The sequence below is a fragment of the Ruditapes philippinarum genome, unplaced genomic scaffold (assembly GCF_026571515.1).
Source record: "Ruditapes philippinarum isolate M1 unplaced genomic scaffold, ASM2657151v2 ctg12235_1_1_1_1, whole genome shotgun sequence".
Lineage (NCBI taxonomy): Eukaryota > Metazoa > Mollusca > Bivalvia > Venerida > Veneridae > Ruditapes > Ruditapes philippinarum.
This window is the reverse complement of record NW_026857948.1, coordinates 1-120,228: the sequence shown is the minus strand read 5'-3', so window position 1 is coordinate 120,228 and position 120,228 is coordinate 1. Positions and strand designations below refer to the sequence as shown.

General features: G+C 31.6%; 3 protein-coding genes across 3 annotated transcripts; all 3 read right to left on the bottom strand.

Moving 5' to 3' along the window:
* Positions 1-16,262: 16,262 nt before the first annotated feature.
* LOC132751578 (receptor-type tyrosine-protein phosphatase C-like) lies at positions 16,263-22,054 on the bottom strand. Its single transcript, XM_060741759.1, has 7 exons — positions 21,931-22,054; positions 21,636-21,712; positions 20,756-20,890; positions 20,043-20,171; positions 19,256-19,413; positions 18,312-18,447; positions 16,263-17,978 (listed from the first exon to the last, which is right to left on the bottom strand). The coding sequence occupies exons 3-7, from the start codon at positions 20,816-20,818 to the stop codon at positions 17,901-17,903; spliced, it is 564 nt and encodes a 187-aa protein (XP_060597742.1). The 5' UTR covers positions 20,819-20,890; positions 21,636-21,712; positions 21,931-22,054; the 3' UTR covers positions 16,263-17,900.
* Positions 22,055-30,063: 8,009 nt separating this feature from the next.
* LOC132751577 (cell death abnormality protein 1-like) lies at positions 30,064-74,780 on the bottom strand. The gene is made up of 8 exons (XM_060741758.1): positions 74,722-74,780; positions 72,885-74,552; positions 72,398-72,509; positions 72,046-72,140; positions 71,243-71,523; positions 69,662-69,755; positions 69,191-69,255; positions 30,064-30,129 (listed from the first exon to the last, which is right to left on the bottom strand). Exons 1-8 carry the CDS (start codon positions 74,774-74,776, stop codon positions 30,079-30,081), a joined length of 2,421 nt encoding a protein of 806 aa, XP_060597741.1. The 5' UTR covers positions 74,777-74,780; the 3' UTR covers positions 30,064-30,078.
* On the bottom strand, positions 33,344-41,309 carry LOC132751579 (multiple epidermal growth factor-like domains protein 10). The gene is made up of 6 exons (XM_060741760.1): positions 41,158-41,309; positions 37,396-37,450; positions 35,532-37,202; positions 34,515-34,638; positions 34,169-34,263; positions 33,344-33,669 (listed from the first exon to the last, which is right to left on the bottom strand). Exons 1-6 carry the CDS (start codon positions 41,176-41,178, stop codon positions 33,344-33,346), a joined length of 2,292 nt encoding a protein of 763 aa, XP_060597743.1. The 5' UTR covers positions 41,179-41,309.
* Positions 74,781-120,228: the final 45,448 nt, after the last annotated feature.

Below are 120,228 nucleotides of genomic sequence, written 5' to 3'. Positions count from 1 at the left end.
TGTAAAACTGGTTAGCGCAAGTGGGTCGCGCAACAATCTACTTTTGCACACCACCCTAGCTGCGCAAACAGAAGGGTATATAAGCTGGGAACTTTTCTAGCTGGGTTAGTTTTTGAGGAGTTTTTGAGGTAGTGAGTTGGGGTTTTGAGTTGGAGTTGGTTAGTTAGTAATTGCAGAAATGTATTTGTTGAAGTTGTTAAGGATTTTACTTTGGTTTTGACTGTTGATAGAGAATAAAATGATGCATTATTTTGATTTACTGCAATAAATATAATCCTGCTTTCACTTGGACTGGACTTGTTCATTATACCAGCATAGAGAAATGGTTTACTTTTAAGCGAAAAAAGTGAATAAACAAAGCTTTTCACAATAGAGAAGTGATTTCGTAACAATATTACATTAAAACTACTATTTATTTTCGACAAACTATCAATGGAATTTTAATTTAAAACTAATCAAATTATCAATAACGCATATCAAAAGCTCCTCAAAGAACACACGCTTTTATTTAAATCTTACGTTTTTATATGACAAAGGTGCCTTTAAGTTATTAAGCTTGAATGTTTTGAAATTAATGATTGTATAGTTTGATCAAATATTAATATATCGTATAAAGATAAATAATACCGTACGAGAGTTCCGTATGACGGAACGTATCGATTTTCTTGTAAGAAAAATCGTGTAATCTAAATTAAAATCAATAAAGAACAACACCACGTTTTACAGATAAAGACTTATCGGTACCATGAATTCTGATGTTAAAAGTACTTGTAAACTGCACAGAGACAAAATAGATTTGAAATAAGCTAAATTATTTGAGACTTTGAGAAGGGAACCAAATTTGTCACGGTTCATACCCTACAAATGTAGTGTACCTTTAAACAATTGTTATATGGTTATGCGCCCTAAAAAAACATGTTATTTTCGGCAGAAAAAAGTGGAATTAAAAACAAACTGAGCATGTTATCACGAATGTATCTACATTCCAAAGCCAAACTCCACTTCATTTTTCAAAAAAGAGGGAATATGTATTACTTATTTCTCAAAATCCCAACACCGAAAAAGACGCTTTTGTCCCGGTATAGAAAATGTATTCAACATATTTCTTTTTAAAATGTGTCCACTATTACACAACGCCGACACCGGTACGCTAGCCAATATACACTTCGGAAATGTTGACACTATTAATAATTGATGAGCAGTCCATTTCCAAACTTATTTAAGTTCTTTGTGTAAACTTAAAATATATAAAATGTAGTTAAAACTAAGAAATCACATCTATAAATAAGTATTCAAAATGAAGCCGTGATTTCTTTCAACAATCGGATATACAAATTTTCAATCGTGATACGGTTCAAACTGAAAAGAAAAGTCATTTTTAGATTGTAATTACATGTATTTCTTTTTCAATTAATGATTATAAATATACTTAATTTATTTTAAAAACAATAAACTTAAATTGCTTCTATAATACATTTATGCAAATTGTTTAAAATGTTATAAGAATTGAAAGGTGGTACGTTCCCAAGATTCATCGGTACGCTTTTCAGGCTTACCAGTAAACTCCGAATTTACACAAGACAGACCAACTTTTTAAGTTTTTTTGTGACATTTTATTTGAGGAATTATCTTCTGACTTTCTATCTAAATATACTTGAAGGTTAAAATCTTATTTTTAGTTCTATACCAAAAACTTAAGAAAAATTGTCGAAAATGAACTGAGGAGGCGCCATGATTTCTTACCGATTTTCTTAGTACGGTTTACAAAGAAACAGCTTGTATATATGTGGAATTATCTTTTGCTTATTATTGTTAAAAGCAGTTAATTATGTTGGAAAACCCTTAAATCTTAAGATAATCATAACAAGGAACAAAGAATATAATGGCGCTGCGTGTTGTTTATGTAACATTGTAAAATAAACGCCCTGATTCTCAGAATCGCACTTCGTCATGCATGTATTTTATAAAAGAAAATTATTTCTTAGACGGCATAAAAGTGAAAGATATGGACTTAATCTTTAAAGTATACCAACATTATGAATGTCTTTTGCAAAAAAATGAAGCGGACATCTGTTTCTCGAAATAAATGTTCGGGTATTTTTTCCTAAGGCTACCACGTTCATTTTAAAGCAATTTTCATGCCTACGTGTGTTTTGTTTCTATAAACATTTCAGTAAAGGTGTTTGGAATAAACTATCCAGAAATATGGTTGTGCGCTTATAAGAAATTTACATGTGATGTTGTTATCGACAAATATCGCGCATACATTGTCGAGGCGCCGTGTTAAACATTTATTCGCTTAATTATTGATGAAAAATATGAATTGAAAGTATCGTTTAATAGTTAATCAGTCTGTTTACTAATAATTGACTTTCTGTGTAAAATTCCTTAGAAATGTTTTTTTTTCTCGTAGTCGCTAAAAGCACTAGGAATCCGTATGTTGCTCTTCAAATACATACAAACCTCAAGTGTCTGCTCATAACATTTCCCCATTTTTATCATAATCGTGACAAATCTGTTCTATACCCATGTCCTATATTGATTTGAAAGATCAACAAAATCTATTTTTAACAAAAATTGTTTCAGAGTGGAGACAATTTAATTATTTTTACAGAGTATCTTATTTTAAAATTAATAGTGATGAATCTTATAATTTTAAGGACGCTCTGACAACAACAAATAAGTTGTGCATCTGCTCCCATAAAATAATAGTTTAATCCTTTTATGCATAAATTAATATCTTAAATATAACATAAAACTTGATATTTTATTAACATTGTTGCATTATAAACGCAGTACCGTATATACAACAGTGTAGTTATCAACAGTGTATTTGTCACGTGACATTAGCGGCATTGTCAAGTGACATTAGCGGCAATATCTTTATTTTGGTGGTACATGTGTTTACTTTCTATCAAAATCGTTATGTTAGGAATATTTTCACAAATAAAACATGGCATTGATGTAGAAATAAATGAACATTAATGGTATCGTAACAAATTTATTCAAACATGAAATTCTAATAGCTTGCGCTCAGAATCAAGTTACTTTGATTTGAAATTCTTTCTTTAATCCAAACATGGAAAACCTTTCCTTGTTTCCCTCAATTTTATGTCTTCTTCTTTAACTAATTTAGAAAATGATGAAAAATATTTAGTCAAATGAACTATTTGTATCGCTAAAACCTGTAACGACATCTGGTTAGCAGCGGATATTTCATATACTGTATTTTGGCAAAAGAGAGTAAGTACGAGTAGGCGCAACACGACAGGTAAACGGAACAAAATATATTATACTTAATCAAAGAAATAAATTAGTTCGTACGATTTTTAACACTATTTACAAATTTGAATTACCAAAAAGATCTTCAAGGGTTAACCCTTGTTATTTTGAGATTTTGCAGCAGGTGAGAAATAATTTACGAACGACAGACACAATGCCATTAGAAAAACTCACTTGAGAACATTACTAAAAAGTGGGAAAGTAACGATAATAACATCCTGGGCACCGTCGGCTCCACGTCATTATAGTATGTATTAAATAAATATAGGAATAGTAAAAGAAGTGAAATGTTATGCAACCTTACGGTTGAAAAGATTTTGAAATTTATGTTGCTATTAAATGTTTAACGTACCAAATTCAAACTGCGCTTCATTGTTCCAAATAAAGGAATTAAATCATTTTTCCTGAAAACAACTCCACTAGAAATAGATTAATTGTTCAATGCAAACATAAGACTTGTTTGACTGATCGAAAAATATTTTTAAAAGCAGGAAGTTTCAAAATCCGTTCAAGTGTGAGGGTTATATGTGCAAAAGGGAAACAATATCACCATATCTCATTGTTTTATCTTAAAGGTTGAACGATTATATCTAGTATTATGTTTCATACACTGAATGTACTTGGCATGTTTTATACTTGACAAACCAGTGCTTAATTACAAATAGCTTGTTTAATGTGTATAAAAACCTATATTTTAGTTTTGAAAAAAAAAATCTTATATTTGTATATTTCATTAAGAGCGACTGGCGCATACGTGAAATAATAGCTGAAGAATTAAAACCCTATTTACAATAGCAACATGACATTTTGTTCCAAAAATGTTTATTCTGTTTACATTTGGCATTCATACATTTCAAGTAACAGAGACAATGTATGCTACAACAAGTATGATGATCAAAACAATATAATTTTAATGTTGAAAAGATATACAAAAATATTAAGAAGATATGGCTTTTTACCCCCTTTTAAACTAATGGTATACTGTAAAGGTATGAAAGTTTTTTTTGTCACAGTCGTACCTTAAAAATCTTCAATAACTTCAATGATTTAAACATTTATTCAAATATTGTTTTTTTTTATAAATATATATGCTTTTAATATCTCTATGAAAGTTACAATACATAGTCTTGGCTTGTTTTGATTCATTGCCTACTTAGAATAATTTTATGAAAAAGATGTTTTCCAAGCAACGTTTCTGTTTTAATTATTTTGGTAAGTGTGTATTGATAAGCGTTCATGAAAAGAAATGAGTCGGTTACAAATAAATACTGAATGAATCAATCATTAAATAAATCTATTGACCTGACTTTGCATTCGGTAAGTAAGCTGAAAGTCCGATGAAGATATATTCATCACTGAAATCAAGTTTTTCACACACCTTGTCATTAAAATGTAATTTAAATACATGTGTGAGATAACAAAAATATGTGGGAGATAAAAAAATCAACATATTTACTATATAGAAGCATGTATGTGATATAAGAAATAAACATGTTTATGATAAAAAAATATGTACCCGATATAAATACACTTATGCGATATAAAAATTTATCGCTCAATAACATCACTGTTTGGAGTTCGGATAGGAGGAATTATATCAGGAGGGCGTAGCCCGAGTAATATAATGATGCGCATCCGAACGACAAACAGTGATGTTATCAAGCGATAAAATCACTGATTTGGATATTTTATTTCCATTCTAACACGACATCAACAAATAAATGTTGCCTTACTTGATAGTTAAGCAAAATTGCGCCTGATTTGTTTCCGTACTTATTTTCAGCGCGTCGGATTTTTAGTGGTTACGTCACGTGTATAATGATTACGTCACATGTCTAAATATAGAACGTCAAACTGTGCATCTGTTGCATAATAACACACACTTTCTGTTCTTCTATGTTCAATAGGGAAAAATGCGGGTCGTGTTAGAATGTATAACTACATGTTTACTGTATAACTACATGTTTGCTGTATACCTACATGTTTGCGATAACAATACACGTTTGTGATGTGATTAAATTACATGTTTGCAATATAGATACAAGTACGGGATATAGATATAGATCTATGCAAACGATAACAATAGATGTATGCAATACTTTAAGGTTATTATACATTGTTGTGGACAAAGCTGAATTAAACGTTGGATGACCTTTATTGTATGATTTTTGAAGGGGGTGGGGTACGTCGCACCAACACTGTATAGGTCATTTGGCAAATTTCCAGCTTTACTGGCGGAGAAAGACATCATGTGCCCATAAATGCATTATTTCAGCCAAAAGCGAGTACCTGAATAGAACCATCGACGGGCCTTAACCTAGCTGGATAGCTTTATCACATAAAAGAGTCCAATGACGCTTGCACCGCTCGAACCTACAACGAGTGGTTTGAGGTGATCGACCTTTACCACTCGATCACGGACGAGGTGCTAGACTATATTCAAGTCCAATAGAATCAGTATTGTACTAAACATTGCAGAATAAACTCTTTTTATGCCACAAATGATTTTTTGGGATCCTTCAGCCGATGAAATGTCGTATTCGCCAAAGATTTTAAACCCCAGTAATAACTTATTTTTATCTAAAAGGGAGATTTTTAAAAGAGTCGTCATCAATCTTTGATCTGTTGGGATTGCTCTGTCCAATTACTGTTAGATTAAAAATGTTGATAAAGTTGCTATGGAAACAAAACTTCGACTGGGATTAGGTTTTACCCGAAGAAATAATACGGAATGGATAAAAGTAAGAGACGATTTAGTCAAGGCCACCGAAATAAAATTCAGCCGACAATATTTCCCAAAATCCACACAGAAAGATGAAAGCCTGCATAATTTCGTCGATTCAAGCATTAAAGCGGCGCATGGAGCATGCGCATATCTCATTTCCGGTAAAGAAAGCATACTCATCATGGCGAAGAGTAAAGTAGCCCCAATTATGCAGCTTACTGTTCCAAAGCTAGGACTTTGTGCAGCAATTCTTGCAGCAAGACTTTGTCAACATTTAAAGTCAGCTATTGACTGTAAAAGTGTATATCTATGGAGCGATAGTCAAATCGTGTTTAGTTGGATTTCTTCAGCCAAGAAACAACCGATATTTGTTTCAAATCGTGTAAAGGAAATACAAGAGATGTCCCATGGTTTTCAATGGCAGTATTGCCCAACTCATGAGAACCCTGCAGACCTTTTATCGAGAGGACGTACCTACGAAAAAATTCAAAATAATCCATTGTGGATGTATGGCCCAACATGGCTGATGGATGAGAGAGCATTTCAAAGGAACGATTACCAGTTTGTTGAATATGACAATCCTAAATGTGAAACAAATGTCTTGATAGCCTCAAGATACTCATTACAAACACCAAATATTATAGAGACTCTAGATTTCCAGAGATATAATTCATATATGAAACTATTACGTGTTACGGCCTACGTCAACCGATTTGTTAACAATTGCTGACGTTCAAAGAAAATACGTGGACCTTTAGAGACACACGAGATGGATGTAGCAGACAGACAACTAGTAATACACGTGCAACGGCAAAATTTCCCAGAAGTAATAAAGTATCTGTTAAAAAACAAATCTAGCAGATCAAGAAGACGAACTATAGTAACACAGCTAGATCTTTTCATGGATGACGACAAGCTAATTCGTTGCGGCGGTAGATTACATAATGCACCGTTACACGAAAGCACGATATTCCAGTACCTTCTTCCGTCTAAACATCATTGACATACCTTATCATAAAGGACGCACATATTGTTCAGCTTCATTCCGGTACAGCAAGTACTGTCACATTTCTTCGTCAAAAGTACTGTATACTGTATTCGTCAACGTGTCCGGAAAATTGTTCGCTCGTGCGTCTCGTGCCGCAAGGTAACAGGTAAAGCATATAGTATTTCCGACGCCCCACCTTTAACGAGCAACAGATTGAAACAAGCACCGCCATTCACTGTGACAGGGATAAATTTCATTGGAGCATTGTCAGTAAAAAAACTTCATGGAGATCTACAAAAGGCATATATTTGTCTTTTCACGTGCGCAAATACACGAGCTATCCATTTACAGATTGTGCCAGATATGACTTTGGAATCATTCATTTTGGCTCTACGGTGTTTCTTCAGTAGAAAATCAATTCCAAAAATTATAATGTCGGATAACGCCCTTACATATATAGCCACTGTCAAAATCTTGAAGGACGAGATTCTTGGAACGGCCATTATCCCGCAACATGCCCATTGGTATGGTGGTTGGTGGGAAAGACTTATAGGTATTACCAATACATGTATCAGAAAAGTGCTGTGGAAATTATTGATAAGCATGGAAGTTCTTCGTACACTTGTAAACGAAAACAAATGCATTATCAATGACCGCCCTCTTACATATACATATACAGATACCAAAGATGAAGAGCCATTAACACCATCGCATCTACTATACGGACGAAGGATTGCCTCACCTATTTATCAAGACGACAGAGATCTCACAACAAAGGAATTAACCCAAGAATCGGCCGGTAAATAGTTCAGATTTAAGACTGCAATGCTTGATCATTTTTTGTCAAGATGGAAACACGAATACCTCACATCGTTGCGAGAGTTTCACAGAAAATCTGGTAACCATGGTGACAATATCAATGTTGGTGACTTGGTTCATATACATGACGAGTATTTACCAAGGAATCGCTGGTCAATAGGAATTATAAAAGATGTAGTAACTGGCGGTGATGGACATATTCGAGCAGTCCGTGTTAGATCCAAACGAGGAATTACGACCTATTGCCAAGCTGTACCCACTAGAACTGAAGTAACATTGTACACGTGATTCACGTGCATTTGCTGACACCAATTGTTCACGTATGCCTTTTAAACATAAAGTGACATTTGCAATGCGTTATATATAATCAGCGAAACTTTACCGGTTAATTACAGTAAGAGAATCATAACAGTGATTTTAAACTTATGGCAATAGTGATTGATTTGAGAGACCTTTTCATTTAAAATACTGTAAATGTCGTTTACTCTCAGAGACAGTTTATGAATTTAAGTGATTAATCAAACGTTCAATTTAAATATATTCACTAGATATATATGATTTCAAGTTTTTTAAGTTACAATATTTCATTTCAATTATATGTTTTTGTATTGACGTCATTATATGAGTTGACTTCCGGTAAAACGTTATTGAAGAACCAGTGCACTCTTTTGATTATTTAGTGTTTACACAACAACATGTATTATGTTATATGCTTCTAGGAAAACACCGATAAATTTTGAACAATTTCATTTTCTACATAACCTTTAAGTATAAATGACTATAGGCCCATCCAATCGGAACTTCATTTTTTTTCCGGCTCATTTAATTGTGTAACATGAAAAAGGCTTGTTTCTTTGACAGGTATCAAACATATTTTAGCAAAGTATTATCTCAATAATGAATGGATAACGAACGAACGAAGGAAGGAAGGAAGGAAGGAAGGAAGGAAGGAAGGAAGGAACGAACGAACGAACGAACGAACTCATAAAACAATAATTAATCGACTTCTAGTATATATTTCAGATGTACCGCTAGAGTGTAATAAGTTTAAACAAAGGTATGATCATGACATATTTCCCCAAAAGAGATAAAATTTTCACACTTTATCAGACAGAGATGCATCAATGACTGATTGATTCGTTGATCTCGTATTGTTATATATATATTTCACAAGGAAAAGTTATGGAAATTAATATTACATTAAAACTACTATTTATTTTCGACTAACTATCAATGAAACTTTAATTTAAAACAAATCAAATTATCATTCTAACACTATCGGAATGTTTTCTATATAAACAAAGGAGGCCCGAAGCGTGCATTATTCTACATTCTAACACTATAGACAAAGAAGGAAAAAAAACCGGTGTTAAACTGCCAATAAACACTGGTTAGGGACTACTTGTATTTGCGGCTGTTATGTTTTCACCATCGATTATATATAGTTTACAAGGCCTTTTAAAGCAACAATAACAAGCATTTTTTTATTTATATTTTCAGTTCTTATAATGTTTTCTTTTCATACAATACCGAAATAATATCTCACATACACTAACGCCACGCCACATATTTGATTCATATCAGTTAATAAAATATTTTGACAGAACGGCGCCAATCCGTAAGCAGCGTAATGACGTCATCCTAAGTAAACAACTAATTCATAAACAAGCTGACGTTATTTCATACATACAAGAAAGATAAATGGGGCACTGATGTAAACATAATACGACGTAAATTTTTATTGTTGAAAACTTGATAAAATAATGTTTTTTTCTTATTATTTCTTTTGTTTAATAATTTCTATATCTTCGCAACAGTAGGGTGCGAAATTCGAACAGCGTTATACGAAAATCGACACCGGAAGTTATTTCCGATTGAAAAAATAACATTAGCGATCTTGCTTATTTTATCGTGTTAGAATCGAAATAACATCGGCATGAGAGGTGTATGTCGGCTATTTAACACCGGTTTTGTCGTTTTTTGTGCGAAAAAAAAACCACTCAGGCCTACGGCTTTCATGGTCAATTCCTACGCATCAAAACTCCAAACCGGTGTTAAATAGCCGATATACACCTCTCAGGCCGATGTTATTTCTTAAACAATGCACTCGCCGTTCTTATTTTCTCCCTGTGTATTTTAACATTGAGGGCGCTTTTTTGTTTGAAAAATATGATAAATAAAAACAATTTTTGTCGAATTTGTTGTAATAACTATCTAGAATGAAAGAAAATTGTCTTACTAAGAAAAAGAATCCGAATACCAATATATTTAATTCAGTCGTTAACGCTGCACAGACGTTTCAAGTTTTGTTTACGTGGCGTCACAATGTAGCGTTAAACAGCACGTGCAAAACAATCAAATCGTATTACGGTGGCACAAAGGTGACATGTGTGTGTTTTTAATTTATCTCGTGCGCACGAAATACTATGTCGTGGCCACGAGATACAAAGTCGTGGTCACGAGATAGCTTAGTCGTGGAAACGAGATACCATGTCGTTGCCACGAGTTACTAAGTCACGGGAACTTCATGTTAAAGCCTTGTCTGATTCATAATTTAGAATGGATAAGCCATGGTTTAGATAACCAAGAAAGATCATTGCAACTGATTAGAAGATGACATCTTATAATTCGAGGTCATTGGGTCAAAAATTAGGGTCACAGTGACGCTAAATGTAAGATTATTGACCAGTCAATAAGTTGTATAAATGGCACTTTTACAGGCTGGTGAAGTAGGGGCATCCTTGTACTATAGCACATGTCTAGGGAAATTCATATAAATAGTGCAATCTGATTGGTTATTTATCTCGTGGCCACGACTGAGTAACTCGTGGCCACGCCATAGTATCTCATGGCCACGACTTAGCTATCTCAAGGCCATGACTTAGTAACTCGTGACAACGAAATAGTATCTCGTGGCCTCGACTTCGCTATCAATTGGCCAAGACTTAGTAACTCGTGGCCACGACAAAGTATCTCGTGGCCAAGACTTAGCTATCTCGTGGCCACGACTTAGTAACTCGTGGCCACGCCATAGTATCTCATGGCCACGACTTAGTTATCTCGAGGCCACGACTTAGTAACTCGTGACCACGAAATAGTATCTCGTGGCCTCGACTTCGCTATCAATTGGCCACGACTTAGTAACTCGTGGCCACGACAAAGTATCTCTTGGCCACGACTTAGATATCTCGTGGCCACGACTTAGTAACTCGTGGTCACGACTTATCTATCTCGTGGCCACGACTTAGTAGCTGGTGGCCGCGACATAGTATCTCGAGCGCACGAGATAAATAAAAACACACACATGTCACCTTTGTGCCACCGTAGAAAATATATCTGAAAAGTATGGTAAAAAATATGAACGAAAGGGTACATTCAACTTTGGTTTTAATTTTACTATTGTTAAAAGTTTTTTCTTGTCAAGTCATACGCTAGAATTAAGGTTACTTATGTAATAGTAAATGCTACTTTTAGTCAGAATTTGATCTGTATTAGTATTAAGTCGTATCAAAATCTCTACCAGATGTTGATATGAAAATTTGAAAGTGGTAAGGTAGCAGCTTAACTGTCAATGTTACTCATTCCTATGCAAATTGGAAATCTCTCAGTAAAATTCATTTGTCGCTATATAGTCTTATCAATAGTTTTTACTTCTTTGAAAAATATTTAACCTCAGTGTGTAAGTAACCTGGTGAGTTTTTTTTAATTGTTTTTTTTTAGTTTCTTTTTCTAGCAAATATCTACAACGTTTCAAAACTTATATGCCTATTATCTTTTAAAGCCCGCTGATGTCAATTGAATAAAGGCATAGAATGGCAATCATGCAAGTTAATTGTATTTGGTGAATAACAAAACACCTAAAAGGTGTGGTAAACGGAAACTACGCGTCGCTGACGGTAAATACTGAAAATGAGCGGATGAATACGTTTATTTACGATGATGTAGTGGGCGGAAAAATGGGCGGAGCTTATTTTATCTCCTTGAAAAACGTGTTAAGCTGGATCATGCAGATCCGAATGATGATTGTTTGACAATGAAAAGCTAAGAAAATAACTTCTGTTTTGTAGGCGTATACACGAACAATGAGTATTCTGCATGCTATGATGAACACTGGGTATTGCTACTATCAGAAAAAAACAGTTAATATTTTGTCGTTTAACAAAATGTATTTTGTTTAAATACATGTTTACAATATTAAATCGGCAATCTCAATCCCAGAATACAACATTGGAGTTTACATACAAAGAAATACAAATGTATTTTGTCTGTAAACAAACTGTTCAAGTCAGATCAACAAGGCTAGATTTTTGTCAACGAATAGCCTCCATATTCCAAAACATACAAACCTCAAGTGTTTGCCCATAACATTTCCATATTTTGCATAATCGTTACAAATTTGTTCTTTACCAATAGCTCCCATATCCTATTTACTTGAAAGATGAACACAATCTTTGAGTTTTTGTTTTTTTAACAAGAAATGGTTTTAGTGTGGAGTCCATTTGATTATCTTTACAGAGAAGCTTATTCTAAAATAAATAGTGATGACTCTTATAATTTTAAGGACGCTCTGACAACAACAAATAAGTTGTGCATCTGCTCCCATAAAATAATAGTTTAATCCTTTTATAATCAATAATGGTTGCAAAAATTAATGTCTTAAATATACAATAAAACTTGATAGTTTACTAATTGTTTTATCAGTAACGCAGTACCGTATATACACCAGTGTAGTTATCAACAGTGGCGACATGGCCGAGTGGTTAACGCGTCGGACTAGTAATTTAATGATCGCTAGCCGCATAGGTTCAAACCCCGACAGGAGCAAGTCGTTGTTTCCTTGAGCACGAAACTTTACACTCATTGCTCGGTACTGGTTGGTTCCAGGAACGGATTCGAAAGTGTGTCTATAAGCTTAAAGCTTCCTACACAATCGAACTAAAATAAATTCTGTATAAACCAACAGTGTGTTTGATACGTGACATAAGCGGCAATATCTTTATTTTGGTGCTACATGTGTTTACTTTCTGTTAGGAATATTTTCACAAATAAAACATGGAATTGATGTAGAAATAAATAAACATTAATGATATCGTAACAAATTAATTCAAAAATGAATTCTAATACGACTTGAGGTAGTTCAAAATCCTGACAGAAAAGGTACTAATTAGGTGAGATTTGGCCCAGATACAAAATAACATACATATCACGTCGCGCAGTACAATTAGTTGGACATAAACTTTAGCTGACTTGCGTCAGCCATCTTTTGATAATGCCATCACATCGGTTTGGTGAAACAGCCTTTCATTTCTTCAACCATTATCGACATTATGATAATATCAGAATTTCCTTGATTAACATCAAGTTACTTTGATTTGAAATTATTTCTTTAATCTTTCCCATGTTTTCCCTCCATTTTATGTCTTCTTCTAAAATTAACTTAGCAATTAATATAAAATATTTAGTCGAATGAACTATTTGTTGTATCGCCAAAACCTGTAACGACATCTGGTTAGAAGTGGATATTTCATATACTGAAGAGAGTAAATACGAGTAGGTGCAACACGGTAGGTAAACGGAACAAAATATATTATACTTACTCAAAATGAAAGAAATAAATTTGCGCGTACGACTTTTAACTCTATTTACAAAAAATACAAAGAATATCGCCAAGGGTTAACCTGAGATTTCGCAGTAGGTGAGAAATAAACGACGAACGACAGACACAATGCCATTAGAAAAGCTCACTTGAGAACATTGTGGTAAAAGTAACGAGGACAACATCATGTCATTATAGTATAAATTAAATACATATAAGAATAACAAAAGAAGTGAAATTGTATGCAACCTTACGGTTGAAAAAAGGATAAATAAGATCAACAAGGAAAGGCGGCGTTCAATGAACGCAACCCCCACACGATCCTAGAAAAGACTTTTAAAGTATGAAATTTATGTTGCTATTATATGTTTAACATACCAAATTTAAACTCCTCTTCATTGTTCCGAATAAAGGAATAAAGCCATTTATCCTGAAAACATCTCCACAAGAAATAAATTAAATGTTCAATGCAAACATAAGACTTGTTTCAATCTAACTGATCGAAAAATATATTTTTCAAAGAAGGAAGTTTGAAGATCTGTTCAAGTGTGGGGGTTATATGTGCAAAAAGAGGTACAAGAAACCCTACCATAATATCTTATTGTTTAATCTTAATTGTTTGGGCGATAATATTTCGTATTATGTTTCATACTCTGAATAAAATTGGCAGCTGTTTTACTCGACAAACAAATGCTTAATTAAAAAAAAACTTTTTTAAAGTGTATAAAATCCTATTTAAGTTTTGAAAAGGAATTCTTATATTTGTATATCTCATTAAAAGGGACTGGCGCATGCATGAAATAACTGTTGAACGATTAAAACCCTATTTATAATAGCAAACATACTATTTTTTTCCGGAAAAGTGTATTCTGTTTACATGTGATATTCATGCATTTCAAATAACAGAGACAATATATGCTACAATAAGTATGATGATCGAAACAATATAAATTTACTGTTACAAAATATACAAAAATATTAAGAAGATATGGCTTTATACCCCTTTTAAACTTAAGGTATACATAGTGGTATTAAAGATTATTAATGTCACATGTGTACCTTAAAATCAATCTTCAATAACTTCAATGATTTAAACATTTATTCAGATCAGATATTGTTTTTTATAAATATATATGCTTTTAATATCTCTATGAACGTTACAATACATAGTCTTGGCTTGTTTTGATTCATTGCCTACTTTTTGAATTCAGTAAGTAAGTCCGATAAAGACATATTCATCACTAAAACCAAGTTTGTCAGACATAATGTCATTAAATTGCAAATATTTATATACGTGTATGAGATATAAAAATATGTATGAGATATAAAACATATGTACTATAAAGAAACATGTATGTGTTATAAGAAAAAAAAACATGTTTATGATAAAAATAAATGAATCCGATATTAAATACATGTGTAAGCGATATAAAAAAACCCTACATATATTAAAACATTAACATTAAACATTAAAACATAAATACAATAACGAAACAACATGTAAGCTACATTAGAAACACATACATGCGATATAGATACATGTTTTTCTGTATAACTACATGTTTGCGATAACAATACACGTTTGTGTTGCGATTTAATTACATGTTTGCAATATAGATACGTGGGAAACAAATATATGTAAACGATAACAATAGATGTATAAAATGCTATAAGGTTAATATACATTGTTGAGAACAAAGCTGAATTAAACATTGGACAAGTTGTCGAACCTTTATTGGATGTTTTTTTGAAGGGGTAGGGGTACGTCGCACCAACACAGTATAGGTCATATGACAAATTTCCAGCTTTACTGACAGAGGAGGACGTCATATGCCCATATATTCATTTTTTATTCAAAAGCGGGTAACTGAATAGAACCATCCACGTAGCGTTAGCTAGCTGAATAGCTTTATCACACAAACGAATCCAATGACGCTTGCACCGCTCGAACCTACAGCGAGTGGTTTGAAGTGATCGAACAACGGAACAGGTACTAGACTGTATTCAAATCCAAAAGAATCAATATGGTACTAAACAATGCAGATGTTTTGGCATTAAGACATTTATCAGTAAATTAATCAGAAAAAATTAAATATAATAAATATTTGATATGCATTTTTTTGCATTCTGAAGATAAACACAATGCTAAATTGATTATATTATGTATTAGTTATATATTTTTATTTACTCTGAAAATGAAAACGAGGCAATATGGAGAGCAATACACATTTCATATGATTTCTTGAACTCCGGAAATGAAACGAGGCTAAATAGGCAGGATTTTGTCCAATAATGATATCTCTTCGAACATAATGTAGCGCAAACGCTGAAAATTCATTGGTTGCATTTTATAAGATGTGAAATAACATTCGATATCAATACGTTTATGCTGTATAATAACATGCATGTTTTCCATCTCCATCCCAAGGCGTACACGTCGCAGATATGGCACACGGCAGGAAAAGGTCAAGTCACCTCAAGTACCAGAGACGCTTGGTTTACATGTCGTGAACAACTCGGGATGGTGGCGCTAACAAGAGACGTTTTTTGGTTCTGCCGTCAAGAAACTTGAAGCCTTTGAAGTATTGCCGTAACTCCAACCCGACCAACGAACGGAAGATCAGCATGTTCACACGTCCCGATGTGACTTCTTGAGTGAAATGGCATGGATGCTGATAAATCTTGGTCCGGCGCCACGTAAAACAACAGCAAATAACATGCATTACTCCGACATCCCCTGGCGACGTGCCGCCATTTTGGGATGACCACTAACACGAAGGGAAGACCCCAAAAAAATGTTGCCTCCCCGGAAAGGTGGGTTTTTTTCTTTTTCCATCCCCTTTTTCACGATGCATCCCTGCTATGGGATGACTGTACACACAGTTTACAAGTACAAGTTGTCTACAATTTCGCAACGCAAAGAACATCTGTACATGCCAAAACAGAGATACAGTGCAAATGACCATATAAAGGCTTTTATGATAAATCACATGAATGTGACTTGCTCTCTCCGGGAATCGAACTTTGGCAGCCCGATTCACCTGTTCTACTTATTGAACTAACCATACGGCTAAAGACTACATAGATAAATAAACTGTATCCAATATATACATTTTCTGCACATGCTCTTTTTTCATTATAATCATTACTCTAATGTATTGCGAATTTTTAGACATGTAAACCTATATATAAACATACATATATATCAATATATAAATGTTATAATATTAGAGGAAAGTACTCAAGATGTCATGAATGATGTAAGAAACAATGTAACAAAAGATTTAAAAAATGAATAAAAGAAATATCTCTGTATCAGATGAAACATTTGTTATAATATCTCAATGTTTATAGTACATATATAATTTTCTTCTCAATTTTTAAATTGTAGTTATCTCCCCTTAATCGATAAACTATGATAATTTGATAGACCTTTCATAAAGAAAATATAGGATTACATAATCATGTCCTCTTTCCTTGAACAACTTACTCTCAGCTGATTGTTTTTGTTAATCCAAAAATGTAAATAAAGCTAAAACATATAGTGAAAAATACTACAACAGCAAAGTTACATATGTTAAAAATGATATTTTCATTGATACTGATTACTTATGATGTACCAATCTCTTGTATAGGTGTTAAGCCGTTAAAACAGTAATTTACTTTAAACCATTTAATATATGTTGACAAGAGCTTTCGTTGGTTTCAAGATCAAGAAAATCATAGTCGGAATCAATCTGTAGATATATAGTATACTTTACATCAATATATAGATATATCAGTATACTTCACATGAATATATAGATCTATCCGTATACTCCACGTCACGTTAATATATAGCTTTATCCGTATACACTACATCAATAAATAGCAATATCCGTATACTACAGATCAAAATATAAATATATCTGTAAACTCCTTGTCAATATGTAGATATATCCGTATACTCCACATTAATATATTGATATATCCGTATACTCCACATCAATATATAGAGATATCCGTATACTCCACATCAATATACAGCTATATCCGTATACTCCACATCAATATATAGATATATCCGTATACTCCACATCAATATATAGCTATATCCTTATACTCCACATCAATATATAGATATATCCGTATACTCCACATTGATATATGGATATATCCGTATACTTCACATAAATATATAGAGATACTGTGTACTCAACCGACGATGCCCGATGGAAACACAATAAAAGTTCTCATAGAGGATAACCGAGATGTAAACATTAAAAAAAATTAAGTAAAGATGTAAGCATTAAATGAAATAGTAATAAACAAAAGTAATATATAAAAACATGTAAGAATGAAGTAAACATGATTTAAAAAGTAAAATTGCTACAAATTGAGAGATCATGTAAACTAACAATTTTTGGTTTCCTTTTGCTAGTAGATTGCAAAACACGATGTTTACAAATATGTGTCAATTAACACATTGTAAACATTAAGTTGCAGTAATCTTAAGATGCAAAATTGGAGTACGTGTTGTAAATCTCCAGATACGCTGAAACACACTCGTAACAAAACTTCAATTGTTCCTGAAAATATACCATCATTCATTGTATATAAAGATATATTATAGTCTATTGAAGCCGAGAATTTGCAACTACCACCTTGTTTATAACGTATCATTAGTGAACGAAACAAAATGGAGGATATGGAACAAAATGGTGGATGAAAAAATGATTTGGAACAAAACGGTAGATTGATAACGAAACGATAGATGGATAATTGATTGGCAAAAAGAAACAAATGTCTTGGATTGAACATTGAAGAATGGAAAATATAGATGAATAACTTATCTAAAAATGCATTTTAATTTAACAATGATGCACTATGTCATGTTGTTAAAGACTTTTTCGTGTACTCACCATTGATGTAATTGATTGTGGTCGGTGTGTACGGATCTTCCTGACTACATTAACTACACTGACTTGTCGTTCAGCTTCAAGTTTCTCTAGAAGTTTGTAAACGACACAAAACAGACCACTTCTCTCAAAACCATTCCTTAAACAAATATTTTTTTTCCTTTATATCTTCTTTAAATAAAAAAGTCTAAGATGAGATATACGAAAAGACGAGATATACGGAGTATAGAGCCTCCTTAGATCTATATATATAGATCTACCTAAGACAGCTTCTATTTAGAGAATCATTTAGAACTACATTATTCCATATATCATATCAGTAATCTATCAATCGGAAATATATTTCGCTGTAAAATTATTGTTATCTTCGTCCATCAGCAGCATTATACTAGGTTTTGTCCAATTCAATCTCAGGTTTCTTACTATTAATTCAAGCAAATGATAAAATTACGAAACAAAAGAAACAATAAAGAACAGGAATCGATTGTAAAACACAGAGTTTGCAGAAAAAGTTTAATCTAAGTAAAGTTATTTTTCCATTAATTGCCAACCATGCCTTGAGGTTACAAAATTTTTATATGACATTTGTCTCGGATCTCAAAAGTTTCATTGATTTGTGTATATCCTTTGCTTGTTTCTGACAAATCAAATACCTGTGATACGAGTTTGAGATCAGGCAATTTTTACCTGGTCAGTGTTACTAAATTCTATGTCAGAAAATTAAGGTCATCTATGACAATGTTAGTCTCCAGTACATTATTTTCAAATAGTGTCACGAGACAAAAGGCACCAATGCTATCACTTAGATTCCATTACATTTTCTTTTTATACAACTAGAAAATATTCAAAAATATAGACATTATCTGTTGCTATATTGCTGACAAATTTTGAAGACGAAAGTGGATACTAAATCGGATATTATTACAAAGAATTTAACCATTTCTTACAAGCAATGTGCAATGATATTTGGATCATCTTCCGGGTCATTAGCAACATATTTTTCCACTTCTTTAACAAATTGTACAAAATCCATGGCGCTGTCGGGTACTTTCTTCGCTGTTTGCCAGTTTTTGTACTGGAAATGAAACACCGATTTCTTCTGGTCCTGTAGAGAGAAGACTAATTTGTAATAACAGTATGACTACAAAGATAAAATGAACAGATTTAATGTTAAACTATAAATTACTTATATTTTTGGCATGCCATATCACCCGGTATAAACGGTTTTCAGCGGTTATGCTTTTTTTGTTTACACGGTCATAGTGATAATAGTATATGTGGGTGTATATAGATATTATAAATCTCACGATTATCCAATAAAAGTAACGTTACAAACGTGCCGTATCATATCATAAACGGTATAAAGGGCATATTATGTCTCAAGAATCCACATTTGTTTTTAATTATTTAGAAATGTCAAACGTGTTTAATAATGTTTTAATAATGGATTATGTGTATTTTTGATGGTTTACAACTGAAATTAGAAGAGCTGAACGTGCAGGTATAATTCGTAAAGGGATGAAAATGTTATCAACGTAGTATTTTGACTTCCATACAAAAAAATGCTTCGCTTGAATTATACCAATTGCTAACAGAACTATCGATGTGAAAGTAGGGAGTTATGATCTTATTGTGTTCAACAGCAACTGTCTTAAATTGTAATTACTAAAAACTCAATTTTTACAATCGTTAAAAATAATCATAAACAGAAATGTTAATTTTCTTTTGTATTACCTTCGTATAATCTTTGACTGTCAGTTTCTTTAAGATATATTGTGACTTTGTTTCATATTTCGAGCTTGTTACAGAAAAATTTCCGAATGTAAAAGTCTCGTTATCAGCAGGAAGGTATTGTCCGACATCCTGAAAAAAATATAATGATTAACTTTACATATATGATGCATATAATATCTCATGGTAAAAATGTAAAGATTTGTCTGTTCAAATGGGTTACTCTGTTGTGAGTATACTTTACGTTCACGTTAATCTCCCGTTACTCTAATGAAGCAAAATCATCAATGAACACATGGGGCTTCTATACCTCACCTTAATTAATAAAACTTAAAACAATATTTTAGATTTTTTTTGTCATGAAAGCCCTAAACAATATGCTTTTATAAAACATTTTTTAATAATATTACGAACTACATTATTTTGCTTAAATTTTACTTTTAAATGGTAAGAAGAAACGTCAACATTTGAAGGCAATTTATCGCATTTCTAAAATAGTGATCTATGTCATGTACATGTATTTATTACACATTTACAGGAGATTTCCAATTATTATTTCCATTAGACGTAGACATTAAGTAAAGAATGTAATAAAATATTTATTGCTGTAATATTTTCTATTGTGATCACTCGAAGTTGAAGCTAGTTAAACATGTACATGAATGTACAAATTAGAATAAATTGACATGAAACTGATATACATCTGTAATACTGACTTTGCTAGGAGTATTCTGATCCTCAAGAGCGACAACACAACACGTGTGCTGCTGGAATATCATGCTGAGAAAGTCCTCGACAGTTTTAGGAAGTGGTGTTTGTGCAGCAATGAACAAATTCTTGATCCTGAAGCTCTGTAATCAACAGTAATTTATTGTACAACGATGAATGGTTTCCAAAAGTGTTTCTCATTTAGAAATAATCAAATTCCAAGATTTGAAGACAACGTATTCAATAATCGGATATCTTAAAAATCGATTTTAACGGATATCTGCCTGTACTCTACTTGTAATCGGTAAACAATCAGGGTTATGCTTCAACCTACAGTGTTCCGTTAGGGCAATCGACTATGAATGAAGTAATTTGAAACGTGAAAAGCCGAAAAGACAAGAAATTGAATCGCAAAAGAAGTTAAAACACGAAACGACAACGACGAAAACACGAAGAACGGTGAAGAAGGAGCGAAGACACAATGACGAAGGAGTGATAATTATAGACTTGAATTTGCCATTTCTTCGCATCGTCGTATTTTTGCGTTTCAGTTTCTTTATTCATAGGCGATAGTCCTAAGGGAATACCAATCAACTCCTGTATCATTTTATACAACATTTCATATGAAACATGTATATAGATATAGAACAGACCATACATTTGATTCATTATTACCCTTTATAACAGATAAACAGATTTGGCACTGGATTGATTAGATTTTATTATGAATAAATGTTAAACCGATTGTTTCATTTTACAGCCGGAAGAAAAAGAATAAGTAATCAATCAAACAACGTCAATGGTATTCATTTCATTGTCAGTTACTTCCCTTTAATTGTTATTTTATATTTTCTATCCGACATACGTCTTATTATTTTTTCAACTTACGTTTATAAAGACAGCGTTGATATAGTCATGCTTGCCTTCCGTTCTGCTAAGAAACAAACGCACTCTGCTGCTATCACCTTTATTTAAATAGAAACAAGTTACAAGTTAAGAAACAAAATATTTTATCTGGGCAAAATATAATTTTGTGTTTAACTGCATTATTTGCAAGATTCTTCCAAATTCTGTTTCATCTTTGTAATTCTCATAACATTACTACAGTTATCTGATAATAGCTCATATCAGCTATACAATTGAAGATATACTTGTTTATTGTATATGCTCAAATAAAACTTACATGGTACATTAGAATTTCGTCTATTTTTATCTTTATATCTTTTTCTGTTTTCTTCTCTAGAGTTTATTTCATCCTCCGTCTCAATGTCAACTTCTAGTGCCAATGTCTGTAAATAGTTACTTATAAATTAAAGTGTAAGAATTTAGATAAGTCAAACACACAAGCACCGTATCAAGAATAGATAAGTGCATAAACTTAAGGAAAGGGAAAATATCCGCAAGTGTATAAATACTGCTTATATAAAATTGCATATTGGCTTTTTGGTTTCATTCTTATTAAATATCTGCATTTTTTCCAATGCTTTTGAGTTTATTTCTCTGATTGTTGGCAATTATCTTTGCAGCTTTTTGCAACTCAATGCCATGTAAATCATATATTTTTCAGTTTTTAAAGGAAAAATGCATAAATTCGGGGTTGTTTGAAAGAGGTTGGTAAACATAGAACAAGAAAATTATTAATATCTGTTCCGTCAGTTTAATTCCTCCTATATGTAATTCAATCTAACCATGTAAAGATTGGCAGATATTTTTTATGAAATGAATACAAATGTGGTATAGATAATGTAATGTTTAAAGTAATCAAAAATTGAACAACATTTAAGATGTTGTAAGATTTTTTATATACCAGGAATTAAATAAATAACCGTTAACTAACCCTTGTTATTTTTCTGAATGTATTGCTCTGCCTTCAATACCATGATTCTCTGTATTTCTTTAGCTGTCCAAATGTCCTCACATCCGAATGAGAGTGAATGGAACGAGAGCCCTTGTGTAGAAACTTGCGTATAGCTGCTCCTACAAATACATAATTTTAAAGACATTTATTGATTTGTTAGAAACACTTCAAACAGAAAAAGACTACAACTTAGTTACGTTTATATTAGTAAATTTGGAATGCAGTTATGTGAATATGACGCAAATTTTGTGACACCGACACTATTCAACACATGACTGAAATAAGCAACACGTATACTAAATGGACCAATCTTAATTATAATTTTAAATGATCAAACACGCATCACATATATTTAAAGGAAAGAGGTTTACTTTCAAAATCATTCGTGACTACCGTATTGAAGGCGACATCTACGTTTCGTTTTCCGAAACATTTGCCTATCAACCTATATCTCTCAAAGCAAATGTGATTCAGACGCTTTTAATGAAGTAATAGGTCGTGATATGACGTAACAGGTCCTGCTCCCAATTTGAATTTAAAAAAAAATTTGGGGTTTTTGTCATTTTTAAAATGTTATAACTGAATTTTCTTTGGTTTTAGGGTTTCACTTTTCGTTTTAAAATTTGGGTAACAAAAATTCGGCAAAAAGTAATTGGGGTTTTTTCCCAAAATTGTATCAATTTAAAGAGATTTCTGTTGAAAATATGCCAAGTTAAATCGTATGCACATACATGCGAAGTGCGTTAACTGAATAATCAAATAGTCTCGTGATTCGTTGCAGATAGCCTTGTGTTTCGATATTCTTTCTATTACTAATACCCCGGTACAAATAAATGTTACCATTAAAGCTTCACATTGCTTTATCGTTAATAATAGTTAGGTCAATCTATATATCGCTATATCTATTTAAGGGACTCCACAGAGGCTTTTTGATAAAAAAAATGCATCAATTGATGTACGTCTTTACCAATAACTTGTGGTCATTTGCTCACTCCGTTTTTCTAGAGTGATTATTCTAATTGTGGAAAATGATCCAAGATTGAAAAATGTTATAGTCGATCTATATAAGTAAGACAAAAATATATTTTAAGGCTTTTGGAGCTCGATGACGTTCCTTTAAGTTAACTTACAGCGGTTTGAACCATGTTGACTCTTTGTTGTCTCATTCTGTTTACACAATCGAATATATCTACATAACCTTTCTCCTTTCCTTCCTGTGTCAGAATGTCAAGACCGATATATGTTCCGGTTCTCCCTACTCCAGCACTTGAAATATAAGAAACAAATAGATTTTACAATCCGATTAACATCAACACATACATAACGCTATGCATAAGGATGTAACACCCATAGGTAGTCACCTTCTCGTGGTCTTTCAAACAACCGACCATTGGCGATCTTTCATTATTTTGAAAGCAATGGAAACCAATATCGACATTCGAAAACAATCTTGTCAATTAAAATATGACTCTATGTTTTCAAGTTAAATTATTAAAAAATACTTCAAACATTTTCTTTTCTAACAATTATCAACAATTGTTTAACTTCCACGGATAACGATATTTTGATACTTCTTCTTATGTCTATCTGTAAAAACTGGTTTGGTCGCATGTCCAAAATAGCTTTCTCCGGAAATTCGGATTATAATTAATGCGAAACATATACTCTGGTCATTAGATCTACATGGTTTGAACTTTAGTCAGTTTGATAGATAATAGTTGTTAAAACACATGTCACGGTTCAGACATGCTCACTTGTCTATGAGAGAATATGTTTAAGTGTCAGTAGAGCCTCGTTACAGTATTCCGAGAGTCCAAGGTTCAAATCTCTGTCAAGCCTCACTTTTTTTTCAACCTGTGAAATTTTTGGTGCACAACGGAGGAACATGACTGCATATAACGCAAAGTTTAATCAGCGTTGCTTTGTAACCCTGAGAAATGTGAGGACGAAATTCAATGTATCAGGGAAGTATGGCACAGTTCAGAACTATTCACTATTTCGGGGAGAATATGTGAAAGCGGCCGGATAGCTCAATCGGTACATCCGCGGTACCGTATTTCGGAAATACCGGGTCCGAGTGTTTCAGAGCTGTTACGGCATATCAATATGTAGATTTCCTATTTACGATGAGCGATGTTTCTCTCTTATCTATGCAAAATGGGATGATTCCCCTAAATCTTTTGTATTCGTTTTTAAACAATGACCTCGTGATATCCTACCAAGATTAATTATGTGGATTCAAAGTCAAACAGGCACTGTAAAGGTAAACCAGCAACTTTCAAAAGGAACACCTGGTGAGAAGGGGTTCATGTATGCAGTGTGTTACTAACAGGAAAGCGTATGTATAGTCAAAGTTATATGTCTCTAAAAATTGTTTATTAAAACATAGGGTCAATAGAAACAAAGTTATGCGAATATTTCTAGGAAGAAGCGAAGACAGTTATACACCGTGCTCCGAACATTTTCATTTAAGTAAAAAGCAAACATGAGTTTGAAATTATATGCCTAAAATTCTTAAATATTTATTTCTGTAGCAAAATGAATAAAATTATAGCAAAAATGGCCAAAAATGGTTTATGACAGAGTGAACCCCGGTCATGGTAGGTAAACAATATATAATATATGAAATACTTGTATCTGAAAAAAATTTATGTAATATGTACAATATACCTGCCATGAACCATATCTGGTCACCTGAAATGCACATGTACGAGGATTGATCAAAATGATATTGGACCTATGTACTTCCGGTATTCAGAGAATCCAACTAATGGTCTTACTTTTCAATATAATCGCCCTCTACATCAATGCACTTTGCCCATCTGTGCTCCAAGTTGTTTAACCCTTCAAAATAGAAATCTATTTTGGTCCTCAAAGAACACATTACGATGACACCTTCATTGCTTCCAAACGTTTACCATGAAGCTTGTTTTTCAGTTTTTGAAACAGGTAGAGGTCAGAAAGGGCCAAGTCGGGAGAATATGGGGGGAAGGGAAGAATTTCAAAGCCGCAGTCAGTTACAGCAGTCATCGCAACTTGGAATATGTGAGCTGGCGCATTGGCTTGCAGGAGCAAAACGCATTGAGTCAGTTTGCCGTCCTTTTACGCACACTATCTTGACACAAGTACCGTTTATGGTAAGACCTTGCTCTAGGTAGTCAATCATGATTATCACCCGACTATTCCAAAATTTGAAGCCATCATCTTCCCTGCTGATGACACCACCCTCTTGATTGTCTTCGGGGGGGGGGTGAGCCAGTGTGCTTCCATTGCATGCCGTTTTTTTTTGGTATTTCTGAATTCCATGTTGGAACCCACTGTTGTCAATACCTGGAGTTTACGATCGCGGTAGATAATATTCAGGTTCATCCTCGTAGAAAAGATATCTTGAAATGTCAAATGTGGTCCGTTTCGGATCGTAAGTCAACTGTCTGGGGACCCATCTAGCGGAAACCCTTTACATGCCATAGCCATAAGTCAGAATTGCCTGAACTGAACCTAGCAATGCTTCGCAGGTCTTGCCTTCTGTGGCAAGAACGTACACACCATCGGCAATTTCATCGTTGATGGCCTTTTTTGGCCACCCAGGCCGCTCATCATATGCAATGCTCTTACTGCCCATCTTAAATTCAGCAGCCCATTTTTTCACAGTGCTATAGGACGGGTACCCATGTGTATCCATAAAGTCTTCATGGATTTCCTCAGGGGCATCCCTTTGTTATAGAGGCACGTAATGACGGCTCTGATTTCAGCTTTCTCCGTTTGGTCTAAATGACAAACCCCTATGCTTATCAAAGTGTGTTTTGTTACTTAATTTGTGTAAAACCGCGTTTAACTCGGTCATTAATCTTCAATAAGATATCGGTATCGACGTATCGTGTGTAAATGTCAATGTATTGGCTAGAAGTATATCGGGCCGAGAACTTTTTGAAATCATACCTCGTACAGTTTTGGTATGTACCCTAATTCTTTAAAAAATGAAACTCCTTTTTATACTCGCCTACCATTACGGCCATGAATGACTCATAATATTTAAATATGTATATTGTATAAATTCAATACAGGTGGTCCATCTGCATAACAAATTGAGAGTTATAAATATATAAGCTGAGTACATCTTAATTTTCTATTGGACTAAAACCAAACTGCAACGTATATTAATTAGAACGAAGGCAACTAGCCGAGTCTAACATAGGATTTATGGAAGTTGTTGTACTATTAGTCTTATCTGCTTTTCGATATAAATCAAACGGTTTATTTTCACATCATCATTTTTGACATTAAGACAAAACATTTTGCTTAAAAGTGTTAACGAATGGTTCAAATTAGTCGTGGCTACGAGATAATATCTTGTGGCCACAATATAATAAGTCCTGCCCAGAAGATAATAAGTCGTGGCTGCGAGATGATAAGTCGTGGCTACGATATAATATATTGAGGCCATGAGATAATAAGTCGTGGTCACGAGATAAAAAAAAAACACTGCGAATGTCACGTTTATGCCACCGTACTTATTTTTACTCTTGGAAAACAATGATTGTTATTGTATAACATGCATTTGATACATTATATATTTTTCAAATCTGAAAATGATAACTAGGCTAAATGTTGTAATATATACTTTTTATATACAGTATGGATGTTTTGGAATCTAAAAATACAAATGAGGTTTTATGGGGCAATGCATCTTGCATTGATTTTATGGACTCTAGAAATGTAAACCAGGCATCATAGGATTGGGTCTTACAATGATTCTTGTTGGAACTTCATGTGATGCAAATACTGGAAGTTCATTAGTTATATTTCATTAGGTGTGAGTAAAATAAACATATATACAGTACCTGCAATGAACTATTATTGGTCCACCTAATGTCTTAGGAACTGCATTCACCCTTTGTCTGAACTCTACAAGACTTGTCACCTCCTGGGGAACACCTTTATCTGGCCATGCTGTGAAGTGTAGTTGAATTATCTGCCTTTCTTGTTTTCCCTGAAAGAAGAAAGCAGAAACTTATTCTTCAGTAAAGAAGAACTCACTAAAGTTACTTTGTGTATCGAAGATAAAGGATGACATTTAAAACTTTATACTAATTGAAAAGCATTCTTTGTGATAAGAGGATGTTTAATGGTTTATATCGTGGTAAGATAATACGATACGGAAAATGGATAACGCTACGTTTATGTCAACTGTTAACCGGAAAATTAAATACATAGTTTAATGTAAAAATGAACACTACAACGATAATACTATGTAAGATAGAAAGTTTTTATTTTTTGTTTCGATCAAATAGAGGGAATAAGTAAAAGAACAAATTATTAGCTCGATTACTACGAGGACGATACCCAATTATTAATAGTGAAGTCCTAACAGTATATTCAGCAAACGCTTCAACACTAGCAATTTTACACTGTTATATGATCCGGACTTCTATCTCCGTATCTCCTCCTCCGGCCAGTTCTAAGCTCACTATTTCATACCTGATGAAAAACGTTCATATTAGAACCCGTTTTAACTGCTGTATACAATATAAGTAATAGCTCGCTTGGGTGGCCAGTAGAGATTATTAAATTCTGCAAGTGTGTTTATACACGCACAAATCTGACAGAGCTCTTATCTGTTGGCATCTCAGGTTTATTGTAGTGTTAAAATTGAAAACACTTAAACTCTGTAAATGAAGCTGGATCCATATTCAATAGCACAAAAGGTCTCTGCAGGTTATTGGCTTCAACATATAAATAATGTTTCGTTTCTACTTCCTTCGTATAATGAACGAGAGGATAGACTGGACAAAGCATGGCCTTTTGAAACGAAATTAAAGTCTGAATAATGATAAAGTTTCAATGTATTTATGACCTCCTTTTTAAAGAATCAAGTTTATCTGGACAAAAACGAAATCTAACAAATTCCTAATATAGATAGACTGTAACGTTAAAATACTTTCTGTTTAAACGGATGTAACAAGGAAAAAGAGCCTGAGTTTGATTTAAACGATTCGATAAACGATTCGTAACAAAACTCGTATTCATCGCATACGTATGTTACACAACACGAAAAGTATGTTTATGCTCTATTCATATTTTCTTTTTGCATTGACTGTACAGAATGTTTCTCGTAAGTTGGGTCAACATGACGACAATGTCAGTTTCTTGTACCATACCATCGCCAGAACGTGGGAGTTAGCAGTGGTCTTCTCGATGCTTGCCCTGAATATAGAAAAACATGATGTGTTGAATTACAAATATCAGAGCTGGAACATATCAACAATGTAAGCAAAATTATTAAAGTGTTCCAGAAACACAGTATATAATTGAAGGCAGCTCGAAGTTTGAAAGAAAAATGATTACAAGTGAAAAGAATTATTTATAATAGAACAATAATCGTAAATTTTCATATCAATAAAATTGATTATGCTTAATGCGTTTTAAATGATATTTTGGTAATAACTTAAAGGGACTTCAATGAGGTTTCTTTTTACATGACGAGAGTGTTAATATTATTCCAATATGTGTGTAACATTTGATGCATTACTTAAACAACAACTCGTGTGCAAATTGTAAAATCATTCCTTCGCCAGGTTTTTACAGAATAATCATTTTTGTTGCGCAAAGTGACCCCCTCCCCAGAAAAAAAAGAAAAAATAATAATGCCGCATTCATTCAAATTTGATGAATATTGCACATGCAATTGATTTTCAATTTAATTCTGAGTATACCGGTAGAGTATTACATTTTTTTTTCATTATAAGTGCTTCACTTGATCTGTGTAAACAATTCAAGTTTTATGTTTTAAGGGCCCTCGAGCTACTTAAATGATATTATACATTGTACTATTTTAATTAAATGGGGAATGCGATGGAACTTCGTGTTGATGAGAAGGAAACCAGGACTACAACATTATAATTTATAATTATCTTATTTTCGAAATGACCAGATTCTTATATTATTAAGCTATCTCGGCGTGTGGGGTTTCTTTTCCTTACGATTGTTTATTTTGGATATATACGAAAAATATGCGTAAATCAAGAAACAGATATTTTATGGTACAAACCAAAACCAAAGAAAGTATTGATCAGGAATTAGTTGACCGTGTAATAAAGATATATTTATTACAATTAGCAAATTTCGGAAGAATAAATCGGCAATAATACATCAGTCTGAACAGGTTTTTTTGTTCATGTTTAGTTTGTTTTATTAAATCTTATTCTTTTTGGCATGTGCAAACTACTTATCGCGTATTGGATGGCCTATATATATGTCCGAATTTTGTAACGTAACAATGGTAATTTTGTTAAGTTTGAAAACTATTTTTAGACTTGTACAAACTCGAGAAGTATTGATGAAAGTTGTTCCTTCTTCAACCTGAGACAAATCTCTTAAATAAATAACAGTAAATTATGGACATTCATACAAATATACAAGTTATACTGTATAACATAATGACAAAAGTTATATTATATTTATTTACGACACAAGTTATACTATATTACCTAATGAAGCAATATACTCTTTCTCCTTGCAGTAACCCTGAAATATATAAATATATAAAACTCATCAGATCACATCCCAGATTTATAATACTATAGGGTTGTAACTCTTAATGTATTATTTCTTGTTACATTTTCTTTAAATATATAGGTACAGGATATATTTTTAATTTGTATTATATAACATAATTAAGGAAGTATGGAAAGATGAAAAATATCCCAGAAGAGTTACGTATTTAAGATCAGATTTCATTATTAAACGATTGGTAGAAAATGGACGGTTTAATATTTCAACATATAAGGTGGTGTGACATTTTAAAATATCACAGTATCAGATTAAGTAACTTCTTACATCTAACAAACGTGAGATGTAATTAGATATAATTTGAAAGCTACATGCCTCCAGGTGGGGAGACAAATTTGCACAAAAAGATGGGAAAATGAAAGGTAGAATAAATCATAAATATCATAATGCATGTTGTATTTTGCGTGTTTTATGGGGGGACATTGAAAGGATATATTTCTTTTCTGTTGGTAATAAATACAGACCATTGTTGCATATTTCAACATATACCTGTATCCTTTAAAAAAGTTTTCATTTTTTTTACTCTAAAATAAAACAGTTTGACCCTAATTGTCTCGAACCGCGTAATTAATCTAATATGTAAACAATATTTAAATATACTGAACTCACATCTATGTAACAAGCATTTATAAAGAAATCTGGCAAGTCTTGAATTGTCACTCTGGAATGGTCATCTAAAAACAAAATAGAAAATCCATTAATGTGACCAGGAACTAATATATTGGTCATACCAGAAAGAGATTTGTTGCCAAAATTGAGTCGTATTTTAACTTCGAATGGTTTGTAAATACAATACAAAAATTTACATATATATATATATTAAAAACATTTCTGTCAAAAAAATAAATGTACTATTTTCTATGAAATACAAGTACACTCACTTAAGTAATAGATATTTTTACCTTCAATACGGCAAATATTCTATATTAATAATAGTTTTGATATTTCATTCTGCCAAGTAATATATATAACTGGAAATAATTAAGCACAACCGGCATTTTGCCTCGATTTTGACATAACTACAACTGTAATTTTAGATTTTATTAGGGTAATGGTGCAGAGCACCTGTTGTCAACCTGCAACAAGTGGAACAAGATCTGCACCAAGAATGGTATTAGACACCTTATGGTAGTATGAGAAGGGTAGGGCATGTGGCGGTTACACACGTTATTAAAATTTTAGCTACATAATGTTATTTTCGGTTACGTAATCATCATCATTTACCAAAAAATGCAGCAGTAAATGTTCGGTTATAGGTCCAACAATATACTTATTAACACATACATTTTTGATTCAAAACAATACATTTGCTTAATACAAACTTATCACTACTTATCACATTACTATTTCTTAGCTCAGTTAAGTTGTCATCTCATGACAGTGCTTTATTATTACCAATTTTGAATTTCCGGGACTTAACGTATTTCCTTGTATAGAAGAAACAAAATAACAGAAGTTTTTCCCCAAAATCTTACATAAATGTGGACATTTCATGCTTCATCATGCAATTATAATTCTACGTTTCCTTACATCTGCAGCACTTACTGAAGCTTTAAAAATGCATTTTTATATATAAGGCATATAAAAAACATAAAAAAATTCGTTTACTTACAAGGATAAATGCCGTTATACCGGTTCAAGGCCAAATTTTGAGGATCTTTAGCGACGCTGCAGTTGCTTTGTCAAAAATCTAAATCTTTGTTGAGTTTCTTACATTATAAGAAATTAAATTATAAAATATATACTTTATTACAAATATTGACCTGTAACTAATTAGCATGTTCGACAATTTATCTTTAGTTCATGTTAAGTCGATAAATTTCATCACTTTTGTTACATATTTAGTGATTCAACAAGCATGGTTAAATTGTGGGTTATTCGTTTAAATATTGTCGCATTTTGTGGATTATAGTGCTGGTCGTGTTAGACGTGTCAATACTATAAGTTGCAAGAGACACCTGACCTGATCAACATGTTAAGAAGAACCATTGTTCAAAACTGTCTTTATATATATAGAGCTATCTGAAAGTCAGTAAAATACTCTGCTAATTCGTTATTACTTAGGTATGAAAAAAACTAAGTATGTACAAACATTTATGTAGCAATAAACTTCTATTTATGGTATAGATCTCTATTATAAAGAGTTGGAAGAACCGGAAAAAGACAACAAAATGTCGAATATTTCAAATCATGTAGATTTATAACAGTTGGATAATTATAGTAATATGGATAGCTCGGGTGATCACACACGTTTACTTTATCAATAAATTCAAACTTTTATTGCAAATTAAGTATATACTTACTTATAGCAAATTAAAATGAAAAAAAAAACAAACAAAAAAAAAATGAAAAAAAAAAAAAAAAAAAAAAACATGAAAACATGTAATTTTCAAGAGGCCTAGCATGAAGAATTAAACAAAGATATTTTATTCCAATTAGCACAATCAAAGTAAAATAAACACATTTCTGTCAGATAAAATCGCGTGTTAAGTGGTAATTTATTTATCCTTGTTATACGATCATCGATATACAACGATCGTACAAGGAAGTTTAAAGTGTGTGAATTGTTATTGTCTGACATTTTATTACCTAAAGTCACTGTGGGTCACACATGATGTTAAGGTGAAAAAAACACGTTGTGGGAAAAAAAGAATTTATAAATGGCATAAACACGTTCAAAAGAATAAGGAAGTCAAATTATACGGTATTTGAAGACGACAATGTCAAAAAACGTTTAAAGTAGGTGTGTGTTTAAGAAAGAGAGTTTAAAAGTAGGATGTATCAAATTACACTATATTGTGATGAGGATGAAAAAACAAAAGATATTACATCATATTCTACTCCCTACCACTTTGTTTTATGTATGGACAAATACTCATTAGTGGTTATAGTTACATCTTTGGAAAAAATGAAGCGTTCCATTTTTTTTTTCAAATATTTAGTTTATTAATCGACACAAAATGTTTCCATTAACAACTATTCTATTTAATCAGCGTAGCAGCTCTATTTTAATATTTCCACCACTAAGTAAGTACATGTACATGTAATGTAAAACTGAGGCCATTCTGATGCAATACACGTATTTTATAGAGCTATAATTTTAAACAATTTTCCTGCACATATGAAATCTGGGTACTTACATTTTTTGTACATGCTTAATCAGTTTGAACTAATCAAACCTAGCAGTAAATTCAATTTTAGCGTATATACATACCTTGAATTCAGCCTCGAAGTCGACCTTTCCAGATGTAACATATTTAAGTAGATTGTCTACTTTAATTCTGTAGGGACTCTCTCTAATGTTATAGTAGGTATCATCAGCCTTGTTTTCATATTCGACTTCATCTACTTCTACCTCATCAATATCCACTGACGAAGACGTTACAGGGACTGGTGATCTTGTTTTGTTCTCTGAAAGCTGTGTGTCGGCTGTAATAGTTGGTGGTAGGTTTAAAGCGCTCTTTCTTTCTTTATCTTCCTTTGATGATGGCCGCTCTAGAACAGTAAACTTATCTTCACAACAATATAAGTAATCCTCACTAAATGGGCAAACAAGTTATCCTGTATATTAGACCAATCTTATTCACAGCCCTTATATAGGTTTAATTGAAAAGATAAACAGAATAACATATTGCATATGTACTTTGATTGTTGATTTGTAATTTTTTATAGACATAAGTGACACTATAATAAATGATTGAAATGTTAGAGCCAATAGATTAAGTACTTATATGTCTTTTTGCAAAAAGATACCCCTTTGTATTCTCTTTAGAATATTAATATGATAAGAATATGTCCGAAAATAAAACACAAAACATGTTCAAATTTAATATATCTTATTGTTATTGTGTATTTTAAAATATTCTCAAACGATTTTTGTATTTAAGATTTTTTTATCACTTGATTTGTCATTTTCTTTTTCAACTACATATATATAAAATGGCCTCTGAGGAATACAAGGTCAAGTTACTATAGTGACTCAAAAAAATGTTACCGGAAATGTTTCCATATGTATGCTTCTTTTCGTCTTCCTTGATAGATTGAGTACTTTCAAAATCTGAACGTTGTCCTTGACCTTTGTTTCTTTGCCTAAAGAAAATACAATCTTGTAATAAAAAAGGTTTGTTTTTATTTTAGATTTACAAAGCACCATTTATTGATAATACAATATGTAGTTTGTAAAATTAAGAATGCGACAAAAAAATATTCACACTGACAATTTGACAAGCATTTATTGATTTTCACAAGCATTTCTCTATTATCTTTCAAGTAAAAAATCTTAATATATAATAATTATAATAATTAATAGTTTAAAAATATTATTAATATATACACAATACCTTCGTCTGCAGAACATAAATACACCAACAATAATTGTTGTTGCTACCAGTACTCCAACAATAGCCCCAACTATTGGTCCTATTAAACTACCCTGATCACCTTTATCTTCGTCCTGTTGTGATTCTTAGAACAGAGATACGTGATATTAGAGGTCTGATGTACATCAAATACTCCGTGAAAACTTATAGTTAAAATATTATAATAACAAACTACAACTACAAATTATAGATTTTAAACAATCAACAATATTTTGAGCAACAAACATGTAAACATTGATTTGAAAATATTAACACTACTCATGATGTGTTTATAAATTGAAAGAATTGATGACATGTATGTTACCAGTGATAAATGAAGACTATCTTCTAATAGTCTGTTAGACATACAAAACGAGTCATACAAAAGAAATACAAGGGAGTTTCATCATTTGAAAGAAACATGATATTAAATATATGTAAATGAATTAGATAAAAAATAAATCCAAGATCATCATACAAAACTTGAAAAGTTTAACATAATGTAAAATCGAATATACTACAAGCAAAGTAAGTCGTGTCGGTTACTCGTATTAAGTGAAACTGTCGGAAAGGAGGTTTCTTACCTACGCAAGAAAATGTTTCGCGGGGATTCTTGGCCATGCATGTGAAATGTAAGTAAATACATTCATACAACCTTTCAACTTACAGTGACCTCTCTAACGAAACAGACTATACGATAACATAATCAAAGCAAGGTAAAACAGTCAATAAGACAAAAACAAACCAGATACTACAAAACATGGAGGATACTACACATCAGTGATCAAAAGAAATCGATACACAGGTTACATGTATATCATCATAAAAATTATTCAAATTGTTTGACGATAATTTGTGGAATAATTTATTAGTTTCTAGCCATAACTGCTTTTTTTGTACATTCATTCTAATGCCGGTCTGTGTAATAAATATTCTACTGCATTACTGACGCAACGCAATAAGAATATTTAACAGTGATTAAAGGAAGTCGTTTCTTACCTGAAACTGCAGGGCAAATTGGGTCATCTTTCACTCTTCTTTTGCAACCTTTTGTACATTTGCCAGTGCTTTGGTCACAAAGTGTATCATTACAATTAGAAGAACATTTCTCTGAACACATCAAACCATGAAAACCAGCTTCGCACCCATACAGACATTTACCATCTGTCTGCTGACATAAACTTCCATTTGCCGTTGTTTGTACATTACACGTAGATGCACATGAAAGGTTACAATGTTCGCCATAGAAGTTACCTTTGCAACCTTCACAGATACCTGTTTCGATATGACAGGACTTAAGACAGTTCAGAGGACATTGTTTGTCACATTGGTCATTGTAGTATCCAGACTTACACTGTTTACACTCAGTATCTGACAAACATGTGATACAGTTGTTATTATTTATACAACATTTGTCACCAGAATAATTGTCTACGCAGCCACCAGAGCACGTGCCGTTATCTCTATCACATACTTTATTCAAACACTTTGTCGGGCATTTCTCGGAGCAAAGTGAACCATAAAAACCAACACCACATTTTTCACATTTATCTCCTGCAAAGTTCTCATTGCAATTATTACAAATGCCAGAGTCTTTCAAGCAGCCGCTCATGTCACAATTGACTGGACAGTCACTGTTGCATGAATTTCCATATTTGCCAGATATGCAATGATTGCACTGTACACCGACAAAGTTGTCAAGACATCCATTTGAGCATTCACCATTACTTTTCACGCATCGCTGATTTTTACAGCCAACAGAACAAGATATGTCACAGTTTTGTCCATACCAGCCTGTTAAACAAACGTCACATTTACCACCAACGATCGTGTTTATAGTACATCCGTCAGTACAATTTCCGGAATCTTTCTTACAGACATTACCTTTACATCCTGCAGGACATTCTTGATCGCACATATTTTCATATTTTCCGGTTATGCATTCGTCACATCTTTCCCCAGTAAAGTTAGAAGAGCAAATACAGTATCCAGTTACTATATCGCAAGTGCTTGACATACAACCAGGTGAACAACTGTTGTCACACGTCGATCCATATAGACCACTTTTACAAAGCGAGCAACGATTATAGGACGAACAACGTGTACAGTTATTCCGGCATTTGTATGTACAGTCGTTTAACAAAGGGAGGTTAATGTTGTCGTCCTGGTAACCTTTATAATAACCATCCTTACAAGATCCACAGTCTGTTTTTGACAGACACGTGACACAGTTATCTGGACATAAACTAGAACATATATTACTGGTATCGTAATATCCGCCCTTACATGACACACACTTACCATCATCACAATTACAATTTTCAGGACAGTAACGATTACTACAATCATTTCGACCATTGTCGTTATTATATCCCTCCTTGCATGATGTACACGTGATTCCTGACTTGCATGCTTTACATCCGGGTAAACACTTTGATTTGCAGTCATAAGCAGGGCCGGGGTAATATCCATCATAACACTCAGTACATTCATTTTTATCATTAATGCATTGTGTACAATTGTTTGTACATTGTTCATAACAACGTGCACCTCTATGACCATCAATACAGCCTAGAGAAGAACATTCGTCAGGAAACCATTCCCATTGCTCTCCTCCACATTTTTGATCTACACAGCATGCACAATTTACTTTACATTTTTCATCAATCTCTGCAACGAAGGAAAAACATTTTCTTATTTTATTTCATTAACATAACCACCACCTTTTTGTCTCGTATATTTTTCTTTTATGTATTTACATAATTTAAAGTGTGACCCAGACAAAATGTTTATTTGAAGAAAATTGCAATTTGATACGTAACGCATTACTTTCTGCTATAAATACTAATATAAATTTAGTTACCTCCTTCTACCTGGTTGTTACAGACATTCAACCACAAACAACACATGAACAATATCTGAAATATATCGTGCCACGTCAAATGTAATATATATATACACATAATTTCTAAGTTTAGTTTATATAATAATTTAATTGATAACGGTTATGTTTGTACTTAAACAAGTTTGGTTTTGCCAGGCTCCTTCCAATATTTACCAAAGTCAAAATAGGTTCCATTGAAAATTTGAAACTTACTAAAATGACTAGTAATTTTATCATTCTTTCATACACACAGCATTTAATAATTGAAATATGGTAGAAGAAAGACCCACTCTTTTTCATGAAAACAAATTTTCTTTCAGATTTAACTTTATTTTATGTATTAGATTATTTGCATTATTAATAATCTTATAACTTATTTGAACTACTCTTTATTTCGCTTCATAGGACTTACCAGTATTGTAGAAGCATGAGAATTTATTATAGTGACTCCGGTGAGTTCGAACCCATTACCCCTGGATTGAGAGGCTGATACTTTATTAACTTAGAACCATCTCGCGCTGTTGTTTTGATGCCTTTAAACTTTATGTTTTATCATTGTATTATGCGAATTGTGAATTTGAAATTAAGAATTATATAAATCGAAAATCTTTTAATTCAAGATGAACCCTTGTGATGTTATGTGTATCCAGGGTGGTCAATTAACCTCGTTAATAATGTGTTTAAATGTCTAGAGTTTTAATATCAGGATATCATTTTTACGATGATTCACAAAACTTGAAGAAAATAAACGAAAGTTGCATAATGAAATGAAAACTACAATTTGGATAAAGGATAATAATTATGTAAGATAAAATATTAAATAAATAAAAGCATACTAATATAAAAGCAATCAAAACATTTATCTGCGAATGGAAACGATGAACAGATTCTAAATAAATGATATTAAAAGAAAAATGATTGGTTTGCCAAATATATGTTTTTGAATAACTAAAAGATGGAGATGTTATACAATGTCCATGTCCAAAGGAATCTATTAGGTGACATTTATCCGATGACGCTTTATCTGGTGACGTTTTAAATGATTTGAGAGCACGATGCACTCATAGAACCATAGAAGATAAAGAAAACAAACGCCTATGGGATCATTAATTGCAACATGTTTAGTGTTGAAAAATGAATACTTCATCTTTGGTAAATGTAAAATCAAATTTATCACGCCCGTATTCGTACAAACTTTAGCTAATTGATTCAATCATCTAGACATCTTGTTCTAAAATTATCATACTATCAACCTTTGCATTTGTAGGTTTCGTGAAACAGCCTATCACTTCTTCTTTCGTTATTGGCAGTATGATAAATCAGAATTTCCTTGATACACGTAATCAATACTTTGAAATGAAATTGTTTTTTGAAAGCAAAACTATTGAACACTTTCTGTGTTTTTCGTCGTTTTTATTTCTTCTTCTGATATAAATTTAGAAGATAATGTAAAATATGTAGATGGCATGGTTGAATGAACTATTTGTAACGCCAAAATCTGTAACGACATCTAGTAAGAAAAGAAGCGGATATTCCAACTTAGCCTACTATATATTGAACTATTGGAAAAGTAAACAGACGAAAATATGTTATAATAAATCAAATTGAAAATAATATATTAGCGCGTAGGACTTTTAACTCTATTTACAAAAAAAAAGAAAAAAAAAATACCAAGAAAATCTTCGAGTTGTATCAAGTTTAACCACTTGTGTGTGCCATTGTTATTGTGGGATTTCGCAGCAAATGTGACATAAACGTCAAACTACGGACACAGTGCCATTAGAAAAGCTCACTTGAGCACATTGCTTAAATATGGGAGAAGTAATGAGAATTACATCCTGGGCACCGTCGACTCGTTGTAATAATAATATAAAGTAAGTACAGAAATGTATAATAAAACGAAATAAAATTGTAAGCAATCTACGAAAGTATAATATTAGTGTTGCTATTCAAAACTCTACGTACCAAATTTAAACTCCGCTTCATTGTCCCGAATATAGGAATAAAAATATTTATCCCGAAAACATCTCCACCAGAAATATTCAATGCAAACATAAGAAAAAAACTTACTGATCGGACATATATATTTTCCTAAGCAGGAAGTTTAAAAATGTGTTCAAGTGTAAGCGATACGTGAATATAGAGCACCAATCACTATAAGTCAATATTAATTACATTTTAACGGCTGAGTATCATGTTTATTACGACAATTTTTAATGAACGCTTTAAACATGACGAACCAATGCATGTTTGAAACATATATGTTTAAACCTGGTTTATACTGTATTAATGATATAAAAGTTATTCTTGTCACTTGTGTTTTATAAATGATTATGTAGAAAACGAGGGTGTTATGTAATTAAAAGTTTTTCAGTATTTTTCTAGGAACACATTATATGACATACATTTATTCATATCGCATTTTAATAACGAGGTGTCTGATAAACTTAGTGTATCTGATAAACTTGTGAAGTCTGATAAACCTGGTGTGTCTGATAAAGATATCTTCATTGGACTTTCGGTTTATTTACTAAATGCAAAATAAATACATATTTAATATAAAGAGGAGGTTTAAATTTTGGTCGCATGCTTGTACATATAATCTTTCTGAATTTTAGCCAATCTGCATTGGACTTTTTTTCTTTATTTTCCGGCTTATCAACATTTGATTGTGACAGATATTATTGTCTGACAAAAAGCAACCAAAGGATGTAAACATAAGACCCCGAATAAATGTCTGACTAGACTAAATAAAAAATATCAGACCTCTACAAAACCTTATCCGATAAACAATAACACACATTGGCCTAATATCATCTCAATACGAACGAACAAACGAACGAACGAATTAACCAATCAATCAATCAAGTAATCAATGATTTATACTATATTATGCATGTCATATCTGATTTGAAATAATATATTTCGGATGTATCGTCAGAGCTTGATACAGAATCTATTATCTCTTCTATATGTTTAATTCTAAATCTTACAAACAAGCATTATACCAAGTTAGGGATTCAACGATACGTAAAGTCATCTCGTATTATAAAAGTATTTAGTTTAGAAACTTAAAAGCTCGTCAAATTACGTCACATATTACCGATAAATCTTTAAATAAATATATTTGAAACTCACCAAACTATCAATAAAGATTTTATTAAAATATATCAAAAACTCAACAAATGATCAATAAAGCTTTTATTTAAATATATTAAAAAGATTTCTAAGATTTATAACACTTTTTCGTCTTCATACAAAGGTGTCTGTGCATTTACCAGGTTGTTGTTGAGCAATGAATGATTGAATATTTTGATCAAAAGAAAATTCCGCGGTACGAGAGTTCCATACGACAAAACGTATCGACTGAAGCTGTACTAGTTTATTTCTTTGTAATGAAATCGTGAAATCAAATTTAAACTCCGTTTAGAGAACATCTTGGTGACAGATTACGACCTACCGTTACCAAGAATTCTGATTTTAAAGTATTTGTTAAGGGTGCACAGATATAGAATATATAGATTTGAAACAGCTAAAATATTTGCGATATTTTGACAAGGGAACCAAACTTGTCATAGTTCATTCCCTATAAATGTAGTTTACCTTCAAACAATTGTTTTGTTTTTATGCGATCTATGAGAACATTTACGGCAGAAATAAAATGTGGAATTCAAAGCAAACTCATCAGGTAAAAAGATTTAAGAAATAGTTAAATTAATTGTTTTAAATGTATCTACGTACCAAAGATAAACTCCTCTTCATTGTTTCAAATTAGGGAATATATATTATTTATCAGTATAAATCCCAACACCGAAAAATTCAACATGTATTGAACATTTAATGCAAATTTAATTGTTGAAAAAGCACTTATTTTCCCAAGCAGGAAGTTTAAAGATTTGTTCAAGCGCGAGGGTAAGTTGTACAAAAAGAGGGAAAAGAAGCCCAACTACCATATTTTATTATTATATGTTAACGGTTGAACGATTATATCTAGTATTATGTTTAATACACTGAATAACATTGGCAGGTTTTATACTTGACAAACCAATGTGTATTGAAAGATAGCCTGTTTTAAAGTGTTTAAAAGCCAATTTTAGTTTCTTTTAGAGAATACTTATATTTGTAAAGCTCATAAAGAGTGAATGGCGCATGCATGGGATAATTGCTTAACACTAACAATCCTATTTAGTTCCGGATAATTTAGTCTGTTTATATGTGGTGTTGATACATTAAACGTATGTCCCAACAAGTATGATTATAAAAACAATATACTTTTACTTTGAAGAAAATATACAAAAATATTAAGAAGATATGGCTTTATATCCCCTTTAAACTTAAGGTATATTGTAATGGTATGAAATGTTTATTTATGTCACAGGCGTACCTTAAAATCTTCGATAACTTCAATGAATCATTGCCAACTTAATATAAATATGATAAAATCGTATTTCAAGGATTGTTTCTTTTCTTAATATTTTATGTTTGCCCACGATATCATAGATACAATACCCACGGTGACATAGATACAATACCCACGATGTCATAGATACAATACATACGATATCATAGATACAATGCCCACAATATCATAGATACAATACCCATGATATCAAAGATACAATACCAACGATATCATAGATACAATACCCACGATATCATAGATACAATACCCACGATATCATAGATACAATACCCACGATATCATAGATACAATACCCACGATATCATAGATACAATACCCACGATATCATAGATACAATACCCACGATATCATAGATACAATACCCACGATGTCATAGATACAATACCCACGATATCATAGATACAATACCCACGATATCATAGATACAATACCCACGATATCATAGATACAATACCCACGATATTATAGATACAATACCCACGATATCATAGATACAATACCAACAATATCAAAGATACATTACTCACGATATCATAGATACAATACTCACGATATCATAAATACAATACCCACGATATCTTAGAGGCAATACCCACGATATCATAAGTACAATATCCACTATATTATTGATACACTACTTATGATATCATAGATACAATATCTACAATGTCATTGATAAAATTACACAATTTTAAGTCATCATAACATTTTAAAATGATTTAATTAAATATTTCATGCACTTTAAGGATTATTCTCTAGATATTGAATATACGAAACATTATAATTAGAATTCTAAATTGCATAATTTTGATCAATTTAGGATGATTAAACACTCAGACGATATTTCAAAATATCCCATGCAAAGAATCTTCAGTTTTTTAATGACTATCTACACCGTATAGCTTTAGATATATTTAAACCTTTTATCTGTAAGATCAAACCTTTGTATGAGATAAAAATTTGATACTGATTTAAAGTATCACTAAAGAGCAGTGAACAAATATATACTTGTTATGCATGGGCTATCTTATGGACTTTTTAACGGGAATAGGAATATCAAGGTCATTAGAATTTCGTCTGCATTAAACCTTACCACACTATATAGTTTAGAAAATAGTAATACTGGATGTTAATTGTGTACTTTTAGATTTTGTGGTTTTTAATAAGGCGTATGATTTACTGCATTGTGTGACGATTTATTTTGCGAGTCCTCAAACAAGATAAAAGTATATAAAACATACATTCACATATATCAGCTTAACGCTCCAGGACGCATTTCAAATTCCTTGCTTTTTTGCAAAACATTTTATTTACATTTTAGTCAAGGACAATGTTTTCTTATCTCCGTATACAAAGACTGAACAACTTTCTTAGACTTAATATCAAAAACAAGTAATTGTGCGTAAAACTAAAGGGCACTGTTTTGAACTGGAATAAATGTTTCGGTGTAACAGAAGCTGCCGTTTTACATCGTCGGATACCCACGGCCGAACCATAAACATTTATCAGCCGTGGGATTTTTAGCCGATATTCAGTCGATTAGAGGTGTGTCAAAGACAGCTATTTCATTGGCTGCCTCACGATTTCATGATGCGATTAAAACCAATCAAAACGCTCGTTCTGTATGACGTTCGGTATTACAGACACTATTGCGACAACCATAGACGACGTGAATAGTTCAACATCGAATAAATTAAACGATTTACAGCAAGAAAGTATTGATAATTTACTTTTACAGCGTGATATTTTCCTTTCTGATTAATATCTGTTTGCAGAAGAACTGATTTGGCGATATCTTTTGCCATTGATTTTAGCAAGACACGTACAACAGTTTTTAACCGTGGGCGCTGCCATTTTGTTTCTTATTGTTTTTTATACCTCCACTGTTGAAGAATATAGATTTGATAAACGCGATGTCATTGGTAGATACTTAACGCACCTGTTGCCGTATATCGACGCAAATCGATTCATTTTACCCACGGTTGATTGCATGTTATGTAACATGTTTATCAATCGTGGGTATCCGACGATGCCGTTTTATTGCATTGTAATAAAACATCTATCTTTATCTATTCGTGAAATGGAGCAGATAGTATTTTGTGCCATATTAAGAATATTTAAACAATTGAATAGAAAATGGTCAAAAATTAAGTAAAAAATTGTATAGATTGCAAGACATGCACATAAATCTAAGTAAGTGTAAACAATAAGTGTACGAAGCAAAATTTTCTCATATAAATATATCACTTTTATTGAGAACATCATTGTTTTATAAACAAAATCGCTTTGGTCATTTACGAGACACATCAATCTTATTACTATTATCTTATAAATGAACTGTAAAACATAAAACAGTATGTTTGTGTAAATAGATATCAAGTACCTTGATAAAGTCAAATATTTTATAAGCTTTCATGAAAAGTCATATCCCATTTAACTAACAAATCTATGGAAATGTTATAATGTTTTCATAATGTATTTATTTAAGGACAACTCAACATTTTTTTCTCCAATACAATTAATACTCCAAAATTATTGCATTTAAACCGATAAGCGGGCAATCAAAATTTCTAAATTTACTATTTATGGGACAGTTCAACAGATACGGGACACGCCTGTTTTCCTTTCCACTTCATTTTTGTTATTGCAATTTAAGTTTAAATGTATTCGTTCATGAAAGTAAGTATCCATTGAACTCTATAACATTCAAAATGTCTGAATGTGCAATACAAGTTTAAATGTATTCGTTCATGAAAGTAAGTATCCATTGAAATCTATAACATTCAAAATGTCTAAATGTAAGCAAAGGGAAATAATAAGTTGTAGATTATTGATTAAAATCTGTAGGAGTTTCCCTTGGCCGTTGTATTAGTTAGTCATGCGTGTAATTGTTCCCGCCGTTTTCTGAGTTGTCATGAGTATGTTCTTCAGTTGTTTATAAGTTGATTATTTATTCTTGGAAAGGACTGATGTTTTAAGTTTAAGGTTGGTGAAGTTTTATATTGGTCGCTTACTTTGTTTAAGTGATTTACAAATGCGCTGTGTGTCTAAGTATATTAAAGAAGAAATTTATGTATATTGTACATAATTTGTTTACAATGCATCTGATAATGGCAGCATATTAAAGTTAATATCTATTTGCAGTAATTAATATAAATCACTGTCATTCTCTTTTGTGCACATGGTGCAGTAACACCACACGAAAGACCCAGCCAGCATCACCATATCGGGCCGATATAGGATTAATGTCGGCATGTCGGCAAAATATGCCGACTATTGGCCGACGTCGGGCCGCTGCAGTGCCGACATATTGAGTTTTTTGAAAAATTCCAATTGCAATGCCATTGTTTACTTAATAATGTGAATAAATTGTCCTGTGTATGATTTCAATTACTAGAACAATATTAACCACATTTCGTGTTAGATCAAAAAAGATACATCGGGTCTGCGTCGGGCCTACATGACCTATCAATGCAAGTATTCTGTATATCGGATTGACATCGGTACGATATTGCGTTTTCTGTTGAATTGAAAATCATGCAGCAAATAATTGTAAATTTTGATATGAATTTCTAAAATAATCATAGTTGAGTTTAAAAATGATATGTGGTTTGTTATTAAATTCAATATTTACGTTTTGACTACATAAAAATCACTCTTTTATTATATCTTAAATGAAAAGCATGAAAATATTCACTGCAGTCCTACAGTTAACAGATTAAGCGCCAAAAAGAAAAGCTAACAAAGGAAGGTGATGAAAAGCATGTTTTAATGTAATGATTATTCAACAAATCTGTTAACGCTGTTAATAATTTGATTTTTACACTTAAAATTATTGGAAAAACACAATTTATGTTTGTCTCTTTTTTAGATGTAAAATTATGTTTGAAAATATTTGTCACATGATTTCGCGGCATGCATTATCATGGTAGTGATTGTCATTTGCACATTTAAGTTAAAATAGGTGTCTTTATTGTCTAATTTTGTAGAATAATTATCTTTTATTTTGTGTTTTTGCAGGTTGTGCCAAATGCTTGCTGCTAGATGTCATCAACATGCTAGCATAAGGATGATACCTGGTCGATATAGGACCGATATCTTTCTACTGTTGGCTGACATCGCACCGCCATTGTTTTGATGTAGGCCCGATGTCGGCAAGAAATATCGGGCCTATATCGTTAAGATGTCGGCCCGATATTGTTCTGCCGATGTCGGGCCAACATCATTCCTATTTGCAGCCGAGGTTAAAGCCGACATCGGGCCGTCATAGAAAACCATGTCGGTTTGATGTCGGGCCGATATAGAATGATGGCTGGGGAGTATTTTTGAATGAGTGTCATTTGAGTCCAATTCACAATTAGTAAAAAATTCTGGAAACAAAGTGATCCCTCGGAAGCATTAATCACAACAAAATAACATAAGAATTGCAGACTCGGTTTGATTGAGTCTGTACATGAGGGATAATGAATAAGTGCAACATCCCTCACGCCCCCTTGCACCGGCTTGAGCGGTACTCAATTCTCAACACTTTATAGTGTCGGCATCAATGATCCCGAAGGACCAGAAAATATAACAACACTGAAGTGAAGTACGGGGCAACTTTTTACGGCTGCCACACGGCACTTGACACCTGCTGTAAGTTTAATTACACATGTCATATTATTTTTTTTACTATTTTATAAGTTTACTCTATTCATTTAATTGGCCACAGGATTGAATTATCAAATATTGAATATAATGCACAAAAATGTACCTGGAATGTTCAATCATTAATTTAGGAGTAATTAATTGATGTAATGGTAAAATGACTGTTATATTGGCTATTTGTTATAATCATGCTATGACTTAAATTGTATATATTGTGTTGTCTTAATGATCTCAGTATGTACATGTATTTAGTATTGATATATTTGTTTGTGTCAGGGCTTGATCTTCTTGATACTGATATGAATAGATATATATTTGTAAATACATATACACATATTGTGAGTGGGGTAATCATAATTACTTAATCAAGTACTTGTGATGTAACCTCATGGGTTAATTCTACTTGTAATTTATACTATACTGAGTTCATAAACTAATGGACATGCTAATTAACAGTATTGAACAAACTGAGCCTCGTTTATAAATTATAACTTTACATATTAAAGGGCATAATTTTAACCAACAACGTCGCTGATCATAGAACCTAAACGAAGGTCTTCTCAGATTGTCTTTCGTCTAAGATATCTTCCCTTGGACCAAGTTTGTCGCATCTTGAAGCAGCAGCACTTTATAGAGCTACATCCTTCGCCGTTGGTTAGATCACACCAGCTGAGTAACCTAACTTGGTCACCCATCTAGTGTGACCTATGCACTCCGAGCGAAGAGAAGTCTGAGTAACCGATTGAGTTATGCGGGCTGATATGCATGTTATTATATAGCATACACGTTATTATATCGCATGATATTTCACACCTTATAAAATGTAACCAATGAACTTTCAGCGTTTGCACCACATGATGTTTAAACAGGAATCATTATTGGACGAAATCTTGGCAATTTAGCCTCGTTTTCATTACTGGAGTCCAAAAAAAGAATCATATCAAATGCGTATTGTTCTCCATATAGCCTCGTTTTTTATTTTCAAAGTAAATAAACTCTATAACAAATACATAACATATTCCATTAAACCTTGTGTTTGTTTTCAAAATGCAAAATCCATATCAAATATTTATTGTACTTGAATAGTTTGATTAATCTTCTGATTTATGTCAAAATGCCAAAACATTTGTAGTATAAAAAGGAGTTTATTCTGCATTTTTGATACAATACTGATTCTATTGAACTCGAAAACAGTCTAGCACCTCGTCCACGACCGAGTGGTTAAGGTCGATCACTTCCAACCACTTATGTTTACCGAGCAGTGCAAGCGTTTTTGGATTATTATATGTGAAAGTTGAAGAGTTTTGTTAATGATAAGCTCGAAATGGTGAACATTTCTGTTTGACATATTAAGTTTATGTTAAATGATTTAATATTTAATGAGACAAAAATCCACCCTAGATATATCAAGTATAATAACATTGATATTTTTGAAAACATACTGTCAAACGCACGGTATTTAAGAGCCTCGTAAATGGTCTTGTAAAAAACGCTTGTAAAATGCAAATTAACCTAAAATCTTTAACAAAATGGTTGCGCAGATACTCTTAATCCTTATATTTTATGTTAACTATATTTCTCTAGGCTAACTCTCTAATATTACTATTGAATTAACCATTTATACGTTACCATGAATTATTAACATTGCCAAGAAATTAAGACATGTAAATAATACCAATTTTGAAGACAAGCACTTCAAATTTGATTTTCAGAAAATAAATTTAAACAGTTGTATGGCACAATCTTAAATAGAATGACGAACATAACCTATGTTTACTGTTTACCACGATACTCTGTAAGAAGATACTTGCAATGAAACATACTTCGATTTAGATGAAGACATACTGTTTTTCATAACCCTTCCATGCAAAGCGGTTGTTACTAGCAAAGTTAAACCAATAAGCTATTTAACTTACGTTCGATACAGTACCAATTGTTAAAGGATTTTACAGGAATGTTCGGGCTTAAATACTTCCACAAACTGTAAAAGATGAATATTCCAAACATTTTAATAAACTATAGCATGTGTATGTGTAACAAAAATGTATAATTTACAATAATTATTATTATAATTTATTTATAACTCTTGTATAAATTGTTTTCATTTTGTAAATGCATAAAAAATACATAGCAACAGACTTTATAATTTCTTGATTTCTAGTCGACACGATAATATTATTTTTTATTTGTTTGAATATAATACATAGGTGTGTATGCTGCACAATAATATAAAACGTTTAACAAAAACAAAACCACCCATTTTCACTTAAGTACGACATTTCATTAATTCTATAAAACAGAAAATTAAAGGCATGGAATAACGTACGTACTTTAGAAAATGGGGAAGGGCCTTTTAAACAAAGGGTTTCCATATGTTTTAATCGAAGAAACCTTCCCCCTTTTAAAAATTTAAAAAAAGGGAAAGGGTTAATAACTTATTTTTTATCTTTTAAACTGTATTAAAAAAAAATTTTTTCCTTCTAAAAAGTTGGTTAATTTTTTTGGGCCCAATACTTAATTGTTTATTACTTTGTTAAAACTGAAAAAATTTTTACTTTGCTCCATGCAGAATGTGCATGCCCAAGATATTAATGCAAACTCCTTGTCCAAGGAAAAACCATAATGTGAACAGGTCTCTACACGTACCTTAGAAGTATTTGTTTGTTTGTTTATTTTTGTTTTTGTTTTGCTTTTTGTTTAATTAGAATATTATTTGCAAAGTAGACATATTGCTTATTCTCTCAAACAACATAATCTCGCGATTGACCTTAAATTGGTACAATTTTATTTCTACTGCATTAGTAACGCAGTAAGGGCTATTTATGCATATTTTGACCCCTTTTAGGTAATATACGTGGATTGTAAATGCCAGTGATAATCGTAAATTGCTTATTTTTGGTTATTTCATAATATTATACATTCAAATACATTTTCAATGTTTTCATGAAAATTAACGTGATTCTGCATGCTGCTTTAAGTGAGAATGTGTGCCAATGAGAGCTTTTAAACGAAGGTTTCATTTTCAGAATCGAATGAATTCAGGGTTTTCTTAAAAATTTGAGCCCAAAAAAAAATTTTCTTTTACTTATTTTCCCTTGATTTTTTTATCTTTTTTTTACCCAAAATTTTTTGTTTCTAAAAATGTTGGTTAATTTTTTGGCCAAACAATTTTTTAAATATTTTTTTAAAAACTGAAAAATTTGTTTTTTTGTCCATGCGAATGTGCTTTTGCCAAAAATAAAAGGGCAACCTCCTTTGTCAAAGGGAAATGCCCGTAATGTAAAAAAGGTTTTTTACAGGATTTTTAAAGTTTTTAAAATTTGTTTTTTTTTGTTTTTTTTTTTTGTTTTTTGGGTTTAATTAGAATATTTTTTGAAAAGTAAAACATTTGTTTAATTTTTCAAAAACTTTATCACACGTTTGCCCTTTAAATTGGTGGTTAAGGGGAGCAGAGGGAAATTTGAAAAAAGGTTTTTTTTCCCCAGAAATTTATCTAAAAATTAATGACTTCTTGAAAAAGAAAAGAAACTAAGTTTTTTTTCAAGCACGATTATAGCACAAAAGTTGACCTGTATAATTTTCTTAGCGGTTCGCTAGATTTCAAAAGGGTTCTACCACCCCATCCAGTAATACTTTACTACCCCATTTAATTTATACAAAAAATTAACCAATCCTAACCCCCCAGTAATTTTTTTTATTCCCCCTTTTTGGGGAAAAGATAATTAAATTTACCCAAATTTTAAAGGAAAAAATTTTTTAAAAATAAAAAATAAATATTATTAAAAAATTTTTAATTATATTTATTAAAAATAAATTAAATAAAATCCCTTGGATCCGTTGAATAAAACAAAACCCCCAAATTATAATTTTATTTCACCATTAAGTCAGAGATTTTTTGGGGGTCCAAAACAAAAAAATAAGTAAAAGGGGGGTTCAATGGGTTTCGAAAAAAAGGTAAAATTTTATTAAAAAAATAAAATAAATTTTAAAAACATTGTAGGAGGGAAAAAAAAACGGGGCTGGGATAATTAAAATTTTCGGACCAAAACCAAAAAAATAAACCAACTTAACAAAGTACAAACTTTTTAGGGGATTTTTTTAAACTTTTTTTTTCAAAAAGCCAAAAAAAAAACTTTTTCCAGAAAATAATTTTCAGAAAAATCCCCTTGGGCAATTTTTCTTTTAAAAAAATTTTTTTAAAAAAACCTTCGGGGGTGCCGTTTCCTTTTTTTTAAAAGGCCTTTTTAACCCCAAGGGGGTTTCCTAAAAAAAAAAACATAAAGATTTTTTTTAAAAAATTAAAAGGGTTTTTTTGGAATTAAAAAGGATTTTGAAATTTAAAAGAGGGGTTTCAAAAAATTTGTACTTGGGATTAGCCCCTAACTTTTAATTTTAAAAAAATTTTTAATGGGAAAAAAATAACCCTTTTGCCCCTTTATCTTAAAAAAGTCATCTTTCATGTAAAATAGTGAAAGAATGGCAGATGAGTAAATATAATAATGCTGTAAAATTGACATTTAAACAGTAATATTTCTTATGTATTTATTACTTACTTTATATCATTAATGATATAATTGTAAGGGTACAAATATTTTTTTATTTTCTTCTAAAGTTTTCCTTAAATTGTATAAGGTGGACATGTTTCTTGGAAACAAATATCAATTCTGAGTGAATTATTGAAGTATAATGCACCTTGCACCTGACAGGAATATAATAACAAAGGCTGATAGGCCTGAACGAGTGATTTATTACAAAGCATCTGAACGATTAACCATACATTATTTAATTGTTACAAACATAAGAAAAGATAATAATTATCTATTTCCATTCTAACATGGTAATAAAAAAGATAATAAATAAAACACGTTGAACATTATTAAACATAGAAGTAATTTATCTTACGTCATCTGGTTTATAAATATGACGTTATAATTATCTGACTTTATATTATGTGTCATTCTTTCTTTTAATTCCCGCCATGTATAATTATTTTATGTAATAATGCACTTGACTGCCCTATCTGTTTATAAGGAAATAGTGTGAAGCGTGTTTGAATTTTACGTAAATTTACAAATTTTCTGAATTATGAATATTAAAACATAATTATGCAAAAATAAGTGTGACAAGGCCATATCAGTCACATTTGTCAGTCATATATGATGAATAATGGTACAATATAAATTTCCTTTCATTTCTTCAAGATTTAAAGCCCGGTCAAGAGTCTATGCTTAATGAGGGTCCTTCTCCTCTTTCAGACACTGAGAGAGTGAATCTTTAAATATGTCTTTTGCAAGACCATTGTAACAACAAATCATTCCCTGAAGCATATAAGTACAAACTGTGTCCCTTATATATACAGAACGATTTTAATTTTAAGCTATATTGTCTTTCTTGTGCAGTAATACCGCTTTATACATTTACATTTATTTCCAACCGAAAAAGAGCAAGCGCTTTTTGTTAAAGTGAAGAAAAACTTAGAAAGTAAATTATAGGCATATTATGTTTGAAATTGAAATTTGATTAGTACAGACGAACTTGATTTTCAGGGCTGGTAATTTCATTAATAAAAGATGGTTATTTTTCAATAAGATAATAATCTGTACGAAATGATACGACGCATTTGAAAATAAGATATGATACGATGCAGATGGATGTTTGGAAGTCTTTTCAAGATGGAAAATTTTAATACGACGCAGTTCTAACCTCAGCCCTGATTTTTTAAACGTGTGATTTATGAAAGTATAAAAATCTACAAATTTATTTAGTTTTGTGACCCTTTCTCACCTAGATATTACAATATTCGAAATGATAATATTTCAGTCTAATAGATCTCATTATCGTGCAGACAATAATAATATAACAACAACAACAGCAATAATGAAAATAATAATTACAAAAATCAACAACAACAACGAAGCATAGTTAATATACATTTTAGCTTGAACAATCGAGGGACTAATATGTTTACACAATAGAATGATCTTTTTTTATTGAATCACGAATGGTTATGTTTTGATGTTTCTTTTTTTGTCCTGATTTTTACTTAAATATCAAACTGTACAAGTGAAATTATGGCCACCCAATGGTGCATGTATATAATGAGTGAACAGGTCAATGTAAAGAAGTTAACATTTTGCCATAATTCCTTTAAATTTTATATTTACGATAAATAACTCAAGTGGCTCAAGGAAATTTCTGTAAATATCCATCGGAATTTACCTAAAACTTTCTTTGATATAAAGAGTGGGGCAGTCTCTTTACATTTTAGGCAGATCAATATTTTATCCTAAACATTGTCCAATTTCAACAGTTGGTCAATAATAAACCATTTTAACAGTCTATCATGTGAAATGTATAGTCAGTTTTTCTCAACTATGAGCATAATGTCACTTTAAAATTTACGTCCCCGTTATTAAACTAAATTACTCAATGTAGTATGTTGGTGATTTAAATAAAGTAACATGTTTAAATTTATCCATGAATCAGTGAATTTATCAATTTGGAAAATCTTCAATATCATAAAAAATATGTTGATTGTTTTTATTGAAATATAAATGAATGGATGGTGTAGGTAAGTATGAAATTTAGATCTGATAATACATAAAAATGTATCTATAAATTTTATAGCAGACAATAAATTGTTTTTTAAAGAAAACTATCATTCATAAAAATATAAAACAATCGTACAATCGTACTAAATGCCTTATATAACTATGTAAAAAAATTTAATTTTAAACTTTTGGTATTCAAATGTTTACTTTTTTGTTCCCTTTGGGTCTTAGGGCTATTATTATGTTATATGGTTTTATAAGCCTTATATGATTAAAAAAAAAACATTGTTTTGTCCTTTTTACTAAAATTGTTTGACCAATCCATTTTAAAGGCGAAATTTTAAAACTCATTCATAAAATTTTAGTCAGTTATAAATTAAATTTATTGACACAAAATTTATCTTGTTAGGGTACATGAAAAATCGGGTTACAAAAACACAGACGACTTATATTAATCAAGTTACATGAAAGTCAAAAATTTAAAAAAAATTAAAAATAATTTTATTATTAAAACCACACACGCCCCACCCCACGCGCACACTTTAAAAAATGCATAGAGTGTGTTTATATTTTTTTGGGTTTAAAAAAATTATACATATGTATGTTCAAAAAACCCAATAATAATTCAATTTTCAAAGAGAATGTGAAAGTTTTTGATGACATTTTTAAAATTTCCCAAAGGATGAACAAAAGAATTTCCTTTATTCGCTTTTTTTTCCCTTGTGGTCCTTAGAATTGATCATATGGCACCCAGACGGGCCCAAAATTAAATTTAAACTTTTATAAAATTTATTGCATTTAAAAATTAAATTGTAAGATTCTTTTTCCCAAAATTATTGACATAAAAATTAAAAAAAAGGTGTCAAAAATGTACTATTATCAAAAATATAAAAACATGTTCGCAATAAATAAGGTAATACAAAAAATTTTCATTTAAAACTTAAAAAAATTTAATATTTTAAAACGGGTTTAAAAAGGGACTAAAAATATTGTTTTGAAAAAAATTTTGGGCAAAGCCCTTTTTTTAAAAAATGATAACGACAGGGTTTTTGGGACCGCAAAAATTTTTTTGGGGAAAAAATGTTCCTTTCCCTGACTGCCTTTTTATACAAGTTTTTTTTCCCCAAAAACCCCCTTAAACTCGGGAAAAATTTCCCCAATAACTTTTAAAAAATTTTCTAAAAAGGGGGAGAAAAAATTTACCTATTTGAAAATTGAATGTTTTAATTTAAAATTTAACAAAAGGCATTTTTAATTGGGGTATCTTATGTAAAATGCCGGATAAAGGAACTTACATTTAAAAAATTGCACTAGAAAACCAATTACTTTCAAATTGAGCCTTCCTATTTTGATAGGGGGACTGAGATTGGGGTTAAACCCCAAAACTTAAAAAACGCCGTTCAAAAAAAGCTGTTGTATCAAAATTTACGTGGGGAATAAACAGCTTTTTACAAAGCATAGTAAACACATAATATAGTGTCTATCAAGCCAAAGAATTCATTGAAGTAAAGTTTGGTATTTACAAAATTAATTATCATTTGCAAGATTGAATTGGTCAAGAGCAGTTGACCAATTTAATTTTGTAAATGCCTACAAATGTTCACTTCTATAAACTGTCGATTTATTTAACTCATTATTGCCAGCCAATTGAGCAAATTACATGTGTTTCGATTACTTTGAAGTACATGTAATGCAAACAAAATAACAGTAGCTTCCAACACTAAATTAACTTAAATGTGCATCGGAATTTAAGTAAAAACAACTTCATAAAAAATTATCGAGCGACGATGCATTAATAAAAGCATGTGTTTAAAGTGTCTATTGCTTGTATTGGAATATTGAAAACTATTACTTAAACCATGTAATTATGCTAATATCAAAGTTAGAAAATATGTTCTCAGATGTAAATTATCGTTACGTGCAATATAAATTCATTTTAAAACACAGAACCGAATTTATATATTCAATTACCCGAGTACGTTTTGTCGAAATTTTGTTTTACAGGCGAATTTGACTTTCAGCATTTGAGAAACCTAAGCATAACAAGAAAAATTTCTAAATAAACCATGTCTAAAGAAAAGACACAGACAGAGCATTTATTGTTATAACGAATATGACAAGTATTTTAAAAAAAAGCAACAAATAACTCAAGTACAATGTTAAAATTAATATTGAAAAAATGGATGTTTTATCTAGACCTACAATCATGTTATTTTAAATTATTTGACTACGAACTTACTCATGGAAGCAAAACTATATAGGGTGGTGGTGTACGTAACTTTTCATTCGGATCAACAGAACGTAAGCCCACACTTGGATATACCTATACGGGCAGATGTCACCAGTTAGTTCTCGGACAGCTGTAGCAGTTTACATATTACTATTGTCCTACATTTCGCTGAATGCGAACTCTCTGCTGTCAAAGCAGATGTTACGTCGAATGCGTGATGAAGGCTTTTATGATAATTCCCGAATGCGATTCACATAATCTAACCCATTGAGCTAACCTTATTATTCAATTAATTATACATATTTGTATACGCCTTCTAATATTTAATATGACTCATCACGGATCAATAACGCGCATAACAGACGGTGGCGTCGCATATCTTATATGGAAGGATGACGTCATTCTAAATATTGAGAGGGGCGTATGCAAATGAGATCTATATATGTTTATTTTGTTGTTAATGATTTATGATGTTTTGTTTCACATAAATTTATTACATGTTGTATCCAAAAGTCATGATAATTTTATGGTCTTTTTATTGATACTCAAATTTTTTTATTTTATTTATTATCAGTTTGTGAAATCTTCAAGTTCGTTTTTTTCCTCTTTGTAATGTGATATACGAAATGATGACAAAAGAAGAGCATGATTTTTTTTTGCTGTAATGCTTGACAATAAAACAAAAAATCCCGACTAGGGTTTGAGATATCTTCACACACTGAACAATAAATTATATTGACAGTAAAAATGTAATATTAGAAAATAAGCAGCAAACAAAAGGGACGAAATGATCTAAGATTTCGGTATAAATATAACAAATAAAACTGGCTTTCGGCAAAATTGCAAGTTTAATAACGGACTGGTTGGTAAAGAAAATTCGAAAGGTATAATGTCCGTAACAGTCTGCGCTTCGGGCCATATATTCCTCGTCTGACCAATCATCCGTAAACTTGCATATTGCTACTCAACGGCCATGTTTTATTTATAAAATATACATTGTCTCGCACACACAAGCATGATAGAGAATAATCCAACGCCAATGAAAAACAAAAACATTAAAGGTAAACAGATTACCATCTGAGTCTAAAAAGGTTATTGAGTTTAGCATAAAAGAATTTAATATATATGTATTCATGTCTACATGTTATTGTGATTTTACCTTTGTGACATATACAACCTACAAATTTAGTCAAATATAAAATGTCCATTTTTGCCTTGTCGGAAACGTAAATCTAGATGTCGTATGATGTAAGCAACAATGTTAAAAATAAAATTAAAAAACAAAAAACAACAACAAACAAAAAACACTAACGAACAATACAACAATTATAAATTATTACAAGAGTCTCATTTCTAAGCATTTCTCTACACATCAAGGAATGAAGACTTTTGATATTTATTCTCAATTGTTTTATAGAGTGTACATATATTTTTCTGCCTTATTTAATTGTGGTTATCTTCCCTTAAGGGTAAACTATGGATAATTTTTAAATCTTTCACAAAAGATGTAATACTCTTATAACATAATCAGCTCTTTTCTTGTACAAAGTGTTTTTCTGTTAAATGTTTTTTAAGTCAAAAATGTAAATAAAATAAAACAACTGCGAATAGTGAAAAATAGTATTACAGCAAAGAAGCATATATATTATAAAACCATGTTATCAATGTGCTTCACATTATGATATTCATCATGAATGATGCACCAAGTCTCATGTATAGGTTATGAGTCGTTTAAACAATCATTTATTATTAACCACTCTACGATCCTGTTACAATAGCCTTTTGTTTCGTCTGTGAAATGAAATGATCGTCGGAACATATATCCGATACTTTACCATCAAATATATTGAGAGTATATGGTATATTCGACAATCCGAATTATTTTTGCTATATCCGTATATCCTTCCACAGATATATATACGATATACTCCGTATACTTCACATCAAAATATATATGATAATATACAGCCTTGTTTACCGACGATGCTTCAATATGTTCAATGGAAACTCTATAAAAGTTCTCATAGAGTATAACTGAGATTTAAACAATAAATATAATTGAAGTAAACATGTAAACATTAAATGAAATAGCAATAAACAAACTTGTATCATGATAAAAATATGTAGGAAGGTTAAAACGCGAGAGATCATGTAAACCAGCAAGTTGTGGTTTCCGTTTGCCAGCAAATTGGCAAAACTAAGAATGAAAAATAGTTAAACAAGAGGTGTGTAACATTAAGTTAACAATGTAAAATTGCGTGAATCTCAAGATGCAAAAAAGTTGTGAGTAACGTGTTAGTAAATCTCAGATACGCTGAAACACACTGTAACAAAGTTCAATTGTTCCTGAAATATACCAAAATGATTGTATATGTAGGATATATTTATCTATTCTAGACGAGAATTACACTTCCATCTTTGTTATAAAGTTCCCATTAATGGACAGAAAGCAAACACAAGTCGTTGGATAATTGATTTAGAAACAAATGGTAGGTGGATAAATTATTTTGGAACGAAACGGTAGGTGGATAATTGATTTTGAAACAAAACGGTAGATGGATAATTGATTTTCGAACAAAACGGTAGATGGATAATTGATTTTGGAACAAAACGGTAGATGGATAATTGATTTTCGAACAAAACGGTAGGTGGATAATTGATTTTCGAACAAAACGGGAGATAGATAATTGATTTTGAACAAAACGGGAGTTGGACAATTGATCCTGAAACAAAATATAGATGAGTCATGTGATTATCAATATACAAATGACTTTGGATTGATCACTTGAAGAATATGACACTATAAGAATGAAAAACTTTTTGATAAATTACAAGTGATGCATTATGTGGAAAATGCTTTTTGTCGACTACTAACAATTGATGTAATTGGATTGATGGTCGGTGGTCTACGGATCTTCCTGACTACATAACTACAACTAACTTGGTCGTTCAGCTCTCAAGTTTCTCATAGAAGTTTGTATACGAAACAAACCCCACTACTCTCAAAAGCCATTCTGATACAAATTTATTGCCTTTTATCTTCTCTTAATAAGAATAGCCGTATACGGAGATGATATGCCAAAAACGAGCACTACAGGAGGTATTAAAGCCTTATTTAGAGCTGGTTACACTATATTTTGATATAAGTCGAGTAATACTATCAATCTGCGGGAAAAAAATAATCCATTATTGCTGTAAATAATTAGTTTGTCTTCTTCCATCAGCAGCATTATACTAGGTTTGATCCAATTCAATCTAAGGTTTATTTCTATTAATTTTAGCAAATGATAAAGAATAACAAAAAAAGCATCAACAGAATGTAAAACACAGAATTTGCAATAAAAGTTTGACACACAAAGTTATATTTATTCCTATTATTTGCCAAACCGGACTGGAGGTTATAAAACGTTACTATGGGATCTGTCTCGGACCAAGATTTTTGTTGGTCAGTGAATATTCTTTGCTAGTTTCGATCAAGTCATTAAAACCGAGGATCTGAGTTAAGAGATAAAGATTTTCTCTTATCGGTGTGGTCAGGATTGTAAATTCTTCGTCAGATAATCACAAGACAATAACGTGACAAGTGGTGATTCAAATACATACTTACAAATGTGTTCACGTGACAAAAAGGAACCATGTTATCCGCATTCGAGAAAGATTCATCAACAGTTTCTATTAAACAACTAGAAACAATTCACAAATATAGACATTATCACTTTGCTTATTTCTGACCAATCATCGATGAGAAAGAGCATACTAATCGGATACTTATGAATAACAAAATATTACGTTCTATAAAGCTAATGTGCATATGATATTGGGATATCTTCTGGGTCATTAGTAACCATTTGTCAACTCTTTCACAAATGCACAAATCCATGGCTCTGAGTCGGGTACTATTCTTCGTGCGCTGAGTCTGCAGTTTTGTATTGGAAATGAAATAAAGATTTACATTCTGGTCTTTAAAGAAAAACAGTTTTATGAACTCTACGATAAAAAGTCAAACTTTCTATAGGGTAAAACGTACTTTATTTGTTTGACATGGTATATGCCCATTTAAGAACGGTTGTCTGCCGCTATGCTCTTTTTGATTACAACGGCAAGTCATAAAGCAAGATGCCGGTTATATAAATGTTATAAAACTGTTACAATTATATGCGTTAATTCCCATAAAAGTAACGTTAAAATGTGCCGTATCAATATATAACGATAATGCACATGAACTCCGAGAAATTTCCACCGTTTGTAATTCTTTAGAAATGTAAATGTTGTTGTAATGATTTAATAATGGACATAAGTGCAGTTTATATGGTTAACAATTAAAAAAGAAAGCGCTATACATGAGGCAGTTTAGATTTAAAGGTCGCAAAATGTAAACATAAGAAGTGACTTCCAACAAAGTAATTCGCCAGAATTATGCAATTGCACAGAAATAAAGAGGCAAAAATAGTTCGTGTATATATGAAAATGATATGGTAATTTTGGACAACTGTAAAGAATAAAAAAACAGTTTATGAAAAACAATGAGATGAAGCAACTTTCTGGATGCATAAGTAGGCTTTTAATTACATTATAAGATCTTAAACATTGGAATATTTCTAAATAGATTAACTAAGTATAATCCCTTAGTCGTTTTTTTTTTAATCTAAACACGAGAAAGTTCAATCGATGTGAAGGTAATGAGTTCCGATCTTCATGATCATATTGTGTTCAACAACAACTGTCTAAAATTGTAATTACTAAAAACTCAATTTGTACAATCGTTAAAACTAAACATAAACAAAAATGTTATTTTTTTAATTTTCTTTTGTACTACCTTCGTATTATCTTTGACTGTCAGTTGCTTTAAGATATATTGTGACTTTGTTTCATATTTCGAGCTTGTTACAGAAAAATTTCCAAAATGAAAAAGTCTCGTTTCAGCAGAGAAACAGTAGCGAAGCAAGAAGGGAAATCCAGAACGACTCACATTAGGGCCGACGAGTAAGTGTGCGTGGGAAAGGAATAGGGGAGCATGGTGGGGGGCGGGGGTGGGGGGAAAAAAAATACCCAAAGTCGATTTCTTGAAGCCCTCTTCAGTGGTGTTTTGTTTTTTTTTTTTTATTAATTGTCCGGGGGACCCCATCCCTTAAATAATCAATATATTGGATGAACATTTAATATGACTGCTAATGACATATCAAGGTATAATGTAAATATTTGGTTGTCATGGGGTTACTACCTCTGGCAGAGGTATACTTTTACTTCACGTCTCCCGTTATGCAAATAAATGCCAAACCATTATTGGGAGAGACGCAGGAAATGTCTAGCCCTATAGTGCGTTATTCTATAAACTTCAAAAAAATGAGTGTCTCTTTTAGAACTTTTGTCAATGAAGCCACATGTTATGCTTTTGAAAAACGTGAATATCATTTTTAATTCTATTACGATTTACATTTGTTTCGCGGTTAATTTATTTTGGATTTGAATAAAGATAAAACAGGTCCACCATTGAGGCATATTATCAACAACTTTCCATATAATAATTGATCTATTTCATGTAGATGTTTAACAGCATTTAACAAAACGCTGTTCCAATTTCATGAGGCGTAGACAGAAGTAAAGAATGAAGAAAATATTTATTCCTGTCATATTATCAATTGTGGGTGCAAACCCATAGTTTGTAGCTAGTTATACATGTACGTGAAAGTAACAGTTTTGATTGTTACAAAATCAGCAAAACTTAATCTGTTATAATATATTGTTAATACTGACTTTGCCGGGAGCATTCTGATCCTCGAGCGCGACAACACAACACGTGTGCTGCTGGAATAAACCAAAATGCTGAGAAAGTCCTCTACAGTTTTAGGAAGTGGTTTTTTGGTTTTAAGAAATGAAAAAAATTCTTGTCCTAAAAGCTCTGTAATAACCAGAAAATAATTGTAAAACCCTTTTAAATTTTTCCCAAAAAGTGTTTTTTTCTTTAAAAAATTTTTAAAAAATTTCAAGATTTCCGTTTTTGTCCCTTTCCCTTTGTTTTTCATTTTTTTGCGTTCTAAATTTTTCTTTTTTTAAAAAGGGAAATGACCCGAGAAACACCAAATAAACTCTTCATTATTTTAAAACCAACTTTTTTCATATGAAAATTATTATTATGTTTACAATTGTTTCATTACGGGACCATTTATAGCGAAAAAACAGTTTTTGGACACTGAAAACAGGTATTTATAAATTTAATATAAAACCGTGTTTTATTTCCTCAGACAAGTGAAGAATTTAAAGAAAAAGTTTAATAATAATCAAAATAACGTCAATGAATCTTCATTTCATGGTAAGTTACTTCCCTTTAATTGTTATTTTATTTTTTCTATCCGACATATCTCTTTATTAATTTTTTTCAACTTACGTTTTATAAAGACAGCGGTTTGATATAGTCAATCTTGCCTTCCCGTTCCTTGCTAAGAAAACAAGCGTACTCTGCTGCTTATCACCTTTTATTTTAATTAAAAAAAAGATACGAGTTTAAGAAACCAAAATAATATATTCTGGGGCAGAAACATAATATTTCAATCCCCCCTCTTGGGCCTAAAACTTGCTTGAATTTGTAAAAAACTTTCCAAAAATTGTTTTTATCTTTTAGTAAAATTTTCATATGCCAATTAGTACAGGGTTTCCTAAATTATATTTCTTATCAAGCTTTAAAAGATATACTTGTTTTATTGTATATGCTTAAATGAAACTGACATGGTACATTAGAATGTCGTCTATTTTTGTCCCTGAATCTTTTTCTGTTTTCTTCTCTAGCGTTTATTTCATCCGTCGTCTCCATGTCGACTTCTAGTGCCAAAGTCTGAAAATAGTTACTTATATAAATAAAATTGAAAGAATTAAAAAAAGTCAAAATTGGAACGGTATACAGAAGCACTGTACAAAGATAAATATCGCATATACTATCGAAGGGGATAAACTGCTGTATTGCTTCGTTTAATTCGTGATTATAATCTGCATTTTATAATGCCTTTGAGTTTATTCCCAGTGCCTGTTGCAAATATCTTGCAGCTTTTGCAACTCGATGTATGTAAATCATACATTTTTCAGTATAAAAGGAAAATACATATTCGGTTCTTAATAGATGTGTATAACCTGCAGTGATTTTTTTCCAATTGTCAACACAACCTGTGGCTTTCTGAAGGGGAAAATATAATGAGAAAATGGGAAAAAAAAATTTTCAAAAAATTTAAAAAAATAAATAATTTTCCAAAATTTTAATTAAAAGGGAAAATTAAATTTTAAATTAAATTTTTAAACACGCCGGGGTACATAGCAGGGGCTTTTTTGGGGGAAAAAAGTTTCTGTTAAGTCATTTTAAAAAGGGAGAGAAACGAGGATTTAAAGGGGGAAAATTTTAGGGGAAATATAAAGAAATATTTGGGGGAAAAATATCCTTTTTTAAGCAAGGGGAAACCCCTTTATTGGGCCGGGTAAAATACATTTGAAAGAATCCCCGGGGGTTTCCCCTCAGTTTATTAAAAATTTTTTGGGCCCGGTTTTTAAATCTTTTTTTATAATTTAAAAGGTATGAAATAAAATCTGAACCAATGGTAAATTTTGGGGCAAATATGTGTATGAAGATAAATAAAAAGGTGGTATAGATAATTTATGTTTAAGGATTGGACAAAGTGTTCATCAAATAATGACAACATTTAAGGTGTGTATATTTCCATATACAAGGAATTGGGAATAACCGGGTTAACTACCTTGTATATTTTTAAATGAATTGTAATTTGTCGTCTGCTTATAAATGATTCTCTGTTATTTCTTCAGCTTTCAATGTTTTCACATCCCGAATGAGAGGAAATGGGACGAGAGCCTTGTGTAGAAACACTTGTTAACTGCTCTACAAAATATTTTAAAACAGACATTTGATTTTTTAGACCTTCAAAACAAGAAAATAACTACACTAAAATTCACGTATATTTATTTTGGAACGCAGGTATGTAAAAATGACGAAATAGAACACCGAGCAACATGGCAATTTGAAAACGAGCAAACAATGATTTGTAGTAACAGGCCAATAAATTTTAAACATAATTTTAAAAAGTATTTAACCCCACATATAGAATACTGGCGCTATAAATTGAAAAAAGAAATTTGTTTTTTTCAAGTCAAATTCGTGGGGAAATGACAACCTAAGTATCGTTTTAAAAAGGCAAACATTTTTACGTTTTGTTTTAAAGTTGATGCAAACTGATGCAACAATGCACATAAAACTTAATTGGTATACCAAAGATATTTGCCTATCTTCAAGTGTTATATATATGTCCAAGACAGCAAATCTGATTCATACACTTTTAATCCTACCTCATTGTAGCATTCATGAAATTCGCGTTATGTCATAAAAAGATGTTTTAACTGAATACCTTCAACGTGTAGTTTTGATAGAATTTACATTCAATATTTGTTATCCATTACTCGGCAAATGTATGGTTTTTATCATAGTTTGGAGACCTTTCTTTTGAAAATGTGTTAGAGTAAAATCGTATGCACATAGAAACACTTTTTGTTTAATTTAAAAGGAAGAAAAATATTAGCTCCTTGAAACTTTAAAATGATGCCTTTATTGGGCTCTTTTTTGTTCTAGGGTTTTAAAATTTTGGGTGAAGGGAAAAAGAAAAGGGGAAGCGAAAAAATATCAAATTAAGGATTTTCGTTCATTTGTGGGTTTTTCAATATTGTGAAACAGAAAACGTTTTTAAATTTTTTTTTAAATTATAAAAAAGAGGAAACACTTTTCCAAACACCCGGGGAAAACCTGATTTAAACACCTTTTTACATAAGGGGGAACCCCTCCTTTTTTCGACCCAAAAAGCCCCCTGGTTTGACGGGGTACCAAAAAGCCCAAATAACGGGGAAACCGAAAATTTTTCCAGTCATTTGTTTCACCTGATCCGTTTTTTCTCCCAGAATGAATCATTACATTGTTAAAAAATGATATAAAATTGAAAAGTGTTTGCAAATCTTTTTCACTTAAGGACAAGCGTTTTTTCAACGACGCCCGTAAGTGCACTTTTGAACTTTTGGGACCAAGAGACTGGTTTTTAATGTGGGCAACAGTTTCCTTATAGGTGGTGAACATTAAACTAATGAAGTTTTCATTAAAAAAATTTCCTCAATGCGTGTAGGAGAATGTGCTTACAAAGACAATATTAAATGGACGCCAAGCCGCACCCGCCAGCCAAAGGGGAAAAAACTATAACATGGCCCGTTCTTTCGAACGGGCTTATACCAAAATTGTCTGTAGGCTTTTGGGAGCTTGGTAAAATTCCCTTTGAAGTTTTACTTAAAAAGATGGTTTTGAACCATGTTGACTCTTTGGGAATGTTTATTCTTTACAAATCGAATACATCCTAACAGAATTTGGTCCTTTTTCCTTCCTGTGTAAGAATGTCAAGACCGATATATGTTCCGGTTCTTCCTACTCCAGCACTTGAAATATAAGAAACAAATAGATAGTACAATCTGATAAAAATCAGTTTACGCATAGGATTTTGAATCCACCTATAAGGGGGTTTCCACCCCACCCAAAAACGGGGTTTTAATGAAAGGGTTGCTCAAAATTTTTTTTTTAAAAGCAAAGTGTTATTAAAACACAATAAATCGGGGCAAATTTTTGTGCACTAAAATCCCTTAAATTGTTTTTTTGTAAACCAATTTTTAAATAAAATGAATAGGTAATGGCCAAAAACAACTGGTTTTATTGGCAGAGTGAACCCTGGGTAATTTAGTAGGTAAAGGCGAAATTGTGTTATTTTCAGACAGGAAAATTATATATTTTTTTATTTCATTATTTTAACCCATAAACTTGAAATAATTGTATTATTGAAATACAATTAATTTTAATATTACAATATACCTTTAAATGAACCCCATAATATGGCCCCTGAAATACACCATGACAATACCCTTTAAATTTTAACCACTTCTGACCTGTATTTATTTAAAGAACCATGTATGATATAATAAATGTATCATTAGTTCTCTTAGATCAAATGAGGTTTAATTATATATTTAGCTTCGAGTATAAGATACTACTTAATTTCTATTGGACCGAGGTAACAGTTCAATTCGACAGAAGGCTCTAGCCGAGTCTAACATAAGTTTTGCAGCAGTTTACCAGTCCAATATTATCAATACGTCCCCTGCTACGCATAAATCAGCGGTTTATTCCACATCATCATTTTGGACATTAAGACAAAACTGTTTTACTTTAATATATTACAGTAAGGTTGAAATAAGTCGTGGCCATGAGATAATATCTAGTGGCCACAAGCTAATAAGTCATGGCCACAAGTAGATAAGTCGAGGCCAAAAGATAATGTCACCCCTATGCCACCGTACATATTTGTACTCTAGAAACGAAAACAATGATTGATGTTGTATGGCATGCATTTGATAAATGATATATTTTTGGACTCTGAAAATGATAATTAGGCTTAATGTTGTACAATATACTTTTGATATACAACGGATGTTTTGGAATCTGAAAATAAAAATGAGGTTATTTGGTATACAAAATGCATTTGACATTGATTTAATGTACTCTGGAAATGCAAACCAGGCTGATATCATATGATTGGGTTTAACAATGATTTCGTTTGAAACGGCACGTGATGCAAATACTGAAAGTTTATTGGTTAATTTTTATTATGTGTGTGTGGAATAACCATGTATACAGTACCTGCAATGAACTATAATTGGTCCACCTAATGTCTTAGGAACTGCAATCACCCTCTGTCTGAACTCTACAAGACTTGTCACCTCCTGGGGAACCCCTTTATCTGGCCATGCTGTGAAGTGTAGTTGAATTATCTGCCTTTCTTTTCTTCCCTGAAAGCAGAAACTTTTATGCAGATACCCATTGATCAGTAAAGAAAACCCTATTGTTCTCAAGACAGTTTCGTTGCGTACGGAAGATGAAGGAGGACATTTAAATCTTTATACTCAAAAGCATTTTTTTCTGATAAGAGGATGTTTAATGGCTTCTATGGTGGTAAAATAACACAAAACGGTTGGAAAATGGATATACAAAATCTATCTACAGTTTGAGATTACGCTACACTAATGTCAACTGTTAACCGGAAAATTAAAATACATAGTTTATGTAAAAGGCAGCATCACGATAATCTTGAACATAATCTCTTTTCTTATTTCTCAATTTTGGAATGAGACAAAGAAAAAATCTTCAGCATGACCTAGGGACTATACCTTTATTATAGTGCAAGTCCTGACAGTATATTCAGCAAACTCTTCAACACTCCGACATTTTACTGTTATATCCCCGTACTCTATCTCCGTATCCTCCTCCGGCCAGTACTGCTCACATTTCATACCCTGATGATAAAAACGTTCCATATTTAACCCGTATCCTGCTAGTACAAATAGTAATTCGCCCTTGTGGCCAGTAAAGATCTAAGCCAGTGTGCTCATCGGCACAATCTGACCAGGCTCTTATCCGCTGGCATCTCAATTTTGTATTTTATATTGAAAACCCTTAAACTTTGAATGGACTGTTCCAAATTCAAAGCAGGACAAATCCATTACTGACATTCTGCAGGTTATTGGTTCAAGACAAAAGTTGTCTCGTTCTTCTCCTTCCGATAGAACGAAGCAGAAAGACAGGAACAAAGAAACCTTTTCAAACAAAGTCTGAACATGTATATTATCAAATAAATGCCATTTTTAAAGAATCAAAATTATTTGGATTAAAACAAACAAAAAATTATAAATGCATTACTAATTGAACTAAAATACATTCTTGTTCAAACAGGATGTAAACAAGGAAATAGTCTGATTTTATTTAACGTAAACGATTCGTCACAACTGAATCATCCCTCTTAAGTACACAAATAAAAAAGTGATAAGGAAAATTTCATGCCTGTATTTATATTTTGATTACTTACAGATGTTTCTTTAAGATTGGTTAACATGACAATAATGTCCGTTTTCTTGTACCATACCATCAGCCAGAACGTGGAGAAGTTAGCAGTGGTCTTTGATGTTGGCCCTTTACATAGAAAAACATGATATCAGACTCCGAACATATACAATAGCAGCACATGTATTAAAGTGTAGAAACATTATTTTGAAGACAGGTCGGAAGTTCGAAAAGAAATAAACAGTGAAAAAAGTTTATATAAAAATATTAAGGAATTCTATCTTGAAATTGATAAGCTGAATTGCGTTTTATGATATTTTGGTCATACGGCAAATACCCTGATAACTTAAAGGGACTTCACTGAAGTTTCTTTTTACATGACGAGAGTGATAATATTATTTTTAAAAAACAACAAAAAAACCACATAAAAAACAAGAAAAATAAACGTTTTATTCATTCAAATTGCACTTTCAATTTAGTTATGAGTAAATTTCTTTATTATCCTTTTCAGATTTTTCCATTTGAAGTGCTTTACTTGATCTATGTAAACAATTCAATGTTTAAGGGCCCTCAGCCTCTTGAATGATATTATACTTTATATATTTTATATTATCTTTCACATAATATTGAACGATATTAGTTCAATGGGCAGAACATCAGGAATTTGGTGTGTTGATGCGGAGGTAACCAAGACTGCAATATTCTAATTTATAATAACCTTATATCAAATTGACATTTTTTTATATTTTATATCACGCGGTGTTTTTTTCCTTATAATTGTTTCATAGAATACGAAAATATAGTAAATCTGAAACATATATCATATTACAAACCAAATAGTGAGTATTGATCGATCAGTGACTGGAATTAAATAGTTAAATAGTTTAAATAATTAAACGGTAAATTTTCATCTGAACAATTTTTGATACATGTCGTAAGGTCTATTTTGCCCGTTTTGAAACGAACAATGGTAGTTTGATAAATCGAGAACTATTTTTCAGAGTTGTACAAACTTGAGATAAACCTATGGTTCCTACTTCAACCCCTGAATTAAAATCTCCTCAAAATAAATAACAGTAATTTTATTGAAATTTATTACAAAGACACAAATTATACCTAAATATTACCTAATGAATGCAATATATTCTTTCTCTTGCAGAAACCCTGAAATATATAAATAGTATAAAACAATGCATCACATCCCAGATATATAATACTAAAAGGTTGTAACGATTAATGTGTTATTATTCTTGAGTTTGTTTTTATAATAAATAGGTACAGGATATATGTTTTATTTATATTATATAATAAAATTAAACAATGCAGGATTAAGGAAGTAAGAAAAGATGAAACATATCCCAAAAGAGAAATACGTATTTAAGATAGTATTTCCATTTAAAACGAATGATAGAAAATGGACGTTTTTTTTATTTCAAAATATAACGCAAAGTGCCAAATATTAAAATCTCACAGTATCAGATCAAGTACCTTCTTGAAAGAAATAACATCTCACAAACGTGAGATGTAATTATTTACAATTTACCTTAAAGCTAAATGCTTCAAGGTGGACAGAAATATTTTCGCATAAACAGACGGGAAAATGAAAAGATGAATAAATCATAAATACCACAATGCGCCTTTAGCATGTTTTATGGAAAAAAAACATGTAAAGAATCTCTCTTTTCCATTGTTTATTAATACATACCAATTTTGCATAATTTAACACATACCTGACACATATATACTTTTAAAGATAATCTTAAAAAACGCAATAGTTCACTTGGCGATCAGTGAAACTAATTTAACATTTTATGTCAATATACATGTCTGTTCTATTGACACTCGTGTGTTCTTTTTTGTTTAGATAACGTGGAATGAAATAAATATTGGGGGGGGGTTACTGTTTTCATGTTCTTTTTACTCTTGAATGTTACAGTAAGACCCTAACAGTCTTGAAGACACGTGATATAAGTTAAAATTTGTAAAAAATATATATAAACTGTACTCACATCTATGTAACAAGCATTTATAAAGAAATCTGGCAGGTCTTGGATGGTCACTCTGGAATGGTCATCTAAAATCAAACTAGACAATTTATTTATGTGACCAGGAAGTAATATATTGGTCGTACAATAAAGAGATTTGTTGCCATCAGGAAGACGGATATTAACTTCGAATTATATATATTGATAATAGTTTTGGTGTTCTATTCTCCAAAGTAAGTAATATATCAGAAACAAAATAACAGTAGAATATTCTTCTCTGAAAATATATGAACATGTAGGTTACAATAAAATTATTGTCAGTTTTCTGCACATTTATCTTAAACGATTTTTGTCCGAACCTTTCATAAATGTGGAGATGTCGTGCTTCATCTGGCAATTATTAATTTTCAACATCCTTACATCTGCAACACTTACTGAAGCTTTAAAGTGCATTTTTATAATATAAGCATATAAACAAATGATTCATTTACTTACAAGGATAAATTCCGTTATACCGGTTCAAGGCCAAATTTTGAGGATCTTTAGCGACGCTGCAGTGTTTTGTCAAATCTAAATCTTTGTTGAGTTTCTACATAATAAGAAAACAAAATTATATAATATAAAATATTATACAAATATTGACCTGTAAGTAATTAGCATTTACGACAATTTATGTTTAGTTCGTATAAGGTCGATAAATTGCGCCACTTTCGTTACATATTTACTTAATCAACAAGCGTGGTTAAATTGTGAGTTATTCGTTTATTTATGGTCGCCAACGGAAACCAACGAGTTAATTTAGAAATAATATTTTGTTGATGGTTATGCGGGATCCGGAACTTTGTCAATACTATATGCTGCATCTGGCGACATGTATAGAAGAACCATTGCTCAAAAGCGTCTTTATAGAGCTATCTAAAAGTCAATTAAATACCGTGTCTATACGTTATTACTTTTGTATGAAAGAAAGAAAAATGCACAAAAATTTATGTAACAATAAACTTCTTTTTACGGTATAGATCTTTATTATTAAGAGTTGAAAGAACCGACAAAAATGTTGAATATTTCAAATGTTGTAATCTTATAACCATTGATAATTATATTAATATAATAGCACGAGATGAGCACACACAATTACAATATCAAGATTCAAACTTTTATTGCAATTACGTATATACACACTTCTAGTAAATAAAAAAGAAAAGATATATGTAAACAAGAAATTTTCGAGAAGCAAAGTATGAAGATGTTCCATTAAAATTAGCATAATCAAAGTAAAATCAACATATTTTTATGAGATAAAATCGCGTGTCAAGTGGTCATTTATTTATCCTTGTTATACCTCGTCGATATATAACGACCATACTAGGAAGTTCAAAGCGTGTGATTTAAGGATATATGACATTTATTATTCAAATTCATCCTGGATCACGCGTGAGATAAAAAAAAATATAGATTAAATAAACACGTTAAAAAAGAATAAGGAAGTCGAATTAATATGGTATTTAAAAACAACACTGTACAAGCCTTTTGTGTGTTTTTTTTAAATAACTAGCAGATGTATGTAGTGATGATTTATGAATATGAAAAAAACTAAAAATATTACATCATGTTCCATTATCTAAATGCATGAAAAAATACTCATAAGTGACGGAAGTTGCATTTGTGGCTAATAAGAACGCCTTATTTTTAATTTTCCTAAGTTTTTTAATTGGCAACAAAATGTTTTCATTTATTTCTGTATGAGGTTTCCGTTGAAGATTTAGGCTTAGATCTAAGTTGTGTTTTTATATCTTCCTTCTAAAATTAAGTGGCGGTTGAAATTATACTTTAATGTAATGAGATTGTATCATTTTTCAAATTATGTGGACCATTTAGTGTATTTAATCAGCAACAACTTGTCATGTAATACTATCCCGTTTAATCAGCGTACAATACTCGCTATGTGTAAAACAAAAATAGGATTTCAATCTCTAAAAATTATATTTAAAATATTTGAAATCTGAGTATTTACATGCTTAATCAGTTTAGTTAATCAATTGTAGCAGCAAATTCAATTTTAGCTTACATACAAACCTTGAATTCAGCGTCGAAGTCCACTTTTCCAGATGTAACATATATAAGTAGGTTGTCTACTTTAATTCTGTACGGACTCTCTCTAATGTTATAGTAGGTATTATCAGCCTTTTTCTCATATTCAACTTCATCTACTTCTACCTCATCAATATCAACTGACGAAGATGTCACAGGGACTGGTGATCTTGGTTTGTTCCCCGACGGCTTTGTGTCTACTGCAGTAGATGGTGGTATACTTAAAACGCTCTTCCTTTCCTTATCTGCCTTTGATGATGGCCTTTCTAGAACAGTACACTAATCTTCGACAACAGTAACAAGTATTTTTTCATGAAAATTCTAACTAAATAGGCAAACATGTAAGCCTTTATATTAGATCAGCCTTATTCACAGATCTTCAAATAGGTTTAAATGGACTAGTTAAAAGTAGAACATATTACATTTGTTTTCTACTAACTGATTGTTAATTTGTTATTTCTTACAGACTTTAGTGGCCCTATAATGTTAAAGCCAATAGTTTAATAGTTAAGTAGTTACATGTCTTTGTAGAAATATATCATTTTTGCATTCTCTTTGGAATGTTAATATATTAAGAATATATCCGAAAGTAAAACACAAAACGTGTTCAAATTTAATACATCTTATTGGTATGATATATTTTAAAATATTCTCAAACAATTTTGGTATTTAAGATTTTCTTATAACTTGATTTGTAATTTCCATTTTTCGCTACATATATTTACGCATAAAATGGCGTCTGAGGAATACAAGGTCAAGTTGCTGTAGTAAAGCAATACAATTGTTACCAGAAATGTTTCCATATGTATGCTTCTTTTCGTCTTCCCTGGTAGACTGAGTACTTTCAAGATCTGAACGTTGTCCTTGAGATTTGTTACTTTGTCTAGTGTAAAAAAACAACAACAAAACCTTAAAATATAAATGGTTTCTTTTTTAATTTAGATTTAAAAGCACCATCAATTGGCAATAAAACATGTGGTTTGTAAAAATTAAGAATGCGACACGAAAAGTATTCACACTGACAACTGGACAAGCATTAATTGATTTACACATACACGCGTCTAGTATCTTTCAAATAAAAAAACCTTGATATATAATGGTATTAAAACTAAAAAAATATAAATAGTTTATAAAGAATACCTTCGTCTGCAGATAAGAAAAACACCAACAATTACTGCTGTTGCTACCAGAACTCCAACGATTGCTCCAACTATTGGTTCAATCAAACTGTCCTGTCTATCTTTATCTTCATCTTAGAACATAGATATTCGATATTAGAGGACTGATGTACATCAGTTGTTCGGTGAAAACGTTTAATTAAAACCTTATAATAACAAAATAAACCTACAAATTCTAGATTTTAAACAACCAAATGTGTACATTGTGTTCTATGATTTGAAAATATCAACATCACTTAAGTGTTTGATTAATTAAAAGAATTGTTAAAATGTATATTATTAAAATTATGCTTCAAATTGATGATATTCCATTGAACAATTACATTTATTTCTAGCCTTAACTGTAGATTTTTAAATTGTTATACCGGTCTGTGTAATTTATACAACTGCTTTGGTTGCGAAACACAATAGGGATATTTAATAGTGATTAAAGAGTAATCGTAACTTACCAGAATCCGAGGAGCAAATGGGGTCATCCTTTACTCTTGTTTTGCAACCTTTTGTACATCTGCCGTCGTCTTGATCACATAGAGTATCGCTGCAATAAACGGAACAGTTCTCAGAACATTGTAAACCATGGAAACCATCAACACAGCCATATAGACACTTTCCGTTACTTTGCTGACATATACTTCCACTTGTTGTTGTTTGAGTCTTGCATGTAGAGGCACATGAAAAGTTGCAACTATCACCATAAAAGTTATCTTTGCAACCATCACAAAGACCAGTTTCGATATGACAGGCCTTTAGACGACAGTTCTGTGGACATTTTTTGTCACATTTGTCCTTAAAGTATCCAGCCTTACATTGTTTACAGGTAGTATCTGATAAACATTTGATACAGTTTTTATTACTTATACAACATCTATCACCAGAATAATTGTCTAAACAACCATCAGAACACGTGCCGGTATCTCTATCACATACATTGTTCAAACAATTATTCGGGCATCTCACGGAGCAAAATGAACCATAGAAACCAAGACGACATCTATCACAGTTCTCTCCATCAAAGTTGTCATGGCAATTTTTACAATTACCGGACTCTTTAAAGCAGCCGTTCTCGTCACAGTTCTTTGGACAGTCACTTTGGCATGACTCCCCATGTTTGCCAGGTTTGCATTGATTGCAATTTCCTCCTTTAAAGTTATCAACACATCCATATGAGCATTCACCATTACTTTTCACGCATTGCTGATTTTTACAGCCAACAGAACAAGATGTGTTACAGTATTGCCCATACCAGCCGATTAAACAAATGTTACATTTATCCCCAACGATCGTGTCTATAGAACATCCGTCAGTACAATTTCCGGAATCTTTTTCACACACGCTACTTTTACACCCTGCGGAGCATTGCTGATCGCACATATTTCCATAATTCCCGGTTTTGCATTTGTCACATCTTACTCCAGAAAAATTAGGAGAGCAATAACAGTTTCCAGTCAGTATATCGCAAGTGTTTGACATACAACCGGCTGAACAACTGTTCTCACAGTTTTGTCCATAATGACCACTTTGACAAAGCGAGCAACTGTTATAGGACGAACATCGTACACACTTGTCTCGGCATTTGTATGTACAGTCATTTAACGAAGGAAGATTGGCGTCGTTCTGGTAACCGTTATAATACCCATCCTTACACGATCCACAATCTGTCCTCGACGAACACGTGATACAGTTGCCTGGACATAAACTTGAACATATATTACTGGTATCGTAATATCCGCCCTTACATGATGCACACTTACCATTATCACAATAGCAATTTTCAGGACAGTAACGATTACTACAATCATTTCCACCATTGTCATTATTATATCCCTCCTTACATGATGTACATGTGGTACCTGACGTGCATGTTTTACATCCGGGTAAGCATGGCGATGTACAGTCTCCAGCACGCCCGGGGTAATATCCATCATAACAAGCAGTACACTCATCTACACCTTTTTCGCATTCTGTACAATTGTGTGTACATAGTTCATAACAGCGTGCACCTCTATGACCATCAATACAGCCTAAATTACAAGCGTTATGAAACCTAAATTTTAGTCCACATGATCTTTGTTTACAGCATACACAATTTTCTTTACAGTTTTCATCAATCTCTGCTCCTGGAAAAAACAATATATTATTGTATTACCACTTCCACTACCACCTGTTTTACTTCATTATGCAATATTTTTCTTTTAATTTGATTTATGTAAATATAGGTCGATTTCAATTTATAAAGTAAAATTTCGCATTACTATCTGTTATAAAGACTGATGTAGATTTAGTTACCTCCTTCTACCTGGTTGTTGCTAACATTTAGCCATATACACCATACAAACAACATCTGAAATTAAACGTGCAACCTCTCAATAATAAATGTACACATACTTGTATTTCTAAGTTAAATCAAGTTTTATAATTTAATAAATAATCATATTGTTTGTACTGAAACAAGTATTGTTTATTCCACTCTTTCAAATATTTACCAAGATTTGAATAGGTTTCATTGAAAATTTGAAACTTACTATATTGACTTTTGATTTGATCACTTTTTCATGCACACACATTCAAAAGAAGAAAGATGAACTGTTTCTCATGAAAACAATTTTTCATTCAGATTAAACTTTATTTTATGTATTGAATTATAAAGAATCATGTAACTTTTTTGAACTACTCTCCAGTTCGCTTGATAGAACACTTCAGTAATGGTGTAACACGAGAACACATAGTTACATGAGTGTGATCCCAGTATGGTTTGTACAAACGGCTCCTGGGTTGAGAAGCTATCGCCTTAACCACTAAGCTCCCAACTTACGCTTCAGTTTTAATAAACTTCATGTTTATCATTGTATTATGTGAATTGTGAATTTGAAATATGAGCTTATTAAAGCAGCACGCCTCTAGATTCATGCTAATTTTCATGAAAATTTTGAAAATGTATTTGAATGTGTAATATTGTGAATTAACCAAAAGGAAGCAATTTACACATAATCAATGACACTTACAAACCACGTTTATTACCAAAAAGTGGTCAAAATATGCATAAATAGCCTTTACTGCGTTAGTAACGCAATTGAAATATAGTTGTAAATACTGAAAAGTCAGTCATTAATCACACATAATACGTGAAATATTACTTGAATCTTTAAACGTTTTACTTTTCCTTACATCTAAGTACATTTTTCTCAAGTATGATTTTATTGAAATATTTGGACTCATCTGGAGGCATGTAGCTTTAAGTAACTAAAGATCTGTTCTTTCACGTATAGCCTTGTCATGAAACATTAATTTTTATAAGTCTAGCGTGACCAATTTTCCTTGCTAATTATTTGTTGAAGATTTTAGAGTTTTGATATCACTATCATTTTACAAAGTAACATATAACTTGAAGAAAATAAATGAAAGTTGACCATCACAGACTTGAATTAATAAAATGAAAACTTCAATTTAGATAAATGATAATATGTAAGATAAAATATTAAGTAAATAAAAGTTTTTTTTATATAATTACCATAAAAACATTGATTTTATGAATTCTAAATGTTAAGAGAAAAGACGAATAGATTCTAAATAAACGAAATTAAAAGAAAACCGATAGCTACGTCAAATACTAGTATATGATTTGAGATAATCAAAAGATTGGTGATGATGTGCAATGTTCATGTCCAAAGAAATTTCGAAATTTCCTTCGGAAGTTTTGTCCGGGGATGTTGTTAAGGAAGTGGTAGCACGGTTCACCAATGAAAGATAAAGGTACCATATGCCTATTGGATCATTAATTACAATATGTTAAGTGTTGAAAAATGAATACTTTCACTCTGGAAAATGTAAATTCAAATTTGTCGCGCCTGTTTTCGTACAAACTTTAATGACTTGCTTAAGACATTTTTTTTCTTAAAAATTTCGTCCTATCACCTTTTTGCATTTACAGGTTTCATGAAACAACCTCTCACTTCTTCCATTATTGACAGTATGATTATATCAATTGAACCTATCTTCAAAACTTTATCAGGACAATACTTTCACAAGATATAACTCTCTAGGAACTACTGAGTTTATACTATGACACATCATGGGCGTTATCACTATCTTATTCGCAAGGACAAATGCCACACAGTTACCTCGTCTGAGACAGAAATCTCAGTGTTTATCTCTGTTAGACTTTGTATCTATGTACACACTATACGAGTGTAAATATTTTTACTGTCTCATTGGACAATTCTTCTTAAACTATTAAGTTCCGGACTACGACACGCGTATTTCAGATACAGATGATCGCATGTGAGCATCATTATACAGAGATCATCCAGCCAATAAGCAATTTTCTATTCAAGATACAAACACTAGTGTTTTACTTCGTAGCCAATACACTAAGGTTTAAGTAAAAGACACATTTGAGATATATATCAAGACCAAACCAAGGTGTGTTTATTTCCTTCGAGAGACATTTATTGGTAACAAAACATCTAACGATTTCTACTAGTCTTAAGCCAAGTTATAATACTTATCGTATTTGATCTAGCATACAACTGAACGATTTATATTCTAACAGACATGTTCGTCATTCCCGGTTTGAATCATTTCAGGAATGAAGCAAAAAACACTCTAACACTTATCAATCAAGTAGCTTTTTATTATAATCTATATTGGTGTGATCATTTGACGAGTGATGGGGTTATTAGACATTGTGCCGTATTTCACCAATAGTATAGATTTCAGTGGATTAACCTACGGTAATATAAAATTGTGTGCCCAATGATAAAGTATGTTAATGAAACCAATCTCAATGCTTCCAATATCCGCCCGAGTGGTTTGAATAATATCTTGTCCAACAATGAAGGGTCAGTCTTGTCTTGACATGATTACATAAACTGTTATGACAGTCGTTAGATTTAGCATTCCGTGTTACCATCGATTATCTTGATCTCCTTTTAATTTAGTGAGTTGAGACGACATTTCATTTATTGATAATGCTACACTGTAAATCTCGAAGGATGTGTTATAAATTTAGAGACTTGAATCAGAAAATGATAAATGTATAAAAATAGACTCCCCCCAAACAGATGATAAAATATTGACAAATTCAAGTGCGTTTCACAATCATTTTAATATTGTGAATTTTAATCAGGATGACAACACACATGTGTGTTTTTTCAGTATTGAACATAATCTATTGTTAAATAAGTGTCTCATGATCGCCAGGTGTGTGAATTTCAGACACATCGTAATTTTTGTTTGGAACGTTAATAGAAGTATCGAACAAAAATTATCACACTAAAAAATCTAATATTTGCTCCAAGTGGATATCAAACATTATATAAAACTCGAACAATATTATCTATATATAAGTTTTATATAAACTTAAGAATACTTATCTATACAAAGCGGATCCAACTAATAACCAAATCAAGTAGCTATCACTCATATAATGTATATTTTGAAATAGAAAACTTTAATATAATACGTATTCAATAATGCAATATCATTGACAAATGGATATATACTTTTATATTACATTACTTTTCATTATAAATCAATCTTTTTACATTAATAATGATTTCAAACATAAATATCTTGTATTTAATTGGAAAAGAAGTATGATTGCAAAAACTTATCACACTATTTGTATTTGAATTCAGATATAGGAACAATCTATCATCAAAATAACCTAGTCAATTAAGCTTAATTAAGATCACAACTTGAACATATTATAAATATATAGATAATTCATATTAGAACACAATCTATGCGTGGTAGTTTTCAATAGCTTTAATTATATATTACAAAATTTCAACTCATTTTCTTGTTTAAAAAGTCTCCTGCCTATAAGCCATATGAGTTCATAGTAAAGATTTGTGATTACACCTTTTAAACCTTGCTCAGATTAACTTCTAGATTTAATAACACAGTTTCGTCTAAGGGGTGATGGTTAGCGGTCACCATTTAACAGTTATGTTGTCTGAGCAACACTGCGAAAGAAAAGACAATCAGATTAAACCTCGACGGCAAGCTATCATACAATTCGTCTGTATTTTTTTTCGGGTGATTTCTTACAAGAAATATCTTGTTTTTCAATCTTATTTTCGATAACGTTATAAGAATACGTAGCGAGAGCTATTAGTGTAAAAACTTTTAATGCGGTAATAATATAGTAAATTATACGGGATCACAACCTGAAAAATTATATATCAGTGATCCCAATTATCATGAAATGTGTTTAGCGAAAAACATTATTTCTGGTTGACATCACGATACAACTTCGTTAGATTGTATATCAAGTTTTAACTAGGTTATTGGTGCACAATCTCAGCATTAAACGATAATGACTGTCATACTGCATGTATTTTCTCAATTCTTCGAGCGCCTACTCACAATCTTTCTCTCTTTGTGACATTGCGATAGAAATTTTTGTAACTCAATCTTATATTATCATCTTACTAACTACGAAATTCCGTATTTCGTTTAGCTCGTAAAATTATCAGGATCTCTATTGTATACTACTAGCCAAGAGTTCCAATTCTTATTATCCCATGCTCATATTTTTGTCTGAGAGCTCGTACGCAATGCTTGCTACTATTCAAGACGATAAGTGGATTAAGATATCAGGGTCCCCGACACATGTAGAATTTTATACATGCAGACGACAGAATTATTACTGTAGCTATTCTTGTAAATTATTCCTCGCTGGTTGTAATTTAGCTTAGAATATAAATCTTATATATCATTACAAATGAACGACCTGAGCTTGATCATTGATCAAGAAAGTATCGTATTTGTCAGTTTTATCATCTATTAACATTTGCCGAATAATGTTATCTCCTCGTGCATATCATTATGTTGATGACTTGATAAAATCTAACTGTTTGATATCAGCATTTTGTTGGTCATAATATTCTTTTTCTACTTTTCTTTTTCTTTCTGTAACCGAATATTTTAATTTCTGTAGTCCAAGATGGATGGAGCATAAATTGCTTAATACTTTACAACAATCTTGAGTGTATCCTTTTCAACAAATGAATTCCTTTTTGCTTTCAGATTTCTCGCACTTTTTGAAAATCTCATATTCTGGTAATTCGGATGACGCATTATAAAGTGCCAGCTCTTGTACATGAGATTGATCAGAGAAGATATTGTATGAATGTTGCTTATTGATATACCACCTCCGTATAGAAAAGATCTGCTGGTCTCGTGTATCTTGATTCCACAAGTTATTACACGACATTTATGTAATTTCAATATTGTGAATTCTCTTAGCTGTGCGAATTATGTGGTGTGGATCAGTACGTCTTCTGTGAATATCATACAATTGTATGTGCTAGGTAAAAATAAAAATCAGCTTACCACTCACAGTCTCGAATGATCTAATCATTAATTCACCACTTACCCATGTCATTCATTCAGTTCTCTCTTTCTGTCTCTCCTTTTATTCACTTGCTATCATTTCATTCGAGTCCTACTCATTCATCTCTTCAAAGTTGCGATTCATTTCCATATTATTTGTCTACTCAAATTTTCTTCATATCACCTAATTATCAATTCATTTATATTTTCATCTTCATTATTCATGGCTTTTCTTGCACAATCTTTAAAATCAATTCATCTCCATTTACTCATCAATTATCATTATCATCTACGTTCTGAGTTTCATTCTCATTAGTGTCGATATCGTCCATTTACGTTCCCTGCTCCAATAACACAGACTTATTCAATAAGCTATAGATAACATTTTTCATACCACTCATAATTAAACGCAGTTTCATATTCTGCCTATGGATCTTTATATTAATTCTCATTTATATTGTATTATTTACTATATTGAAGTTAGAGTTATATATAGTAAAGTACATACCCATTTTATGCCTTTTTGTTTTGTGGCCACTTTACTTTATCAATCTCAATATAAATAATTGTGTGTCTTGATTCATAGTAAATAATTCAGTCTCCGGATCCAGATATTGAATATCCTCAATTATCTATGTCATTTCGTCCTCTCTAGTTTCATTTCTAGTACAATTGTATTTTCTTGCATTGCATATTCATTCTCATATTGATCTATGCTATGCTATAATCTAGGTTACTTTTCTATCTACATAAATAAATCTCTATATTCTGAATCACATGATCAAGACACTCATATCATTCACTCTGCAGTATATTACTTTCCAATTTCTAATCTCTATTCATTCCGTCCTCTATTTTCTCAGTATTATTGTTTATGTATATACAATGTAATCAGATTCAAGTACAAATCTCCATTACCTATCCTTGGCGATATTTCTGTTAATCTTCTCACTCATATACATTCACCGTCCATGCAATTCCATAGATATCATTACTCTCTATTTTTATTCAACATAAACATTCAATATATTTCTCAGTTTGCTACTCTAGATCTGAATAGTCATCTATATTTATTTCATTTATTTTAATAAGTTTTAATTACATATTATTCTTACAATATGTAATATATAATAAATCATTGTGATAATGCTAAGAATATTATCATTAAAGTCTGGAATATCATGTAATAAATTAATCTTGTACAAGACGAGATCATAAATAAAATCAAGCTCTAGCGCGTAATTGGGATAGTACAGATGAAAAAACTCTCTGATGACGAACTATCTCTGAACGCTGAAATTATCTTTTTTCCTCTCCTCTCGCTAATTTTGATCTATTTTACGGTAACAGCTCTATTTATTCAGTCTTCATTTAATGACATAATAGTTTGATTGTAAATAGCCATTCTGCTGATCAATAGTCAGATACCTAAATGTTCCTACTCTCTTTCCAACATTTCATAGCTTAAGCGTGTTGTAGGACTTAGACGAGATTGATAGACTAACACCTGCTCAGGTCCTATTAACACAAACGTTCCTCTACTTTGGTCATACATAACATAATTATGTGATACTCGCTGTCTCCAGTATGCACGATAATACTAATCTCCTCAAGAATGAATTATCAGGTGTACTGTACCGTCGAGAACTTCATTAACATTTCCTTATTGCTGGAAAACGCAATCCTTTGTCATGGTGTGCCTTGAAACTTTTTAATAGGAATTGACAATATACATATACTAAAAATATTGTAATTTTACTGATCTACGTTACTATAACTGTAGAGATACGGAAATATCCAATAATATTATTTATAATAATAAAAGTTAATTATTATAGCTCGAATATTTAAGAATATTATGAGGGGTAGTATCATCCGTATTTCTGAAAAATTATGATAATGTATAGGTAATTAATGTACATATTAGAACGAGTATTTAACTTGGAGATATAATCATGTTGTGTTAGATTTAATAAATCGCATAGATTTTACTGAGACAATAATGCCAAACCTTGAATAATTGACCAGTTCAAAGATAGATATTTGTAATTGAAATGTGGTAATGATGACTAAATATGAAACTATAAGGTAATTGTAATTATGGTATAGCTTATGTTCGAATGTACTCTCGAGATGCTGCTTCATTGAATTGAATGATTGTTTTTGTTTATCTTGAAATTTAGTTTGTTTGTAGACTAGATGAAAGAAACGAAACGTACTCATTGATGTCGTGAAATCAAGATTATATGAATGTGATGCAATTTAAGAAATGAACGTGATTGTGATATACCTATATTATGCAGCAAAATAGCACTTGTGATATGAGATAGGTCATGCACTCTAGAGTTTTTGCTCAAGCATGTATGATCGTGCACTTAAGCCAATGATGAATTCATAATAGACGATATTGCGTGTCATGAAAACTTATGAATGATGGATGCATGGAGACATGAATGAATGTAATGAATGAAAAAATGATGATGAATGAAATTGAATGAAATGAATGAATGAAGACAGATTATCATTGGTTTGATTTTTATTTACATAGAACGAGTACAAGTATTATATTATTATAGCCTATTTTATTAATAAAATAAATTAAATAGATAAATAATTAACTAAAATCTTATAAAATATTTAGTGTAGATAAATGAAGTACGATTATGGATCAGGAGTGTATGCTACTATGTATCCAACATGAACTATATTTATATGCATTCGAAAATTGAAATTGATTAATATTGTCGTAAATTTATGTTAACTTCAATAGATGGTTATTGGGTAACATGATTTGTGATTGATTGTAATTGTAGATGGTCACCATGAATAGAGGCTCAAAGAGAAAATGGGCAATGAACAATGCGTCACAATCATGTCTGGGCACATAGATATGAAATCAAATATTTGAAAGTTTGATGATTTTGTATTTCGCCCTGATTTAATTTCGGGCGGAGTCTTCATCGTAGATTCAGATGAGGCGAGTGAATAGTATAACAATGCAAACTGAGACGGCAGTATATGTTTAAAGAATGATCGAATGATTCTTACTGCGTGTGTACCAATGATCATTGAGATCGTAATTGAATATGAATTCTATGGATACTGTGATCAATGCTGATTGAGTGATGATTTGTCATTGCTTGGAGATATTGATTCATTATAATTTTGACAGTGAAAGTCAGGATCATACGATTTTCAACATGTATTTCTACTTAACACGTAAACAAGTGATTCCTTTAATATCTGATGAATGTGTGGACATCCGAAGCTAATTTCTCTTTATCGTTAGGAGTAGTTATCACCTAAATATATATTTTTGACATGCTCACGATTATTGCACAAATTCACATGGATTGACGATTTTTTCATTTATTAATGTTTTAATTTTTCTAGATCGTTGATACGTATCCACATTTCATTTTTAATTTATCATTCTCATGTTTGGCTACCTACTACAGATCATAGTGATGTCATCAGTATTTAACTATAAAGCTTGATTAGGAACAGTGCTTCATAGATAATTGCAAGTTACGCTCATGAGATAAACTAACTCATTGATTTCACTCTAGTGTAGCTATAGCAAAATTGATCTCAAGAATATATACGTACCCTATTGTACCATTCGTCCAATACTCTGCATATCTCGAGTTAATGATATTGCACTACGATTACTCTCATCAGCGGTATCTCTGAAGCTTAACGAGTAAGAATATTCTCGTTGGTATGACGCATGTTTTATCACATTCCGTCTCGGATGTCTTTGCAGGCTTTCTTTGATAGCTGACTGACAGTTCTCATTTTCGCACATTGTGTGAGTTAGCATACTAAGAAAATACACTGGATTTTGCTGTTTTCTACGCAGTAATACGTCAGTAACTATAATCCGTATAATTATTAATATATGTGTATATCTGCGCAAACTATGCTTGTAATGTACATTAAAAACTTGGATTCCTTTACGTTAAAATTTAATCAAACTGATATGTACGGAAGAGTTCGATTATATCCATGCCAATATTTACCCCGTAAGTGTATAAAGTTGATTCTGTAGTGTCATATTACGAGGAGTTTGTGGCGTCCACTTTAGGTATTCGTATTATTTCTTATACTGTATCGAATAATACCGTGATATGTTAGGTCAAAATACGAGTTGACTCTATCTACTTCTCTCGTTTTGGATATTCAAGTTTCTGCTCGGACATATTATATATAGCATGTCGTGATTGTCATTGATATAATGATTAATAACGGAAAGCTTTCCGCTTGTTCTCTTACTCCGGTATGATTATATCCATTGTCTTTTCTCGCAGGAGTGTTGTCAAACCTAACAACTAAGTTAAGAATAGTACTCTTCACTAAACAAGCCAGTAAACCCCTAGACTGAAAGAGTTGTGATCACTGTGATAATACTACTGACAGAGTATAAAATTACTTATAATGATTTAAAGTAATATCTTACTGCTAATTTGCTGAGCTTTTATATATTTTTTAATTAAGCTATTATTGTATATATACTTTTTGTATAAATCTTAGACATTGATTAGTAGAGTTGACTAATTAATTAAAGCTTTATGTGATAGTGTTGATGTGTGAAGCTTTTTTATTTAACATAATATTGAAGTAGTTCTTGAACAAATATTAAATTCAATTCAAGCTATACGGACATAACATGATGATATGTTCAAACTATATATTCTAGTAAAAGCATGTTTTTGAATTATGTTTTAGTAATTCTTTTATATTCAAATATCGAGTTGCGAAGTTCTTTGTAATGGGTTCAATTTTTCAGTTGTGACTAACACGAAGACTACTGTCTGTTCTAATCTATTTAAAATGCATATTCATTGTAGTAGATGGGTGTTAGAGTGTGTGTTACATAGTGTTATACATATGTGCAGTTTAATTTTCATTCTTTTATTTAGATATATAGTTCTGTCGAACTTATGTACATCTAAATTCTCATAACATACTAAATGCGACTGGTGTCCTGTAAGTTGAATAGTACCTGTGCTGTGATGCTAAGCCTGATTAAACTAGTTTGTTCTAGGTGAAGATATTGTTCCCTCGATCTCGAACTCTATAGGGGATACTATATAACGTTTGATGTGATCGATTATATCATAGAGTGTGTGTTGTAAACTAAAGGTTGCTGATACTGATGACTTCTAGGATGGATATCTATCTAAGATATAAGATACATTATATTGTGTCTTATAAACTATTACACTAGTTTGCTATCGTAATTATTAATATCATAGGTGGTTAGTTGTTCTTCACATAACAAAAACTAGCGTCTGTGTCTTCACCGTAAAAACTATATGTGTGTGTTTCGTACCTACCAACCCTCCCTGTGTACTCTTAATGACACATGTTTATAAATGTTGTAGTATGATGAATCTGATCAAATACGTTCTTTAATTATGTTGTTTAGACTTACCCATAGTGAGGGATCAAAAAGGAAATTTTATGTTTCATGAAAAATCTTACTGTAGGTAATAAAACCTTGCAGCAAGTGTGGTCTGGAAGTGTATTTTAAAAACTTGGTGATTGCGTACTTGGAATTAAATGTATTACATGATGTGTGCTCTGTGACTTTATCTCATATCGTGTATGCAGATATACATAGGTGTGTTGTCTGATAAACAGCTTTTGACCCAAGTTTTTAGTAAACTTCTCATCAAACTATTGTTTGTCTGATAAGTCCACCTGGTGTGTCTGATACATTGCATTGTATTGTGTTGATTATTGATTGAATACTTTTCGTGGTCTCGTAGCATAACCTTTGTGAATGGTTGGTTACTAGAGATTTGAACACCTGAAGGTATTGCCGCCAATTTTTAGCATTATATTAATGATATACATGCTAAAACTAATAAGTGTCAGCCAGAATAGTATAACCGTGTGGTTCTGTTATAAAAACGTTCAGGTTTGCTCTGTGTCTCTATTAATCTGGGTTCGGTTTTCGATTAAAAATGATGTTGTTGGTCTGGATCAAAAACTTTTTCGTGTGTGCTAGAATAAAAACTCCTAGAGTAGACTTAATGTTACTGTAACTACAACTATAAAGTGAAAACTCGTGAGTATTATTAACACCTTAGTTTGAGATGTTGAATGTCTGATTCATAACTTTGAATGTCGATTGTTCCTGAGCTAAAAACCTAACTAAGGTGAGTAGTTTATCTGATAAACATGGTGTGTACTCTATTTGGAGAATTGGATTATCAAAATTCTCTCAGCGCGTTCTGAATAAACTTTGGAGGTCCTGTGTCTGATAAACTTAGTGGGTCTGATATGACCTCAAACATAATGAAGTGTTGTCAACACTGATAAAACCTGGGTGTGCTGATAAACTAGGAATCTTTAAATTTTGTCTTCGTTAATATCACTAATCCTACGTTGTGTCGATAAACTTAGTGTGTTCTTGGTTGAAACTTATCGCAATATGTTATTTGATTGTTAATCATTTGAGAGTTTGTCTTGAGAGATAAACTTATGGTTAAGATTGCTGGATAACTTAGTGGGCGTATGTATATGATGTGCTTTGAATATCGTGCGGGTATTTTCATTTTGTAGGTGCACTATTAACTTAGCTATAAGATGTATCTATATTCAAAACTGAGTGTGGCCTAAGAAAAATAAACTAAACTAAAATGTGTCTGAATAACGATACCATAATAAACTGTGTTACTGAATAATCTTACTCTATAGCAACTGCTTATGGTTTTTTCTAGGACTTAAAACTAAGTAGAAGAATCACTACTGTGTCTGAGATACATTAGGTGTGCTCCTGATAAACTTAGTGTAGTTGTCTGAATACTTTCGGTATGTTGTCGTGTTAAAACCCGGGCCTGTGTCTGTATTAACAATTAGTGTGATCTTGATAAAAACTGGGTTCTGATACAACCTCGGGCATGTGCTATTTATAACATCAGAGTTGCACATTCAGCAATTAAAACGCGCAAACAAAGCTACTAACTTTTATACGAATATATTATACATATAAGCAGTCAGCATAATAAGTCTGATGTTCTACGTTTATATTGCAAGACCGTATATAAAAGCTTCTCTTTTTCATTTTGTCAGTTTGTGATATTAAAAACATAAATCAATGTTCTTACTTGTCCTGACGCTGTACCAGCACTTTACAATTCGATCACATCTTCAATTGGTGTCTGAGAATATCACTGGCGTTTGTCTGATGATATATCTCTAGTTGTGTTAATGAATACAAATTCAAATCTATATTTAACTCACTCATTGATTTTTTCGGTTTATTTATAATCTGACAAATTCTTGCAATAAAAAGATATACACTGCATGATTAATTAGTCAGCAGGTTGTAGACAACACAATTTGTGTTATTTTACATTTACGCTATACGGTATCTTCACTTTTGAACATCTTGAAATTAAGTTCTAATTTCAAGCGTTAAGCACTTCGTAATGTGGCCCTTAACTCAGGAAATATTAACTTTTACTAATACATAGTCAGATAAAGCAAATGACATAGGATCTCTCAGAGTCTATTAATTATGATATCATAGTAATTTAACCCAGCTTATTCTGGTGAGTTTTATATAACTTCAGTTTATGTGATTACTCATGTCCATATTTGTTCTAATGTTACATCACTGTTGGATATTATCGGTTAATATTATGCTAGTTTTTTTTAACTTACTCATATTATCAGATGAAACTAAGCGTCTAACTGAATAATATTATACTTCTTTTTTGATTTAGAATCTTTTTGATTTTAATTATAGTAGATATTAACAAGTTAGTGATGCTCTTATATTCTAGCTTTATTTGACTTAGATAGATGAGGATTATTTTAGTATACTCCGTATAATTACATGTGTGGAACTTGACATCAAAACGAATTCAATCTTAAATTTTCCTTTCCTTACCCACCCTCATCATAGATACAAACAAGCTTCTCTCTTACGATTCCGTGAGTGATACTTTATCAAGGTTTTTTATTCATTTATATTTTATTACCATCTCTACATTCACCTTACATTTAGAGATAAGGGATACTACATTTATAAGTTCCATTTGCCTGTGAATCATTATTGTAGTTTATAAGACATCTGTTCATTCACGTGTGTCGGATGTCTAAAAAGCTCTAACTCGTTAGATTGATGCTATCAAAAGCCACACCCGGAAATCAGCGACTATCTAATGACATCGCTATCCGGTGCCTAGGTTAGTTTTTTAACCACCTCCCACTGGTGCACGAGTGCAGTTGTTTATCCTGTGAACAAGGTGACCTATACGCAAACATTTCTACTAATTGATGATTGTGACTTTTAATGGTGTGAGTGGAACTACCACGACGAAACAGATTCGCCGTTTTGTGTTAGGCTCTTGTTATATAGCTTGATATAGATTTAAATCTCGTGAGTGGATAAACAAAATTCCTTTCTCTCTCTTCATTATATTGCACATTAACCCTTCATACACAGACGATCATTTAAAATGAATAGCAACGTTTGGTTTGTTGAGAGAGATCACGTCTGTCCTTCAATAATTCTCAATAACAAAGTGCATAATAATAATATAGGAACTGTAGTCCCGAGTGGACATATTAATGAATTCTTAACGTTTTTAATACTACAAAATTTACAAGTATACTCAAATGTAGCCTTATATTATATATATCCGTAGAGCAAGTTGCATCTGTTAGTCACGACTGTTAATTCTATTTAGAATATATTAGATTAATATTACAAAGGAGCTCTTCACATTATTAATAAATAAATAGTCAATAAGGCTGGAAATATGTGAACATTGTGTAACTATCTAATATTAAATAAAATATAAAAACTGATAGTTATACAATTAATTTAATATTGATGATATAATGATTGCATAAGTTACTATTTTCATAGTATAGTTGAATGTCAATCAAAGATAATAATATCAAATTCATTACTATACTCCTAGTAGTGTAGATGTTAACGTATAACACTGTTCTGTCATGTGGAATCCATCGTATTCTAAAATCCTTCTCACTAGTTCAATATAAGCTAAATATGCTCCTCTTAAACTCATGTGTTATATATTAATAGCTATTCTTATATCTAAAACTTTCAAAGATCTTATTCATTTATAATTATTAAACAAATATATATAAGCTATTAAAATATCATATTATAAGTTTAGTAATCTATATAAGATTATAAGATGTCTCTCTTCGCCTCATAACTTAGTATAAAACTATGCCACAACTTTCCTTACAAATTATGTCACATGGCTATATGTACTAATTTTGAACTTTTTTTTATTTTTAATAGTATTTATTTATCAAGGTCGAGTGATTAATGATTTATTAATAAATTTTATCTCCTAATGTTCTTATATATGAAAATAAATATAATAAAAGCACTGCATAATCAATATGTAGCAATAAGATACCTCAATATCATAATGAAATATAGGAAATACTCTTCAAGTACTTTACATGTTTATGTACACTAATTTAGTATTGTCTCAGTGCGATCTTGGCATGTCTACATGGAACTATGGTGTATATTATTAAATGATTTATTTTATTAATATATACTCAAATGAAACAAATATAGACTACATTACTATCTTCTCTGCGATGCATATTAGTAATAAAGTGACTAGTATCAGGACAGATCAATACAGTTAGAACATGTCATTTATTGTTATTTATACTATTCCTCAAACTGAATCTCAAAAAGATGTAAAGATAAGCCTTTTTTCATATAAGATTGGTCAATAAATACTGTACGTACACCTGATATATTATACAAATTACATTATTTTTGCTGGACACTGCGTCTCATCTACTAGTATTAATAATAGTAATTATAATGTTTATACAAGAATAGCCTCCGTATGTATAGAGGTACGCTTGTTTGTCAGCTATTATTTGCTATTCGTGATTATGCCAAAATCTGATATTAATTAATAATTAATGTCAATAATGAAGGCACATACGATATACTATGGCAAGTCTGTAAGTTTTCTTTCTATGCTCAGATAATAATAAGGATATGTGTACGAGATGATCATCTATATATTACTTCCTATTTTAGTTTATTTGTTAGTCTTAGATTTTATTATACTGTTAGTCCTTATAATATCGATACAATTATCTCCGTCTAACTCGAAGATTTCTACATACATCAATAATATACAATTACTCAGTCTAAGTCATCTCTCTTCAAAGAACCAAACCACTATATGGAAACAGACGTAGCTAAAACATCAACGGAAAGACAATTTCAAGTAAGATTTCTCTGTTGATTCTTGTATCATTCTCCGAACAACTCGCGCCATCATTTGTGAATTAGATCCCAAGGTTCTCAAATAGTAAGCACATGCTGAATATACTTGGATTATATTAATATTGATTGATATTTTTATAGCAGAAGCTCATATGATCATATGAAAGTTCAACTTTGATACAGGATGTAAATATCTAGTATTCTTCGCTTTGTGTATATATGTAAGTTATTATTATACAAAACCCGATCAAAATATTTACTATAACCATAATCATTGATAATCGAGGCCAAGCTATATATTCACTCTTATTACTTATCTGGCTAGTAAATATTTTTTATGAAAGATTTATATTCATAGGCTGTAAAAATGGACGTAAAGTAACTAAAGTACTACATTTGCATTCTATTTATACTAGATTTCGGACTCTATGATTTATGGACTATATATCAAATGTCACCTAACATACTGCTGTTCCTATTGTATGACTGGGTGGCATACAAAACTCTCATTGTTTGATTATGGATAATTAAGTAGCAAGCTTTAGCACACGTTGAATTAATTTAATATCTATCTAAAACAACTTTAAAAATTCTTCTATTTAGCCGTTCTGACCACAGTAATTAATTTTCATGTTACACATTAGAATAATTTATCACCTTTTGATCTTACAGCTATTATTTTTGGGTATAGTAAACATATGCTCTCAGAAAAATCTATATTTATAATGTTGCGCGAATTTACATGATTGTTCATTGTATACATAAAGTGAATAATATTACTTGGTGTCCTATGTTTGAACTAATTTATATCAAAAATAAACCATACTATTAATGAGTGTAGTCAAGAATTAATATCATTTTATTTAATTTACATTAGATACTTACATTAGTCTATCTTCAACATATCACAAGTATTTTATATTAATATAGCTAATTTGAGTCATTTTCATTCAGGTAAAATGCCTAGTAGCATTTGAGTTGCACGTTAACTAGTACTTTATAACTCATGTCAATTTTTGTTTTCTTGTTATAGTCAATGGCTTGACATTATATTAAAGATACGTACAAGCCTCGACTTATATAACACTTAGTCAATATACAAGAGCTACATCTATGACGCATTGGATGTTGTATGAGATTGCACGGAGGCGTCGCTCTTCTGATGACGTCATGCACGTGCAAAGCAGAATATCTAATTCCAAATTTGCTTATAATGTCGCCCCACATCAGCTTGTGCATGTTTTGGAACTTCACTGCTTTTCGATATATATGACATATAAAGTTACACAACATAGATCTCAATCAATTGTCCTTTTTACTCAGCAATCGGTAAGTGTCTATAAGAAATCAAATGCTTATAGTCTCTTGATTTTCTAGTGCACATTACTTAATCGCTTTAAATTGCACATTATTTTTAGTCCTAAATCATCCGTTTAATTCATTCACAAGTGGCATAGGATGTTTTTCTCTATGAATCAACACATCTTTAATGTTCATATCCAAAATAATGTAAATGTACTCTGTCATTTACATAGGAACCCAATTTGCTTAAGTATTGTCGATGAGTAACATATCAATGTTAGAACGTACCTATCCAACTCTCTCATAGTGTAGTCGGACTAGATGTACTTAGAATTACATATGATAGATGGCTAGTCACTTCAGCAAAACAGTTGTAATTTATTAAGTCCAAAGATTCTACAGTCATAGTTCTGGTAAATCACTCTCTACATATAGTTTTCTGTTTTCAGAATCCAGTCTACAACTCTATGGACACACTCACTTCTCTTCATTTATATTATACTATCATGGTTATCCTCAAAATCTATTATCAATACTCATCCTCTCTCATGTAATTGTCAGAAAATTACGACTCTCGCGATGACACCTATCGAAGTTTGTTCATACTGTTTTATACGATTCTCGCTCTCCTCATTTAGACAAATGTTTACAGTCATTTGAGCTCAATATCTCTCTCCAGGAATAGCCAGACATTAGACCTAATATTCTGAGTCTTTATTACTCCGCAACTCAAGTGCTCTGTCATATTGCAGTTCCGTGCCTTATTGAGTTGTTACACCCCTGCTGTCAAACTACATTCTAATGCTAACCAAAAATTCCGTATTCACAAATACAGTCTAAAAAGTGTTTTATAAAATGTAGATTAAACTTGACAGATATGTCTACTGTTAGTTTGCTTCTTATGTTAAATTTTTTATTTGACATACCACAAATATCTAATCTGTGATTTCGAATTGAGATTCTGTAGTGTATAAAATGATAGATATTCATCCTCTATGTTCATATCATTGTCTAGTATATTATCTGACTCTATTCAGTGCATAGCTACTCAGAGATAAAGCTCTCCCCTCTACCATGATGTGTGCACAGCTATTTAACCCAGTCATAAGTCCTCCGGATCTTCAAAAATTTATACGCCTTCGTTTGATGTATCATGATTGCTATGTCTACGCTGCCTCAAGAGAAGAGGACTCTCTGAAAAAGGGTGTACCACAGTAAAACTCTTAAATTTATTTTTTCCAGTAACTCTAGATGTCGCTCATATGTTTGCATCATCGTATTTGTGCCGTTCTTCGTTAGCATATTAGTCATTTACTCGACAAATAATTAAATGTTTTATTCAAATAGATTGAAGTTTACGATATAAATTATTTACTCTCTATTAGAACTGATAAGAATTTTGTTTATGCAAGGTAATAACAAAGTATTAATAGGAAATATAAGCTCTGAGTTCAAAAGGTCTATAGTTGCGACATCTCATATTTAAGTGTTGTAAAAGTTTCAAAATGACACACTCATACAGTTTATTTAAGTGAATTTATGTACGATGCTTAAAGGAGATGCAATCTGATGACAAGAGATACAGCATTGAGGGTTAGACTTCTCCTACTTAAACCACGTGTTGCAACTTGTGGATAATAGAAGAGATACAACCGTTGGTCTTAAATGACACGTGATTTTACTTGCTTTGTTGTAGAACCTCAGTTGGAATCGTGTCTACAGATATTCATTTCAGTTCTAGTCAATGGAGATAACGAACATAGTATCTCTTAAATTACAACAATAAAAAAAATGTTATCTAATTCAGATCGGAAGGAGTACTCCGATTAAGTTTGTACGAAAACGGGCGCGAACAAAAGTGTCTTTTTGGAAATAAGCTTATTTAACCACTTCTTATCCTCTAACGAGATGTTTAATTTAATTATATTTTAGATATCTTATTAATTTACTACAACACAATTATATACTATTTGAATACTTGTGATCATATATTATATTGCAAGTTCGGCAAATTATGTGTGTTCGAAATATCTTTTATACTCTCTTACTTTAATCATATAACCATATGAGTGATCTCCGATAGGATATCCATCTGCTGTCTAATATGAACCACTAAAGTCACTATCTATTTTTCAGACATTAATTAAGCTACTCTCCTAACACAGTGCAGCACACAAATAATACTTTTTACTTTAAATAACACGATGAGGGATATTTCCTTCGGAAAGATTTTCTCCCTAAGTTAGAGACGTCAAATTCAGAGTAAACACACTTGCTACTATCTAAGTGCGTTAGCATTCACAACAGATCTTACCCATGCTGTCTTAACATTATAGATTACCTGTCAATCTGCAATATGATATTCTGGAATTATAGTATAGTGATATGGATTAATAATTGTGATATCGATAAGAGTCTCATGCGCGGTCTGTGTCTATATTATTGGTTATTTATTAAGCTTGTCTATAACTTTAAAATGTCTGTAATTCTGTTAATCGCTTTTGCTTTTTTAAATTCTTAACTTCTTTATTGAGTATAAATAGATTATATCCATTTAAAAATTCATATATGACTCTCCATAATAAGAGTATAATAATTTAATTAAATACTATTTTCTGAAGTTCTTTTCGTTTTATCTTACTTGTTCAACTTTTTGCTGATTGTATTTATTATAACTCGGTCATTGCTAGATTTATATCGCTTTTCTAGATTTTCTTATCCTCCGTTTATATATATTTGATGTATATTATACGTTTTATGTTATATCACCTTTCAAATTCTGCAAATTCGTAGTGTCAAGCACTGATATTCTTTTTCTCATGTTGTATTTACATTCAAAAGTTTGTCTACTCTGTTTCATCTGTTCAAAATGAAGTTCCGTTGAGCTATCCTAAAATACTGTACTACACTAATCTTCAACAAATAATTCATAACAACAGGCATCACCACAATGATTTATAGTTACGTTCCAGTCGACCGACTAATCACATCTCATATTCGAAGAATCGATGTTTCATGATGCGGCAAAATGGGCTTTGTAAATGATTTATTCACAGTGTATATCTGTCATGATGTGTAAATATCTTCATTTATTAGAAAGGTTAACATTATCGCTCAGTCACAAAGGTGCATAAATAGATTCAGCCAAATCAGTCTCAACCACATGACACAATTTTGTGCTCCTCAATAATCTGACGAGATACTGAAATTTGCTACTTGATAGAACAGATTTTGTACTAGATGTATAGACGTGTAAAGTTGCAACCGCTCAAAATTCAAAGAAATATTGCACAAGTAATATTTACAACGGGTGATATATGGTGTGATTAGAGATGGACTCTCTGCTACTCATTCTATTGTGATAATTATTACACAACTCTGTAATATTTCTGCCGAAATTGCTCTCTCAGTTTATTATATCTATACTACGTCTATAAGTCTGTCTCTGCGGGAGAGATCAAGGCTTTAGTGGTCGATGCATATTCCTATATGATAATAACAATCGTAAATCTATATTGATAACTTTTATTTGTGGTTTAAGATATCAAGAAACAAGTCCTGTTGAATATTAATAGTTAATGAATAGTGAATGGCATAGTAAGAAATATTCTGGGAAAGTATAAGTCTTCAGCTTAATCGCGGGTTTAGAATTATCGGCACCACACAAGATATTAACACCGAAATTATCAAAAGACACTTGTTTCAAAAAGGACTCTCTTTCATTGAAGGTGTAGTTTACATTAGAATGATTCTGAGGCGCTGCTTGCTTTTATATAAGCTCATATTTGTCAAATTACAATTCGATCATTGATATTCTACAATCGTGATAAGTGCTATCCCGCGAAAAGTTCTACTTATGTCACACTGCAATGCAAGTTTCGGCTAATGGGATTAAGCAGAACTTCAAATTGCGTTGAATCAGTGAGCCTCATATTGGGTAAATTTTCGTATTCAAGCACCCATTCCCGCAGTGACGTTCTCATGATGAGTTATTGCTATAGAAGACATTCAATACGAACGTCCTCGATACAATCCCATGTGAGAGGTGATGGTATCACTACATGGTCTCGCATACTCAATAAGTTAACTAAAGTAAGAAGCTCTTGTTAGATAGAGGCTATCAAAACAGGCTTTATGAATATGGAAATCTCTCAGGAAATGTGGTTTTCTGATAAATGCTGACACAGTCAAACGTATAGAGACGATGGCTAAGATTACAAAAAAGAAAAAGAAAGAATTTCAGGCCAACTGCTGATATCTCATCTCTCTCTATTAAGTTACATTCTCTCATTACAATAATCTTCCGGCATAAAATAAATGTTAATCAATATGTAAATATGAAAACTATTTTTTGATCTGATATATTCTGTGAATGACAGTTTACATTAGGTATTTCTATTAAATCATTCATTTATTTTGACTACAAATTGTGTACTAGTTGACTGTACAATACGATAAATTTTAAGTGAAATGTCAACTTATGGCTCAAACAAGTCACCTAATTATATTTCTATTTATGCTTGAATAGATCTGTTTGCTACAAATGAATGGTTGACGAAGATTGGAACACTCTGGTATATCGAGTATACTATGTGCTGGTTATATTCAATTAGAAAGAAGATTAGGATAGAAATTTTACAAACAAATTCTCATGTCTCGCTGCACTGGTTACAATGTAACTCTAGGTGACTCGCTCGAGATAGTCATTATACATGATTTAATTAAATGTTATTATTAAAAGCGCTTGATTCTTGATATTAGAGACCTCCTATATTAAAAATACTATGATTACTTGCTATAACACAATTTGTGTATTTGTTTCAAGCAGGAAATGTTTGCATTGTTTACATTATGAATTTTGGACTGACGATTTAGTTTTTATGTGAATAATGATGTTGTTTTGATTTTATTGACTCGAGTAAAATGTTACTTTATTTCCGCTTAGATATAATCGATTCAGCGTGTAAGAAGGAAATGAAGCTAATAATCTAAACACTCAAGTCTGTATTTCTTATAGAACCCCCAAATGAAAAAATAGACTGAACTGTGTGATTAGAGTTCGGTGCGAATATTCTCTGTTCAAGAGCTCTCTCGAGTATAGAAATGGTCAGACCTAATTTACATTAAAATGGTACACAACTTAAACCAAGAAATATTCGCCCACATACTCGCGAGCAACAATAGTGCAGATAGTTTTAGAACATGAAATGTTGTTTTGAGAGTGATAAGAAAACTCGCAGATAATCACAGATATTGTTGTTTCTACAAACAGGTACTGATCTAATCTCAGATTCATTAGGATAGGCGTAACTGTGTATAGAGAAAAATATTTGTTGCTATAAGCCGCTAATACAAAAAGATCATTGTTTTGTGCGTACAACTACTCACTCTTACAATTGTGTATAAATTTAAATCAGAATCATTAGGAAAGTTTTTGTCGAGCAAGATCGTATTATGACGTATTTCAAATTAGATACCGTTGAGCCAGTACTATCATTTTCATATATAGAACTTTACTATATATAGTTTATACATGTACCTTATAAAGTTTCTATTAATAACATCCGCTATTATTTGTACAGTAGTGAGCAATTGTATTCTGAATTAATAGACATTTTAATGATTTTTAGCTGAACATAATAGAAGATGTGTTGACTGTGTTCCTATAGTTTAATATGAAATATTTAGAAGTTAATTTTAACTCACAGTGTTTCTGTGTCTGTCTCGGTAGGACATCGTAGGCGTCGCCCGTGTGCTTTTTATTATCAGTTTATATTCTTCTCGCATTGGTTTAATCCAATTGTACTCCGTATCCAATATTATACAACATCTTCGTTGGTACCATCATCGATCTATGCATTACAATTTTATATGGAAAAGAAATGCTTCTCCACTCACCAAATAAAAGGAGACAAGAATTCTAGATATTGGATGTAACTAATGGGTGATGCATGTATATAGTCAATACAACGTCGTTTACTGTCCGATAAACAATTATTTGCATTAGCTTGAAGAATGTTCATAGACATGACGTGGATCGGCACTTCCATGATGTTGAGGCGGCGTATGTTATTATTTCAACCCTCGGGCGCTCTCTCAGAGACTAATTGTATACTCGATCTTGAGCTATTGCTATTATTATGAATCCCATTGGCGTCACATCTCTGATTTATCAGGACAGCCTCGGTTCGCTACTGAGACAGATTTGTTATGGTACCGGTTAGTGAGGGTATGATCACGAGATAAATTCCTATATTAACTATATCGTGTAATAACCAAGAAATCCCGGCGCCTATTTCCTTTACAGTTTAAATGCACCCCCATCACTCGTATATTTAACATACTCGAATCCCCGAAGACCATATGTAGGATTTATAAAAAAAGCTACTTTGGTTACTCGAGTGTTTATGCGTTTTGCTCATTCCTGAAATGATTCTAAAACGAACATGTACGACTCGCTTTGTGTCTTGTCTATAAGTAGTGTACATTTTGATCCTAATTCAAACAATTTTGATGTACCTATAAAACTATAGAACTGTGTGGTATGTCTTATAATTAGCAGTTCTAAGACCCGGGGTAATAAAAGATTTGTGTTCTCATAATAGTTCTACTTTTGCTCAAATTTTTGTATTAGCTTTGGTCTAGTTTCGATTACTATATTTTTTGCTCCCTATATCTTCTTGCTCGAGATGGAGTTTACAAGGATGTGACCCGAACTGAAAAAATCAAACGCCCGCAAGGAAAATATTATTGCGAATACATATTGTGCGACATAGATTCAAAAGCCAAGTTGCACATAGCCAGGAGAAATTGACGAATGAGATATTCGCGCTTAGATCGGGTCGATATCACTTTGCAATTACCTCTTGGAAAACCTTATTATTAATTAAACCTCTGATCAGCAGTTTGATTTAATACATACCTACTTGACAGGATCGAGATGGTATAGGGGATAATAGAGGTCTAAATGTACAACTCTATTGATTTATGACAATCTGGGCGTCTGAATATCGTGGTGACTCTATGCAAAATGATTACGATCTGTATAGTCTTGTGTCGTGTTTGCTGCCTCTCCGTAGTAAATCGAAGCTAATGCAAGTTGATACAACTTAGCGTAATGTGGCCTGTAGATGTGCGTCGTATGATACGTTGTGATTTTTGCCGCTACTCACTCTTCCTTTTAATGATCTGTTGGATATAATTTGTCTCATCATATGTGTAAGCTGTCTCGCGTCTAAAGACAGAATTGCAGCTAAAGCGACGGTTCATGCCAAAATGTGAAGAGCTTAGCTCTCGACCTGACACTGTACGAGTGACACGGTTCTGCTTTAAAGTCGTCCATGAGTTCAACTGGTAATTGTATTATCATTTTTGCTATCTTACGTATATCAGACTAACTCTGATCTCAGAAGAGACATCTGTAGCCATGATACGTGTTTTCTGATACGTAGTAATATACCATGCTACGATTGTTCTACATCTGTTATGTCTCTCTTCGAAGCCCGGATTGTGTATCATTTGTACAGATATTGACAAGAAATGTCATCGTTGATATAGATATAATATAACCTCAACGTCTCAATGGTTCAAGGTCAAGCTGTATCTATCAGTGCATGTGTTGCTTCTTAGTGATCCTGATTATCTAATGAGTGTGAGGATATTATATTTTCGAGTAGTCAAGTATTAATTGTTATAACATGAACTCTATCATGCGTTACTTATCGAAATTGTTATCGCGGTGTCTTATGTCAACTACACGGTTAAACAAAATTATGATACAGGTCTTTTGCCGCATGTGACTCTTAACGGATCGAGATGTGATCATAAAATTTTCCATCTGGCAACTTTATTGGTCACCTACATTACTAGCCTGTCATATCGAAATCTTGGAGTCTGTAGTAGAATTGTGATTTTTTGCAAAGAAGAATCAACATACATGCTTTATTAGGGTATGATCTAAGTTTTTATGCTAGACAACTTTGTCATGTGGTGTCTCCTTGATCTATAGGCATAGCATTCAATACACAATCACATAGCAATATGTGGGCAATGCATATTTATATAGCTCAAAGACTGACTAATAGAAAGTGAACGGAGAACAAGTGAATTACTACTATATGATCATGTTTCTCCTATGAGTTCTAAGAATGTATGTTTAACAATTCCCTCTCTCCTAGCTGAGATATGACTGGTGTTCCGATATTATATTGTATAGCTCTCGTCTCGCTAATAGACTTTCTATAGATTGTGGGGGTTTGTATTCAACAAGTAATGACCAGACATTATATTGTTACTAATAAGTGTTTAGAACTGATATAATATTGTTATCAAAGAAGGATACAAAGCTGCGTCGCAACACACATGCTCTTAAGATACACTCGAGAATAATTGTTCCAACCAGTAAGTTGTACGCACTTATCTTCATAAGTAAAGTTCGACAAACTGCAGATTCTATAATTTCCTTCTCCTATTTCCATTTTAACTGCTTAAATTTAGTTAAAGACATCAATTTTCAGCAGTAACAGAGAAAGGACGTTTTTCATAGCATTTTTTTTATTCGACATTCAGTATTATCTTTAATGCATTTACAAGAATATCCGGAGAATTGTACATCCAATTTCCCAAATTGCAAATCGAGAAAAAATTGCTTATTTATACTTTACTTGTGTAAAGCTGGGCGTGTCTTTCATAAATTGTGCACGGGTCCTATTCTAAATTCAGACATCTATTCATGTGACAGTCGAAAACTGTAACATATCCATTATTGACGGTCATGTCACTTTCTATATATAGGTCTTATCTCTTATCATATATTCGTGATGGGTTTAAACCAATTCGCGAGCTGATGTGTTTGCCGTTTAGAAAATCGCTTCAAATTGTAGATTTCAATCATCTTATTCCTCAATAATTACTTCTACCATGCAAATGTAAATTGACATTTGACATCTTTAAGATCACATGGCGGAATGTCGTTGAATAAGACCTGGACCGTCGAATAACCAGCGAGCCTACATACATTTTACTATAAACCGATGGCTATCGTTTAAACATCTTCCAAAGAAAAGGCAATGGTTGACATTTAGCTATGTCAAACTCAATACAAAATGGTAAAAACCTGATAAAAAGAGAGCTAATGTTACATTTATGTAGTTTATCGCGATATATAAACTCGTTAATATTCAATTTGAGCACAGTTAGTTAAATGTCTCTCGACTAAACAAATCAACTTTGAGGAATAATCAGTTTAATAAGTCCATTTCTGAAAGTAGTTTATCGCCATTCTATGACCATTTGATGTCATCCTTCAATTAATGAGGTTAAACGTATACTTTACTATGCAATATTATAGTCGTATTTAAATATGCTTCAATGTATTGTATTTCAAAATGAATGCTATGTAATAGTTATAGTATATGTCAGGCCGAAACTATGTGTTTGCAGAAACATCCCAGGATGGTGCCCAGCCAGTGTTATATCCCTCTAACAAGTTCACACATTATAACTGTTTTGTCGCAATTTTATTACTTGTTGTTACAGAAATCAGCAGAGAAAAATAAAAAATAATAAATGCAGTTCGATAATTTTCTCTCTCTTGTGTCCTTTTATTTTAAATATAAACCCTAGAAAAATGAACCATTACCAGCTAAAGCTGTCGTAAGCTACCTGACATCTATAGATAATAAGTCAGTTAGGTTCCTGCAGGTAAACTATAACATTTCTTTTTTAATTTTACAACATGACATATCTATGCGAATACATTTCACCTCATTAATCAGTTGTTTTGCTTTTATTTCAACTGGGATTGTGTATTACCACTGCCCCATGCCAACCTCTGTTAAAAAAATGTTTTTTTTCCTATATGAATAAAGGAGAAAAACAGTACTGTTATATTCCAATACAGTTTGCAAATCTTCATTAAAAGTGTATTGAATATGATGGGTCAGGAAGAACAACAAAAATGTTCCAAAGCATGCCTTATAAAGTGTTATCTCACAACAGTTGTTGGAAGAAATTACCATGACGGATATGGAATAGTATCAAATAGTAGTTACAAATAAAAGACGAAAACGTTCTTGTGGCTATGACGCACATATTAATTGAACTATTTTTTTTTATATTATCTAAATATCTATATTAATCTTCATTTATTAAATGATCTTCTACTTTCACAGCCCATATTTACAAACGCAATGCTCACTCCTAATGAAAGCAGACAAGTAATAAATGACAAAAATGATCGAGCATAGAATTTATGCTTAACCTTTAGAGTACGATAATCCCAAAAGCCATGAAATGTGAAGTGTAATATGTAAGTTGTCATACTGCAAGTGACAATCCACTGTTTGATAATAAGTCCATGGAGTAGCCCTTTTGTTAAGAGTGCGCCGCCCGAATTGTCTTTAACGAGAAGAGAAGAATTAATGTATATGTTAACAGTATCTTTTTTATTTTCCCTTTTTTCATGAGAGGAAAAAATAAAAAAAAAAAATAAAAAATGGATCCCCTTTCTTTTATTTCTTCTTCTTCTTCTCGTCTTGTTCGCTAACAGAATCCAAAGCAGTTGTATTATGACTTTAATTTTATATCTATTTAAGATTTAATTTTCGATTCCTTTTTTCTTTATTTAAAAACGCTGAAATGATAATATTGAGTATTACACATTGTATTAGCAATGATGTCAATCAAGTTGGGAAGGCTGAGAAAGAAATTCAATGCGTGTGACAGATGGACATAGCTTTGCACTGTTGTCCATATGTTTGATTAGAATTTGTCTGGGTTCCTAAAACATTTCAGTGTTGTGGCAATATGATCTTCGTGCAATAACCATTATTAGACATATTGCTATAAATTGTCCAAGTCATTTGACAATATTGAGCTTTGTTTTATACAAGGTTATTTATGAAAGTTATCAAAGGTTTAAAAGCATACATGATTTTACTGACTGCAATGACAAAATTGAAGCTGCAAACATGATACGATACCTTTGTTTATCGTTTTTCTTTACCAATCATACTAATGCATATCTCTCTCTCTCTCAAGTAATTTTTATACATTCTTATACCAACGCCTTTTGTTAATTTCAAAGCAGTTTCCCCCAAAAAGAACCAAGAGGAGCAAAGATTTAATTCAAAACTGGTAGGAATTTCACGTACAAAAATCATTTGTGTAACATTTCCATAGTATGAGGGTTTATTTAACAAAACTCCGATTAACAATTAAGGAAAAAAAGATCAACTTTCTATGGAAATAATTTCTATAGACATGTAATTCTAAAGCAAATGATATTAGTTAAACAGCCCAAGTTGAACAAACTTTAGGTTGATCTTGAAATGTACCAAAGTTAATCGTTCAGATAACTGTAAATGAAGTTATGTGAAACCACTTCTAATCCAACTTAAGTCGCTTTTTCGAGTCCTCTTATTGATTAAAGTACATGTAGTTCTAATATTAGGATAACATTGTCTGTGCCAATAAAAAATAATTAGGTCTCATCAATTGTCAGTGAAACAAACCATATAGCTATGATTTGCGTTTAGCATGTGAAATGTGAACCAGTTTACCAATTTTGCGGCTTGCAAACAAAGCGCTCTAAGAAATGCTATAAACAAGGATATGGCTATGAACGATGGATGCACACTATACACTAAAACCAAAAAAAAAAAAATACATATGAATTTTTATGTATGTCAAAGGTGTATCTATCTTTAATGATTCCATAGTTTGATAAAATTAAAAGGGTCTTCTATCTTCGTTCTTACATTATACCTTAATTCGTCATATCTTTCCTTTTAGGATTTAATATTTTATCGTACTAACCCAGTGTTTACTTTGACTGAAACCAAGGAAATTGATGATCGAGTTAAATAATATATTTTGTTAATTTAGCTTATTCTGTCGTCATGCAAGGGAAAAAGCAGGAGAGGAAACATTCATGCATTCGACAGCCATGGACATAGTTGCACTTTTATCCACGTGATTTGACATTAGACTATGTCTGCGTTCCGTGGACGATAATTTCGTTTTGATGTACATTTGATTTCCGTACAAAAACCTTTTTATACTTCATTCAATATCGTATTCATATCTCAGCTGCGACAAGTCTATCTAGTGAATCATATCCTTAGTTGTACTATACTGACTTTGTCACAGTGATGAATTTTAGCTGCAAAACAAGATAACGATACTTTGTTATCATTTGGTTACCGCGGTATTCTTTATAAGGTATACACCATACTAAAATAATTAAACGAATTATTCTACCAATTGACATTATTGTTTCTTTCATGACAATGCAGTTAATACAATTAGTGTTCGGAACTCCGCGCAAATTGATCAAATTTTATACGTCTTACCTTAACTTGTATCCAAGATACCGTCATGAAGCATTAATTTGACACAATAGGAGAATAAAACAGAATCCCAAAGAAAGCCAAACATTTCAAAAACGAAAAAATGTTGGCAGGCTGCCGTTTCTTGATTGACCTTTTTCGGACGGTCTGGAAAGTGCAAGTGAACGATGAGTTTGTCACTTACATTTAGAATTAACATCAATATAATTTTAAAAAAACGCACATAAAGTATTAAAGCCCTAGCGACTTTAAGTACTCTAAAATCTACAAAGTTAAGAACCTGATTAGTCCACACATGGTAAAATATACAACAATATTTGTAGACACATTATTTTACTGTTGAATTTAATGCAGTCTATTTTGCCATAAGCAAACGATTGCACATACCGATTACTATATTCCTCTGACTAAGTGTTTGAAAATTTAAAGAAATAGAACCGTGAACACGATGAAATGTTTTTTATGGCATAGTTACCAGATAATAAAACCTCAAAAATAGTTTCGTTTATTTACCCTTATGAAAATTTCTCTTAACTTTACATTATGTTATCATTTCCTTTATGCAAATCTAGACTTAGCATTTCATTCAGCCTTTGAATTCTTGCGACATACATTTTAATCTTATTAATTTTATTAATAATGCAATTAATTTATCAATACACCAAATTAATTGAAATTCTGACATCTTTTTAAAATTGCATAAAAAAAAGATATTTCACTTCAATTAAACATGTAGAGTATAATTCTTATTTCATTGTTCTGTAACACAAACTTACAATGATTATTTTTTTTTTCAGCAATCATCCCGCGCTTTAATCACCAATCTTTATCAAATAAAGAAATGCTCCCTCTAACCAAAAAGAGACAAGAAATCGATAGGTAACACGGATGCTAAAATCTTCACGGCTGTCATAACATTCATGCTCGCATTGTCAAACAAGATTGACCCTCATTTCGTTTAGATCAGTTACTATTGCAACCCATTCTTGGCGAAAAGAGAGAAGATAACGATAGATTTTTCTCATCTCCTTTCATATGACTGTAATCATTTTGATTAGATATTACAAGTTTTAACTTTGACGAATGAATTGCATCTACCTTTTACATTCCAATACATGCAACGCATTTGAAGCGATAGGTTTATCAATAAAAACTAATAAAACGAGTGGGTTTATCAAAGATTATACTCAAATACGATCAAAGCACGATTAAGGCATTAGTGATAAATTTTCTTTTTTTGTGAATGCCATTTATCGTTTATCAAATTCATCATACACGCTTACCCAACCATTATTCTGCTACATATCCAAAAAGTTCAGATAATTTGTGAGGAATCAATTCACAAACACGCATCTCTCTTAATTTTTCAAATGACAGAAAACATACATAAAATTAAATATTTTTTGGTAGACATTTATAATACAAAATATGTTAAACAATGAGAGAATGAAACAATCTTTTTTTCTATACTATCTAATATTCAACATAAAATATACAGTCTTTTCAACTATTTTTTATTTACTCACTACGCTATAGTACTACTTTAAATGCACGTATTTCGAGAATCATGACATATCACCTGCAAAAACACAGCTGTTTTCTTAAACTGGACTTGAGTATATAATAGAAAATATATATAATAATGTTTGTTATCTATGCTTAAAGGTCCATCCACCCGTGCTGGGCACAAAAAGCAGCTTTTGCTGTTCGAGTTAGGGACCCCGGGAATGAGTCACCAATCATGCACTTAATTAGTAAATTTTTGAAGCAACCTCAATGCAATTTTCACGGAGTATTAGCCAAAGATATGAGAATTTTGAGCCAAAGTAGGTCACAGTACGGCGGTCAATTAACCTATATGTACAGGTAACCTGAGACAATATGAGAAAATTGAGGTAATACCTTACTTAATCAATATAATATTGCTCCCTATTATAATATTACAATAAAAAAACATGATGAGAGTCATTCAGTCCAACAAAAAGTAAATTTACTGATTATTCTCGATACAAAAAAAAACGGAAACATTTGCATCACGTACTTCGAAAATATAGCTCAAATGTCTCACATGAAAAATTGTACATATACTACTTACACGTCCTCCATAATGCTATACAAGTTTACAGTTACTTGTTTCAAGCATCTCTCTCTGTTTACTGTATATAAGTATGATGTATTATATGTGTCGTGTGCTATGTAAAGGGTTTTGAAAGTTTATTGCATGTATTTCGCGTGGCTTGTATGAGTGTCGCTTTTATCGAGAAATATCCTCTTAAGGTGTAGGCAATATTTTTCATAGTTTTAAGACATTGTTCGTATGTATATTTCTTCTTCATTTAACGTAACATTATTACAGGGAAACTATAATGCAGGTGTACTGTTTTTAAGACCTGACATTTGATGCTATTGCTTTTTACATATTAATTTCATTATTTCCATATGAACTGCAAGTCATATTTAGTTATTATATAACCGAGATCATATATTAGGAAATCATTAAATGATGTTAATACCAAATTATTCTTTTATATATATTTGCCAATGCCATGTGTCTCTCTCGCTCTTTACATTCTAAGAAAGTGCTTTGAATTTCGTTCTGTTTGAAGAATTTAAGAAGTAGTTTCAATATTCAGTTCATAAATATAATCAGGTATCATCCGTATCTATTTCATCCCAGTAGTTTAATTATGAAGAGCGTTACACATGCCATATAAGATATCTCTACTATTATATTAAATTTACAAACAGAGCATTCTGGTATATAATTTTACACATATGTTGTAAACACGAATATCACTGTTAAATTGGATGGAGAATAAATATGTAAAGTAAATGTTCAGGATAATAATTATTGAAATGCATTTTCGTCGTTAAAAACAAAAAAGCATAATAAAGATGTAATTGATATAGATAAAAACTGAATTGTTGAATTTATTGTGTTTTGCAAATTTCTAAATTGGTGCAAAGCTATGCCTGTTATGACTCGAACAGTGTGGACAACAATACAGAGATATTAAAGGGGCTTCACTGTAGCAAAATCGCAGGTTGCTCTTGGCTTTTAAGCTTCTCAAGAAGTTTTGTTATACGCAAAATAGTCCAGACTAATTAATGTAAGGTCATAGCTACAAATGTATGCATCCTAGTTGGTGATAATACATCTAGCAATCCTCCCAATATAAACGCTATCAAAAAGATTCATTGAAAAAAAAAAAGAGTTGTGTTCCTCATACGAATTATGACAAATAAAAAGTAAACAAAAAATAAAACTGTAAAAAACTCAATGCACCGGAAACCTCGAATGCCAGTTCAGTCACAGAAAGATAGTTCGGATAAAAAGTATAGCTGAAAGGGTATGACTGGCATAAATCTCTGTGCTAATAAAATTATAGGCAGGATTCTTGTTCACATTATAGTAGAAACGAAATGTATTTACAATATTAGTCTTTAACATAATATTTTCATTCCTACAAATTAAATTAATTTTTAATTCTTTACTTTTTACAAATCAATGAGACTCTTATAAACTTTTTCATGTTTACTGGTACGTTTCAGTAACACAGACTTATCAATTGATTGATGTTTGTAGTTGCTATTGCACAGTCCATGTGAAAAACTGAACTGTAAAGTGATAACTAATGGGAGATAACTTCAAGATCAACAAATAATTGTGACTCGCGAAAGTTACTTTTCTTGACAAATTAAACTGTTATCGGGCCTTATTTATATTGTAGTTGAGATAAGTTTTGTCCGTATACGTTCGTTGTTTTTTTATCAAAGACATCCGCAATTGATCAATAAAAAATAGAGATATTAAATTATTTAATCAAACAAACCTCCTCTATTTTATAATACATTAATCATTCATAAATCTGGTCCAATACAATATCCGAAAGATATGAATAATGTCCTCTTTCAATTTATTTTTATATCTTAACCCAGAAAATCATTTATGACAGATTTATCATGTTTCAGGTTAGTTGAAAATTATAACAGATAGTTTATCTTATATTATGGAAATAAATACCGTGTGTCTGAGAAATTTTCTCGATAATTTAATATTATTAGATAAATTTATTTGTTGTATATATACTGTTTCTTAAATGAAATATTTAGTTTAAACGGATTTTTTGTCTCACAATATATATACATAATGCAATTTACAATATACAGAGAGCAATTCAAATATTCTTAAAAATCAGGATTAGAATGAAAGACAACGTGTCTTATGAAATTCTTCTCCTCATGAAATATTTGGGGATATAACAATACAGTTGTTGTCACTACGCATACGTTTATATATCTATTTATTAGTAAATAACAACATTGTATTTATTATTCTGTTGTGTTGAGTTTTACCATATTTTGTAAGGTTCTTTCATTGTGATAAGATGATTGTTAAAGAAATCTCGACCAGTTTTGTAATTGATCTTTTCATTTTGAACAATTGTTTTATACTGATAATAACACATAGAAAAACGACATTTACTTTTTGTACTTTTTGTTTTTTAAAACGCAGGAAATCAACAACACTTTTTGTCAAAGATTTATATAAAAATTAGCTCTTGGCTTTAATTTTTAAACAGGATGAATGTTCTATAAAAATCAAGTACTTAAAACATCTAATTTGGAAATCTATGAAAAAAGTTCAATGCTACCACAATATTTCTAAAATTTGATGTGTATGTTCATTAAATTGAAAATTGTCATTTAATAAGGCTTTGTGTAACATGCTCATGTGCGTAAAAACATGCAAATGTATTAAAAATAAAAATAGAAATTGAAAGCTTAAAATGAGTTTTCCAAACACTTCAAGCATTTAATGGCTTTCAACATGACATGTTCCTTTCGAGTTCATTGTTATTCCATTGTTTCATGCAAATAATTTTATTCATCACGCAATAGGACCAGTTAATGAAAACCTTTCATGCTGAAATAATTAATGGACAATCGCTAATGTTTATATAAATGGTTAGAAAACATAGATCCGTTAAGAACGATGGCGCTATTTTTGTTTTGATAAAGTACGTTATTCATAAGGGCAAATCATTTAGTTGCATTGACGGGCGAATTTATTCTTGTAATATTTGCAAGGAAATTATTGCATTAATATTTTCCTTATTTGTTTTCCATTTGTCTCTTTAGAATTCCTGTTGTTGTTTTTTTACTTCCTTTTATATAAAGAGGAATTTAATTATTTATAACAGGGTTATTTAAAACAAATGGGACTGCGGCTCTGGTGTTCACATCTCTTTATTGGCATACACAATTTTTAAAAGAGACATAATATTTTATCCGAACATGTCCTCTTTATACAGGGACAAAATCAAATAAAAAAAATCTTGTAAATACAAGTTTATTGCTGTAAATATGTACCTAGGTAATTGTTTGGCACCACCAGCCCTTTTAAGCTTTTAAGAGCGCCCTTCTTTTCTGATTGTCTCAGGTCACTATACATTTAGGTATTTACGCCGTACAATTACCTACTTTTGACTAAAAAATCATATCTTTGGCCAATACTTTGTGGTATTAGAGGTAAATTATCACCACTTCAAAATTAACTCTTTAAGTGCATGACTGGTGATGGTTTTTTGTGCTTTTTTGTGCCCTTGCGAGCAGATGGACCCACATTAAATGTAGACTACCTACCTACCTGTAACTAGGTAAGTGGAATGTACATTATAACAAAAAAGAGTTTTACAATATACAATATATTTTGTAGTTTACTTTGTTCCATTATTTAATATACATTTATTCGAGTAAACATTGTAACGTGTATATTATTTTCTATTTGGAAACAACATAAGCGTCATTTTGTAAAAGTGTTGTTGGTCGCATTATTAACAATATTATGGCAGATTGCAAGACGCCAACACCTATCGTCATTGATACCATCCTGCAAGTGAGACATTAAATACATTGTTTCTCTATGACAACGATACTTTATCGATAAGCATTTGATTTTCCTTACAAATTAGGTAGTGAACTAGCTCTTAAAAATTAAAAATTTTAATAAGATAAAACATTAAACAATACAAATACATTAACCTGAATAAAGCTCTTGTTGTTTTGAAATTTTCCTTAATATCCAATTAATTAATTCATTCATTAATTAATTAATTCATTCATTCATTCATTCATTCATTCATTCATTCATTCATTCATTCATTCATTAACGTTGTTTTATTAAAGGTAATTTGCTTTAACAGTCAACTCGTAACAATAAATGGACACCTTCACCTACCTGGATGGTCCAAGAGTTGCTGAAGGTGTGTAAAGAATGTATTTCTAAAATGACATATTAACTGACTGATTGTGGAGTTAAACAGGAAAATATCTCATCACTTTTGCATAATTCCTATAAGTGCACACGTCAACTTACATTTATGGAAAGTGCAATTTCCGTTCTTGAAAACTAATGCATTTTCTTAGAAAAGAGTTTCTCCTAAAATTGTTTTACTTGACGTAATTTTTTCATCAAATAGATGAGAAACACTGCTATCATTTTACGTCTGAAACTATTACTTAACTCATGTCTTAAAAAGTCTTTTTTTATCTGTTTTGTTTCATATTTAGTAATTATTAGTAATAAAAAAATTATGTTGTCTTAAAGAATGATGTTTATTATTCTATCTCTGTTTTGAAACATGAAAACAATATGTTCAATTGTTATATATTAATGTATTTCAGACTATACTCCATTTATTAGATCAAGTACGTACTAAATGTAAATCATGGCAAATCATGTCTTTTCCTATAATGATTTATCTTTGTTTAGTAAACAATAAGGACTTTGGTCTAAGTCAACAATAAACTGACACTTGAGTTGGTGCACTGCTCTATAATTATACCAATGAGACGTTTTAGACACCAAACTTGATCTTCGACAAATAATAAAGAACACTGAAGCTAACGCTTAAGAAAAATCGTAGGTAACGATGGCCATGATATCATGTCCACTTTATATTTATACATGTAGTTAACTACTGGTATTAGATGCTTTGTCGTGTTAAAATGAATTGACCGCTTTTGCTTTAGTAACATCAGATATTATATAAACTTGATTTTGAAACGAATTCCAATGTTGTTCCATTGACCTTTGTTTCCTGATCAGAATCCTTGTGCTTAATGGTACAGACACGTCAAATTTAAGGTTTATTGATCACTGTCTTATAAGCACAAAAGCGGTTTCATTATGTTATCTGCTATCTGTATGTTTCAGTTTTCTCCTTAAGCCAGGAGTATTTTACGTGATCTAAATCAGTCAGTCCATGTTCAGGTTTAGTAATCATTACTTTTGTTATTCTCATTTATGTCACTACTTCATATTCGATGCATGTTTTCTATGTTTTAGTGATACATCCTTTACATGGGTACAGCTGATTCACAATCAAAGTGCATGGTACAATTCATGACCTGACCTACCTGACCTAATCCTGTTATCCCCTAGTGGGGCAAAGGGCATCAATAACAGCGCTCTCCATCTGGGTCGGTTTCTTTGCTGCTCTTTTTGCTTCTGCCCAGGTGATATTGCAACTTTTCAGCTCAGCTTCTATTGTTATTCTCCAAGTGGTTGTTGGTCTACCTCTTCTTCTTTTACCTCGAGGATCCAATCCAGAGCTTGCCTTGTGATGTTGTGTTGGGGTCGCCTCAGAATGTGTCTTTATCCAGTGCCATTTACGTTTCTTGATGGTGCTTGTAATAGATGGCTGGCCTGTTTTATTCCACAGTTCTGAATTGCTGATCTTTTATGGACATATGATTTGTAGGATCTGTCGGAGGCATTTCAATGAATCTTGTCATAACTTCATCAGTAAACGTTATCATGTGTGTTTCGTTTTGTTTTCATTGTTTCTTCTGTATATAATCAGCGTTCTTTATCCGAGATAAAGGCGAGTCACAAATGACTTCAGTACATATAAGTAAGTGTTCATATTGCATTTTATGCAAGGATTCATAGAATCTTTATTGTTACTTAAATTTAAAATCTACATTGCAGTTGAATTGTTGTGGTACTTATACAAATTTCTTTTCTTTCTTTTCGACTTTTACGATATTCAATTTTGCTTTATCTCAAAAAGTGTATACATGTAGCTATATTGTGATGTCTGTAATCGAGAAAAACGATGCCTTTTAAAACCCATGAAAGTGACCGGCACATAAGCTAAAATATAATGGACCCCAAAACACACTCCATTTGAATAGTAATAGAATATGTTGTTTTGGCAACGTTTTATTGTGACTATTTATATATAGTAATTTCCATATCAGCTATGTAATCAGTAGAGATACGAAAAATAAACAAAATAACAAAAGAAAACATAGATACAATTGTATGGTTTACAAACATCAAATACCAGAATAATGATGTAAGTCGACTACCGATTACGTTTACACAACCTGATGTCAATCATCTAAATTTTATTTTGATTGTAAAAAATCATGAATACAGTGTGATACCTCGGAAGCATAAGTCACAACAAAATTACATGAAAATTGCAGACTCGGTTTCTGTTTGAGTCTGTACATAATGGATAATGAAAAAATGCAGCATCCCTCATGCCCCTTAGTACCGGTTTGGGCGTTTCTTTTTAATTTTCAACACTTAAAGATCCTGCATGTTGTAATTAAGGTTTTTACCACACTGAAGTGAAATTTTATATGTATATAATTATGCTTCTAAAACAATCTTTAAACATCAAAGAATATGTAAAATATGTACTACAAATATTTGTCCACATTATATGTAATCATATATGCATTCATTTCTTAATGAAAAAATAACTTAAACTTCACAGAATATAAATTTCTAATTACCTCTGTTTTAACATGAAATGTAAATTCGGTAATATCTTTACAAATAATGCTTTTTGGAACTTTCAATATTGATAAACCTTCATTTGTGCATGACATAAAACCATACAAAATTGAGTTACAGGATCTTTAAAAGTGTTGGAATCAGTGATCTCGAAGGACCAAAAAAAAAAAATAACAACACTGAAGTGAAGAACGGGACAAATTTTCACAGCTGGCACACGGCGCTTGACACCTGCTGTTCGACTTAGTTGATGCTGAGTAATATGAAAGGAGAATTCCGCTTGTCAAATCATTCCCACTACATGGTACATGTATTTCAAATATAAAGTTTGAAAATAAAACAAAACTATTCGTTTACTAGTAAAATAGCATCAGCAAAGACAGCATTATTAAACTAATAAGCCTCATGAGGTATGTTATGTGTAAAGTGCAATCATTTAATTAAAGTAATTTACGAACAGAGCAGACAGTTACTAGTTTGTAGGTATATCTGTAAATGATTGTTTATCTCCGGCGAATATAGGACAGATACAGTGGTTTGCGTCATGTAGCTTGAACTTGCGGCATTGTTCTAGTATATCATCCCCTATTGACAATAATTGTTCACGATTTTAAAATGTAGTTACTTAAACACATTTGCTTTGAAATAAACTATCTGCTTTGCAAAACTGTGCAATGTTTATTTATTTTAACAATTCATTCCTATGATACATATTGACACGACATATTTCCGTTGTATATGCATGGGTTTTTTAAAATTTATACCCCATAATCAGCTAAAATAAGACATATATAACTTATGCTTTATCAAATAAAATTGTTTATGAGATTCTAAGATAATTGTTTGACGCAATAATTCGATATATATCTTGAATCAATTAGATATAATCTGTCGTTGTATGACGTTCTAATCATTTAGCAGACCAGCATCAACCCCGATATTTTCTCTCTCTTTTGTTTTTCAAAAGACGTCAGTCGTTTAGTTCTCACATTTCATTCCCTTCTGCTTGTTTGATCTACTTATTGCTAGTACGACAATCACTCTTTAAATAGGCCTGTTTTCTATAATACAGTTTCTATAATGCTGGAAAGAAAAGAAAATACAAGTAATAAGTGTATGTGTTTGTTTTACTTTTATTATTTAAATATCGTATGTTTGTTTTCTAACATTTATATTTCATTCTTTTTACACCGCATTTCGAAAAATAATACATCAATATCAGACTTAGTTTGTCCTAAATTTTGGAGTTATATTATTAAGATAAAAGCTACGTAATGTATTATTCTTAAACAATCGACAATGTACACATTTACCTTATATTGAACGACGACACACAATAGTATATAAAGATTCAAATGGTGAGGCATCTATATTGATACTTTCTTAATTGTATACTAGTAATATCAATGATATGTGATATGTCTTTGTGACCTTGTATTTCCTAACAATAATGTAGGATGCGAGCTGTAAAAAATCTGGAAGAAAGATGATCCCTCGGAAGTATTAATCACAACAAAATTGATTGAGTCTGTATATGATAGATAACGAAACAGTGCAACACCCCATAGCACCGGCTTTAGTGGTACTCGACAACACCGAAGTGAAGTAACGAAAAATCTGGTGTTTATTCTCAACATCACTAAAATACATTTCTAAAAATAAAAAATTAACAAGTAAAATAAAATATTGGCCTTAACAAGTAGGCCAACGGTACCGGTTTTCATGTTGTATGTCAGATTTGAAAAATGCCTCGTTTTTAATAGGAAGGTAGATGCTGCGTGTCCTCAAGGTTAAGATATGTCTGTGTTGAAATTATACTGTTTATTATCGAAATACTCGATATTAATAGTTTGTTTATTCATAGGGAAAGGCAATGTGTCTGACTGGCTTTATAAATGCACTGCGAACTGTCTAGTTCAACACCCAATAAGTGCTTACTGATAAAAGTATTACTTTGGTCTTTTATTTACATGTTTTTTAAAATTTCTTTATATGAAATGAATTGCTGAAATGATGCTTAGATTAAAAGGTGTCGCAAATCTATTTACATATTTCTATATACATGACAAAATATTCATCGTTAAGGTGACAATTGTTTATTCTCAAAACATTTTAGTTGTAAATTGAACATAATATTATGTACAAAGAGATTTGAGCCGCGTCACGACAAAACCAACATAGTGCGTTTGCCACCAGCATGGATCCAGACCAGCCTGTGCATCCGCGCAGTCTGATCAGGATCCATGCTGTTCGCTATCAGTTTCTCTACTTGTAATAGGGTTTGTAAGTGAACAACATGGATCCTGATAAGACTGCGCGGATGCGCAGGCTGGTCTGGATCCATGCTGGTCGCAAACGCATTACGTTGGTTTTGTCGTGACGCGGCTCATTTGTTGAAGCTTTATCTCCGACATAATAAGCATCAAAGCAACTATGTCAGTTAATTTTCAAAAAGTCATTGACTTTATTCAGTTATTATAATTATTCAATACCAATCCTATCAAAAGCAAAGACGGAAAACTTTAGTTTGCAAAAGCAAAAATTCCCTAAATCTGCATTGCAGAAAATCATTTGCAGGTTGCAATGATGAATCAAAGCATGAACGTGAATGAAAAATTTAGCAATAAACAGCTAAAAGGAATTTTCATTTCTTGCAATGATAAATTAAAACGGATGAAGCAAAATGTCAAATATTTTAGAGGTAATTTAATTTGTTAGAATTGTCATGACTTTGCCTCACTGATACAAATGAAAGTTATTTTAACTACCATTTCACTTCAGGGGGAAAGTTTGGCGTCGGTAAACAAATTAAATTAAGTAATTTCTAAAAAATTATCTAAATGCAGTTTAATGATAGATAATAGGACACACTTATGTAAATGGAAATTTCAAAACAAAATATTGTTGTTCTGTACAGAAATAAAATACACATTATAATAATGCAATAAGAGCTCCAAACTTGCAGCCAAATAACGACATTATATATATCAAAAGACTATTTCACCAAATTCCCCTGCCTTCGTAAATTAATTCTTAATATTTACCAATGGGATACAAACAAAACCCACCATCAACACTAATACACATGTTTAGTCTGCTACTTGTTTATAAGCAACATGTTTTTCTTTTATATCTTATAACCTCTATCTCGCAAAAAATAGATGATATGAATATAATTTCAAGTGATGAAGAAACATATTTCTTTTAATGAAAGTTAATAGTATTAGTAATATATATTTTTGTTATACAGCAGTTCCATCTCTGAACAGTTTCTAGATAGACAACATATCTAACATGTAACATAAATATCAAATGTTGACGTTTTTGGGGAGGCTATGCCGACCCAATGTTAATAACCGTCCGTCAAATCTTACTGCCGCGGTAATCAGGTCAAAAAATAGTACCTTGATTTTTTCTAAGCTAACTCATCACTCATCACAGACATTTACAATATGAAAATATTTTCATTCTTTAATTTCATATCTGCAATTTGTAAAGATAATAATTCTCTGAAAAATTCTTGATTTTTGTTTAAATCACTACTCCGTGACGTCATACTGCCGCGGTAATCAGGTTTAGGCATACGTACGTCTGTAATAATTAGTTCTGGTATGAAAACCCTTCAAAATAATAACTTTATCAATATTTTTTTTAACAAAAAGCATAAATGAAAATTTATAAGTAAATGCTTTAATTTAGTGGCAAATATTCTTTATTATTTTTGATAACAATTTTCCAATTACTACGCAGCGACCAACTGTTTATGACGGGTCATTAACTAGAACGTTGCAACACCGTATTCTCAATATCATGCATGTTCTTTTGTTGTTATAAACCATTAATAGTCCTTAATATTTTTTAAAGACAAATAATTGTAAACTGTCGCTTACATCAGAGACATGGATCATGCTTGCGTGATAACTAAGGAAAACTAACTTATTAGTACACCCCAGGAGGCTGTACGCGGAAAACGCTCATAAACCGCTATATCATATAGCTGTTAGTAAATATTTTGAATACATTTAACTAAAAATTTACTGATGGTGATGAACATATAGTTTGAAAACATTATATTCTTGAACCATTATCGCCGAAAAAAAACTATTTAACTACAAAACCCCTAAGGACCCTCCGACAAAATTCCAGCACAATATTACATTTTTACATTAGCAAAATAAAAAAAGCAATACTTATATTTTCACCTTACATAATTCATTAATCAAAACTTTTAACATAAAAGTATCTTTGGCAATTGACAGATCCCTACTCTGATCTTTTATTTGTATAGGAATAAATTTAAACATGTGCTCTTTTGTTTAGGATATTTTGTAGTGAAAGTCTTATATATTCACTAATCTCATAATTAGAATTCTAAAAGACAGGTCAGGGATTTATACAACCAGTTGTTTAGTTAACTATGCTCATTTTAATCCCAATAGAAACATTCAAATATTTGGGGTAAAAAACATGACCAAAGTACCTAGTAGTCGTTTACCCGGTGGTGATCCCATTAAACTGATTATAGATTCGAATTGATTAGAAAATACAAATAGAAACATGTGTTTCCGTACAACAAAAATCGGAAGTAAAGTGAACAGTTAATTGACAGAAATATGTGGTCAAATATGTTTTAAACAAGGAAATAATTATTTCAGAGAAAGACGCAAAGATCAGTATGACCCCGTATTGTGTAATTAGAAAGTTTATTCAATTCTAGGGCATACATCATAATTTGATACTCCATGTGTAATAAAATTCAAATTTTCAATACAGATTATGAGATACATAAAAATATTAAAGAATAAGAAGCTTTAATTAAAAAAACAAAAACAAACAAAAAAAAACCGCATACATATACAAATTACTTACAGTCGAGCATCGGGAAGTCATTAACATATCTTGCGAAACTTTAATTTGAAAACGATATTTGCGCGCGCTTAAGTGATTAATGTTTATTTGAAAAATAAAAAAAAAAGAACGTTTATGTTTGTGTTCTAAAAATAATCGGCGCCATAAGACGAATTTCTTATTCATTTTACAACACTTGAAAAATTACTACAGAAATTGTGTTGTTGTTTTTTTGTTTTGTTTTCAACAAAAGTGTGTGTGTTTTAAGTTTATTTATACTCGGCGCCGGAATAACCATATGTCCGAGATCATGCATCTGGGACGTCTTTTTCAAGCAGATTCTTCCTGGAAGCCCATTCTTCGTTCCTTGGTGGTAAAGGAGACGACAATACCGTCAAGGCATCAACTTTCTGACTGACGACAACAAAAACGGCATCTATTAGCGCCAAACCTCCAGAGTAAGTCACGACAGGTCAACCAATCACCTCTGGTACTTATGATGACTTGACTATGACCTTCCGTGTGCCTTCTCCGCGACGTGCACGCCTGTGGAGGGATTTGGAGAAGTTTCAACAAAAACTTCCAAAACACGCCATTTATAACACCATTCATAGCACTGACGGGTTCGATGTTCTCATCTATTTGCGGGAAATGGTCGACAGGGAAAACCCTACGTAATAACCGCACACCCTGTTAACAACAGATTTTCCGCAATATATTTCAAGCTAGTGAGGTTTAAAAATACACGTAGAATCTATCGATTAACTACCATAAGTTGGTTGAGAGTTGGCGGTAAAAAAGAAGATATAACTTCCTGATCAATTTTCACTTAGGTTGATTCAGTTTTGAAAAAGCTTTGCAGATATGTAAGAAATATTTAGCTTTAATATTATCCGACGCCGTCAGTAATGAAATGGGAATAATTTTCTGAAACGTGATTTTATTCGAGATTTGCTTCTGGAGAAGACAACCTTCTGTCCGTAGAGCATGAATATTAATACTCATCACAAGACAGTATCTAATTGATCTCAATTATGGTACATCTAAACGTGTATAATTTTTTATGTTCAATAAAATGTTGCATCACTTGCAGTTGTTATTATCATTCAATAATATTAAAATGACATAAAGTATTTATGATGAACAGTCCTAGAATATTTTGATAAGGAACCGTCAGTTGTAAAATGTTATTGTTATCTGATAATGAACAGTCGTCATACTTGCTGGTATGTCATTTATTATTGACAGTTTAGGTTTTTCAAAATTTGCATGATTAACAGTCCGAATGTAGACCTCAATGAAATGTTCTGGAATATTAACAAAATGAATAGTCAACCACATTAACCATATATATGAATGGTTGAACACAACAGTAAGGATAAATAGCGCAATGTGCATATCTTTTTATTTTGGTAGCATATTTTAAGCAAAAAGAAAAAAGAAACTATTAGTCTGAAACATTCTCTCATAGCCTCCCCATCAGTACATTCAGTGCTTTGATTGTATACGTAATAGAAAGAGTATCGAAACACGAGGCTATCTGATTTGTACTTGGAGGGGGAGGCGTAACCCCTGCGTATAAATCAGATTGCCGAGTGTTTTGATGCTCTTTCTCTTTTGTATCGCATGCAAAAATAAAAACACGTTCTCTGTTGTCACAATATGAAACCCCTGCAAACAGAAACCAATGAAAGAGCATTTGAATTTGATATTTCTATCGCTATCCCTTTCTCTGTCGTCACAATAAGTAAATCCTAGGAACAATGAGCCAATAAATGGGCATGCTCTGGAGTGCGGGAAGCTAATACCTTCACACCAGTTAACACACTGTGTATGTTTATCGTATACGGATTTTCAACAGAAAGGACCCCAAACTATGATACAATCATAAGTCAATCTTGGTATACTCATAAGTTCACCAACTCTTAGGCAAATGTTTTTATACATTACTTTCCACTTGTCATGTCCCATTATTATATTGAAATTAACGAACACGATTTTTATAAATTCAGGGTATATTTGTTGTTTGACAGCAGCTGATTTAAATGGATTATCAATGTTCCTTGTAGAAGGTTAGAAATATTATAAAGTACATCATGAATATCGAATCATATCTTGCTCACAAAAGTAATCAAATGAAATTCATTCAGAGTACATGTATACAACTTTTGTATTTACTCGGATTTTTAGTGTTTTATTGCATCAAATAAAATTAAATGAAGCAAAATTACATTTAGAGCCTAAGATATCATTTCTAAATATTAATTGCTTGCAACATAAGTGTCGCGTGTTCTTGCAAATCATTCTGATTTTCCTATTATGTATTATCACAATTACAGTAAGTAGCATCAGTCACCTAACTTTAAACATTAAAGGCTCATTATGCTTCTGAAATGCTTTTATCTTTATTTATCAAAAGCTTTTTAATTTTGGTGTATTTTTATGGTATCCAAAACAGTACTCATTGTCCAATTACCTTAACCATCTTTCTCATTTGATATAGTATTCTGTATGGAAAAATACTACTTTGTTTACATTTTGCTACTTTTATTGCTAATTATATCACATTTATCGCTACTTTCTATAGGTAACAAGCAATTAACATTCTCTAAAACCATTATTTAAACATTATAAAATTCATGTTTGCCCTTTTTAAGCCCTTTTTAAAGAAGTAAAAAATATTTATTTCTGAGGCATAATATGCCTTATAAATTATATCTGCATCTTTGTTCGAAAATAAATAAATTAAAGCTTAAATGTTTCTTCAATTATTCTTAATACTGTTTTAATTGCAACCGTTAGATCAATCGTCTATTTTTAGACATCTTACATTCTGTGAAGGAGTGTCATATGTCATATGTCTATAAAAGCATACTAAGGGG

Excerpts from the sequence above, each read along its gene's own strand:
- LOC132751578 (XM_060741759.1), bottom strand. The coding sequence starts at position 20,818 with ATGATATTCCAGCAGCACACGTGTTGTGTTGTCGCTCTTGAGGATCAG. Across the intron at positions 20,172-20,755 it reads ATCAGAATACTCCTAGCAAA|GATGTCGGACAATACCTTCC; the intron begins GTCAGTATTACA and ends TATTTTTTTCAG. Across the intron at positions 18,448-19,255 it reads AATATCATTGCACATTGCTT|GAATGGTTTTGAGAGAAGTG; the intron begins GTAAGAAATGGT and ends TATTTGTTTAAG.
- LOC132751579 (XM_060741760.1), bottom strand. The coding sequence starts at position 41,178 with ATGAAGAGGAGTTTATCTTTG. Across the intron at positions 34,639-35,531 it reads AATTTGCCCTGCAGTTTCAG|AATCACAACAGGACGAAGAT; the intron begins GTAAGAAACGAC and ends CTCTGTTCTAAG. Across the intron at positions 33,670-34,168 it reads TACATATGGAAACATTTCCG|AGCGGCCATCATCAAAGGAA; the intron begins GTAACATTTTTT and ends TTACTGTTCTAG.
- LOC132751577 (XM_060741758.1), bottom strand. The coding sequence starts at position 74,776 with ATGTTGTTTGTATGGTGTATATGGCTAAATGTTAGCAACAACCAGGTA. Across the intron at positions 71,524-72,045 it reads TACATATGGAAACATTTCTG|AAAGGCCATCATCAAAGGCA; the intron begins GTAACAATTGTA and ends GTACTGTTCTAG. Across the intron at positions 30,130-69,190 it reads TAAATGCTTGTTACATAGAT|GGTTACTGCAAGGAGAAAGA; the intron begins GTGAGTACAGTT and ends TATATATTTCAG.